Here is a 144,179-nt window from a genome sequence, read left to right as displayed (position 1 = left end):
AAAACTGTAGTTCTTCCTTTATATATGGGAAGCCGCTGAAACTCAAGCAGAGAGAGAACTCTGGAGCCAGAAGAATGTCTCTTCTGCCCCTCACACCATTCTGTGCAGGTGCAGGTGCAGCTGGGGCACACACTGGTTTAAGCTCAGCTTAAAACTCTGCCTCTTGCACCCTTGGTAAAATGGCAAAGTCAAAGGATTCAGGTCAACCAGTGAGGATGACCTGAATAAACAGCTCACAGCTGAGAAAGAGGAAGGTCTTCTGCTCCTCTCTCTTTCTTTCCCCTCCTGGCTCTACTCCTCCACCAGTTCAGTTTGTGCCAAGTCCAGTAGCTTCATGCTGTGCCTGAATTTGCTAATTTGGCAGAAAACTACTGCTACAAGAACTCTGGCAGTGAACAACCTGATTTGGTTCAAGGGATGATCCAGCAAGCGTGACAACCAGTGCAAGGAGAGATTTAGCATTGTGCATGCGGGGGGATGGAGGAGAAGGGATGGGGATGAAGGGGAGAGCAAATTCTCCTTTTCAGTGGCTGTGAACTTTTGATCAGCTTAGCCTTTTGGGAAGTTGTGCTCTCTGGTCAGACCTAAACAACCACATTTAGTTAGCTCAGAGCTGTGGGAAAACATATCTTCTCAAGGAACTTGGGTAGAGAGATTTGGGCTGGATATCCTTGGCAAGTTCTTCTACTTCATCACTTTGACACAGGATATATGTTGGGGAAAGAGTAACCCCTATGTTCTCTTGTTATTATTTATTCTTGTTCAATTACATGGCAGTAGTGCATATCAGAATTCAGCCCTGTTCCTGATGGTGGTTTGTTACTGGGTCTTCAGACAGAAAAAACCCCCAGGAAATAACATTCAGTAATAAAATCATTAGATGAAATATATTTAGGAAGTGCTGAAGTGCTTGAAAATGCAACTCTTGAGATAGCTGTGAGCATCCCTAATTTAGTCCTCTTGTGTGCATTATGGTACCTTCTTCAGTGGCATGATCTCATCATTATCTTTCCTGCAGCTTCCCTTCACATGCAGAAATTAAATATTCTGTGTAGGCTTTGGATGGTGGGTAATAAGTAGGTCACTAGCTGAATCATGAAGACTAAAGAGATATCGAGCCCCTTGAACAGTCAATTCTGTACTTAAAGGCAGACTCTGGTGTAAAAAAAGTTTTTACCCATAAAACTAACGATGTTATCACAAAGCTCACATGGAAACGGACCTAACAGCAATTGTATAGGCAATCTAAGTTTTGGCAATACCTGTGTTTAAGAGAGCTCGATTTTGCCAGCTTAATTGTGTGGGTGGAGCCTGCACAATTGCTTGTGTGTCATTAGCATTACAGAAATGAATAACCATTCTAAAGGTCTTTCCTATGTGTATTGTGTTCTTTAGTCCATGAGGTTTAACTCGTTTCTAGGCAAAGCTTCAAAAGGGAAAATTATGTACTATTAAAATAATTCATTTTAGGCCTTCATATTTTCACTTAGATCTTAATCAAGCTATTATTGTTATTAAAATATTCTGAAGTGAATTCAGATTTCATAAATATGGAATTTTTTTTTTTTTTCTGAGCTGCTTTTGCGTGCAGAGCAAGTCAGAAATGTGTATGCAGCCTCTAATGGGACTTATTGGTTCCCATAGTATTTGCTTACAGTTTCTTCAGTGACTCAGCTGGAGACCCTCGTGATCTCTGAAGTCTTCGCTGTTTATTTCTCTGACATCTCATAAAGTCCCAATTGCAAGAGAGTCTCTTGCTAATGCTTCTATGTACAATTTTCTCAAGCTTGTCAGAAAGGTACACTAAAAATCTGAATTAAATCAGCAAAGCAAAATGAAGTAGCTTGGAATATAGCTCCTACTGCATACTTAAGTCCCCTTTTTGTGGCTAAGTATTACAGCATTCTCACAACAGGGATGGATTGTGCCTTTTACCATCTTTATTTTTTGTTTTTCTTAGTTTAAAGCCGTCTCTTAATGCTTACCTAGTATATCTAGGATTTATAATTGAGCTTTATAATAACCGTCATCTATATGCTCATAAGCTCAGAGGTTCTGTACTCTTTGCTTGCTTTTGTGGCCTTTCAGTAGCTATTAGTGAAAAGCTTTGCATACACAAATACAAAGCAATCTTTTAACTTAAGCTGAAATAGAAATACACATCTCCTCCCTTCCACATACATTTAGGCCTTTCCTTCTCCCCAGCATTAATTTTGCCCCCGACCTTTGGTTCCATTAAAGCGCATTTGTGATGAATGAGCCTGTAATATCTAATGTATTCAGGACATTATACACGAGGCAATAAACCACAGGAGGAGGCTGGCAATCACTAAATATCTCTCTTCAGGGTGTTCCAGTTGCCTTCAGCCCTCCAACAGCCTTCCACTGCTACATGTGATACCTAATAGTCTCTCATGTTAATGTTTGGTTTTTCCTTTCAGTTCACTGCTGAGTGTGTCCCAAATGCTTTTTCTCTGTTCTGCACTGAGAGCCTTCTAATTTTACTTTTTTAATCAACACTTCTAGATGGCATAACAAGTCAAAAATGTGTGCAATGCAGATCTCTCCCCTCCAGGTGACCAGTGTGATTTTGTAAGCTACAACGGCTTTAGAAAGCTGCAGGTGATGTGGCTTTGGGACATCTGGTAGCTCATGGCTGTCTGCATGTCTGATACCAGTGCAAGGTAGGGAAGCCTAAACCCAGTTTCAGTTCCCGCTTAACACCCTTTGAATATGAAATAACTGACTCCTGATTTATAGGGAAGCAAAGGAGAATGGAAACAAGCCAACAACTAAGAGCTCCTCTTGCTGGAGATGTTATGTGTGACACCAGAAGGCTACGGGCTTTCTTTTGGCAAAGACCTTTACAAGTACAGAGTTGCTGAATACATCTGATGCACTGAAAGAAAATATTTAAAAAAAAAAAAAAACAAACAGAACTAACTTGTTGGAATTGCTGTTTAAACAAATTAAAAATGCTGCAATAACTATAAAGCACTGTTTTTGCTGACTGAAGGTAAAGCAACCATAGGAGATAGTTGAGGGAAATAAGCACTATGGTAATAAAAAGAACTGGTACACTGGTTTTGGCTGGGATAGAGTTAATTTTCTTTGTGGTAGCCTGTGTGGTGCTATATTTTGGATTTTTGACCACAACAGTGTTGATAGCACACCCATGTTTTAGCTATCGATGAGCAGTGCTTGCACAGCATTGAGGCTTTCTGTTTCTCATGCTGTCCCACCAGTGAGTAGGCTGTGGGGGCACTGGGAGTTGGGAGGGGGCACAGCTGGGACACATGATGTTGTGCTCAGCAATAAAACCTGGGGGAAAAGAGGAGGAAGCGGGGGCTTTGGGGATAAGGTGTTTGTCTTACCAAGCAACTGTTAGGCATGATGGCACCCAGCTTTCCTGGAGATGGCTGAGCACCTGCCTGCTGGCAGGAAGTGGTGAATGAATTCGCTTGCATGTGCAGCTTTTGCTTTACCTACTAAACTGTGTTTATCTCAACACACGAGTTTTCTCACTTTTGCCCTTCCCATTCTCTCCCCTGTCCTGCCTGGGGAGGGGTGAACGAGAGGCTGTTAGGGCTCAGCTGCCTACTGGTGTTAGCGCACAACGAAAGGATAACAGAATTAATCTCCTGGCTGGCTGTCATTCCAAACCACTCGAGTCCCAGGAATCAATATTCTCCAGATATCATTTAAAACAGGAAGGGGTACAGCCCCAGGATCACAGAACTGCTGAGGCTGGCAGTCACCTCTGGAAGTGGTCTTCTCCAATACCCTGCTCAAAGCAGGGTGAGCCACAGCAGGTTGCCTGGGTCCATGCCTGTGGGTTTTGATATCTCCAGGAATTGAGACTCCACATCCTCGCTGGTCCCTCTACAATTTTGTTTGGGAATAGCTCATAACAAGAGCTAAAATAACATACTCGAACATAATGTTTTTCCAGGAATTTAGGAAACATTAATTTCCATCTTTCTAAATTCCAAACTTAAACTTGCCTCAAATTTTAGACCAATTAGACTCTGAAAGGGTCTATTACATGCAAAATGGTTGGTAGGGTTCCTTCCACTTGCTCTGAGCTGCTCTAGAATAATTTCATCTTCATTTTCTCTATTTGCTGTCTTTAGTGACCTTGAAAGTATAAAGGGCCAAACTCAGTGCTGTCATACATGGGATTGGTGCCACTAATAATAAGGCTTTTTTCAGTGATCTTGACAGAGACTTTGGTCTGGTGTTTCCCAGCAGTGGTGCAGAAGTCATGCACCTGCTCCCATCTTCAGTGCATCACAAACGCAGTTGTAAACGTTCCATGGAGTGCAGAAGTACAATTTTTTTTTTTTTAATTAAAAAAAAAATCCCCATTTCTTCTCTTTGACAGACAAATTCCTACCAGATTAAAATGTGGTTGAAAAAACTTTGCTTGCAAAACTGGTGCTATGATTATGGACTATTTTGCCTATGAGTAATGGATTGGAATCCATACCTATTGGCCAGAAAGTTGATTCTGCGAATTTACACCAGCATAGCACTTCCAAAACCCCCTTTATGATGGGGATCCTGTTATGCCATCACCAGAGGAAGACACCTACCTGTGCCTCCTATAAAAGCCCTTAATGTCTATAAATGAAACGAGCACACGGAGACCCCTGGGGATATAAAATAAATATTTTCAGAAAGAAATAGAGCTTGCCATGGCCCAAGAGATTTGGATCAAGATTTTCCAAAATTCAGACTTGTTTTAGAGCTGCACACTTACCCCACAGCCACTTTTAATTTGAACATTAATTTCCTCTTTTTATTTTTCTCCCAAGGTATTCTTAAATATCTTTAGTAAATTAAAACTAAGTATTGCCAGCTCTAACAACAATTTTGTCTTTATGGATATTCCATGAATAACTTTTACTTAACAGAATAAAGTAACTAATAAATTCAACCTTTCTTTCTCCCACTGTGCAGTCCACTCCCTTGCACAGAGTTCAGCTCTCCGTCCAGACCACCCACATCACAAATGAATGCTCTGATCTTGCCCTCCAACCACCTGGAACTGGATAACTGCCTTTTAAAATAGACTACACCCTCTTTTACTTCCTAATGTCTCAGGTATATTTTTCAGTACTTAAACACTTTGCAGGCAAGAGTAATATCCACTCTACTGCTATAATTATTACTGCAATGTTTACCATCTGGGGAAATGGAAAAATACAGGACAAAAGCTATCAGCAAACAAAATTTACACTAAAATAAAATTACACCTCAATATCCATTTCTGCACAACAAGAAAGTCAGGCTTTCAATAAGGAACCTGAGGAATCAGGCCCACACACCTGTAATTCCTGTGATTCTAGAGCCTGCAGAAATCTAGGGGTACATTACCTCTTGGTTCAGAAGTCTTTGTGTTACTGGTTGGTGCTTTAAGAGAAACTGGTTCCTTGAATCTGCACAATGCCCTGGTGATTTGGGCCTCACAAATCTGCAAATAAATGTTATGGAGAAATGACATCTCTCAGTGGCCGTTGTCACTCCCACCACTCTTAGATGCTGAACAAGAGCCACTCTTGTCGTTCTTAGGACTTGCTCTGAGTACTCAGAGAGGTAATACTGAAGGGAACGTCCAAGCTTGACAGGTTGGGATGAGAGACCTGAGAAAGAGCACCATGAACTGTGAATGGAAAGATCCATGAGATATCTCTGTCTCACGCGTCTGTAGGGGACTTTAGCTTCCTAACTCCTTGACATACCCACTGAAAGCAGAAAACAGGCTACAATGATATAACTGTAATTATCAACAGATACCTAAATGGTTCATTCCCATCTGCCTAACAGCTTCAGAGATGAGGTCAGGGAGAAAAATTACCATCTGTGCTCTGGGAAAGAAAGAACTTTAATCTGCTAAAAGTGTACCTGACTGAGGGAAGGGCCAGAGAGAACAGTCCTGGTCAAGGAATCACCAAGACAAATCCATGAAAAATCACAGTTATCTATGGAAATACCATTACAAGTTTCTACCTAAGAGCCTTCATTTCTAGATACTGTCACAGCATCAGCAGTCAGGATTTCCACCATTGCTCTACTTCTAACCTTTGTTACACTAAGAGAAAAAAGCAGATTTTTTCAGAAGATAATTTCTTCTAGTGATATGCAGTGCAGAAGGGAGAGGATTAAGGAAAATAAGGAACTGCTGATAGACATCAGAAGTACTGATCAGCACCTAACTACATAAATAAAAGATCATTTACTGTAAATGATGGACTTTGATCTTTGAGTCAAATTCAACAACGGTGTAACATCAATAATTGACCCTAAGGATTTGTTTGGCTTTTATTTCTTAAATGTTCTCATCTTGTTTCTGGAAAAAAGATGTGATAACAGATTTGCAATGTGCCTGACGTACATTCTTCAAGTTTATAATGGCCCAGCCTAGCCCGCATTCACATTCCAGTGTCTCCTCCTGAATAAACCGAAGCACCTTCCAGATGTGGTTGATATACGGATTATACTTCTGCACTGCAAAATCAAGATTTCTTAATCACAAGCATTAGTTTTTATTTAATTTAGGATTTTGCCTTCCAGTAAACTCATCTTTTCGTAATGACAAAGCCAGTTCTACAAGGTGCAAACTAGAAGCCCTTTGAGGTTGGTTTCCTGCCAGTATGGGAGGAGTCAAACACCACTGCATTAGTATCAGTAGGAGATACGGGTTGTGAGGCTTGCAGGCCACCATCAAGCCAAAGAAAGGGAGGAGGGAGAAACACAAACTTGGAATTTTCCAAGTTAATCCTTCATTTTATCCTGGCTTATCTGTTTTGTCTTTCAGATTCAAAACTCCATGGGATACAATTATGTCTACATTTTGGGATTTGTGTCACAGTATTGTCACAAGAATTGTAATTTAGCACTGATGAAACAATGCCAGCTATGAAGATTTTATCTGGAGACAGAAAGCAGAAATTTTTTTTGAATGCAACAGCACCTGTTTTAATGTGATTTAAGGTAAAATTCAGCTCCCCTTACAGTCAGGGCTTTAGAAAATTTGTTAGCTATTCATAGGACTAATATTTTAAATTTGTTTCTCTCATTATTCATGCAGGAGGCTGAATGATATTTAAAAATGGGTTAATACAGTTTTTGCTAATATGTCTAAAAACATAACCTGTTTTCCCGGGCTACATAGACGCTTATTGCAACACTGCACTTTAAGCTGCATTCCACTGCTTGGAAAAGATGTACTTAGTCCTTTGGAAAAGATCTCTGAGAGTTTAGAAATTAAAAAATGCTAGCCTCATCAATTTTCAGAGCCAGTATGTTTCCCTTTACTTGGCCGTTGCCAAGAACTTTTATCCACTAAGAATATACACACTTACATATATTCAGTTCACTTGCACAGATATATACATTTCGAGATTGCCAGTAATTACTGGATTGCAGAATGACTTACACAAAATACTACTAAACTGATCCCTGAGATCCTACAAGACCATCCGTATAAATGGAAACTAACATACTGTTATGTAAACTTCGTTGGTTTAACGGGCTACTGAAGGGGAAAAAAGATGAAAATCTTTCTAAAATTATAAAACTTAATTTGACACGCTTGATGTAAATTTGACAGCCCTTACTCTGATGTACTTCTCTTTATGGCATGACCCTTGCTTACATGTCAACCAAAGATGACTCTGGTGATAAAATACTGTGATAATATCTTTCTTTCTAATACCTGGACTTTAACTGTATTTTTTAAGTTCACATTCAAATATATTTTCAATAAGGGTTTGTTTTTCCTTTTGTATCCCTCAGACTTTCTTTAAGCTCTTTCTGTTGTACTTTGCTAAGTGAGCTTCACAAAGATTTCTGATAATAACCTTTATCAAATGAATTGCTTTCACTTCTCTACTGGTTGTCCCCTCCCACCTTGCTATGAGAAGCTTTTTATAGTTATTCCCATTGCTGTGTCTGACACAATTGAAGTATATGTCCATGGCTGCTTGGGTCTGGAAATAGAGTCTACCTTTCTCTAGCAGTGTTGCTAACATTAGCACTCTTCTTTTTCTCTAACGAGAGGCACACAAGGATATTTGCCAACACTACATTTCACATTACCCAATTTTCTTCCTTTCAACAACATTAACTTCTTGTAATTCAAATTCACAAGGCCCTGTGGGAAAAGCAAGCCTTTTGTCAGACATTTTGAGATGTCATGTTTTTATTTTTGCTCTAATTTTTGTAAGGGAAACTAGCTGAACATGCTGTTCCCAGTTTTTCCCCACTTTCTTTGGAACGTCCTCCTTGGCTGGCCACATGTGATTCCAAGCTAGCTGAATCTGCTATTCACAGTGATTGTTTGCTTGCCTTCTCTTTAGAATAACTCATTTGAATTTTGTTTTTACCGCATTTGGTGATGGCTTCTTGATGTCTGATTTTATTGACTCAAGTGTTGGTTGAATGGTGCCAGTGACTGACAAAAAGAATAGCATGCCATTTTAATTTTATTACTTGCCCCCTTGTCAGCTGCCGATAGTGGAGTCCTGTGATGAGCTCTGTGAGACACTGGAGATTGTGCCTGCCAGTGTTTTTCCATGGACAGCACTGAACACAGCTTACTTCAGATCTGTTTGGGAAACTTCCCCTTAAAAGTGTCCCCAGCCCTTTTCAGTGATACATTTGTGAGTTCACAGCAGGCACTGGATTGTACCTAGGGATGATAGTTTGGGTTCTGTTGTTCACTTCACTTCACTATATTCTGGATACAGTTCGCTGTGCTGAACAGAAATTATTTGGATGCAGTATCAAGGAAATCATACGGTTATTACAATTCCTCTGCTTGTATCTCCTCAGGGAGCACAACTCCTTTCATCCAGCCGGTTAGCCGATTCCCAGACACCTACACAGCCAGTGACACAGGACCAGGAGAGATCAATATTTTCTTTACCAATTGCTTTTCACAACAAACTTTCTGGTATATTCTCTCTCCCTGGTGCTTTCCCAGGCTCCCCTTTCAGAAGAGAAGATACCACTTCCTCCTGTCAGTTTGGTGGCTCACAGGGCTGGTTCCAGCTGTGCTTCTGCCAGGGACCAAGCCACGACAAAACATCCGTGTGATCCACGGTGGGCACTTTGTATCAGGCAGTTCTAACAGCAGGCTCACAACCCCCATACCTCCTTCTTCCTTCAAGAAATGGGTGTCTGGCCTTCAGATCCATGCTTTCTCTTCTGACCTCCTATACTATGACAGAGGTAGTCAAAATGACGTCTCTACAGTATTTCCAAATCTCCCAATAAGATTTTAACACCAGGTTGGTTCTTACCCAAAATATACCGTGATTTCCAGTTGGGTGTGATAAAAAAAGCGCTTTTTTTTTTTTTTTTTTTTTGTGTTGTTGTTCTTGTGGTAGTCCTCTGCATATCTACTAATTAAAAAGAAGAAACTCTCACTATTCCATACAGCTCTTCTCTTGTACATCTATACATCTAACATCTATAAATATAACCTTCCCTCACACAGAAATTTCATATTGCATATTATAACATTAATTATTTGTTCGCACAAGTTTAGAACAGTCCATATTTCATGCAGATGTCACTGCATTTTCCCACCCCACATGTTTGGGGCACTGTCTTAACACAACCGGTAGCCTTGCTGCGTGCCTTCCACAGTATAATTTGGAATGTGTGTCCATTGCAGGGAGAAAGTCCCATCACCCAGTGACACACATAGATTATTTAATTCTTGGGAATTTGCTTTGGTTTATTTTGTCCCAATGGAAAAAAAAAAAAGGCAGTTTGTGGATGCCACTGTGTAAGTCACCTGTCCATTGACAGAGAGAAGGGACAATTCTTTTAAGTACTCTTCTTCTGGATGCTACTTGAGGTAGTCTCATCCTCTCAATGTGATAGCCAGCTCATTTGATCACTCTCTTGGGAAACTTTAAGAGTACAAAACCACATTTCCATTTTTTTCTCTGGAAAATTGATTTTAAAATAGTGTGTTGCCACATACCAGTGCAAAACATAGATGCCAGTTTCTAACAGCTTTATTGCATATGCATTACACTGAGGTTTACTACTTGAACACAGATCTCATCTGGAATGATGTATACTTCGAATCATATATATTTGAAATGCTGACTATTACTCAAAGTCATCAGAAATTTGTCTCTTTGGCTAATTTAATGAGGTTTCTAGTAGAAGGGGCTGAGTGACCCCAGTTTAAGGTGTGCCAAGAAACACTTCTCTGTCTCTGTAGGCCCTGTGTCTGACTGCTTGCTCCAGAGGAGAAGCAGAGATGTGAACTTCCCTTGCCATTCCCTCATGGGTCAGCCTAGGAAGTTCTCTGTGCCCCGATGTGAGGGCAGAGGTGCTAAATTGCCCATCTCCATCCTGTGGAGTGAGGGGTTGTCTCTCTGCCCCCCGGATCAGCGTGGCCAAGAAATACTCCCATTCTGTGAGGAGCACAGGCAGCATGAGAAGCAGCAGAGAAGTAAGAAGAGGGTGGACCAGTTTGGGTGGCCCTTCCTGTGGCTGTAGAGCCAGCAGGTTCACTTCACAGCTGCCCTTGCTTCCTCTCTTCCCAGAACAGAGCAGGCTTCAAAGCACAGCATAATTAACCAGAATAAGCCAAGAAATTGACTTAGTTTGCATCTGATCAGAGCATTTCCAACTGAATTTGGCATATTTGTTGTCCCTTCCGGGGAAAAAAGCCCTGCAAAAATAGCCTTTCTTGCAAATACACCATACTTCCAGATGGCATATCCTCTGAAAAATTGGAAATGATCTTTTTCATATAGTACAAAAAGCAGATGGAAGAAATCAAAATATTTCCCACATCCTTGAGTGAGCCTAAAAGGAAAGATTTAACTGTCACCTGCTAGTCAAAGAAAGAAGAAATCAGATCTTGATCTGATTAGATCATGACTGTGCATTTATTAGCCCAGTCCTTCTGGGCAGAGCCACTAAGCACAGGGACAGAGAAGGGGTAAAACCTGGGGTCTGTCATCCCTGGAGTTCACACTGAGCCATACCACACCATTCTGGAGGGTGCTCTGCTGCCAGGGTGAGAGCAAACAGGACTCCCTAGGCAGATAGCACAGCCCAGCCACGAGTGCTATGTGATGCAGATGCAGAGAGTGAGGCACTGGCTGTTCATGAGGGCAAACAGCAGAGTAAAGATGAAATCAAATAGATAATGGGGCAGATGAACAAGTGAGGGGTTAATATGCAGTTAGGAAAACAAAACCGATGAGAGAAAAGAGGAAGACAAAGGGAAGGGTAAAAGATGGCACCAGAAGGAAATTTACTGTACAGAGAATAAAAAGAGAAAGTTGGACCCTTGGATCCAGAACTTTTCATAGCCCTAGGAAAATGGGGAAAGTCAATATGAATGTAAGAGCAGTGAACTGAAAATCGAACAAAGGAAGATAATGATAGTCATGCAGATATTTTAGGGAACTCTCTGAAGTCTTTGAAATATTGACAATGACCAATGATACATTAAGTGATAACTACTTCGAACACATAGGCAGAAATCTTTCTTTTAGATAACCATCCTGCTCATTCCTTGAAAAATCCCAGAAAGCAGAAAGTCTTTCTAGATAGTTTCGTATATCTCACAGATAGGTATTAATTTAAGAGGAAATTAATATTTTGTAAAGAAGTCTTGAGTTTTACTTTCTGAAGGGTCAGTTGTCTTTGAAATGAATTAAAGAAGTTGGAGTATCCAGAGTTCAAGCTGAATGCCATGCACTTACTCTTCAGCCCCAAAGTGAGAGGAAAAAATATGTTTAGTTTTTGTTTCCTTTGCCTTTTCTGTAAGAGGTTCAGGGAACACTCCATAACTTCTCTTGGTGAAATTTTGCCTCTGCCATTTCACCAAGGGGACAAGAGTACACAGATGATCTTTCTCTTCTAGGGAAGGGGTTTATTTTGGGGTTAAGGGAGACAGCTACTGGAAAAGAATCCTATTTAATAAAAAAACAAAGCAATTCATTTGGCAGAGCAGACAAAAAAGGCCTGACAAAGGAGTAGTAATAGCGTTAACCTCAGGCTGTGTGTGGTCCACAGATGAAGTGTTTTGAAAGCCATGGTTTGCCTGTCCTCACTGAGCAGAGAGAGAGAGAGTAAAAAAACAAAACCCCTGTGTCATTGCTGCCTGTGATTTTTTTTCTCTTGTTACAGGAAAGGCAAAGGAAACCATCAGGCCAATTTACTCTCCGCTTGAGATTGAACATCCTATTCTTGTGGTCATGGCAAAAACTAAGCAGTGGTTTGGGCTTCCAATAGACCCCACCCCAAGTTCTAGATTTCACTGAGAATACCCTGAGTTTAACCACTTTGTTCCTTAAATCATTGTTTTTCAAGGGAAATTTAATTTAAAAGATGTATTTATAACTGAGTGAAATCCTACGCTATGCAAACAAAATTATTATTGTTTGAAATAATTCCCGTCTTGTTGGGACTATGTCCAGAAGTCATATTTTGTCAGAGCCAAGCTGCAATGGAGCGACCGGCACTCTCTTCCAAACCTAGTAATACACGGCTTCAAGGGCCAAATCCTGCCTTCAGCTCCACCACTGTACATTCAAAGCTACTCCACTGACTTCACATTTGGCCCTATATGTGGAAAACAAGATTTCACCTCCTTGTCATGTTTTGCTCAGTTTCTTCTTGGATTACTCTTTGTCCATTTTGCTCTCAGATTTGAAAACAAGAATTTAATCCAGCCAGTAGATTAACTCAAGCAATAAAGAGTCCATGTAATGTGGGCCAGAAACCAGTAGAATCTGGAATGTGCTGGTGCCTGGAACTGAGGTCCAAAGGCATAAAATATCTTTTGCTCTGGCTGACGGGAAGCTGCCTCCTATTATTCTTGTATTTTTGAGGAAGAGAGAGCAGTCTAGTTCATGCTATTGCATGAACTAAAATACATTTTAATTAATTCCGAACACCAGGGACTGTCAGTTTTAAGGATCTTATTTCATCGTGTTTTTCGGTAAATTGTTACCATGATTGTTTCTGCCTTAGGAGCCAAACTGAGCCTGGCCCTTATGTGTGTGAGGGCAATGAGGAGGAGGAAGGAGTCTAAGTTGTCAGCCTTTCTCCTCGCACAGCTCACACAAAAGAGAAAATTTCAGTCTGTGCCTTCTTCCCTTTCCTCCCTATTATGAAAAAGGAGACAAAAAAAAACAGGTGGGAAAATATTTTTGCTAACTTGAAGTATTCCAAAATCATGAGACTGGTTGAATGATAAATTGTAGATCCATACCGGACTTGGGATTCATCTTTCCAAACTTTTGTCTGCAACCAGGAAATTTCAGACCTTTTTAGAGAAGAGTGGAAGCTGGGGCTCTCACATGTCCCCATGTTGACATGTCTCTGAAAGCACAGGCTGTGTAAGAACACAGAAGTACGAGATTAGGCAACAAACACTGTTTTTCAGCTCCACGCTCATTACTGGAACCAGCCAGACTTTCATGTGCAGGGAAAGAAACAGAAAATAATCCTGTCCCGGAAAAGTCATTCCTTCCCTATGCGTGTGAATTCAGAAACCTATGACATGATTTATTGTTTCCTTAATGGAAATTAAAACTATCAAATATGTTATTACAGACATTTCTTACAGGCAATAACATTAGAGCTGCAGAAGCAACTGCAAAGGATTATCAGTGGTCAGCATATTTAGGCTTTGGGAACTAACTAAACAAAATATGTTTTCATATGAACACATTGCCTGAGGGTTCACACCCTAACTTTGGTTTCTATTGAAAGTGTAGATATGTTTGATCAAAAATTTAGCAAGGCTGCCTTCCCATCTCAAAACCATACTCCTCTCCATTAACCATATTCCCATCTGCTATTTATTCTGTCCTTGATTTTTTTTCTGTCCTCTAAAGTTTCGGCTTGCTTTATGTAATTTCGCAGGGTTGTGTGTGAAGGAGTTTCTATTTATTGTTGGGTTTATTATTCCTATTTCGTTAGGTACACCTTTGCAGGGATTGGGGATGCTGAGCAGAAGGAGGGGGGTGGGAAGCAAATGGCAAAGTAGTTGGTTGCTTTGCAACTCTTCCTACAGCAGAATCTGTACTGCCTCTTCCCACCTCTTATCAAGAAATAGGAATCAAAGAAGTTTATCATACCCCAAAGCAGATGTCTTGCGCAACACATTGTTACAAGCTACTGCTCTGGATTTTTTGTAATGTAGAAGCCACTGAACATTACCTTCCTCCCATGGCTTCTTATAGCAAAGCATTCATGTATAAACAGCTGATGAAAGAAATAGAAAACCTTTGGGAAAAGAAAACTGCAGATCACACTGTTTTATGTTCACTGCAGAATCCCAGGTTGTTTGACTAAAAAACTTTTATTATTATTATTAAAGCATTTTCTGCTGAGATTTTCTTTACAACAATACTGCTTGTCATTGCCATCACTTGCTCTTTCTCACAGAAGAGTCAAGGGCTCAAGGGAGTCCATTTCTTTGTGATCTCCTACAGCCTTTTTTGATCACCGGGACGTGCAAGAGTGCAGCCATGCACAGGGCAGGCCTGGGGCTGCTCTGCATAAATGCAGCTGGGCTTCAGATTAGCCTGGGGAGAGGACATAGACTGATCTGCTCCTGTTCCCCAGGTTGGATGGGGAGGAGGTCCATTGTGTTTCAGCAAATTTACATGGGGAGAACATACCTAAAAAGCTCATACAAAGCTTACCACTATGCAATTTTTGAAGTGAGAAGCAGGTAATGTTAGTAGCAGAGAAATGTCAGGTAGGGCTTTAGAAGTGATTGCTACTTTTTCAGTTGTGTTTTAAATACATATAATTAGCAAAATTCCTAAATGTATTGCTGCTAGTAAGGTCTCTAGTGCAGATGGTCTGAGATAGTTTCAAATGGTCTTCTATCAGGAACATTTGCTAATTACTTTGCATTATTGCACTAAGCAGGAATTTCTTTGTCAGAAGGGCCTGAAAAAGATTTTCCCCTTCCCAGTAAATAAGCTCTTCCAAAACTTTGTTCAGAAAGTAATAGGAGAAGAAAGGAACTGTGAAGCCCTGAGATACTGGATAGTACATTTCAGGAAGAAACAAGACAGCATTATTTTTTCATTTCCAATACCGGTCTCAAATAAAGACTCAGGATAGAAAATTACACTCCAGACATTCAGTGATAAAGCTATTCAAGTTATGTTTTCATTCAGTTCAAGGACCATGCCAGAAATTGTTGTAGTGCTTGTCAAAAGAAATAGTCATGATCATTTAGACAAAATAATTACCTTTGACCTTTCCTTTCCTGGTGAACAGTCTTCCCTCTGAAGAAAGCAGGCTTCCTAATGGTGGCAGTTCTCCAAAATGGTATAGAAGTGCTTATTCATTAATGAGGTGAAGTGATTATCATTGGAAAATTCACATTAGGTTGGATTTTTGCTATTTTAAGTCAACTCCAGAAAGCCCAATCCTGATTTCTTTCACATAAAAGAACTGATGACTTGAATGAGAAAAAAAGAACCAATCTATCTTGGCAGAGAGCAACACATCTGTTTCGTGGATACAGCACTTAGTGCTTTACCTGTGTTCAAGGGAGGTACACTAGCAGGTAAGTCCCATCACTCTGGTCTCCCATCCAGGGGATGTGGCTCCTGTGCAGCCCTGAGTGCCTTGTCCTCACACTGATTTGGGATGCAATCAAGCTGTGCAATAGGAGCTGGATGATGGAAACCATTGCATACACAGATAACCTGCACGTTGTTGCCAAGCCAAATACAATTATATAATATTGGTCTAACTTATTGCTGTCATCCCATTTGTTATTAAGGCCTGATCTGTCCTGGTCTTAAGACCAGTACGAATATCACAAGAGGACATGTCTGGCCAGTGCAGCTTGGATCTTGATGTACGGTGTATTGCTAAACGTGGTGGAGTTAAAGATGAAATATATGTACTTTTCACAGCAAGAACCAAATGCTACTTTAGTCCAGCAGGTGTTATTACTGTTTGCGTTATTCCTAAGCCTAGAAGCCTTGTCACATCCCTAACTAGGGCATCGCTGCACTACCTGCAGTTCAAATGACCATGAATCACAGTGGTCTAAATAGCAGGTCTAGGTCACAAGTCCAAATTGACTTCACCGCCACTGCATCAGTGGAAAACAAGGTAAAATTTTGCCTGTGAGTGGAAGCAGCTCCTTTAGTGGCAGCTAGGTCAGATGGCCATTACTAGCCCTGCTCCTTCCCCATTGCAAGTGGCGGGAGTAGCTAGAGCTGAGGGAAGGTGCAACTGAATCTTCCTTTTGCCCTGGAAATCTTGGCTCCTGGATGTTCTCGTGTTTCTGACACATTTTGTTCACCCTAGAGCTCAGAGGACAGATTTGCAGCCTCCTAGATCTATCTGATTCCTCACAAAGATTTTTCTCCTCTGGTGTTTTCCCCAGATTTGAGTCTTGTGAAACCCTCTGCCGACAGGGATGTGCACTGTGTGTAAATGTGCTGCCGGTATGCATGCCAAAGTCTGTATGATCAGTGGCAATGATATTCATTTTTAAGCCTTCTGTTGAAGAAACAGTCTGATACAGTGTTAATTTTTTTATATGAAGAGAGCTAGAGCGTGTTATCACCCACTCTGCCAATATGTAATTCATTCTCTCTTGGAAAGGAAAAGAAGAGCTGATGCAACTTGAAGTTGGTTATGAGCTTCAGTCCACAAGTACTTTATAACATACCGTGGTAGAACAACTTATTACAATGGCATGTGATAGAGTTTAATGCTAGCTTTAGACAATGATTATAGCTAATGAGATAATCTTGAGCAGCACTTCAGACCTGGCTTACTGTTTGGGAAGATTAGTGATGACAGATATCTGAGTCTGCCATGATACTAAATCATTATTACTGTCATTAAGGCTCCTGGTACAACTCGAATAACATGGAATCAGTGGGATCCAAAGGCTGTGTGAGGGACTGTCTGCCTTTGCTTCCTGTTCTCACTGGGGTTGATGGATCCATCCTGGGAACTTCACCTTTACAGTGAAGGCTGTAGTGCAAAGCTGCCCTGGAGCACCTCCAGCTCCCCACAACCTCTGCAGAAGACAGCTCTGTGTCGCAGGCCACCTCTTCTTTCATCAACTTGCCTCCTAGGTCCTATATGCCAAAGTAGACCGCAGGGTGCAGGGCATTCATGGGAACAGAGGGAGGAGACATGAAATTTGAATGCAAAAACAGCACAACCTCTATTCTGCCTGCATGAGCCGAGAGGCTATGTGTTTAACACTGCCTTACTTCTCTACCGAAGGATCTATAAGTGATATAAAGCAATGCAGAACAGTGCATAAAGCTACTACTGTGAGTACTGACATGCTGCTATAGTACTCGCACTCGATCATTTCACTATCATTTGGTATCATGCACACTTACAATTTTGGTTGTATGGTATATTCACCACCACTGAGGAAACATCATTACAGGGTATATCCCTCCCCTTCCACAAGTTGCACTGCTGCATCACCAGTAGCAGGTCTTTATGTCTGTAACAATACGCCCACAAAGGCTTTACAAACCTTTATTAATAGTTTCAGTGTATGAGAAAAACATAAACAAAGATTATTGATTATTTCAGTCTTCTAAGCTCATTATACCTGCGGATACTGAAAATGCTTTTAAACCCAGGAGATTATACAGGACAAAACTCCTTCCATAATGCTCTGGAAGATGACGGGAATATGGTTAGGATTAAACTCACACATGCACCTTGGTGGTGTTCCATACAGTTGCTATGACTTATAAATCAAAGTGATATTTGCTGTACTGGATCTCTTAGAAAGCTGCTGATGTTCTAAACTGTGTTGTTTCACCAAAGTTATGTTGCTGATTCCCGTGACAGGCGTTCCTGATGCGGGAGGTCTGCCTTGGTTGATGAGGGTTTATGAAAACTACCAGCGTCAGAAGTTGCGCTGTAGTTATATCATATGTATGCATAGCCCTGCACTCTGCAGAAAGGCATGCCAAGCTACTTACTGTTTATCAGTTCCCTATCTACGGGTAAGCTAGGAGAGCTGCTCTTCTTATCTTACCAAGCCCATGTTTCTGGAGCTGAAGGTCACAAATTCCAAAAAGCTAGATCACAACGAGCCTGTATTTGTATCTGTGGCCTCTTACCAATGGCATCTCCTGTTTAAACTGAATTCCTGTCAGCGTATATATACTGCCTTGAAGTGAAAAACGTTTTCACCTCACATGGAAAAGATACGTACAGCAACTGAAGTGTTACATGGTTACTTGCTGCTTCCCCGTTACTGCGCCTTCCACCTTTTCCATGCCAGTTACACTGCAACGAGTGAGAAAGGTCCATTTAACAACTGTCATATATGACATTTATTACGGACTGCAGCTGTTGACAGTTATGCAACTGAGATGAAATGCATCCCCATAAAAAGCACTAGGATGAGGCCTGTGCCACCACATAGAGTCTGTCTAAATCCTCAAAATAGACTCAGGTACACCACTCAGCAACTGGGACTCAAGTGGATGCCTGCGATCTGAGACATTTCAACCATGTTCCATAATATTTTTAAGGTATGATCCACCTACCCCAAGCAATTTCACTTCCCCATCTCTGGTGCTGTCTAGGCACTTTGACTAGGAAACAGCAAATGCAGCATCTTTCTTGTTTTGCTGTTTTCCCTCAGAGAAACTTAGGAAACTGCACTTTTTAAATGCTGAGTTATGGCTTGTTTAGATCAAATACTAACTTTTCACCATTATATGGTCTCTTATTTAAATTTACACTTTATTTTATGCAGCTTTGAAGAACATTCCTCCCTCAGTTTCCACCCTCAGTTTATATGGTACAAAATTACCTCAATTCCCACTAGCTTCAGCAATTTGCAGGGCTGTTTTTTTTTTTTTTTTAATATGCTGAGATTTTGGCAGGACCTTTGTGGAAACAGCAGTACAGATGTATGGTCATGTAAGAGCAGATTTACTGTTGCACATGGACTTTTTAGTGTTTTAACTTCATAACCATAACATCCCCTTGCATTTGGACTTTTCAGAGTGTGTTGAGTAAATATGTATATTTGCAGGCACATCTCTCTCGGTTGCTTATGCAGATACGAAGCTGACACAAGAGAGCATCTGCCACTGGTACAACTGGGCCTGTGTATGTGGTGTTACACACATATTCAGTGCCCAAGTCCTGCAAGGCACAGTGTGCTCTCCCACAATAGCTCACCTTACACCAGCCGAAGTCTGCCCGTCTGGAGAAGTGTGACAGAGCAGCGGTATCTGTGTGCTAGAGTAAATCTTTTGTTAGGTTTGGAAAGGTCAAATACAAGATTCAACAACACTCTTCAAGTCAACAAAGCTGACCTGTACTGCTAGGCCTCATTTTTACATGTTGGCTGAAGTTTTTCCCAAAATATTACTATTCTAAGCATTTCAAAATCAGAGGCCACATTGTTATTGATTATTGTTTGCATGCTTGTATCAACAAGGACCGACTCTACTGAGCTGGACAAACGCGGGCAGTGTTAGAGCAGGCATTGGAAAACTTGGCAGTAGCTTATGGAAAGAGGCTGATCTAGATGCAGATCAGACACAGTTTTATAGCATATTTTCTCTCTACTGCTTCTCTATTACACCATAATGAGCACCGCTGTCATACTAAACACCTGCTGTGAGACAGAAAGTGGTTGAAGCAGAAAAGCCTCCGACACAGTCCCCCAGTCCTGCGTCTGCCAGGAGGTATAGCAAACACGAGCACCCAGGACTCTGCCCCATGGTCTTTATCTCAATACCCCTCCTGTGCCCCTGGGAGAAATGAAACTGACTTTAATGCCTGAGAAGTCCTGGAATTAGATCTTAACACAGGGTAGAACAATACTCCCTGTCTCAAAAAATTTGCAATCTAAGACAAAAAATCCCAAGGGCAATACAAGCACTGCACTCTGCTTGATCTTACAGCTCTATTTACTTTTCCCCATCCTTACATTCCATTTTTGGTTTTTACCTTATCTTTGTCTTTGCTTGACTAGTAACATCATCCACTTGTCCTGTAGTAAATATATTTTCTTTACCTGCATGCAATGTGGTTTTGTGACTGTTGTATCCAGATTACTACAGAATAAAATTAAAGCAAAATCACTGTTGCCCATTAATATCAATAGACTCTTAAATCGTTTTCTGTTATGCTTTCATGCTCTGTTTTTATTAGATATTTAAGTCGCTGTGTTCTTATTAAGATTACAGGATTTTGCAACTAATGGAAATAAGCCGTTGCAACAACTTTGACATTACTAGTCAGGAACAGTTCACATTTCATAAACCTGTTTTATGGAAGCCATTAATTATACATTCATAAGAAAATATGAACGATATACACTTTGTATGCTTTTCAATTTTCAGCCAGAAAATTTTAGTATAGAAGCTAGATGATTTTCAAAGGGAAGAATGTGCTATATTGAACCAAGATACCGTGTTATGCTGAAAGAGATTAACTGTATACCCAGAACAGAACAACCTCTTCTTGTGAGTGAAACCTTTATTGAACAAAATGTAGCGGTGCAAATTTTGCTGTTTTGCAGTAAAGGGGCTAGTTCCTCCACAGAGTTGGAGATGTATAAACACTGACAGACATAAAAGCGATCAAAGTCATAAAATACAGCTGAGGTTATGATACTTCTCCTCACCTTATCATGTGAAGTGATTTTAAGTCACTTTTAACCTTTGGTTAGGCTGTAGACAGGTCTTTGACAAGCCTGCACATTCATGTAACAAATTAGACTTTAGCTTATTATCACTATTACTCTATCTGGTTTTGCTCAGCTAGGTGTGTTCCTTCTCAAATGGGATTAAGAACCCCATTTTTTACTACTATAAACTCACCAACAGCTGGGCCAGGAAGAGAGAAAAGGTACCACTGCATGTGACCAGTTGCCTTTACCCTGTGGAGCACTGGGAAGGGACACTGTGAGTGTTGGAAAGGGTATGCCAAAGTTCCTCACTTCCTGGAAAAGTCTTGGTACTGTGGAGCAAAAGTTGTGGCCTCACCATCAAAAATGAAAAAAGAAAAATAATTTTTGTATTCTCTTGAAAGTTGTAGCTGTCCAAAAGTTTGAAAGCTTGCAGGGTTATTTTGTGTTACCTGTTCTCTCTCTCTACCCAAGCTGTCTGCAGAAAGAGGTCTTTGACCTCCTGCTTTTTTGATCACAACACTTGATTATTTCTAATTTGCTGCCTGTGTGAGGCCACAGAATTTAATGGTGCAAACTCCATTCTTCCTTCTACGTGACTGCAGTATTGTGTACTGGGAGACTGAGGTATTACATACATGCAATAACCGATGTTTTATTCTCATGGAAAGGCTCACAACAGGTTAAGACATGAGGGGCAAGACAGCTTTCAGAGAGCGAGCTGACTGCGCAGTTGCTTGGGACCACAGGATGGTGATAGATGAGTCATTGCCCTCCACCTTCGCATGCCTGGCTCCAACCCTGCTAGGTGCCTGGCCCCTTCGCCCTCCCACTCGCCTCCCGCAGTTCACAACACCCCTCTCTCACAGCAAGAGAGTGAACCCTCTGTTTTCCTCTACAGAGGGGAGTGAGCCAAGGTGCCACACTCATTTCACACCCCTGGCAAGTCGCAGCCCGAGGCATGGAGTCACGAGCACCCTGTCACGCACTCTTTCCAACACGCAATCCTGGAATCGTCTAGCTGATCAACTAAGCAACAGTTTTACTTCTTACCATGCTGAATGACCTAGACTTTGTGGTCAAGGTGATGACCTGATCAGTGAACTGGAGTTTTGTTTCCCTTGACCTCTACCTTTGGTTTCAGTGTCTTCAATGAGATGGGAAAAGTTCTTAGCCAGGGGAGACAGTCCCTTCCCATCCACAGCAATGTTTCTTGGCCTCCTGAAACTTCTCACAGAGCCTTCCCAGCCACCCATCCTCATTACTGGCATGCAGTCTACCTCTCCTGCTAAACTGGAGGGTGAAGATAGTCTAAGTCATTTTTGTCCTTATTTGTGGGAAGGCAAAACTTGAGTTTGTCTACATGATTGAAAATCCTTGTGCGGCCTCTATACAGAACATCCACACATTAGAAATGTTAAGAAGAAAATTAGGAAATTAACACAATACAAATATTAAGAAGAGACAAGTGTAATAGTGAGTTTTTGTCTTCAACGCACTTTCTGAAGAAGAAGAAGTCAGTGCTTTGCCAAACAAAGAGACACACTGTCTGTGAAGTTACCCACTGGGTAGAGTGCAATGCTGGTCTTAAATCTTTATGTGCAGGACAACATATTGCATATGGGGTTGTGGGTGAGCTGTTCTCCTTTACGGGTAAGCTTCTCCCTTTTGGGGAGCTAATGTGTCAAAAAGAGCTATTTCTTCCTTCTCTCCTTCTGCCTAAAGTGTTGAAGAGAGCACATTGGAGGAAACATTGTGATTAAACCAAAGAAGTAATTCAATAATATCTGACGACATTACCTGCTTTTATCTGGTGACAGTCTCTGCTAGTGGTGTAGAACTTGGCACAGGAAGGGTTGGCTTGCTGCGAGTCTGGCGAAAAACATCAGTTACCTACAGGCCAGTCCTGAGCTGCCTGTTTGCACGATTTTGATCAGGTCACAGCAGCCTTCCAGTTCCCTCCATCTTCCCACACTTTGAGGAGGTGAGGTACCACAGTTTACCCCATGTGTTTCTGTTTGCATCCTTCTCTCTGTTTTCCATTAGCATTTTGTTTGGATCACTGATTTCTTCCACATATAAAGGAAACACTGCCAGCACATCCAGCTTCCAGAGGAACGGGAATACCCAGAGAAAGCTTTCAAGCAATCTAAAAACACTGGGAAGAAGCAGCATTTAAAAAAACAACATTAGCATTTTAAAACAGAATTCTAGTAGGTGCTACCCTTTAAAAAAACCCCGTTAATCACTACTTAGTGAAATTATTATTTGAATTGCTTTTATAACATCTAAACTCTAAAAGTTTTCTCTTTTTGTTACAGGACAAAAACACCAGAGGAACACTTTGTGTGAAATACTCAGTGCATGTGATGAAAGACCTTAATGATACCTGAGGCCTACACCAACAGCCCCAGGATGAACCTCGTCGGAGTGTCTTTTTCCTACAGTATTTGTGTAATAGATATTGAATGGCAGGAATGCCTGTGACTGCCTGCCTGCCTGCAACAGTTACTGTTCTGGAACAGATTTCAGCATGCAGCAAATGAAGCAACTGATTCAAGGTTATGCCATAATAGCTATGCCATAAAAAAACCTATAAAGATAAATATTTTGTTCCTGAAATTCCAAGTCCTTTACTAAAGCCTTACATCTCAAAAAACACAAAGAACTGTCTGTGAAAGCCCACAGCAAATATGGACAGCATACAGATGAGCACAAGATTTATACTCTAGAAAAAATGGTGACAGTAAATCCTTTAAAATACAACGTAATAGTCTCCAGCTCAGGTAGACAAATCGATAAGAGGAAAATACTTATTTCGGGCTCAAATTTAGCTCTTTCACCTGATCATAACTTTCCTGTGAACAGTTTAACTCCTGTTCTTTGTGAACTGTGGCTCACTAGTGAATTCTTCGTATTGACTATTCCCATATCAATATTGGGGTGGTGTGGCTGCTCAGGTAAGCAACAGTTTTATTTCTCATGACCTTGGATGTCCTTGTGGACAGCGAAATGGCCTATTCAGTGAACTGGAATATTGTCACCATCAAGAAGACAGTGTCAGGTGGAGGGATAGAGATAGGAAAGAATATATAGCTATTTTAAGGAAACTTAAATTTTTGCTTTTAAACAGAAGTAGAACATTCTCTCTATTCACCTGTAATTTAGATTTTTTTTCCCCCCATCCTTTATTTTTTTTAAAATTAAAATATTTTTTTTGTGCCTGGAAGAAGTGAGGGGAGTGTGGCATTTGTTACATGACTAAGGAGCTGCAGAAGGGACAAAGCTTCTTAACACTCCAGCTCCACTGAAAAATGTCAAAGAGGCATCATTTTGTGACAAGGAGAAAAAGGAAAGAGTTTTTATCTTAGTGACTTTTGCTGAATTCTTCAGATTTCATCTGAATTTTTCAGTGTTGGCAAGAATGACTGCATAACCATCTTGAAGTTTTTTCTCCATTATTCCTCAGATTCATGTCTTTGTGTATTACTGACAACTCTGACTGTCCTCCAGAAATACTGAAAATAATGCAAGAGAAAAGGAACAATCTCCCTAAATTGTTAATCTGATCACTGATGCTACTTGTAAAATTACGCCCCTTTATCCTCTTGGCCTGAGATATCCTGAAATAGCAGCTGTGACTTCACTATCCTCCTGCCATCCTGTTTCTCTTACATGTGTTTAAGTTGTCTTGGACCCTGTGTGACCACAGGGCCAAGTGTTTCTCTCCCTCTGACAGTGGCACCACATGTTCTCTGACCTGCCAGCTCCGATCTGACTTTTTTCTTTTTGGCTTGAGACGTACAGAAACGTTTGGAAGATGTAACTGAAGCTCAGGCAATATGGTATGTTCCACTCACTTAGCTGAGTGGGTCTGCTTTGCTCCACTACAGTGCACTCCTTACAAGATAATAATTCTTGCCAGAAAAGGTCAGATTGAGGCTGAAACAGTTCAGATCTGTGAAAAAGATTCTTCCAATGGAGACAGAGTCCAGTGTGAAAACTCTTAAAATAAAACAAAATGAAATAATGAATCACAGAATACCAGGTTGGAAGGGACCTCAAGGATCATCTGGTCCAACCTTTTTCAGCAAAAGTACAGTCTAGATAAGATGGCCCAGCGCCCTGTCCAGATTAATCTTAAAAGTGCTCAGTGTTGGGAAATCCACCAGTTCCCTGGGGAGAATATTCCAGTGGCTGACTGTTCTCATTGTGAAAAACTTTCCTCTTGTGTCCAATTGGAATCTCCCCAAGAGTAACTTGTACCCATTGCCCGTCATCTTTTCCCTGTGACTCCTTGTAAAAAGGGAGTCTCCATCTTCTTTGCAGCCACCTTTTAAATACTGGAACATGGTTATAAGGTCTCCCCTAAGCCTTCTTTTCTGAAGAAAACTCAGCCTTTCCTCATGTGGCAGGCTTCTTCATCCCTTGATCATGTTTGTGGCCTGCCTCTGGACCCTCTCCAGCCTCACCACATCTTTGTATAGAGGGGACCAAACCTGAACACAGTAGTCCAGGTGTGGCCTGACAAGTGCTGAAATTCTTGCAAAGAAAAAAGATCCATGTTACCCTGTTTGGAACGGCAGAAAAGCGGTGTACCTTCCTGTTTAGTATTTTGGGGATTTATAATACTATAGTGATCTTAGATACTACAGTAGAGATTGATAAAATAGTGATAATGGTAGAGACACACTTAAATCTCCTTATCTTCAGGCTCTGGAAGTCTCAAACTACAGCACTCAAAGTTTTATAAATAACTGCAGAAAGACTACATCTCCCCTGTGTGCTCTGCCTGGACGAGACTGCCCTTCCTTCAGTGCTGTTTGACTCTGGCTCTCAGAGCTTTTAATCCAATTTGTAAATTCATGAGACCTCCTATCCTTTCTATCGATATAGGTTGAGGATTTCTTAAATTCTCAGAAACACTCTACTGAAATAAATAAATAAGTAAATGTAAGTAAATGGCATCTAAGCCTGAGAATATGGTTGCTTTTCTCACTTACATGCTAAGGTTTCATCTTACTGAACTTTATGTCACAAGCATGGCTGCCTATCTCTGAGCTAGTTGTCTAGACTGTTTTTTATATTCAGTGGAGATAAACAATCACTTCAAGAGCACAATTCACCTAATCGATTTAGACAACTGCCTTTGGAAGAGATGAAATATGTCCTAGTTGCCTATATCTCACCACTGCCTATGAAGAAGGCGCAGATGAGTAGCTCATATGCAAACCACCACACTGTAGGTGACTACAGCAAGATGAATCCCAGCCGGGATGACTTGCACTGCTGGTTGGCTTAACGTAGTAGGACTCCCCTGTGGCTGAGACTGCAGGCAAGTGTCAGGAGTATCCCTGAAACTGCCCTTACTCCAGCAGAAAGTATTAGTGTTATGAAAGTCTTGCATTTGTTATTCTTCCAGTAAGATAAAAGATAAGTAAATATGACTGTCTGAAAAGCAACTGCTTAGAATGAGGGCTAAGCATTTCTGATGGAGACATCCTGAAGTCTGCAGAGAAGGTAATTTGCAGTGGTGCTAATTTCTCTGCAAAATACCAGGTCCAAAGTATGTAAATTTGGGCCCTCATGTGTTACCCTGTAGACTGAGATCAAGTTAGAAAGGTACCTTCTTTCTGTCATCTCTGTCTTGTGATGGTAGGTCCTTTTTTTTGCAATTTTCAGAGTCATTTCTTCATTCATTAGATGGACCTCTCCTCAAAGGCATTTTTTTTTTTTTACTGCCTAATTTCCCTGAGTTTGACTGTATGTTCCCACCAGGTATCAAAAAGATTCCAAGACACCTGGTGACTTTAATTTTTGGTTTAAATTATTTTAATAATTTTAACTTGGGAGCACTACAGAATAGTTCTAGGATTAATCTGTTAGGGGGAGACAGGAGCTTCAGCTAAACACATCTTAACCTTGCCTGGCATTCAGACATTTTTTCTTCTTTCTTCAGATACTTCTAGGTAATCTTTTGATTTCCTTACTTTATTTTCAGAATACCAGTTGCAAGGAACTGCTTAAACTTGAAGATTCGAACAAAGAAAAGTAAGAAAAAGCAGAATATCTAGTTGACATAACTCCTTATTAGACTTGCATTGAAAGCTAAATTCTTGGAATTGTATTGTATGAAGAGGGTCTGTAACCAAAAGACTCTCTGATATGAGCTTGCTTTTTTATGCTGTAACAGAAACCACCAGCCTGCAACGTCCTCATATTTGCTGCCTCTTAGCATTTACTTGCTCCCTGGTATTTTACATTGGAATTAATTTATCTTTTGGGAGGTGTTCAATATATCTTCCACCTTGTATTTTTGGAGGACAAACCATGCTCAAACAAACAGCTTGGGTGGTAGCTTTCTTGGCTGTGCACAGCATTGGAGTATTGGTCTCTTATATGACCACGCATTATTTTTTTTTTCCTGAAAACGTGGTCACCTCTACATTAATTCTTATTTCTATTACAAAACCAAACCAAATGTGTCTGGACTATTAAGTTTCTATTGTGCTGAACTTGTAAAATGCTTCCTAGGATAGAAAAAGACCACACATTTTCAGTACACGAGGAGAGGTACAAAGGTATTGTCCTTATGGAGGGAAAATCTTGTTGATTAATTTTTGAACAGCATAGACCTGAGGAAGTTTCTGCATGGCTGGCCAACCAGCCAGCCTGCTCCTTCTTCCTTGCCTAGTCTAGAAAGAAAAGGGAAATTCCCTTGCATGAAGTTAGGTAGTCAACTGATCCCCTGGCAAAAAAACAGAGGACAAACATTTACCAGTGAATTTCCATTCCTGAAGTGTGAAGGAGAGTTTTCTACAAAAATCACAAAAGAAATACCAACATATTACACCAATGCAGAACTAAAAAGTGGTCCTTTTTTGTATGAGTTCCGCAGTATACCCTTGCCTTTCTTTGTTCATATACATCAATATTAAAAGGAATAATAACAAAGAGACAAGAGGTAATCTAACAACCAGTAAACAATCCTAAAGTATATGGACATACCATTGGTATTACCTTCCTCAATCTCCTTGCCAAATAATCTAAATATCTACAATCTGAAAGAAACAGCAGATAACGTCATCCATAATGACCAAAACTGACCAAAATAACCCTGTAGATTAGATTTACCTGGGAATAATTTTGAAATCAAAATGGAAATATCTGAGATTAAAACAAATGTCTAAATGCAGGGTTATTTCAAACTTAAAAGATCCTGTCTTTTTGCACTGATTCATTGTTGAGCAAATACCTAAAGAAGTTCTAGGTTTGACATGCAAAACTTCTTATTAAATTAATTTCTGTTAGTTTTTTTATTAGAGTGTTAAGTCTCTTGTGTCATAGTAAAGCACAGATTTTGTTTTCAAATGTAAGCAAAGGGTACACATAGAAAAGTTTAGGGATCACTGTCAGGATCCACAGCTGACTGACTGCAATGTGAAACCACAGAGGAACACAAGTTTTCATACTATAATACAAAGCTGGGAGCTGTAGCAAGCGCTGTCTTATTAAGTGAGTCCAGAAATTCTAAGCTATTTGCATGGGAAATTAGCGTCATTTTTATTTTTAAAAACAAACCCATATGAATTTAATCTCCTCTTCTATCAGCTCCTGTTTTCTTTGTCAAGGCGGCTTGGCAGGCAGACCAGAGGCAAATGGATTTCCACATGACCTACTTTATCTGGTGAGATACATAAATGGTCTGCTCCAAAATTTCGGAGAACCCATTGGAAGCACTTTGGAACACACTTGTGAAAGAAGTCCAAGTCAATGGAGGAATCAAGGCGCCTTGCATGTGTTCATGGAAGGGAGGTGGTAACTGAGACAAAACCATTGTCAGAGGAGCCTGAACTCTAGCGCAGCAACCTGGAAGGTGTCACAGGCACCGTGACTGTGCATGTAGTCGTCACACCAGGGCACGGCGTCACCTTGCTGGTCGAAGTGTATTTTATTCAGCGTTCTGTGTACTGTGTAGTCGGTCACGGTATCTGATCACAAAACAGGTTCTGTTTTGGATGGCAAGAGCTATGCAGGATTCGGAAATGGCAACACATGCAACGGTGTGGTAGTGGAGTCTGAAGGGGTTTCAGTGCTTTAGGCAGCAAGGATGGATCCCTTCTGAGCTCCCATCTTCAGCTGCTCTTGCTGGACACATCCTCTTCTTGGCCACCAGCAGCTGCCAATTGCAAGATCCTTTTTAAAGATGGGGGAAAAAACTCCTCAGTAACCCAACTGGCTGCAAAATGGCTGAGGACACCGTTGATTGTTTTCTTGCTGCTAGTAAAGAAACAAAAAGAGGGTTCTAAAGTAAGGGAAACTCGCTTGAAGAATAAGATGACAATTCCTCACGAACACTGGCTGCAGAGCAAAACTGATCCTAGTGGGCACAGTGAGAGCTCTGCAGCTTTTTAAGCCATCTCTGAGACACTGGAAAAGCAAAGAAAATCCTTTTTCCTCCAGGATTGGCCTTGTACAGAAACACAAAAGACCTCCATAGTGCAATTAATTGAGCTCAAAGGACCTTTATCCTCTGGGCTTCCTGAGTAGCAGCAAGCTTGTACAGAAATAACCTGCGGGGACAAAGTGAGGGGAGAGGGAGGTGGTATCCTGACGTAGGGTTACAGCAGTCCTGCAAGCAGTGACTACTCAGGGGTATTTGGTATTTCCAAGCACAAGCCATATCGCAGGAGGATTTCAAAATGGAGCTTCATGTTGTTTAAACTTTCAGAACAAAACTCTAGCCAGCAAACTAGCTGAAACATTCATTACTGACAGAGGCCTTTGTGACTTCTATCCTAATTTCAGGAAATTATGTGCTAGTTTAATTTAGCTGAGTGTAAGAATTCTTCTACATGGAGAAACTGGCTGGTGTAATTATTTCAGTTGTGCCCACTAACCTCTCTTCATAGACAGTTTTACAGCTGTAAATACACAGATGTTAAGAGTCAAACCTAAATATTGTGCTGTTTATGCATTTTGTTAGTGTTCTTAATTGCTTCGTTTTACCCTGATACAGGGTATCTAAATTATGAACTGCAGAGCATTGCTGGTTATGCACAGAAATCCATGGTATTAATATTCTTAGTTCTGCTAGCTGTTCACTTACTTGGGAAGAGAGGTACAGCTACGTGCAAGCCTCTCTTGAGATGATTAGTGAAAGCACCGGTGGAACTGTGAATGGGCAACTCAAACGGTTGAGACCAGAAAAGGAAAACTACTGCCAGGACTAGAAAAGGAGCAGTCCATCCGACAACATCTTAACTAGTCATTTGGATATATTCACTGTATTCTATTTTTTTCAGTTCAACAATCCAATAAATAATTTTTATGTCCGTTGTTGGAGCTTGTCATTATTCTTAATAACAAGGTATGGTCTAAAAAGCAGTTTTCATTACTTATTATTTATCACTGTTCTTGACATTAACTCCTTTACCCTAACCTATGATTTATTGTTAAATGTCAGGGCTGAAACCCACACACAAAATCTGTCTCTGGATAGCTGTTTTCAAGAAAATGAATTGACAAACAAATATATGACAAATATATGAAAACTAATGCTGGACTCCAGGCTGACACTGGTTTCAGCATGTTTTAAAATACAAATGCAATGTTTTGAAATTTGACCTGAGGGACAATTTTGTGTCTTTGGGCCAGATAACTTGTTCGGTTGGTGCCTCCATAGCGTTTGCTTAAGCCAAAAGACTCTGGCTTTCTTTGATTAACCCTCAAGACATGGGTTAATTAATGAGATTTGAATAAACCATTGGATCATGTTACAACACCCTAATGCCAATGGCATTTTTAGTAATTTCACACTGATTCTACATGTTCTTGCTCTGATGGTATTAAATTGTCTCCAGGTTTCTAAGGGAAACTGGAATCTTTCTTGGTCTTACCTCACACTTGGACAATCTCAGATATTGAAATGCTTAAACAGCGGTATTAGCGGTTTAAACAAAAGAGCTATACTGAAATCCAGCTTGAAATCTAAACCTAACAGTACAATTTGAGTTCATGCTTACCAACTGCACTCATCAAATCACTTTTTTAGTCTTCCCAATAGCCCCACTGAGGCAGCTGAAATGATGATATGCAGAAATATACGTGAGGATGGTTTGGATGTTAGGATTTGTGCACTTTTGATATTAATAAAAGCCAACATTCACAGTTTTTTTGTTTTATTTTTTTTGTATTTTTTTTTCCAAAATGTTTTTGGCAAAATATCTTTGATGAGCTTTCTCTTAGTGCTTAATAGTCACTGTGGAAAGACTAATGGTGAAATTGATGCACTAATTTGAATGTCTCTAGGCTTTCATCTTTATTTTTCCCGTGATTTCTCCAAATGTCCCTGTTAAAACGCTACAGCCTTGTTACAGCTTTGTAACTTTTTAATGCAATACATCGCCGCATCGCAGTGCTCCCTTCAACAACAGCACACTAGGGGGACTATTTCTCTGCAGTGGAAGAGCACCGGTGTTACCAACTACCCCAGCCGTCCCATGCCACAAGTCTGCAGTTAAGTGATCTGTAAAAAGAAAATAAAGTTTTTTTAGAAAAGAGAATATATTTATTTGGAGGTCTTTTCTGACAGAGTGGAAGAGACAGAGAGCACCAGCAGCGGAGATGCTGAATGACTACGGTGTTCCTTTTTAACTGAATAGTGTTTTAGGTCGCCCTGCATTTCACTTTTTTTTTTTTTTTTGGGGGGGGGGGGGTGTTGTTTTTGTTTTCTGTTTATTTTGAGGGTATTTATCTGTGCGCAAACAGAGCAGAAAGCCATGCCCCGAGGTGCTCCCCGCCCGGCCCTCAGCCCGGAGGAAAAGGGGGGTGAGGGGAGGCCCCCCGGGTGCTGCGGCGTTGTGTCGGCTGGGGGCGATCCCCGCCGCCCCCCGGCACCGGGGGCTGCGGCCCTTTCCCAGGGGGGCAGCCTCAGAGCCCACCGACACGCCACTTATATAGCAGTAATACCACAAGTGCTGTGGATCACTAAGCAGGAACGAGCAGTCGAAACTCGAATTTTTTTTTTTTTTTTTTTTTTTTGTGGGTTTTCCCTAGAGAAGGGCGGAGCTGAGGGGTTGGGGGGGGCGTCCTGCAGCAGGGGGTGCACCCTCATGTGGTGGGCGCTGGTTGTTCCAGGGGGGATTTAAAATCCTTCCGACGGTTTCCCCCACTAACACGCCCGGTCCCGGCTGTCCCGGGCCGGCTCCTCTCCGCAGCTTCTCCGCAGGGAAGCGCCATCGCCCCCCCGGGCCGGGGGCTGGCTGCGGGCGGGACCGCAGCTCAGCCGGCATTTTAAACTTTTTAAACATTTATTTTTCTTTACTTTTGCTAAGGCACTTTCAGACCCGCTAAGAGGAGTTTACTTTTGCCGAGTTGTTTTTCACGCAGTTTTTATAGGGCTTTTGGCGTTGTTTTTCCGTGTTTGTTTTGGTTTTTTTTTCCCCCCTCCATCTCCAATTCTGCTGTGGGTTTCAAAGAATCACCATTTCGGCCGCGATTCTCATATCCCCACCCGCTTCGCAGCCCTACCTTTCGGACCCGAAAAGAAACACACCCCCCCCCCCCCCCCCCTCCCTTCCCTGGGGCGGGTTTGGGACAGCGGGTCGGGGTCCGTCCCTCAGCCCCTTTCTCTTCCGCCGGCAAACGGCGGGCCCCTCCCTCCCCTCCCCTCCCCTCCCCTCCCCTCCCCTCCCCTCCCGAGGGCCGCGCCGCCGCAGTCCCCACCGACTACAGCTCCCAGGATCCCTCTGGGAAGCGCCGTTGTCGTCCCGTCCCCCCCTCCTCTCCCTCTTCTCCCTCCCGGCCCTTGTTGTTTGGAAAGGCTCCGGCGGAGTTTCGGGGGGAGCCGTCGCGCCGTGGCTCCTCCGCTCGGGGCGGCGCTGGGGCGGGGCGGGACGGGGCGGGGAGGTGCCGCCGCCGCCGTTCGGGTGGCCGTGGAGAAAAGTGTGTTGGGGGGGCTCGGGGGAACACACGACGCCGCGAATACCGGGGTAAACCCCTCCCACGCTCGCCGGGAGGGAGGGCGCCCGGCCCGGGGTTGGAGCCAGCCTCTCCCCCCCTCCTCGTCCGCGGAGGTGAAGGCGGAGGAGGCAGGAGCGCTGGGCGATCCCCTCCTCCCGGCGCAGGGGGAGGAGGAAGGGGAAGGAGCGAGCCCAGGCAGCCGCGGCGGCCGGCGCTGAGCTCGGCCCGGCGGCGTCGGGGCGAGGGGAGGGGAAGGGAAGCCCCCCGCGGCCCTTCCCTGGCGGGAGGGTCCCGGCGGCGCGGGGGGCGGTGCCACCGACGCGGGGCGGCGGCTGGATCCTGCCCCGGGACGCCGGAGTCGAAGTTGCGGCGGGGCGGCGGCCGCCCCTGTCGTCTCTCCCGATGTTCGTGTGACTCGGCGGCGAGCAGAAGGAGGAGAAGGGGGGAACCTCCCGCCTCAGCCCCGCTCCGGCTGGTTGTTGTGCGTGAGAGACAGACAGACAGACACACACACACACACCCCCCGCTCCCTCTCGCCCCGCAGCCCCTGGAGGCCGGAGCGGGCGCGGTGCTGCCGCCGCGCCTCGGGGCTCCCTCGGCCCGGCCCGGCCCGGGCGCTGCTGCCGCCGCCGCCGGAGGAGCAGGAGGAGGAGGAGGAGGACTGCCCCGGCGGGCAGGCGGCCCAGCCATGAGCGGCGGGGAGGTGGTCTGCTCGGGCTGGCTCCGAAAGTCCCCACCGGAGAAGAAGTTGAAACGCTACGTGAGTGCCCGCTCGCGGTCTGCGCTCCCCCTCCCTCCCCGCTTCCCCCGCCGCGGGGCTCCCCGCTCCCGCCCGGCCCGGCCTTCCCGCACGGTCCCTCCCGGCCGGGCCCGGCGGCGGCCGCCTCTCCGTTTCGGCCGGGACTGCTGCCCGGTGCGTCCCGTGGGGCTTCCCGACTCTTTGTTTTCTTTTTTTCTTTTTTACTTTTTTTTTTTTTTCTTTCCCCTCCTCTTTTTATTTTTTCCTTTAAAAGAAAGAAGCGCCGAGCGGTCAGATGTTTCAGCCCTGCTTTTATCGCCTTTCCGAGGGAGTCGGGAGAGGGAGGGGGGCGGAGTTTTTCCGTCTTCCCTTTGGATCCGGGCTCGGTATAGATATATTTTTAAACGTAAACATTTGCCATCCCGGTGCTTGGTGCCTGACCGATGGGGAGGGAGGGCGGGGGGCGCCCGGTACCTGGTCTCGGTGCGGCGGCCCGAAAGCGGTTCCTGGCGGGAGAGCAGCCGGAGCTGTTGGCCCGGAGACGGCGGGAGCCGGGGATGCCCCGGGAGCCCTCCCCGCTGGGGCCGGGGATGGGGGGGGGGGAGCTTTGCCCTTGGGACGGGAGCCCTCTCCACTGGGGAAAAAAAAAAAAAGGGCCGGGGGGGAATGGAGGAGGGAGTTGAAAGAAAAGTGCCTTTTTCCAACGTGAAGTTCAGCCTTACTGTTGCTCAAGAAGTAAATACGGTAGCAGAGGCTGTAGCGGAGCTGACACTGAGTTCGCAGGAAAATGGAGCGCGTTTGCTGAGAGGGCAGATTTCGTGACAGGGCAGCAGCGGTGCTGGCGGAGAGGCTGTCAGGTCACGTAGGAGGAAGGGGTGATGCCAGGAGTCATCCCTGCTGAGCCCTTTCCCCTTGGCACCCGGGGCCGCTTCACTGCATCTGTGTAATTGGTACAAAATGTTGGGCCTGCTGGTTTTTTATTTTTCTTTTTTTTCTTTTTCTTTTCTTAATCTTTATTTAGCCAGTTAAGTGCTATTCAAATAGAAACAGCCTTTGCAGTTATCAGTCTTTTTTTTTCTTTTTAAGCAGCCAAACCTTCAGATTCATTTGAGTGTCTGTGAGTGTGACCGTGTTATTTTCATCTGTTAGCGATTAAGAACCGCTTCTTGAAGAGCTGTTAAGGACAATTTTATAAATGCCAGGAAATCGGTGAAATGAGACTCTTCTGAAATGAAAAAATAATATTTGGGATAGCCCGTTCTCTGGTTCCCAATGGCAAAAATCCTGTTCATGCAAGGGGTGCAGGATCAGACTTGCAAAGAGAATGTCCTGATGGGTCATGGCAGGGCTGTGCTTCCCTGCTGAACTGGATGTGGGCTGTATTTTTCTCTGATCCTCCGTGTGTATGGGTATATTCACAGGATGCTGCTTTACCCATGTGTAGGAATTAAGAGCAGTATTAATGTTTGTAAAGTTTGAATAAGTTTCCCACTCATGCTCTAAATCACGTACAGTTATGCTGTCTGTTAACAGACAGAGTTGTAATCAAGAGTTTGCCCTCCTAAATTCATACCATAAATCAGTCCCTAAATGTGTTAGCTTTTTTCCACCTAACTGCCCCGACAGTGTATTTGTAGCTCCACTTCCTCCTTGGAATAACATCAGAATTGTTGAGGGGAGAACCCTGTCTGCAGCGTTGATCCGCTGGTTTCCCTGTCCTAATGAAGTAATTCCTTAATTTTTACTTGAAAGGGGGATCTACTTTTTGAGGAGGCAGAGTATCAGAGTGGTAGTTCGGTGAAACCTTGTATGAGCATGACTTAGTTTAGCGTCTTCGTGCACTGTAGGCCATAAGGTCGTAGGTTTAAATCTTGCCTGCTGTTTGAAGACTGTTTTCTGCTTGTATAAAAGGAGGACTTAAAGTAAAATTCTTCCTGCTTGTCTGTAGTGCCTGATCAGTTGTAGGCTGAAGGTCTGCGCTCACTTCAAAGACCTAAAAGTGACCTTGACATCATGATCGCCATCTTCAAGCAAACAAAAAGTTGACGTATTTAAGACGGTGAACTTTAACTGAGTGCACTGATTGAAGTGTTGGCTTATCCTCTCTGTAATTCTACGCTTAGGCGAAGGCGCAGAAGAGCTGTGTTTTTTAAAGCTGTATTTTATACTGGTGATATTTCAAGAGGCTGCATCAGATGAAAAGATGGGAAAGTGATTTCAGTAGGAAACTGCTTTTCTGCAACGCATACTTTTCACATATATATATGGAAAATTGTAACTTCACGCTCTATTACTTTTTGCATGCAAGTGTTGGGGCAAACCCAGGTTACCATCTGGGAAGGGAGATGAAAAGTCTGAAATTGCAGTTAAATATGGTTTCAGTTCTTAGGAAGGGTGAAAAGGAGCACTTTGAAGAAAGTACATAGACATGTGTTTCACAGGGACTTCAATTTTTAGTTTGAAACAGTTGGACATGATATTAAAGCTATCTTACAATCATTTTGCGGCTAAAAAAAGAAGAAAACCCAATAACCCTGTCCTGCAGGTGGAAAAATCAGATTTCTTTGAATATATGCCTTATTGCCATGGGTGTCTTCCCCCCTCCTTAAAAGGAATCCCTTTTTCATGTTTTGTTCATGTGGGTTTGGTACGAAAGAAACTTTCTGATAACCGTTAGCACCTGTTGTTGGTTCCCTGCAGCTGGTATTCAGAACAGTTTGTTTGCTGGAATAGACTGGTTGCTTCCAGCAGCGGGTCTATGGGGAAAATGCAAGTAGCTTCTGGTGTCGGCTGGGGTACCAAGATGAGGATGTGGATTTAGTAGAGGAGAATGGGAAAGGAGCTGGGGCTAAAACCTGCCCAGGACTCCACAGCCTATGCTGTGGTTGCTCGAGTACATGAAAGAACTCGTTTGTGCACAGGGGTGGAGGACTGCTGAGTTTCACAGCTTCTGCTACCCTCTCTATTTTTTCCTCACTTGTTCTGTTGCCTTTAACTCTGCAAACATTTATGCCCTTAACTTTCTGTACTTTGGCTGCTCTGGTCCTCTTACTTTCAAAGATGTGATTGGAAAGCCCCTTTCTCCCCATCTGTCCTTTAAAAAGTGATAGTAAACCTTGGCTTCATGGCTCTCTGCTGCGCTGCAGCTCTGCTGTGCACGTGCCAGTTAAAATAGCTGATTCTTTGTGGTAGCAGCATAGAGGATTTTTTACTGCCATTATACTAAGAAACCACCAGATATTTAAACACAGCTGTCCTTGGTAAAGCAACAGAGAAAAGCGTGAGGGAATGGGAATAAGTCTCCTAAATTCCCTCCTAGAACTACTACGATTTTGTCTGGGGGATGGCTGGGGCTCAGTATGACAATTGGATGTACTTAAAATCGGGATTTTAGCATTGAGGGTTGGTTTATGGAACTGCTCTGTATAAAGTCTGTTGATGTAATATAGTAATTCTTAGTATTCTAACATGTCCCACTTAGAGTGAAATACATTTTATTTGATAAAACGTAAGACTTCATCAAAACCTTCCCACATAAACTATATTGGTAAAGGAGAAAGCCAACTTACCCCAAAAAGTGATCAGATTTTTCTTCATCTGTTAGGCTTCCCTGTACTTAGGAGAGTTCATAAGATGATTTTGAAAGTAATTTAGGAAACCTTCACTTTGATGTAATTATTACTGAAAAACCTGTGGTTGTTTGACTATTCCTATTGATTGTGTGTTTAATTATCTAAAAACAAAGAGTTTAAAAATGAGAAATAGGCTTGATCTCTCCAGGACATAAGGGTCACTGATAAAATTCAGACAAGGCTACATATGGAATCCTCTTACTTATTCTGATGTTCTCAGTTGTAGATGGTGCTAAAGAAGTGCCAGACTATTAAATAGCGGGTTATTGATGTTTGAACTGTAGGCTCAGACTGTACAGGTACAAAAGTAATAGAAGTGGAATATTTTACTGTGGTTTTGCTTGGCAGTTCTTTGGCACTAATCACATAGGTGCCTCTTCTGTCTTGAGTAATACTTAAATGTGCTAAGATACGTAATGGTGTTAAGAAATGTTTTATTCAGCAGAATAGTTGTAATCTGGTAAAAGATGCAGTGCCTGACAAAAGCCCTTTTTCTGGAAGGCACCTGTTTGTGTTAAAGCTTTTTTTGTGATCTTGCATCAGCATAGTGAGCAAATACAAGAAGCCATTGGGTTTACAGGAAAAAAAAACCAAAATGAGCTTGTTTGACATCATTCAGTGCTGTCCCTGTAGAGCTGGGACACGATAACTCAAGACAGATGAGTGTAATCAAGTAATATTATGTGACATCTTAATATTCTGAACTTGGTTGTGCTTGTGCTCCTGCAGGAGTTGCTGAAGACCTTGCAGGAATTGGTGTTCGTGCAGAAACTTTTCCTTCTGGAAGGAAGTCTGTCCCTTCCCTTCTGTTATGCACTATTCAGGAACCAGTATTTTGAATTTTGATATTTTTAAGCATGGGTTAGTAGACCCTGAACCATGAATTTGAAACCATGACTGAACATAATGTTTTTGTTGAAGGAATTTGCATTGTTTTGTGTGCTGACTGAAGATGCTCAAATGATCTTGGGTATGACTTTGGGTGTAAACCTACCTCCTAAGCTTGCTGTTTGTAAGTCTTGCTTGAGGAGCATGGAACTCATCGTACAAGTATTTATCATCTTTGACAGGACATTAGCAGCTGGTGTTGACTTTGCTGCCAAAGCTACAGCTCTCCTAGTGCTTGACCTGTAGTGTATGCTCTGAATTAACTATCAGTGGATGGTTTCAGAGGGTAAGAGCAGGTGACAGTATATAAAACAGATTAAGAAGTCCAATATACATGTACTAAGTAAGAGAAGTATCTTCAGCTAGTTATTCTAATTTTCATGTAGTATACCACGCTGATGTACACTGTTATTCTGAGCTCGGATGGTCAGACAGTACCTGAACTGCTTGAATTCTTTTTTTCTTAGTGTACATAAGAAAGTTGGAGACTCAAGTAACAGAAATTGTCCTGTTCCTCTTGAAGTGCAGGTAAAGTACTGGACATACAAAATAAGCCAGGTATTCTAAAGGTGTTTCTTGATGTGAACAATTTTTCTTAACAGCTGTGAAATAACAACCCTTCATTTGGTACCGTAATAGCTGAGAGATGAGGAAATGGTCAAATTCTGACTTTTTGTGATGGTGAGGATCATTCTCAGCTGAACGTATAGCAGCTCGTGGATACCCTTTCACTGTGCTTCTGTCTTTTAGTACGTGCGTTAATAAGATTTGGTGCAGCTAATCGTGAGGGATTGCAATTCATTGAAGAACTAACAGGGAGCAGGGTGAGGAAGGGGGGAAAAGATTAATGTCTCCCACTTCCTTGATGCTGCATAGTGGCTGCTCCTCCATGTATGCACAAAGTCTTGCAGTATTGAACATTCAGCATAAGCAACATATGTACTAACCAGAGGAAATAATGAAATACTGTGAATTTAACTTCCAATTATACACAGATGACCCTGTTTGGCATGCCTCTTAATCGTGAGCTCAAAGCAGCTGTGTGAAAATATATTGAGAAAAGAATGTTTTTATTGGATGGTTTAGCTTAAAAAAATCCAACTACCCAACAAACATATAGGCCTTGACTGTTAAAATGACCATTAATTCTGGAGGCCTTTGGTTGACCAGATCAGTCTTTCAGATGAGAGATAATACTTTCATTTTCATTCATCTTTTTTGGTATTCAACAGTTCCTTATTTAGAGAGAGGAAGGATCAGACATAAAACCGTTTCCAGTGTAATTTTCTGTTTCTTTAAAATTTAAAAGTCCTTGGAATAATGGTTTGGACACTTCTGAAGCATGGGGTTTTGGTTTTGTTTTTTTTTTTCCAGACATGACTTTTGGATTGCATGATTAAAATCAAATATAATCTCTTATGGACATTCAGAATACGTTTATTTCCTGTTAAACTTGGCTTATGACTTTGACAAAAGTCTTGGCAAAAAGTGAAAGGAATATCAGTGATTCAAAATGTAGTAATTTTAAGGGAGAGAGTAATTCTGTGTATTGTAGGTAGCTCTGGTTTGGGTACCTCGTGCATCTTAAGCCTTGCTATCACCTTTTCTAGTCTAAAAATAGATGTCACCAAACTATATTGGGTGAAATATTTTCTTAAATTAAGAAGGGGAATACATTTGATGAGGTGCAAGTTTTGTTTCAACATAGAGCAAATAAACATAAAGCAAAGATGCTCATCCTTAGTTTTTTCATTCCAACTTCTTCTGTAATGTTGCAGTAACACACTTCAGGTTTTTTCAGAATGGCCTTAAAATTTTCTGTGCTTCAATGACTAATCATTTTATTGCCAATAGAAGCAATTTTGACTGTTGCAATTTAATTGCAGTATTTCATTAGGAGGGACAGACCTTATGTCATGCAAATTACTTGAGCAAGGTAGGCAGAAAGATCAGACAGAAAGGGATAATCTTGTCAAGGCAGGTACATGTTGTGTACAGGTGAATATTGTTAGTCCAATGTAACTTGCTGCTGGTTTAGGGACTCTTGTGATTTTTAACTCCTCATATGTACAAACAAGTATTTCTAAGGCAGTACTACATTTTTCTTTCTTTTTAGAGGGGGAGGGGGGGGGATTCTGCCATCTCTAGACTGAAAATATTGTTAATTCTCAATTCCCCCTCTATCAATTCTCGATTAGGCTATTGCAGTTACTCTTTTATGAATTCCCTGGCTTGTTTACTTTAGGAAGAGTGTTCATAGTTGTACAAACAGTGTTAGCTTTGTAAATATTGCTCAGTGCAATATGCTAGCAGTATTTTTGATCTTTTTTATTTTAAAAAACAAACCAAAACTGGCTTCCAATAAAAGGTTATGTAGTCTGTTTTTTGTGCTTGTGTTTGGTCTTGCTTCCAGCTGTAGACAAAAGTTTTGTTTCTCATTATTAACTTTTGAGGCTCTTCTGAACATGCCACACAGCTTTTAATTGTAAAAAGTAATCTTATGTTATATAGTATCTGACTCCCTCCTTAACAGTATCCAGTAGGGAAATATTTGTAAGGTAACTTTGTGTGAGATGAGACTGATTTAAGTGTTGAACTCTCTAGTCATCTCTCTTTTTTTCTTTTTTTTTTTTTTAACTGAGGGGAAGGAATATATTTCATTACATTTTATGCACCAAAATTATAACTTTAGGATTAAACTCCCTGAGGCTATGGTGACACATTTTTCCTTTTTTATTTCAGGCAGCTATTTGGGTGACAACATGATAGTTGTCTTTCTTGAAACTGTTGTTATAACAACATGTAATTTTAAAAAAGTCAGTAGTTATGTCCATATGACTTGTGTAGTACTGTACATAATAATACAAATAATTTTGTGTAAAAACATACCATGAAAAAGAGTTGATACTTCTGCTATAAAACTGTGCCAAATTCGTATACCAGCTTGTCAGTTCTGGACAGCTGAGTTTAGGTCTCACGTCAAGAACTGAATTAAATGAAAAGGTTTTGTTCAGTCTTATTTTGTACAGCAGTTTATTGGTGGAGTGATTTATAAAGACAGATGCTTTTTTTTTTTTCCAGGAGCTGTGCTTGTTCTTTTCTCTGAGAATTTCTAGGAAGCCAGAAGAAAGCTTTGCCTTCTCTGCTTTTAAAAAGGAGGTAGTTTTTGTCTTCTGCCACACGCTGGCTAGCTCAGCCGAGGAGCCTCCACGTTGGGCTATGTGCAGGCAAGGTGGCTGTGGCTGGGGGTGGCGGCAGGGTATTGGGGTGACCTTGCCAAGCAGGAGAAAATCAGCCTTGTCTCTTTGCTTGTTTCCCACACAAGTTTTCCAGCCAGCTAACTGGTCACGTGTGGGTTGTCCTGCTGCTTTATAAGTGAAAAGAAGGCCAGATAAACCCTTCGTGACAGTGGAGATAGTGGCTGTCACACGCTAAATCTGCTTCCCCACCCACTTTCCAGCAGAGCCAGCCTTGGGGCAGGGTGATGGCAGATCTGCTGCCTGCCTTCCTCCGGGGTAAGCCTGTCTCCACCCCAGGAGGAATGCGATGGGTTTCAGTGGTGCAGGCCAGCACGTTCCTCTCTGGGGTTAGAGTTACCGCCAAGCTCTTCAGGACTTCTGCCTCAAAAGAAAAGGGGGGGGGGGGGGGGGGAAGGAAAACCAACGTTTGTTTTTCGATGTTGTCTGGGGCTTGGGATTTAAAAACAAAATAAACATTCTGTAGGTGTTTATTGCTGACAGTAGGAGTTCACAGGATTAGATTTGGGGTATGGAATAAGAATACAGGAAGCTATTCAAACACAGTTAATACCCCTGCCTTCAAATAGACCTTTGACGCAATCAACACACAAGAATTACAGTCTATTTGAGAGAGTTATTAAAAGGGTAAATACACATGATATCAGATGAAAAATTGATTTTAAGTACCAAAATGGAATGATACCCATTTATATATTAAAAAAAAGCAATTCTGAAAATGTGCCAGTTTGTCGTTTTCCTTTTGTAAGAAGAGTAACTGCACTGAGTCACGTAATGTGTTAGACAAATGTTCCCATTCACACTTAATGCATGCTTCTTTTATAGTTTTCTGACGTTTGTGTTTCCATGTAGATTCTTAAGCAGGATCAGATGTGGTAAAGAATCTGCGCCTGGTTTTGGGATGCTGCAGGGGAGGATTGATACTTTGGAAAGGCTGCTTTTTGAAACCAGTTTGTGTAGAGCATGTGAGCAATTGTTAATCTTGATGAACTCTAAAGTCCATACACAGAATCTAGCAAAGAGTTTTGGTTTTTTTTAAAAAAAAGGATATAAATATTTGTGACCCTTAACAGTATGGTGAAATACTGACAGAAGGCCTGCCCCTTCCCAGCAAACGCTGAAAATTAGGAAAGAAGTGGTGGGGATAATTTCTCTGATGCTCATAGTGGTTATTGTAAGGATTGTTACTGTGTTCTTTTTATCAAGAAACAACTAAGAAGGAGGATGTCAAAGTAATGCATGGACTTGAGGTCAATTGACAGTTTGTCCTTGTGTAGTTTAATTTTATTTCAAAAAAGTGGGAAAGAGGGGAGGGTATGGAGTGCAGTTTGAAAGACGAGAGCCTGGAGTTTCCCAGGATAGATGAGGCAGTGCTCTGCCATGTGGTGTCCACATCAAGAATGCAGGAGATTCCAGGGGGCTTGGAGAGAATCCCCTAGCTGTAATTGTGAGTGCTTGGAGGTCTGGGGTGTGATAAGAGGAGACTTCTGAAATGTCGAGTTGTAACCGGTTCCATAGGTTTGCCAATGCGATCCGGTCTTTTCCTAGTTCTGCTGATGTGCGGGAAGTGTCGGAGGTAGGCTGTGGATGTGACCTAATCTGGCAATTCTGCTTTCCTAGAAGGTAATGATCTATATGAACTTGATCAGAGATACAATCCACAACTGACAAAAACTTATCCCTGTTGAATATATAACTTGTAGTACAATCCCATGATTTCTTGTGGTGCTCTTCATTAGACATGTTTCATCCAGTTAAGTGTTATACATGGTGGCATTAGATAAACTTTTTGTTTACAAAATCTTGTTGCTAAGGGAGATAACTTAAAGAAGTGTGAGAGTAGGTATAAGGTATAACAGTAAGTGTATCATCCTGAATCTTGCATGTTCTAATGCATTCCCATTTACTGGTTCTACACAATTATTGCTGAAATTATTTGCATCATGCTATGTGGATAAGTTTTGCAGTCTAATGACTTGTTACTCAGTGTGAAATAATGCCCTTAAAGCTCAAAGCTGAGGTCATGTCATACTTGTAGTTATGACCTATCTAATACAGTTGTCTTTGTGCACAAATGAAGTTAAATTGCATAAGCTTGTCAGCACTAAGAAAAATAACTTGTTAATCTTAACTGCTAAAGGTCTGTCAGCAGACAGAACACAGTTATATGCACTCAGGAGTCAGTCAGTACTAAGATAAAACTGATTTTTTCCTCTCTGGAGTTTTGGGGAGTGGAAGGGAGAAATGGGGCAGGGGGAAGATGTAAAGTGAAGAGTAGCATTCAAATGACTCATTAGTGTAAATTGGGAAACTTAACCCTGGTTTCATCCCAAGGTAATTTTGTCCTCAGACAAGTAACTACAGAGTTTTCTGCTATGGTGTGTACTTCAGTGCTATTCAACACTCCTTTGTGTCTTTCCTTGACCTGCTGGCTCTGTCTTTGAATCTCTACAGCTCCAGGGAAAAACAAAAAAAAACCCCAAAAACAACAAAAAAGCAGGAATTTGTCTGATTTATAAAGAGAGTGGCAGGAATATTTTTACTGATTGTATAAGGGAGGCACCATCACATAAATTTGATGGTGTTCTTTGGTGGTGTTTTACAGTGCAGCCATAACTGACTGTGACTCCAATCTTCTTGTTTGCTGGTTTAGCCTTGGAAAGGGCACGTTAATTATGCAGACTGTTACTGCAATTTAACAAACTTACACCTTCTGCTAGATATGTACTGCTGAGGGTTGATCTAACAAACTGTAGAGGGGAGGTGCAAAGTCATAAGCAACACTGCAGAGATGCTCAATTGATTCCAAGAACTGTTGGGAAGGCAGTGCTATTCCCATCGGGGTGCTTCTCCTGCTTTCTGCTTACGGGAAGAGGTTTTCTTATCAATCTCTGCAACCGGCATCTGACAGAGCTGAAGTATGTTCCTACCTCCCTTAGCTGGCTGGAAAAATGGGCCTTCTTTCTGTGCGCAAAAGATCCTTTGCTTCTGGTAGCTGTTGTTTAAAGGGAGGGCAGATGGAGTACTTTTCTCTGAAATCTCTGCTTAAACAAAATAGGCAATAAGTAAAACCATGATCTGCCCTTTCCAAATGGGAGACTGAGCTTAGACAGATGTTTCTTACTCAGTGCTAAGGAGGAAAGTCCCTGGCTAGGGGCTCTAGGATGAGGGTTAAAAGGGGAAGAAATCCTATGGGGGCTTCCTGCTGTGATGATCGATTCAGCCCTGCACAAATGAGAGAGAAGATCCAAAACTTCTGTCTCTCATGTCCTTTCCTGCTCCTCCTTCCTCTCATTGCAGCTATTTTGTGTTTATTTTTCTACTTTTAAATTGCATAATTTAGTCCTTCGTGTCACTTCCTAATGTCTGAATCATAGGTAGCTCTTCCTGCCTGCAGTAAACAAACATTTTATTCCTGGCACCTTTCCAAACGTTGAAATCGTATTTACGAAGGTGGGGGGGTCCCTCTGGCAATGTGCTTGGGAAGCTAATTCACTTGTGTACAGCTCGGATAAGCTGCTTACTGCACGCTTCTGTGGCCAACTGATTCCCTTGTCTTTACAATCTTCTAAACTGATGTAGCTGCTTGGCTGATCAGGACAAGCAGGTGAATGGTAGCGAATGATAAAAACAGAGTGTAAACAGTGGGTTACAAGCTTCTGAAGTTGGTGACATCAGCAACTAAGGTTGCCTGAAGTCTTCCTGCTGTTGGAGTTGCCTCTTCTCTCCTCTCCCTCATACCTTGCATGTGTGTACGCTGCTGAGATACACAGTGTCTGCCATTTAGCCAGTCGTCGCTTGTGATAAGCGCTGCCTGGCCTAACGTTAGGGCTTTGCTTATGTTTTGGATTCTTTCACTGCAAGGCAAGAAGATAACACAGGGCACTTTGGGGCACGTGGTCTGCCTCCATCAGCCTGCTGGACCTCTTAGGCCGTATTTGTAAAAGCTGCAAAATATGAGTGTCATATGCTCACTGTTCCTATTACTACTCTTATTTCTAAGCTTTGAAAAATCATTCCTTTTATTTTTGAATTGACTGTGACTCCAGAATGATGCATAGAAGACACAGCTAACACCCATGGAGATTTCCCACCTCTCCTGACATGCTCGCAGTCTCTCTTTGCTGGTTTCTGTCCTTTATGGAGAAAACTCATATCGAACTGTGACAGACCAGCTTCATAGTGTGCTAAACATGACAGCTCCTACACTGCAGCTGTATGTGGAACACTTAAGTGGTCTTGGTAAATGGAGACAGCAGAGGAATGATCTGGTCCTTGTTCTGGTACCTTTTCATTTGTACCTTCCCATCCATTTGTGCATCCTCACTTCCCTCTCTGATATCTCTTACTAAGATGGGAAGAAAGTGAGACTAAATTGCATGTATTTAGGACAGGCTAGACGAGATAAGAACACCCTGAACATACAGACTTCTTTATTGTGCTTTCTTGTAAAAGAGAGAGCGAGCGCCTTCATTTCAGCAGTTACAACTTACCTTGATTTTTGACTGTGTTGCATATAGCATGGGAAGCATATTCTCCATGCAGATGATTTTTTTTAAAAAAAGAAAGAATTTGGCAGGTTGTGCTAATAAAAGAAAGCAACAGAATAGTACTCTAGCCTAGTTTAATGCCAATTTCAGAAAAGACAGTTGAAGTGCAAAAGAACCCTGATGTTGCATGCCATAGGAATGCCTCATGTTGCAGTTTCTCCTGGCTGAGGTTGCATATGCACAGGGGAACAGGGTTTTCCTTTTGCCATTTTTTCTCATTCGGACCGTAAGGGAAAGGATGGAGTTCCTCATAAAGATAAGTTTGAGAGATTTTGGACCTGGTAGCTGATCTTAGAAGTTGTGAATGGGTTGGATACCCTTTCGGTCATCATCACCTACTTAAGCTATTTACCTGTGTGTAAGGAAAGAGTTTACATTTCTTTCCACAATATGAGAGGAGTTACCAATTCCTATGGTTGGGGTTGGAATGAGTTTTCTGTATTTGGAGTATGAAAGTAATTTTCTTGGCGTGCAATGTGTGTAATGATCAATGCTAGGGAATTGGGAAGGGAGAAATGTGGTATAAGACAGTATCCTGTTTATAATATAATGTAGTCTAAAGTGATGGCAACCTATTTCTTAGTAACACTATACCATGTGGGAACTGAATGCGGAAACAGCTATATGAAAATACTTTTATCAGTTTGTTACATGCATTTTGGAATTCTTGAAACTAAATAGCGCATTCAAATAAATGCTGTGTTAAATAACGTAGAAAATACTTTTGTGTCCTTTGTACGATGTATGGTGAAAGTTTTGCTGAATCAGAAGCAAAAATGTAAGGGTTGGGTCCTGTAATTATAGTATTACAGGATCTGTCTACTATTGCCTTTTAATTTAAGCTTGTAATATAAAGTATTTCTGGTTAGAATGAAGATAACGTTGACCAAAGTATAATGAAACCCAATTTTTCAATCACTTGCTTTACTTTAAGTTGTTTTGTGATGTTCCACAGTATTATTTTATCGTTTCTAGTCAATAAATATCACATTGGTATGCAAATCTTTTCATTTGAACTTGAGGTTATTAAATTATACTCTTGCATTTAATTTCAGTGATTGCATTATTGTCATTCATCTAAGGTGATGACAGTCTTGCCCCTCAAAAGATGTTAGGCTTTTTGTTTCGTTAAGAAGTTATAAGTATCGGTAAAGTCAAAACTGGTGGAGAGTTGTATGATTTTTTAGCAAATAGTTAAGCAGTGCTTTTGTGAGTTGCTTGTGAAATGCCAGTAAGTCTCAATTTAAAGTGCGAGTACTTCTCTAGGCAATTGGACTACACAGCCTTAAGTTGCTATAAAACACCTTTATAGTGTTATGAAAAAAAGTCTCACTGAGCTTTATACGAAAACTTGTAACTCTGTGAGCAGGAGTAAGCCAAGAAAATGGTTGAGACTGTAGTAGAAACATGCTTTCCCACGAAATAAAATACAGGGATGTAGCCACTGTAATTGTGCAATAAATTATCATAGATGTGATGTCATAGTCTTTGTAACTTTCTGAAGGGGTAGTCTGATTTTGAAATCAACTGAGTAGTGAATAACAAGCCTCTGAATTGGCCCAGACAACAGCAGACACGTCTGCATCATTTGGGGAAAGCAGTCATCTCCTTAGAGAATTAAACTATTTCAAAATAGAAGTTGTTGACTCAATGTGTTAGTCTTGGCTTTTCATGAAGAAGTGAAGCGTCCCACACTGATTTTTTTTTTTTTTTTTTTTTTAAACAGATCCCTAAACTACCAGCTACATAGGTAAAAGGAGACTGATTGAAAGAAGGTTCATTGAGGTCATTAAATGTGGTTCCTCTGAACTGCAGTTATCCCCCAATAGCATTCAAACAACTTCTTATTCATCTGTAGAAGGTCCCCATATGCAATTGCAGGGTTGTAGTTTTTGATTTACAAGGATAATTTCACAGACTTGCCCAAGGGCATATTGTGAAGATTAGGCAGAAACCAACCAATCTTTAAGGTTACAATAGCATAATTCAGAAACTTTGTTTCATGTAATTATTGTATGTGATAACAAGGACATACTGCTTGAACTCTAGCTATTGTTAGTCATGTATTATCTTAAGACAAAATGAGAGAGTCCCGTAAGGTTTTTTTTTATAGTTCAGGATGAAAAATTAATTATTGTTAATGAAATGGTTTGAAAGAACACATTGAACTTCCATTGAGTGTGGTAAAACTTACCTCAGTGTTGCAACAAGTATACATTCTACACATACTCAAGCACAATGTATATTTTTCAGCTTTTACCATAACCTCTTGGGTGTATGTAGTGATTAAAACAATTTAAACAGCTTAGAAATTAGTGACGTGCAAACATAAGATATCTCTTTGCCTTCCTAGTAGGAAAACTTTTACAGCCATCCCTGTATCCTCTAGGCAAAAACCTGGGCAAATAAATAAGCCTTGCAGTATACCTGGAAGGTCATCTGTAAGGGGGAGGCAGGCGTAAAACTCAGAGCTGAGAGCCTTCCCAGAAAACTATCTACTGGTACATCTCCATGTTTGGGAAGCCTTGGCTTCTGCCTGGTTCGGTCTTTCCTCATGACTTTTAGAGATGTCTGCAGAGGCCTCCAAGTGACCTTTTCCAAGCTGATTTTTGTGTCAATAGTTCATTCATTCTTTATATTTTTTCTTCTTTCATCTTTATTCACTTTAGAAACAATCAATAACTCCATGCTTGAGCTATTGTATTTAGCCTTGTGACACTATACCCTGCTACTCTGGTAACTTGATTCATGTCTCTACTAAAAGGTAGTAGTCTTTCTTCTTTCTCTCTCTTTTTTTTTCTTTTTTTTTTTTTTTTTCCCCATTGGTCTTGCCTTCCCTTGGGGATCCACAGCTTCTGTGTTAGCTTGTATCCCTTCATCTTCGCTCTTTCTTGCCATCGACTTGTCCATGGATGACTTCCCACGCTCATTTTATGTAAGTTTTACATCAATGGCATATGCTTCAGGCTCTCTGCTGTTAAATGCTGCTGCCTCTTCCTCTCTGACATGTCTTCTGTATACTGCTGTGATTAATGTTTCACTACCAAATGAGGTATATCTTCCATTTTCTTGGAAGTTGCCTTTGCAGTTCATGTTCTCTATTCCTTTAACATACACCCACATTTTCCTAATGATTAAGTCTCTTGACCCCTAGAGTTGCCTATTGCAGGAACATGCAGATGACATGACCCACGTTCGCTATTGGGTGGGCATGTAGACTTTTTCCAGACAGAACCAGCAACAGCTGGTGTCATATTTTTTTGGTCAGGCTTGCTAACCGTATTGTTAGTCTCTAAATGCAACAGCTATTTTCTTCATAAATTCATTGAATTCGGACTACTTGTAAGTTGTATTTAAAGCCTTTCATAACTGCACTGTAGCTCTATGGAGACTTATATCTCATTATTTTTCCTGTCTGCTTTAACAGATTTATCTCTTTGTTTTGAAACTCTGTGCTAAGTGTGCGGTGAACTGATTAAACTGTTTTCTGAAATATTAGAACTTCAGAGCTTTTTTTCATTCAGTTCTTAGTTAAGGCTAACTTCTTCTATCAAAGGATTTGTAGGTTATTCTATTCACTTGTGTATTTTTGTGAAATGCTCCTGTGTCTAGAACAGTAAAGTTTGGTTTGGGACAAGGAGGATGTTAGTGGTTATTATACCTATTACTCCGGGCATGTTATTTTTTGACATGATTTGGCGTGTTTAAAAATTACAGTTATAATTCCCTGCCCCCCCCCATCCCCCCCCAATGGATGTGAATGCCTTATAGAACAAAATAACGAACATAACTATTTTCCCCATTTTTTCTTCTGTCTTCCATCTTTCTGAGATTGTACATCATGGAGGGAAGGAACTGTGGGTGATGTTTTTGGGAGAGTTCACACAGAGAAATGATCCCATATCTCTCTTTGCTTGGAAGACATATAGCAGGCTTTAAATGCTCATTTTTAGTCTAATGTGGGTAGAGTGAGAGATTCCTTTGTAGCTTGGACTTTGCCTATATCCATTAAGGCTGAAATGGCTTGAATTTGTGCATAGAAACAATTCACAGAATACATAGTGGAGAGCATGGGAATTATCTGTGCTCTGTTAGGAGCACTGCCAAGATAAGCTGTCTTCTGTATCAGCTGTAGTTTCTTTGTGGTCATCCTTCAGTAAAGCCCCAAATAGTGTACATGACTCGAATTCCATTGAGATACAAAAGCAAACACAAATATGAAAGCCGACCCCTGAAAGAATGCCATTTTAACTATAAAGCAAAATTTTCTTGTTTGATGATCTCACTACTCTAATAATAAAATAAATATTTTACACCCCCCAAAATAAAATCCCTCACAACCCCAACCCAAAAAAACAAACCTGAAGCCAGCAGAATCTACCACATGCAGTCCCTCATCTGAAGCAGGTAAAAAGCTTTGGAGTCTTCGAGTGCTTCTTACAGCACCAGTCTTGTCTTCCCTGGACTGAGCCCCTGTCAGATACTCTGCTCCCAGACCTGTGTCAAGCAAGTCTGAAGTGATTTGGAGCTGGGAGATACTTTTAGAGGGGTGATATGACCACTGGGACTACTGCTTTCTGTTTTCACAAGTCTTTAAAAATGCCCTCAAGATGATGTGTGACAAAATAGACTTAATTACTGCACAGGAGGGAATTTCTGTGTCCCAAATGCCATAATGTGATCCAAGCCTGCTACTGTCCAAGCAGAAGTAGTTCCATGAGCCACCTCACCAGGGTCCCGCACATAGTGACATAATTCAGGGTGCCAACGGCTGTTGCTCCTGGAGTTAAAACTGATCAGCATGTATGTTTGAGTTTTGCAATGACAGTGCTTGGGGGAAGAAGATAGAACTGTCTGCATATAGATGTGAAAGTAACCTGGCAGTGGTCCAGAGCTGTTTGTCCACTCTCACAGTTGTTCTGCTGCATCTCTCTGTGCATGGCATTCCTGGAATGGGGGGGATGGAGGAGATGATGACTTGTTATTTTCTGATCTTGCTAACCTGCAGTGTTCTTAATGGGAATAACTGGAAATGAAGAGGCTACTCAGGTGTAATGAGGTTTAACTAATGTAACCAATGTTTCAACTTGTTCTACTGCATGTTTGCTCTAAGGCTTGTTTACGTATTGTATAAGCCAAACTTGCCTGTCTTGTTAGGTGAGTGTGGTTAAAGTCTGCAGAGCTAAGTGAATGTACTGTAATATCTTACAGAGCACTAACAAAATATGCCCCTGTGGTATGACACATTAGTGGCATATGAAATCTATATGCTTTTGAGACACACCTCATAATGGTGATATCACTTTTTTTGCAGATCATGGGAAATCAGACATACTCAAAAAATATTGTAACCGTCCTTATGTATTTAAAAAAAAAACACCAAAGGTGATGGAAGGGCAGGGACATGAGTTCCCAAGGAAGGTGAATGGAAGTTGGAAGTTGAAGTTTTTCTTATCAATGGTCTTTAGGCTTGTTCTGAAATGAATTTAAAATGTCTGTATTGATGGATGGTTTGTATCAAGTGAGGTGATTTTTTTTTTTTTTTTAAACTCTCCCCTGTCTGCCCTCAAGCTCACTGCCGCCTTGAACTTTTGGTGAGCTGTTGGAGTTAGTCATAGGAATATTTTTGGTATTTCATATAATATAGCTGCTATGAACAACTTCTTTCACTGAGAAGATCTAGTGTGAAAAGAATGTAATATTCATTTAGCATAACACTTTCAATGCTAAGGAAAATTGTTCCAGTTATGTGTTTATGTTTGGTTTTTTTTCCTCTTGGACTAAGCTTAATGAGTTAATACTAAGCAAAAACTAGTAAAGAATTTTTCAAATAAGCTAGTTAATCAGAGCTGCTATAAATTGTTCTGTATTCTGTTAAACAGAGTAATATGGAATAAGCCTGTTGTTAGAACCAAGTTCTGCAGTTAATATATCTTTTTTAACCAGTTTTGTTAATAACTGCTTCAGCTACGGAATCTGGTTTGTTGTAAATGTTGTTTTTTATACTTAAAATTGCTTTTTGTTGTCTCTTTTGTACACTAGCAGGTAACATACTTGTATTTCTAAGAATCTGAAGTTTCTCAAACGAGAAACTTGAAGTTTCCAACAAGAGTCATATCAGAAATGCTATCTAGATTATTTCATTATAACCCATTGATTTAATGACCTTTGTAGAAAACTGTTTTGATAAAATGGAAATATTTAACTGTTATTCCTGTCACAGTGAAAACCTAGCTATTTTAATGTTAACATGAAAACATAATATTTCTTTGAGATGGGAAATACAGCTCCAGTGAAACAAAATATTTCCAGATTATTTTTTCCCTTCTGCTCTCCCCAGTCTCCCAGAATGTTGGAAGGAAATGCAGCTTCATAATCTTAGGATTTCCTGGTTTTTTCCTATTTTGATAGCTTTCCTAATGTGCATGTCGTGGTTTGCTTAGGCTAGATCGTCCACAGTTTTTCAGGGTAACTTAAAGTAGAGATAGTAAGCATGCTCATGTATTGCTTATGCTGTGGCTTAAACTCAGTTTTTCCATGTAGTTATCTGGCCACCTTAATCTGTGTTACTGGAAGAAGGTTTTTGCAAAATGCTGGCTTTTATAACAGGAGAGGCTATGAACCGTAGTGATTTTTATCTGGAAATAGTAGTTAGAAGTGAAGATGTTCCCTTGTTTGAAACTTCCCAGTAGTGTGGGTTTTTCATTATTTCCACTTTCAGTCCAGTTGTTTCAAGTGTCGTGTAAGAAACTGCAGTTTTCATACTACACTGATTTTAGCCCAGTGTGTGGGTACGTAGTGATGAAAATTTGGCTTTCCCCTGGAATCCAGAGGTGGTGATGGAGCCAACTAGAATCTTGGAGCACTGTGGAGATGATAAGCTTCACATTTCTTTATTGTGCTCTCTGACATTTCTGTGCGTCTTGGGTGGAGAAAGCTACAGGCAGAAGTTCAGTGTTGAAGTAGAGGAGATCATGACTAGTAATCTTTTCTCTGGAGAGAGAATACATCTGTTTAGCAAACTGGAGGTTTTAGAGGAATTCCTTGTTGCTCTTATTGCCTTGAATTCAGAAGATGCAGAGAAGAATTGAATAATGTGGGCCAAGTGCACTACAGGTGATTAGATGGCCTTGTATATTTACATTTGACTTATTATAGTATAGTCATTCTTCTTCATCTTCTAAAATTAGCAAAGCATAGCACAATTATAATACTTTCATGCTTCAGGATAAGCTTTGCATTTCATTAGTTCATTGGTTCCTATTTATGCTACGTCAGTTCAGGAAGAAAAATGTTAAACTGGAATAACTTGTTTTGAAAGTTCAGTACAAGTGTGCGCTTTCTTCATCTGTAATTTTAAATCTCCCACCTTCTTCTCTTAATGTAAAAGTCTGTTTGCCTTATCCTCTATGCTAAACTGTAGACTTCACCATGGAGCAGCATCAAAGTGGTTTATATGCCTTTAAATACATGTATATATTTGATTAGACTTTTTCATTGACACCCTATTAAATCCTCCCTTTTTTCCTCCTCCCCCACGTAAATATTTTTAGGGCAAGATTTACTGGTAAAAATAGTAACAAGATAGAGACACCTTGCTTTGGCTTAGTTATGCTTTTCATTCGAAACTGGCATTTGTGCATCTGTGAGGTGTGGCAGCGTTTGTCACCCATAGGGCTGATGCTGGGCCAGCAGCACTGTGCTGTGAATAGCCACTGGCCAACGGGCAACTTCTTTCTTGTCATATAAACTGTGGCCTTCACTGGCAGTGAAGCACAGGGTTTTCTAACTGTTCTGGGAGGAAATGTGATTGGTAATCTGAGGGCTGGTTTTCTTTTCCCTAAACTCTGTCCAGTGTAGGGTTGAAGGCTGCTCCTTGCTCCTTACTCTCTCCCCAGCTAAGGTTTCCATGGGGCTCTGTCTTACCCTGGATGTCACCTTTTGAGGAGACCACCGCACAGCTACTGAGTGCAGCTGGCTGTCCCAAGTCCCCTGGGTGTGCCTGTTCACCCGCTTTGGGCTGGCACCTCTGGTTTTCTTGGGCACTTTGTGTGTTTCCCACCTGGGCTGGACTTGCGCTTGGCTGGTGGGAACGGCGGGCGTGGAAGATGCCCGTGTTCCTATGGGAAGGTAGGCTGTCGTGTTTGTCTTCCTTGAACACCACTTTAAAGGTAGCTGGCGAGGAATGCATGCTCTTTCAAGATCATAGTCTTGCAGTATTTTTATGGACACTTTGAAAGGCAAAAGAGCATTCAACTGGGTTAGCGGGCAAATAAATGTATGTGGCCCTGGGGCCTCGTGCGCTGTTTGAGGGTTGTGCTAACATACCTTTCAGACAAAACGAGAAGGATGAGATAGTCCGTAGTCACATTTCTCTTCCTTCTGTGACTTGTTGCAGAGACTGGAGTGAAAAATGAAACACTTGTACTTTAGATCACTCTGGAGAGTTCAGACACATACTTCATCTTAGTATCTTTCCTTACAGTTGATGTTAATGGAAGTAACCTTTTTCGCCACACGTTTTTCTTGCTCACAGGCTTCTATGTGACCTTGCAGTGAAGTCATAAAAGCTTGAATCTTTGCTATCGCCATCCTTGCCATAGCAACATGCGTCATAGCCATATAATTATTTATTTAATGGGTTTAATTATGAAAACTGGGAAAGGTGCTTATGAAAACTCGATCAGGTAGGGGAAAAAAAAGCACTAGTTTTAAAGTAAAAAAAACAAAAAAAAACCCCAAACAACAAAAAAACCCAAACAAAACAAACCCACCACTTTCACGATAACCTGAGACAGGAATAAGTTAAGTACTGGAGCCTTTGTTTTAGACTACTTTCTTCCCTGCTTGCCTTTTCCTCCTTTTCAATTGTTTTTTTGTTTGCTGTGCAAGAACTGTGCAGCTGCTTCAGTGATTTTTCCCCCCCCCCCCCTCCATTTGCAGACCTATAAATACACTTCCTTTGTCATGTTGTTTCCTAAGAGCTTTGCTTCTAGACAGCTTTGCTATTTAAAATTTTTTGTCTTTGAATTTCATACTATCATGTAAAAATTAATTTGAAATCCTGAAAACAAAAGCTCCTTATTAGTCTTTACATTTCAGATTGTTTTCTCTCCTCATGTTCAGAAATCAGTTTTGCTATTGACAAACCATCTCAGAAAAAAACTGTCTACAGAAATAAAATTTGAAGTATTTAAGAACATGTAGACAATAGCACACACTTAGAATAGAGAAGCTGTGTATTTTTTACAACCATGAGTGCTATGCTCTGGAAGATTTCTTCATTTATTATCAGTGTATACACCAAAAGTTACATGATCTCCAGCATCTTGCAGTAGTATCCTGGTGGAATGATCTCTGATTAATAGTTGTTCCTTTTCCCTAATTCATGAGGGAAGAATGAAATGAGACAAATAACTTTATTGATTCCGCTTCAGACTTACACGTTGTGAATCTTTCAATTTAAATCAATAGATACCTCAGCAGCTATAGCAGAAAAATACCGGGACTCCTGGCAGAGATGCCCTTTCCAGTGTCTCTGCCTTCAGACTGCACTGGAGTCCTGAATGAGAGTGGGAGCAAGTGGAGTGCGAACATCAGAGCAGGTCTTGGCAGTTTAGAATTTTATAGATGGTTCTTGCTACAAGTACATTAAAGGCTGGTTGCGAAATATGACTTGGTGATAGAGCAGTGAATCCAGGATGGGGCTAGAATTTCAAATTTGTGAACTTTTGGCATGGAGGGAAGGGTGGGGTTTTGGAAAGAATTTCATTAGTTGGATCGTGATATAAAATGCAAAGACTTTTGACTGAATAACTCAAAAACTCACTTGGAAGAATCTTTCTGTCGAAGTTATTACTTGACTCAGAAGCCTTCATTAGTGGATATTCCTGCTCAGGCCTGATGCATGGAAGCAGAATTTCCTTTTTTGTTGTGTTTGTTTGGGGTTTTTTTTGCAATGCTGAAATGTGAAACCTTTCCTGTTGGCATGCTGGCTGATTTAACCACTTCTTTGGTAGTCTCTTTCTCTCTGTGTAGGAAGAGGAGACATCCACTCCTCTACTGTCTGCAGGCAGCTTTGCAGGACATAATCTTTTTTCCTTGGAAAATTACTTCTTTGCTTTTTATTCCACAGATGTGATGCAAGGCTGTGATAGGACCCACAGAATGATAACAGTATGTTGGGAGAAAAGTCTTATGTTAACTGTTCCATCTGTTTCATTCCTGTTGTATCTTTTGGCTATCTGTGAACTGCATTTTGGAATTGCAGTGCTTATGAGAGACTGCCTTAGTCTTGGGAATTGTCTTGTGACATTCTTCATAAGAGGAATCAGCAAAACCCTTTTGGGTTAAAAACAGGCAAAAAAAAAAAAAGTCCTAAAAGTAGACTGTGGGCTGGTGAATGCTCACTGGTTGAAATGCCATGTGAATGATGGATGTACTGTTCAATGTGTGGCTGCAAACCAAATGAAGACCACTTCATTTGTCCCTTGGGCTACAATAGTGGAGCCTCATAAGTACAGTTCTGGAGCTTTATGAGGTTCCCAGATAGACTTGATGGTGGTCCAGCAAAGCATACTTTTATATTCCTAATTAATCTTCACCCTGCATTGAATCCAAGCATAAATTTAACATTCACAATATTACTCTGTAAGTTTTGCTAGGCCTTCAAAGAAAAAAAAAAGCCATACCAAGTTAAAAGTACTAATGCAAAGGTATGCAGAAGTGTGTACAAACTTGTAATGTGTGTGTGTCTCTCTGCAGCTCTTTTGACTTAAATGAATACTGTCTCCTGTAGTCAAGCATCCAAAATTTGGAGGAAACTTGAAGTGGAAAGCCTTCAATTAAAAATAACAGGGGAGCTCCCCTTTGAAATCACTACACTATACTGTCAAACTGGATAAGCCAGAGCTATCTAAGGTCTTTCTCAGCAACAGTGACAGTACTCACAACATGCTGTGGAACTCAGGACATCTGGTTGGTGGCTGGCTGGAATCTCCAGCAGGTGCTTCTCTATTAGGTTGAGCTTAACAGCTCAAAAATTTGTTATTTGGGTCTAGTGCAGCCTTTGCATTCAGAAAGGCAGGTGGAGTTCTGACAGTGTCCTTTCTTCATAACTTTCTCCTCACTTTTCTGGAGCAAATGGGTCTTTCTACAAGTCTGTCACCACCCAGAATTTATATTTGCTGTGGGGGAGTGTGTGTGTATGTATTTTTTTGTGTGCAGCAGAAATATAGCACATCCACAGTGGAGCTTTTTGCTATCTTGTTGAATGACATTTTAAGAAAAAATGGTTTTGTGGAACAAGATATGCAGAGGAACTTCTTTCTCTGTTGTTGCTTATCTCTGCTGGGTTCCTCTTTTGACTTGATGAATGTTTCTTCTTCAGACAGATGCTTTTGTTCATATTTTGGTCTCTCAGTATAGAAACTTGGAGAGTAGCTGGCCTACAACAGCAAAAAGACTGTGCTTGAGAGGAGAGGTGGTTTATGAGGAGCTTTAGAAGTGAACGTACACCTGGTGAGAAGGGAGTGGCAGGAATAACTTGCACCTAGGAAAACAAACAAAAAACCCCCCTAAGGAGTAGGAGAACTTAGTAAGGTTACAGTCTCTTCATCTGCCAAAGGCAAGGTCACTAAATTCACCCTTCACTTCCATAAAGCTTTCACTTGGTGTGGGAAGCCTTAGCATTATAATCCAGAAACTACTGAAGAAAAACTCTTTCTTCCATTGCAGTTTTTATCTCTTTTTCTTGCCTGTATCTTGACAATTAAACCATATTTCTTCAGAGGAAGATCAGATGTTCTTTTAATGTTGCAGCAAAACTGTACCACTTAACAATGTTTTCATGCATAATGTAATCAGCTTGATTGCTTTTTAATATGTCATTCAGACCTACAGTTGCTGTCAGCTGGGCTGAATCTCTTCTCTTGGGGAATTTCAGTAATACTTTCTGTTGGGTCACAGCACCTGATGGTAAACAAAGATTTTTGTCAGAGCTAAAATGGTGACCTTACAGGGGAAAGCTGATGCAAGTTGTGGAAGAGGTGCCTGGTTCTTGGTCTTCCCTTACCACTGCAGTGGGGAGAGAAGAGCTGGATGGAGTTAAGGCTCTCTATGCCTTGTGTACCAGGCAGCACAGCTGCACTGGTGGATGACAGGCATAAGTGATACTGGGTACATACCTTGAAGCTTTTCTCAGGTGGAGAAGCTGAAGGGGATGGATTGGCAGCCTGGAAGCTGTGCCTCTGAGAAATCTTCCTTCTTGGATATTAGGTGTGCATGGCTCACTATGGTCTGATCACTGCAAAACTAGTACCAAGCTGTAACAGCTTTAAATGCTGTTCTGTTTACTTTGCAAATCACAGTACCAGGTTGCATTAAGAGGCAGGGTTTTCCTTTTTCAGTGTTTTGTTCTTGACAGGCTTTATTGACAGTATGAGGTGTGAAAATACAGCATGCATGTGGCTGTGCTTTTTTACTTCCCGATCTGAGTGTAATAGCATATCAGCTTTAATATGAATATGATCTCACTAAAATAGCAGCTGGTTGAATGTGGGACATTTTAATGTAATGCATTCTTGATTAGTTGTGAACTAGACAGGTTTGAGTAATTAAGATTTTAAGTTTTCTTATTGGTATATGTTGGTCCTAGAAGATAACAGGTGCTTGCATTTCTCCCTCATTAAAAGGAAGCATAGACCAAAAAACCCAAACCCATGTGGGCTCATTAGAAATCTGCAAGTGACATATGAAAATGCCAAATGTAATTTCTTACCTGTGTGTGCTTGCTTAAGCATCCTGTTGTAACTTAAGCATTCAGAGATCTTTCTCATGACAGTAATGCAGTTTTAAACTTTTGTGACAGGATGCTTGGCTGCAGCTTGAATGAGTTAAAAATGGTGAGAGCTGTTTTATATATACTGGGCAAAAATAAAAAAAATTCTGACATAATGAAGTACTTGTGAAGTGTCCTTAAGGAAAAAAAGTTGTGTGGGAGGGTGAGGAAGGTTTAAAACTGGGGCAGTCAGTAACCCCCCTCCCCTCTTTTTAAAGAGATAAGGCTTTCCAAGTAACACTGGAGAAAAGCATAAATATCACTAATTAGAAAGACATAAGGATAAGAGAAAGAATATTGGTTAAAACAAGACTAATATCTCTTCAGGCTGATTCTGCACTGCATGTAACTTGTGTAAAATATAGATACTGGTTGCTTAATGTCATGTCTGCTTCTCTGGTCTTTCCTCCTCCCCTCTTTTTCTCTGCAGAAAACTTCTTGGCGAGGCTATCGATGCAAATTTGACCTTTTAAGTTTTTGACTGAACAGCTTGTGTATCAGGAAATAGCTCAGAATTGCAAGATAATTTATTGCAGGAATTTAGTGCATTTTATCACTCCCTGAGACTTTCAAGGCTGTTTTTAAAACCCATGTCTTTAATCTTACTGTTTACCATGAAGTTCTGCTTGTCAAGTGTCCGTGCGAGGTGCTTGATCAATGTGGCTGGGGCACCGCGGCATGCTTACTGTGGTGAGGCTGGGGAGGCTGCGTCCGCTTGCCTTGCAGATACCTTTGTGTTTGAATAGTGACAGCTACCCAGCAGGGAGAGAGGGAGGATGTCTGTCTTTTGTTTTTTTTTTTTAACCAAATTTGGGCCTGTGTTAGGTGGCACAGCAGGTGCTGGTGTTGATAACACACTGTGCTGGTCCCACGAGAGCGAGTGGGTTTCTTGCTCAGCTGCCTCCAGGCAGTAGCGGGGGGGGGGGTGCTGAGCAAAGGGTGTGACCCCCTCCATTTTCTCTCGCTGTCCCCTGCCTATTCCTTCTGTGGCTGTATTAATATGGAGCAGTTGAAGTCACTCAGTTGGCTGTGGGCCAGCCAGTGCTGTATGTGCAGCTCCTTGTGAAGACCACTTTAATGCGCAGAGTGGTGATGTGAGTCAGAGATAGAGAGAGGGGCAGCACCGAGGGAAAGGTATGTCTTGTCTTTTTGTCCTGTCGTCTTCGGCGTATCCAAACGAAGCTCATGCGCTTGACATTTCCTTTCTTCTCCTCACTAGCCTGCCTTTCCATCCCACTGGGATAATTTTACTTTCTTTCTGGTTAGACAAACGGACGCTGTTTTGTAAGCTAATTGTCTGTCTCCATTAAGTCATTAAGCAACCACATTTCATTGATGAAAGTCTCGTTCAACAGACTTGGCGTTTAAGGTCAGTGGAGTATCTCTGTGTAACAAAAGGGCAGGTGTGCAGCTATAAGCATATCATACAAGCCAAATCTTTTAAAATCGTAGCAAGAGTTCCTTTGCACGTTACAGCTACAGGTACAATAAATAGAAATAGCAACTCAGTTCATCTTGAAAGTCTATTTACTTTTTCTTTTGGAAAGAGTCAAGCTTTTTGCCTAAAATATTGTATAGGTTACTAAACTGGTGAAACAATCATGTGAAAACTGAAGTCATGTTGACAGGGATTTTCTGTCATAATTCAGTAAACCTATTTCACAAGCCTAGAACTTGGTATTTCTCTTTGCTTGTAATCTCAGTGACTTTTTACTTGGATGCAATGAGACTTTAAATGTGAGGTGAAACACTAACTGGATTTACCATGGTGTTAATATGCTTTTCCTTGAAACAATGTTGGTCAACTTTTAGAGAAAGCGGTTCCTCATAACCTTTTTATGAGCTCTCCACAAGAACTATAATAGTAAAAAGGAAGAATGTTTGAAAACATACCACAGAAAGTTAATGAAAAAACCCCAACAGGTTTTGCTTCCTTACAACATTTAGCTTGGAGGGAAAAAAAATCCTATTGGGTGTTTGGTAACCATCTAGATTCTCACAACTATCTGAAAAAGCCTAATAATTAAAATACAGTCTTTGCTATTAAAGTAACTTTTAAAAACTTATACCACAATGATTTGTGTTTAAATCTGTGACTACTAGTTTACCAAGACTATTGCAAAACATTTTGTTTCTTCCTTGTGCATTAGATAGATGTATCTGTCAAATGACTGTGCTTTTAAGAAAAACCCTGCAAAGGGGTGTTTTTTTTCTCCAACAAAGAGGAAAGAGGAAGAAAGATGTGTTTTGGAGATGTCCTGCACACTTTATGTCTCTCCCTGTGAAGAACAGACTTCTTTTTCCCCTCATTCAGCACCTGTGTTAAAGAAGCCACTGTGAGATAACATACTTCCCAGAGTTACCGTGTGTTCACTCCTTGAGTGAGGAAAGGTAAAACTGACTTTGGCTGCTGTCACGTTCCAGGTACTGGTCTTCCCATATTGAAAATAAACTTAACTATTGCACTATTTCTGCTTTTAGGAGTAATTGTACTGACTTTGCTTTGAAGGAGGAACTTTGCTCTGACTGTGCTTTCAAATTCACCCAACAAATTGCATATCAGTAACACTCATGTGAAAAGCTGTGTGGGATTTTGGTGTGTGTGTTTGTTTTGGTTTTTATTTGCTTGTTTTCTAACTGTAGACTTTTGGATATGTGCTTGTAAGATTTGGATCTGAGATATTACCTGATTTGTGTAAACGTCTGTATTTTATACATGCAGTTTTTACCTGTAACTGCCTTCTCTCCTATAAGGCTTGTACAAACATTTCCCTGTGGCTGCATTTAACTATCCAGTTAAAATCACAGGAGAATAATTTGTAAAGTGTGTTCTGAGTAGCAGGTCTCTAGAAGGCCATATGAAATATAACTAGGCTTTCTTGTTCAGGTGTCAGGACCTGATAGTAATATAAAATGGGAGTATCTGTAGAGAAGTGAAATAGTTTCCAGTCACTTACTTCAGTGTGAGTCAGTCTTCCTGTATGGTTAATAAAAAGAAATACGGAGTATTAAATGGCAAAGCAGAGGGGACTGGGGAGATGGCAAGGCATTTCACCTTCTCAGTCTGTCAGACCAGATAATTATAAAACTGAATGTTTGAGCTTACATATTTTCTGTATGCATGCTTCTCCTTGTATGTATATATGTATTTTTATAATAGTTCTTAGGAGTACCAGGAATATATCTTGTGCTTGGTTGCAAAGAGTCTATGTACTCGGCATCAAAACCAACCTCATTGCTTCACCCCGATATGGATTTGTCATCAACAAAAAATTGTTTATGCTCTGCTTTTATCTATAGTTCTTAGATTAATTATTTGTAGCTTTCAGATTATAATTTCAGTTTAAAAATTTACGTAATTCCTGTTGAGGTATTTCTTCTTCTTTCATGGCCTAAAGACAAAGGAAACATGATGCATGACAGGACTTGGGTGCTTTTTCTTCAGGATCTGATACTTTCTCCTCATATTGATTCCTTTCAGTTGTTTGATCTACAAACTTGGTTTTATTCCACATTGGCAGAGTTACAGTGTCAGGATGGGTTCTGTCTTTCCTAATGCATCCCTAGTAAATTAGAAGTGTGTTTTCTAGAGATTGAAGTGAGTCAGTTGGCTAATACCATGACAGCTGAGAAGTATCTATCCAAATGCAAGAGCTGTGACTGTTTGGACTCTGTGTGTCACCTTTTGTTGTCACTGTTGATATTCAACATGCAAACCCAAAGCCAATATAGCAGCTGAATTTTTGCCTGGTGACTTTTTTTTCCCGCCTTCTTTTTTTTTTTTTAAAACTTCTGAAAAGCTCAGAACTTAGTTTGATCTTGAAGCTACTGCTGTTTGGGCTGCTGGATGTCTAAAACCGAACCAAGTCTGTGGTAAAAGCAGTAGCCTAGAACCAAAATTTTAGAATTCACAGCTGTGGGCAAGAGCTCTTTGAAATTACAAAGCTACTTTTGGACCTGCAGGTGATAGCAAGAATAGTCTTGCGTTCAGAGGATATTTCAGGAAAATTCTTTGCATGTGATGCAAAAGGGAAAGAATAGTGTGGGTTTTTTTAAAAAAAGTTATTTGAATGTTTCTACATATGTGTTGCCCAATGAAGAGCAATCTATACTTTACCAAATGTTTGAAACTTGTTCAAATTAGCAAAGCTTCTTTTTGGATAATCCATTTGTGGAGGTGCTGGTTGTGCTGCACAGAAAGAGAAGAGGGGTTCTAAAAACTCAGATGGGGAAAAAAGCCTTTTTTTTACTTACACAGTTAATCCAATGCCTTTTTATTTCAACGAGAAATGTTTTCTGTGCTTACTAAAAAGAGGATTCTTAACTTTGTGTGTTTTAATTTTTAGGTCTTTGAACTATTCTTGGTTTTATCAAGACCATGATGGCAACTGGAAAAAAGGAATATGATGATCTACTGTCACTAGCACATACTGTAGTAAGCCTCAGCAGATTGATTCAGTTGGTGTAATTCTGATTGTTTTGATTAGTTCTTCACCATTTTTAGAGGACACCCCTCCAGAGACTGTTTCCTTCATCTAAATTCTTAGTCTGTTATCATTTAGTCTGAGGAAAACAGTCATCCTTATTAACATGAAACTGAGATCATTGTAATTTCATTCCTCAAAGAATTCAAATTTCCTTTTAACAGGACATGACTGTGAAAACTTTTAAAGTACTTTTTTTGCATTGCAATTTCAGCTGGGCCTTGAATCAAAAGCCGTTCAGTCTGCATCAGCTTTAGTCTGAAACTTATTCTCATTTTTTTCTGAATAGTTGGGACAGCGTGATCAATTTTTCAATGACTTAGTTATTCTAATAATAATGGTAGTAATGAGGGGGATGATGAATTGAGGCAGTTGCCAAAAGTAGCTATCAGTTTTTTCTGTAAATGACAGTCATGGTGTTAAAGTACACTAAGAGCAGTCATAGTCCAAAAGAAACACATCAGTAACAGTTTAAAATAACAGCACCACATCTTGATGGCATCTTTTGTACCCTTAATGCAAGAAGTGTCATCAGCATGTTATTGGACCAGTCTTATTCACCCATTTGTGCAAATTGGTAGCAGAAGACTTCTAAGATTCCTTTGCTGGCTCTGAGATGTAGGACACAGCTAATTTGCAGGCTCCTTCATTTGAAGTTTCTTCATTAGAGATAATGCATAATCATAGTTAATGACAGTATTTATTATAATAATGTATAGTCTGGAGCTGCATCAAATAGTGATTTGTTACTCAGTTCTGCTGAATAATTAGTAATCACCCTGTCCATGGTTATTTCTTGCAAGAACATCTTGTATTGGAGTAGTGCTGTCTGGCTTGTCATACATGCACTGATGTAGCTATAACTTGATCCTTTCGTGGATACATGAGATGCATAGATGATACAAACAGGCACCACGTTTCCTGACGACTCCTCAAAACAATTCAACTGTTGAATACTTTCCAAATTATGCTGGGAAATAGGACTATTCTTAAAGAGTTCGGCCATTCAGTCTCGCAGGATCTGTTAAATTGAAGCAAGATTTTCTTTTTTTATTTTCCTTTACAGTAGATGTATGTTATCTCCAAGCAAGACTAACCTTAGGCTTGTGGGACTCTGTAATGGCAAAACTTACTGTGCAGAATTTAGCCACCTCTTTTTCTATACACACCCAATCATTACTAGTGTTTTGTTCAGTTTACACAATTATGTAGATAAAACAAATTACTTTTTATAAGTATAATTTAATAAGCGTTTACACAATATGGTTTAGCTTAGATGACCCTTAATCACTTGTGATTCAACTTCTTGCATGAGCAAATTTGACAGTACTTATTTTATGGAAAACACAGAAATGAAACTTTAAAATTAGAGTGTATGTTAGCACAACTGCATAATTCAGACAACTGTGCGTCATATTGAGCAATGCTGGGAGGACAGTTGATTGCAGGAAGTCTAAAAATACTTTGTATAAGTTCGTTGCCTCATACACAGTTGAAGTGGCTGGAAACTCAAATGTATGCTTGTTTAATGTCCTACAGCTTGCAATTCCAGGATTTGGATCAGAGACCCCCTATAGAAAAAGCAGTGAAGCTTTGAATTTGCATTTAGAATATTGTACTTAGGCGGTCAACTGTGTCATCCTGTGCAAAGTTAATACAGTTTTTCCTTTCCCCTTGTAAACATCTGGGATTGTGATAATTCTCTAGATCACCTCGGAAAAACAACAGGATGTTACACTTGCAGGAAATCAATTGTTCTTGTCCCTCTCCTTTCAAAATACAATTGCAAGCATGTGTGCACCCATGCACAGCTGCCGGAGGATTCTTGACGGAAGAACAAGAGTTGTTTTCTTCGTGATCTTAAGAGGTGCCTCTGATCAAGTATGAATAAATACAACTGGCTTTCCCTTAAAGGCAGAATCATGAAGACAAAGTATCAGAGGTATAGCCTGGTGCTATCTATACGGAGAGCTTTCCTACAGATGGCCTCTGAAAACTGCGGCTCTAGAAGTAGGTGACAGTGTGTGCTGCAGCACATCTCCCTCCAGAGCAGGAGAGGGCACAAAGCTGGTCCTGTGTAGGCAGGGCTTTGCACAAATGCACAGGGTGTATTACTGCGTGCTAATGCTAAATTATTTCATCTTTCCTGGGGCTGATTAATTGGTTTTCCTGCTTCTTGCAGGTCTGTTTCTTCCATGACACTTTGCACCTGGAACAGCTTACCAGTACATATGCCTTGTCTCTTGTTTCATGTGTGTGTTTCAGTACTTCCCCCTCTTCCACAAAACCCACTGTACTTTGTGAAATATTTTAAGTGTGCTTTTAATCAAGTTAAATTAGCGAGACTGTTCTGTTTTGGTTTTTGACTATAAACTTATACCATAAAATCTTACGTACTTTCAATTCATATGTTAATAAATGACTACTTGGTATTCGTGGAACAATGGTTGAAATCACTGTCTTACCAAATGTTGGTAACTTATAATTGTAAAGTCATGTTGTTTCTGATGTATGCATGCCATATCTCTGTATGTAGTAATGTGTAGCAGAAATTAGGGGCAGGAGGCAGAGTCCAAAAAGAGATGTTATCCTTCTTTTTCAGACCTGAATCTGCACTACAGAGATTAGAAGATATCACAGGTTGCTTATTAGCAGTGTCTTAGGTCTAGGGTTCATTCTGCTAGAGCTCTGCTGCCTCTGAAGACTTGTCTAGGCCAGCTTTTTATTTTGACTATTAGTAAGACAACACCCTGGAGCTTGTTACTACTCTTCAGATGGTCTGTCCCCTGATAATGGTCGTTCACTGCTAGCCTGTCTGAGACAGTTGGTCAGGGAATAATATCAGTAGAAGTGATTAGGCTTCCTTGCTCTGAGCTGTTTGAATACAGTGTATTTATCAGCCTCCCTATATATATGTGTGCGTGTCTATCTTGTCTAGAAAAACATTTAGGTTTTCCAGTATTCTAGACAGGAACGGCAAGGGCAGGCTGAGATACGCCTTTTTACAGACGTGGTCTTGGCGGTGCCATACAGCATATATGTTGAGGTTTGTGGTTCTGAACTATATCCATTGTAAATCCTGTAGGTGAGGTTTGAAAGCATGCTGGCCTAAGGAGCACCTGCACTTTCCCAGGACAGACTCTTTTAAATATGCAAAATTACAAAAACACCCAAACAACCCTAATCCCATACGTAATGTGGTCAAATGTCCATCTCCAGAAGCGTTTTCTCATCTTTAAAGTTTTCTGTGGGTGTAAGTTCCAGTACAGCTTCACACTCTGCTTCATCATAATGGAGTCAGAAAGAAATTACTGTCAGGTGGGAAGATATTTCTTCAAATCTCCTTTCAACATTTATGCCTATTGCAATGCCTTGGTTAGAAGTGTGGAGCAATCTGTATGTTCTGACCAACAAGAAATGTGTCAGAAATAACACGTTTTTATGATCCAAAATGACTTCAAACATAAAGCATTATTATGGTCTTATATACCAAGCTTGAGATGATAATTTCTTGATATATGGTAGTAATTGGAAAACTCTTTTAAATTATTTTTAAAAGCTGTGGTTCACAAATCCCTATTTCTTGCTTGTCCTCTGCTGCAAATCAGTTTCTGTCTTTCACTCTTTCCCATTTGGTGGTTGCTTATGTGTTTGTGCAATTTCAAGCATGCTTATAGAATACCTTGCACTAGGAAAAGTATTTTAGGAACTAGGAGATCATTAAAAATAAGCAAGTTCAGGAATTGCATGAATCTGTTAGTTACTATTGAAAAGACTATTTCTTGGTTTAGTCTTTAATCTGAATGATAGTTAACCTGCAGAATGAATTCTTACCTACTGCTCTTCCCCCATCCTGCCCCCCCCCCCCCCCTCCAAATCCTCAAGGAAAATGGGCAGAAGGTGAATAATGACTTGATATGTTTGATGGTTTTTTGTTGGTGTGGGTTTTGTTGTTTGGGTTTTTTTTGTGGTTTGTTTTTTTTTTTCCAGGGCAATATATTTTTCTTTTCCTTCTTTGTCCTCTGAGCACCCTTGGTGATTCACTGGTGTTTTACCATTATGAACAAGTCCTTGGATATCTGTATGATGCTCAGACTGGGTTTAGTCAACAATGTAGTGTGCTTGTTTGAGAGTGTGTGCCTTTCTGCTGTGAATAACAAAAACGATTGTGGGAAAATAATGGTACCACTGATAAATGAGCGACAGAAACCCAATAAAGTCTGCACTCTGCTATTAGAAATGAATTATTGCATCCTAATGCAGCTTCCTTAGGCTTTATGTGACTCTCCTGTCTGGGCTTAGAATTACTTTAATCTAAATGACAATTTTATAGAACATCAGAGGCATTAAGCAAACTTGGGATGCATGATAAAACAAGCTTCATATGAAGTTGGTCTCTTTTTGGTATTTGTTCCACACTGAGAGTACTCATACTTTTTTGACTTCATTTAGTTAGTATTTTGGATCCCTATGGAAACTAACGTAATAACATCAGGAATCTTATTAAAGATAGACCAACCAATGAATTTCAAAGTTTTAGGTTGCTTGACATCTCTCATTATAGTATTGTCTTAGTTAAATCATGTTTTAACTGGTTGTGCTAATGACTTTTTGTCCTGGATATCTGTCCTAAGCTGACTGTGTGTGAGAAAAAGAGTCAAAATTAGGTAATTATTGGTTTGTTTAAGGAATATGCCCTTCCCTGCTCTCTCCCCCTGTTAAATTCTTTCAGCAGCAAGGCTGAGAGACATTTCAGTATTTTTTCAACCGGAACTTTTTATGGGGGGTGGGAAAGAACATAGTTGTTTCAGAAGGCTGTTAGCAGACTTTTGGAATATTGTTGAAATTTAGAAACATTATTAAGTTGCTGGGTGGGACAGAATTAAATATTTAGGTCTCTTAAAGGTGCAGAAGTTTAAAAGCACTTAGGCATTGCCAGTGTTCCATGTTTACAAAGACTATGTTGCTTTCTAGGTAGGTTTCAGTGCTATGCTAGTGGTAGAATAATAACGCTCCTTTTAATGTCAATCTTTGATACTTTAGGTGGAGTAAAACATTATTTGATTGTTTTTTCCTACTCTTCTTTCTGAAGCGAAGTCAGATGTGTCTTCCCTCCTCTCTCCTGTCTCCTTTTTTTTTTTTTCTCAGCACAGTTATTTTGACAGAATAATGGAAGAAGCGATGCTGATGTTTACCTAGAGTTTTGATTTTGTGCATTTTAAAATTGTATTAACAGTTTAACCTCTAAACGGGGCGAGATCAGGTTGTATAGTAACCTGCCTTGCGGTTTCAGTTGTATTCCCTGTGTGGGGTGTCATTCCAAGTTGTGTCGTAAACAGTAAGTGATTTTATTGTTTCCAGACAGCTCTTGCTCAGTAGATGGTGTTTCAAATGGGAAAGCATTTGAAGACCTTTGCTTATGCAAACTGTCCTTTGGCTTGTGCATTTGCGGTAAAAGTAAAACTTAAAACCAGTCAACAAGTCCAGTGATAATTTGTATATTCACAGAATTACTGAGATGGAAGGGGCCTCTGGAGATGTACTCTAACTCTCTGAGCAACAGCAAGTTGCTCAGGACTATGTCCAGTTGGATTTTGAGCACCTGCAAGGATGGAGACCTCTCTGGGCAACCTGCTCCAGTGTTCAGTCATCCTCACAAAAAAAAGGTGCTCTTATGTTTAAATGGAATTTTTTGTATTTCAGTTTGTGCCCATTGCCTGTTGTCCTCTTACTGGGTACAACTGAGAAGAGTCAGACTCCACTGTCTTTACTTACACTCACCAGGTATTTATAAGTATGGATAAGATCCTTTTCTTCTCTAGGCTGAACAGTCTTAGTTCTCTCAGCCTCCCCCCAGGAAAGATGCTTTGGCCCCCTAATTATCCCTCTAGCCTTTCCCTGAACCTTCTCCAGCATGTCCATGTCTCTTTTGCAGAGCTCAGAACTAGACCCAGAGCTCTGGCTGTGTTTTACCAGACTGAGTGGAGAGGAAGGATCGCCTCTCTTAATGTGCTGACAATGCTCTGACTTGGCCCAGAAAGCTGTTGGCTTCCTTGGCTGTGAGGGTACATTGCTGACTTAAGGCCATGGTAGACAAACTGACCATCCCTACACAGCTGCTATCCAGCTGGCTGTCCCTTAGCCTGAACTGATGCCTGCTGTTAATCCTTCCAGGTGTAGGACTTCATATTTCCCATTGTTGAACTGTTGTTCTCACTGGTCCATTTTTCTAGCCTGTTGAGGTCCCTCTGAGTGCCAGAACAGCTGTCTTGTGTATCAGTTGCTCCTTTTAGTATCATCTGCAGACTTGCTGCGGGTGCATGCTTTCCCATCATTATTGTTGTATACTGAAGTACAACAGTATTGGGTCTGGTATTGATGCCTAGTGTACATTACCAGTAACTGACCTCCACCTGGACTTCATGCTGCTGACTGCAAGCCTCTGAGCCTGGAAGTTCAGCCACTCTTCAGTCCACCTTTCTGTCCACTTACCTAGCCCATATATCACTGGGTTTGTCCATGAGGATGTCATAGGAGACAGTGCTGAAAGCCTTCCTGAAGTCAAGATAATTAAAATTCACTGTTCGCCCATAATCCCCTAAACCAGTCATTTAATCAGGCTGGTCAGGCGTGATTTTCATTTCATAAATCCATACTGACTACTCTTGATCATAGTCTTGTCCTTCATTTGTTTGGAAGTTTGAGAAATCAAGTGTTAATTCAATCTAAGAGTAATCAAGTCCAGGTGAGAAAATCAGCAAGACTCACTTTTATATTCTGTTATGGAGGGTTAATATGTATTTGGGTAGCAGGGATAAGGTATTTGTAAGCCTCTATTTGCTTGTCTGAAATAGTTATCTATCTTCACTTGGGATGTGCGAAGATAATATCCTAAAAAATTGAGAAGTATTGAACTGCTTGAATTGAGTATGTTTATGGAAAAGCAGAGGAGAAAATGTAGGTTGTTTTTTTTTTTTTAATATGATGTGTTTTATCTGGAATGTCAAATGCCGCAAGGTTGCCTTTTGGTATTTGCTCTCTAAAAAAACGATTGTTCAGCAAAGCAAGAGTCCAGAGTCAGATCCTGGCTTCAGTTGAGCCAATTGAGTCAGTGGCAGCTAATTTTGGATAACAAGATCAAAAGAGTTTTTTTCCCCGACACTGCCGTGCTGGTTTTCCCTTTTTACATTTAAATGAGTATCCTGGCAGTAGATTGAGATGCTTTCGGACGAGTTTGGGGATACGTTGTCCAGGAAAATGGGCTGATAATCAGCAACAGTGTTGTAAAGGCCTAAAGCTGCTTCATAGTTATTAGTAGCTTCGTAGTTAGTTGTGTGTTTTGTTTTTGGTTGGGTTTTTTATTTTGAGATTCTTTCTTTTTACAGATTGTGCTAAATTTTAAGTGGTTCTTTGTATTTCCAATCTAAATATGACAAGATTATAGCCTTATGAAATATGACAGGATTATAGCCTTGTGTACTCATCTGGTCTCCTTTAATTACCCTTCTCTTTCCTTCATGTTATTCAAAGCAGCTAATGGTGAAAGGATACACTAGAGAAGGTGTTTTGGGTTAGGGAGACCTGTTTTAGAGTCCCCAGTCAAGTCTAGATATGTGTAGACTTTAAAAAAAAGCCAAACCTTAACTGTGTGTTAATACATGTGCTTATACTTGTGTGTATTTTTTTTCTTGCATTGAATGATGATGTTTTGAAATTCTTAGCACTAATATTTTCAAGTGCTTTGGGACAAGTGCAAGAGGTAAAGCCAGTTGTGATAAGGTAGTACTAATTTCACAGGTATGTCTTAGGTTTTTGCCTATGATTCTTGTGCTTCTTTGGGCAAGCTGCTTAATCTTTTGTGTAAAATGCTGATACTGGAGGGCCTTGGTTTGTTTTTTTTGAGCTGTGTACTGTTTTTTCTTTAACTGTGTGCAGCAACTGGATCCCTGTGTTACCGAAGAAGACATCAGAACCTGGGGCTGGTGGTTTTTTTCCTCTTGCAACCAGAGAACAAAATATAGGCTAAGTTTAGTTTTAATATTTAGATTTTCTCATTAGCCTCATCTGTCAAATAGAACAAGTTTTATTTGTACATCCCTTATGTTACTTTAAGGTTGGATGCTTCTTGCTTTGGTAAATGAATGGCATGAATTACTATAACATTTTTATATTGGTAACAGTAAGACACCCACTGTGATGTGCTTTGTGAGCTCCATTTGATGATAATTGGGGAAGCTTGTATTTCAGAAAAGGCAGCTACTGATGTTCTCTGAAGCTTAATGATTTTCCAATGTGAAATTTATTAACTGTAAACATACAAATTGTTATATGTAAACTTCATATTCTCCATAAGGGAGCTGTTGTCCTTTGCTATGATTGAGCATAGAACGTCCATAAGATTTAAAAATGGAACGTGGCTTATAACCTGTTTGATAGAAATTACATTAATTCTAGAATTGGAGCTAGCAATGTTTTCTGTACTGTTGTGGCAGCACTTAGTTCACAATTTCTTTTTCTCCTGTGAGGTAGAAACTCTACGGTTTGGGGTTTTGGTTTCTGTGCATGACAGTCATCTAGCTGTAGGAGTGATAGCAGGGTAAGCCGATTAGTATGATTGATACTGCATGTCAGGGGACTGGCATAATGGGCTACCATTGAGACTGCATTGTGAAACCACACATGGATGAGGTAATCTCATTAGATGATTAAAACCTTCATTGAGTCTACTAGATTGCAGAGCTTTCAGTTGTATTGCTGTTGGGAACTGATGCTAAATAAGTGTACTGCTCTCCTTGGAGTGATGCTGAAATGGAGATTTTTCTGGGTTTTTCTCCTGGATAAAAGTCGCAGCAGCTGGAGGCTGATGAAGGCTGTTCCATCTTTCTGTGGTTTAAAGTAAGATTCCAGATGATGGTGTAATTTTCTTTTAAAGTCAGTGTCAGTCTTGTGCTGGTTTGGTTTTATCATGCTTTGCTGTTCTTTGTGAAATTCTGTACTGTTAGTGTTAAAATAATATGTTTCTGTTTTGTGTAACTCCCTATGTTCCTACAGCAAAGGGGTATGTTACAGTGCACATTACAGCTCTGTTTTTATAAAGTAAGTGTGTTTTTTCTGAAGGTCGCCTTTGTCTTGACCTAAGAGGGGGTGTAGTGTAAGCGGCACTCCTTATCCTCTTGTCTGTCCCATTTACAAATAGTGTGGCAGGCAGTACATGTTCATACTGGAACCTGGTGGTATGCTGCTTAAGGAGCTCATAGAAAACCATGGAATTTCAAATGAAAAGTAGTATACTTGTCTAGTGGTATACTTAAGCTTTGTTTTTTGGTAGCAAGCTAAAATGAAAAACAAATGTTTCTAATTCTGGGACTCCAGTGTTACAGTCTTTATAATGTGAGGGTTGCTAGAATGGAATTTTGGAAGGTCAAGACTACTGTTCCGAGTCTGGCAGAGTAACTACTGTTGCTGTGTAGTTGGATTTTTCTTTATTAAAGAATAGCCCAATTAATCCGTTGGGGGACGATGACACACAAACAGAAGAAACATTTCTAACTTTTCCTTGCGTGTTGTGAGCGGATGGTCCATTTCTGTTGCTTAGAGAAAGTACTGTATGACATTAGTAAGCACATGTGCACACCCAATGAGACAAAAACACATGTACTCTATTGTTTTGGCAAGGGAGGAACCCCAGTAATATAGTATTTTCTGCACTCTGTTGTCAGATATAGCCTATTTATTCAGCAGTTCTGCAAGGAAGTGATCTTTGTCTAAGAGCTATTTAGGATCTGGTGTCAAAAAAACCCTGAAACACCACCACCAAAAAACCAACCTGAAAACCAAAACCCACAACTACAACCTGTTCCAGCATGTGAAGAAGTGGGGAAATGTGCACACTGTGAGGAGAATGTTCTTTCATGCGTTTTTGATGTTTCATGTGTATGTACTAACGGGTTATAGACAACAGTAGTCAGTGAAATGTGATCAGCAGAGCAAGTACACACCAAGTCTTCAGGTTTAATTTTCCTGGTTTAGTAAAAATGGCATAACATGATGATAGGAGACATCATCTCATGTGACTGATTTCAAAATTCAAGTTTATACTGGGTATCAGTGATATGCCAATAATTTGTATGCAAAATCAAGTTGAATTTCATCAAATGCTAAATTCTTAAGAAAGTAAATGAACTGGCAAGCATTAAAAATATTGCATTTTTTTTCCCCTTTTAAGCTGTTCACAAAGTATTATTTTTATGTAGTTAAGTATATCTTCCTGTAGACTGAAGCAAATAACTTGACTACTGCAATATGTGTTATGTAAAGGTATGGATATATTTTTCCATTTCAGCTTTAACTTGCTCTCCAAGTGTGCTGGCTGAGTTGAAGTATCTCAAGATCTCTTATTCAGAGACCTTGATCAAGTCCTGACATTGCCTGAGATGTTTGAGGGTACTCAGTTCATGGCACTGCTTTGCAGTTACCTTTTACTGTATGGGCAAAGAAAGGCCTTGGTATGCAGTTGTATTTTGCAGGCAAAGGACCTGTTCCTCTGAATAGAATTTACAATTATGGAGTATTTCCAGTGGAACAAGACAAGTGTTTTGATTATGAAAATAGAAACCTCTTTTGATATGACTGCAACCCAACTTACTCTTTCATAGCGTCTGCTATGAACAAAGGAGAGCAAATCATAAATGAGAAATTTCACAAGGCCCTTTTCAAAAGTGATAAGTTACTGTCTTTACTTCTTCATGCGGTTTTCTTCTTCACGTTGTGTCCACTTAGAAAATGAACTCTTAGGGGTGGTATCTCGGCCCTGTTGGCTGTTGGAACAGGTAAGTGACTACAGGTTCCCCCCCAAGCAGAGTGTAAACTAGGGAGATTAATCCATGGTTGTGTTTGTTACTTGGCCTTTCTTATTTAAATGTAACTCCTTTTTTGATTACATAGGCTGGTTGTAATATCTGAAAAATCCATAATCTCTGTTGGTTCATACATACTTGCTTTCAACTTTGTATGTGTAAACTGAGTGCTCTGGTAAACAACTGTAAATAACCCATCTCAAAACACCTCTTCTTTGACTGAAATGAGGAAGAAGGGGGGTTTTTTATGTCAATTTTTTGCATAACTGTTGAGTAAAATGAAGAATTGGGGTCAAGTGCGTGAGCTGTTGCGGAAGAGAGGGGCGTAAGGCTGAGCCCTTCTCATTAGAGACTAAGTGGGAGATCTGGACTACCCAGAAAGAATATTTTGGTCTTATTCTTTGTTCATAAAGAAAACCAATAGTCATCTTTACTGAGTAAAATTTTGCTGTCAGTGATTTGTGCTTTGAGCACTAATTTTCCTCTCACTGCAAGAAATCTATATCCAGTGTTTCTTTCTTTCTGTTGCTTTAAGCATGCCCTGTGAAACTGCTTGCTGTATGTCTCTCTATGAAATGTTCAGGAATTCTTTTGCTGAGTATGAAGCAACTCTTGAGTTTTGGTTCTTTTGTGTGTTGGTTTTTTTTTTTTTTAGGAAACCTTCTACACTTCTTAAAATAGCATGTTCACAACATATTTTGCTCCACTGTTGTTCTGAGCTGTTTTCTTCCTTCCCATCGCCTGCTCCCTCTCCATAACAGCCTGGTGGGTGAACCCAGGCAGCAGCTCGTGTTCTACCTCTTTGCTGTTTCTTTTGTAACCTGTTTGTGGAGCTGGCTGGCCTGCCTCCAAAAGTGCATGAGCGTGTTTATACATCTAGCCTAACAATAGTATCATAACACCAATTTGTATAACCTGGGCTGGAAATAACAATCTAAATATTGTGAATCAAAGAGAAAGCAGTCATTTGTATACGCTTCTCTACCCTGTCATCTCCTTTTTGTTGTGTCTGATAAAATCACTGAAACTTCTCTGACGGTCTGTGGGAATTGTATCAATTCTGTCAGTATGTTGTGATACCTCTTCTAAACACTCAGAGAAGTTCAGTTATAGCTGTTCATTGAAGCAGTGTCACGTGCTGTCATCACCTTGCTCATGCAGAAGGTGTTAAATTTGTATATCGAGTTCAAGCACGTGTCACTGCAGAAAATCATCTATCCCTGCAGCTGTGGGGAGGGCATCATAGTATAGCAACAGTGTTCCCCTCTGTTTTTATTGCAGTATTTGAGCATACTTGTAAAGGTGGAAAACATACAGTTAATACTGATTACACTTACATATTAGCCACAAAGTAACTAACAAGTTGATTGATCAGCATATTTTGGTTAAGGTGCCAAGTTGTTTCAATCCAGACCAATATTTGGTGATCAAAGTAACACTTTGGATGGTTTCTATCAGTAGTTGATGTGAGCGGTCCTAGCAGTATTTAGACACTTCACATACCATGGGGCCTTGTATTTTAAAGTTTGTAGTTTCTGGAAAGGTAAAAAAAGGTAATGCATGTTTCTGAACCAAAATTAAGTGATAATAAAATTTAAACACTCTCACTTTATTATACCATCCTCAAGATGTTTTGATCTTCACTGTGCAGTGATACAATTTTGCTTTAGTAAAATCTGAGTTGACTTGCCCAATCTGCTGAAATTTGTTTTATTTTCTCTGAAAAATTTTATAATGGAGACTAAAAACGGATGTTCCTGCCATTCTGTCACATCAGCCTGTTATCAAAAGTGAGAGTATTTTTTTCTATATCACTCGGTCTTTGGCCTCCCTGCCTATCAAGAAGAACGAGTGTTCTCAAATCACATGGTAGCTTCAGTAAAGTGGCACCTGCCTGGTAGGGAGCTGACTGCAGCAGTACAAATAATGTGATGTTAGTAGGTGTCTTGTCTTTGCAGTCGGTGACAGTGAAGATACAATCATTCTACCTCAGCAGTTTCTAAAATTATGGTTTGACATTGTTGTTGTTGGTCTTACCAGTTCTTCTGTCATGATTCATGTGGTGAATAAGCAGCTTTCTAGAAGGAAGAGGCTTGCAGCCAGAAGCAAAACCAACGTGATCAAACGTGAAGGTCAGCTGAGTATTGCTTAGAGTAGCTATTTAATTTTTTTGTCTATATTTTTGTTAGCCTTTCAGGTCTGTAAGGGAGGGTGGATGATTGTCTGTGGAAGTAGGGGAACCATCCACTTGGAGACGTCAGTATGTGCCTTACATCTGTTTAGCATTGAGGGTGCACAGCTCAGGAAACCTTGTGAGACCTGACATTGGATGTAGAAGTCCACTCCTCTTGTCAAATCTCTGAACACTGTGGCCCCTTTCATGTCAGGATGGCTGGCAGTGCTGGTGAGCAGGAGGGAGATGTGCTTGGAGGACGTGGTGAGTGGCTAGCAGCATCCCTTTCACCTCCCTGTATCCCACTGCAAGTGGATCCTTGTCACACAGGCTCATACAGGTGGCACCAGAACTCCCTAGGGGAGGAAAGACTCTGGATGCCACTGTAAGTGGTGGGAAAAATGAGAAACTCTGTTACTTGCTTGAAGTTTGATATGTTGTTATGGCATATATTTTTTTGTTTTATATTTGTATTTAAAATCAGATTAAATCAGTTGTGTATCTTACCAGGTTCATATAAATGGTGTTGTGATATATATTTTTAAGAGTAGGAAAATTTTGTACAAGGTATTAAATCTTGTTTCTGATTTCATGCCTCTTGCTGTTCCCCCAAAGCTCTTCCCATTTTAAGGATTAAAAAATGGTCATCTTTAGAAATAGAATACACTTTTTCAGTGTCATGATAAAGACACAGAAAAATAATTAGTGTTATAGCAAATCTGACTGGTCATTATTACTCATAAATAGCTCCAGAATGAAAAGGGTTAAGCTATGAGTTCAGACAAAGTACCTGCTGAGGTAGGTTGTTTTGTCCATTTGAGGTTACCAGCTATTAAAAATATTTTTAAACTGGTACATGTGTACCTTATAATTCTGTTCAATGACAAACAAAATGTAGAAAAACATGTTTTCCCCTTTCCACAGTTACATTGTTCCTGAAGTGCTGGCAGTAGTAAGAGCTTCCAGTCGGTAAACAAAGTAGATGCCATTTAGATGTATAGGGAGCCAATAAATAAAGTAACAAGGCATCCAGTTTTAGAGTTCCTTTGCCTGTAAGTTAAAAATTAAACATTTTTATAGTAAGTGAAACTAGTTATGAAACACTCACAAAAAAGGTGTAAAGAGCTGTTGGATACTGCAGTGCTTGCTTTTCATGTCAAAGAGCAAAGCTTAAAAATGTGAAGTACTTTGCAAGCCAGATAAGATAAAGGAACTGTAATGTTTGAATCTGCTCAAAATTTCAAAACAAATAAACAATAAATCTGGTAGGGTTTAAGTTGTCATAGCAGTGTTAGCGGTTTAATGATAGATTTTTGTTTTGTTTAATCTCTTTAATGTTTTTCTCTAGTCTGTGATGTGATCTGATACACATGAAGAAATGAACAATCTCACTAGATTCAGCAAACAGCAGCTAATTGTTCGCTCTGTCTAGTGCACAGAGGAGGACAGGAATAGTTTATGATGAGATCAGAAATTCTAGGCAATTTTAATTTTCCATGATTCTCTTAGTTATACATTAGAAGGATGCTGTTACTAAAAAGAACAACAAAAACTCCAAAAGCATAAATGCTTATAAGAAGAAATCCTTCTTAGCGCTAGAAGGTGGAGAGGAATGGCAATATTGAAAATGTCTCGAGTTTCTGGACACTTCCTAGATTACAAAGGTGATCTTAAAAGGCCTTTTGCCTCATCTTGTTCTTTGTCAAAAGAAATGTCTGGCATGAGAATCTCACTTTCAGTGCATTTAATGTTGAAATTATGCCATTTAAATTATTTATCTTTAGCTGGTACCAAAGACATTGGTATTCATCATCTGTCCAGATGCACAAAGTATGACTTTTCTTATCATGCTTAGATGAAGCCTTAGATGTGGGATGCTTTTAACTGAGCTAAATGTGAAACGCTGACCATTTGGTAACTAAATGCCCTTTGTCTATTAGGTGGTGAGATGTAGGGAGCTGTTCAGCTGGGAGCTGCAGCACAGCTGTGGTAGCTGGCCTTGAAAATTAGGGCTGAGAAACAAGTTCCTTCTTTCATGATACAGCTACATAAAGATATTATTTTTTCTGTCATATGATACTTTCAGCAAAAGAGTATTAGTGAAAATGAGAAGAGCTGTGAAGTAAGATTTCTGACAGCAATTGTTGAAGGAAGTGCTTCATTTTTAGGGCAAAAGACATAAGCTTTCTGTCTTTTCACTTAAAGTAGGCATACAAACTTAGTTCAAGGTGAGTCTGGGAAGAAGCATGATTATATCTGCCACCTTTTAGTTCTTTCAAAATATTAAAAAATATGCTAACTTCTTAATTTTTATTTTGTTTAAATGAAGGCTTCATGGACCCTTGGGGTTGGCCATTAATTTTAGGCCATTGTGTGAACGCTAACTACTTAAAAATAGTCATGGAGCCAACCTTGCTTCCTCTCGGGGTTTATCAGTTGGAAGCATCTTCTTTTTATCCTATGGCTGAGCAAAGACCTCTCTGGATTGATGATTTGATCTGTATAATGGAAAATCTAGGCAGGATATCCTTTCTCTGTTATTCCTTGGTGTGATGGCACCAGGTTGTATCTTAAAATGGGGGAAGGGAAAAGGAGGATCCTATTAGCAGACAAAGTGGTTTCAAGGGACTCTTAAACTGCAGGCTTGGAGAGAACCTTGTATTTATTCCTCTTGTTGAACCATTTGTGCTTCAGTCTAATATTATAACGTATCAGTGGTGGCTTCTGCTGCTATGCTCAAAAGCTTGCTTGTGTGCAATATGGACGTCTTATATTTGGAAGTTGTTGTGGATACCGTGCTGAAATATATCATGAGGGGCTTCTCTGTAGTTATTTTGAGCACTTGCAGACCTCAATGAAATACTGCATTGACAAGCTAGATCCAGTCTTATCCGGCAGAAATGCAGTGTCTGAGCTTCCCCTGCCAAGAAAAAAAAATATTTCTAGTGTAATTCCATGATGAAAATGCCTCTAAAACCGAGCAGCATTTAATGTGCAATAGAGGTACAGTGAATGCTTGATAAAGTATGTGTATGGGGTAGCAAACATACTCAAAATTCTGTTGGAACACAGTTACGACCTTTCATTTAGACATGCTTGTAACTAGTCCACTGTAATACTCCTAGCCTGAAATTTTTCTTGGTGTCTACAAGGCAGAGGGTGTTACCAGCTTTTGTGATTGTGGAAGAGCACTTGAATTAGTTGTCTTGTTTTCGGGACAAGGAGCCTGGGTTAAAATGACACTGACTCTTTATCCTGCCCCCCATTCCCTTCTTCAGCAAACAAGAATATAACTCTTATATAAATAAGAGGTGAGTCCCTCTCTGAGTTAGTTCATCGTGACCTATATGTGTTGTGGTGTAACCGCAAAGGAGGAACCTGAGGGCTTTGGGGAGGGATGACAGAGACAGGATGTGATTGTGGGTTTGCAAAATAATAATCAGCTTGTACTTGGGGTGCAAGACAAAAATCATTAAAACTAATATAAAGAAATGCTTTAGTTGCCTATCTGGACTTTGAAATCTGTAACTCTCAAGTGTTCGTGCCAAGATGTTAGTACAACTTAAAGCACATGAATCTTTTACTGGTAATGAAGGTATCTGTGGGGTTGTTGCTTGGGCTTTCACGTGAAGAGAAGATAAAGATCATTCCTTCTGCACCACAAAGTGCACCACAGCTACTTAGAATTAGCAAAGGTCCTTTTCATATCAGCAGATTGTTCTGTGACTTTCACTATGGGTTTTTTTATAGCTTTAACTTCAGTGTTTAAATAGACTGCTGGTTACATTTCTTACCAGAACGCCATATTATTCTATGGGACATATAGTTATCCCTGTTACTGATCTAAAAGGCCAGATAAACAAAAATATTTGAAAGAAAAGACATAATGCTATAAGAAACTTCCACTGCTATTGTTTACACTGTCAGAAAATTAAGTTCATTGTATATATTGCCTTATGACTGTGTCATAAATGCAGAATCTCAACATATGCAAGAATTTGTACCTCTGTGCTCTTAATAGTTTCACAGGGTTTTTTAGCCTTGTCCAACCTAGGATCTGTAACACATATTGAAAGTCTGTGTACATAACATGTTTTAAGCAACTGCTGAAAAACCAAAGCAAGGGAAGTTTTTCAAATTATAAGCCCACCCCTCACATATTAAATCATTTGAAATCTTACAATTGCTGTTATTTTCAGTCTATTGTGTCTGCTTCCTGTTGGTCAAAGGTTATGAGGATAGGGTGGTGTAGTGTGAGGTGGGAAGCCAGCAGGAAAAAGAAAGCTTTGCTTATTTTGGGGTAGACACAACTACAGAAATGGCCAGGAGATTGCTTAAATTTTCGGAAGACTTGAAGAGGTAAATGAGAAAAAAATCCTGTTCTTGATGTTGTTTACTTTTCTTCTTTGTAACTTAGGTATATGGAGATTGGAGTAAGTAAACAAGGATTTCCTTAAAGAACGTTATCTCTTTTTCTTGAAAAATCTTTTTTTATTCAAAGAGTTGTAGCTTTTGGTTTGATTTACAAGTTGGCTTGGTAAACTCTGTTTCTGAAGCACGAGCCTAAACTTCTACCTGTTTATTCACTTGTATCACTAATTTAAAAATAAGTTTTATGTCATGAAGTGCTAGTAAAAGATCTGGGACGTATCACTTTGTTAGATTACAGGCATACATGGGTGCATGAAGGTGTGTTAATAGAGCCCTCTAAAACACTCAGTTTATCTTAATATTTGTATCGTTATTCAAGAACCATCTGTAATTTCTTGGCCATTAAAGCACTAGTGTGAGTACTTGGGTTTTGTTAACAGGGCGGCTTGCAGCGTGTGTCAGTGAGCAGAGGCTGGCTGGCCGGCTCAGGTCCCTCTGTCGGGGCAGTGCCACCTTTGTGTTAAGCAATCACGGCAGCACCATCCCAAGGATTTGCCTTCAGAACAAATCTTGATGCAGAAGATTGCTCTGGGATTGGGGAAAAAAAAAATTAATTGGTTGTGGTGGTTAAATTCTGTGAAGTTGTTGATCCTAATAATATATGGCATGAGGGTACTATTACAGTCTAGAAAACAGCAGCAAACATTATGTTGATGAGAGCAAGAGGAGCATTTTGTAAGCTAATCAAAGTAATTATACTGAAGGATCTTAACTCTCAGGTATGCTGGTTAAATTTACTGTTGGTATGTGATGCAGCTGGCTTTTAAATTTCTTAACCATTTTGTTACTACCAGTGAGTTATTTGAATCTGAAAGTATATTGTTTGTAGCACTGGAAAAACAATATTTTTGTTATAATAGAAACTCAGTTTAATTAGCATAGCAAAAGCAATTTATATATCATAATGTCTTGCAAAGAATTTTGACGTTGTGCTTGTTTATTTTGAGATTAATTTTTTTTTCTGAAGTTCTTCAGGTCAGTGTTTTTGTTCAGAAAAAGCTCTGCTGAGGCTAGTTGGTAAATAGTCTCAGTCAAGTGAGACACAATGCTGACTTTTACCTCAGCCTTTACTTTTCTTAGCATCTCTTCCTGCCATATCTGCACACTTGGTTCATGCATATTGCAGATCTGGTGATTTGTAATGGTAAAGCTAGTAGTTTGGATCCTAAAATATAAGCACTGGGCATGCCCTTCCTAATTTTTCCCCTTTCCTAGAATAAGGAATTCCTTGCAATGCCCCACAGTACTGAAGAAGTACTATGTTGTTTTTCCCTGTAATACCTTGGCAGAACAATAGATTTCCCTTAGCTTTCCCTTTACTGTCTCTGACTAAAATGGCTTGAATAAGTATCAGTCCTTTCATTGCTGTAATAGTGGCTGACTCATTTACAAAAGAGACTTTTGCTTTGGTCTACAGATATTTGATGTGCAAAAATGCCAGCTAGTGTACAGCCTTGCTCTCACAAGGAATGGATAAGGATGGAGTGTCAACATGTCCTAAATTTCATTTGTAGGGATTATTTAAAACATTGTCTGGAATTTCCCTTGGAGACTTTTCCATGTGTGTTAATGCATGTGTAGGAGCTTCTTTCATTATGAACACAACTAGTAGTTTAAACCGGGCTATTTAGTTGGGAGGCAATTTGTAGAAATTATGGGTTATCTTTGTACTGTCCTTAGTTCATTGCTAAATCCCCCTTAATTCATTCCCTCTTAAAATTGGAGAAACTGCTTCTTCCATAGTTCAAATCTCTTTTCTGGGAGTAAAAACCACAGTATTTAAGCCTATGAATATTTTATTGAAGAGATGATTTGCACTATACCTGGCTTCTGTGTCATCTGTAGAAACCTATTTTGTATGCAGCATGAGCATGCTTGAGTGATCCAAGCACGAAACAGTGAAGCATGTGTTGTATGTTTGTTGAAACTGTAATGTCCTTTAAAGGATCCAAAGTAGTGTCAGGAATTACATGTTACTACACAGTTCTAGTGTCTTGATTTTCCTTTTATATGAGACTTTCAAAGATGATGACAATAGATGTCTACACAGACAAGTAAGAGGAAAGAAAAAAAGGGAAAACTGTAAATCTGTACAAAATACTTCAAAAAGCACTGGGCTTCTGATCTGGAAGAATGGGGATTTTTCACACCTTGTTACAAACACCACTTCAAAAATGACTGTCCTGCTAGGAAATGAGAAGTGAATAGTCCAAAATATATGGTGAAATATTTAAGCCCTGGCCATTAGTGGGAAAGCAACTGTTGATATTGATGGAGACATTTCAGTTTTAGATTCATTGTGTCTTTCTTAATGCTATGGGGTTTTTTATTTTTCTGTGCATCGTCCTCATGCCACTTATCACAACATACACTCATGAGCTTGGGATAGTGGAACTCAAGTCAAACACAACACGGCTGGTGTCTTCTCTGACTTGGCTTGTTAAGGAGGTCTTGTCAGCACTGAAGTAATCCTTGTGATAAGTAACATACAGACACTTTGAAAAAAAAGGGCAGAACCTACCCTGAATGTTTTGCTTTCTTAGATTAAGACTTGTGGGGGGAAGTGACTTTTAATTAAGAGCTGATGAAAAGGCTGAAGCAACTTTAGGAAAAAAAAAAACAAAACAAACAAACCTTTGTCTGATGAATACACAAAAACATTACTTTTTAAATACATCCATCTGATGTGAAGCCAAATTTTAATCTCGTTGGTTGATTCTGTGTACTATCACAGTGGTTGATCTTTAGGAGGAATCTGAAGGAAGGAGACGTTGTGCCCTTGCTTATTGATTCGAGGAGCCTTCAGAAGTTGAAGAAAGATGAGCGACGTGGGAGAGAAGGAAAAATGAGCAAAGGAATAGGAGGTGACTTGCAAGAGGGAGGGAGTCAAGTAAATGCATTAATTTTCCAAAGAAGAAAAGACCTAAAAATAGGAAAAGAAGCTCAAAATTGCAATAAAGCAAATTGATAATTGGAGAACTTTAAAACAGGTGATGATGAGATAGAGATACAGAGTGAGAGGAGGGGGATTGTCCTGGCAGTATTATTTGAAATGGGATGGATATGAGAGACTGGAGAGGGAGATGATCATGATCATAGAGAAAAAGATCAAATTTTGGAAATGCTCTGAGAAGCAGGGTGGCAAACAGAAGACCATGTAGGTGTGTGGGTAAGGAACCTGCAACACATATATTACTTATGCCATGACAGGCGTTATGCCACGACGTGTTATGTTGCTGACAAAGCAGTGAAAGGAGATGGCAAAGCTAATAGCTGTGATAGGGAACATGTTGCTGGCAAGACTGTTAGGGACTTATATTTTAGCCACATAGGGTGGGTGGTGTGAAGTAGAACAACTAGAAGTGAAAAGGTAAGTTTGCAAGTAATCAGAAGTGGCAGAGTATTTATAGGCACAAGGAGTAGATAAGATGTAGGAAGATGGAGGGATGATCTGGTCACTGGTCCTAGCTTGGTGAAATGCTGGGGTTTCAACCCCAAGCCCTAAATTAAGGTTGACGTATGGGTGATTCCCGCAGCCCTTCACAAAGGGGGGGTGAATTGACCTTTAAGCTTCCCTCCAGGGTGGGGCTGTCCTGGCAGGGAGAGCCATTGGGTAAATGAGCCCCAGGTGTCCTGCTTTAAGTAAACAAAGGTCAGGTGTCCCACTGAGGGGATAAAAGCTGGGACCACTTGCAGGAAGGGGCAGTGTCTGTTTGTAAGGTGGATGTACTCTGCAGAGTTCCCTGTTGGGGCAGGATCTCCCGACTCCCTGGAACTGGGCTCTAGTCAGGTCTGGTTTTTGTAAATGTGGGTTGTGCAGAGATTCAGTATTCGGCTTCCTTGGTCTTATGTATTTGGCTTGTTGACTCGGTTGTCTCCCGTCCCTTCTATGGGAAACTGCATTTCACCATTTATTCCACCCATTGTTGGTCGTGTGGTGTCATTGTTGGGGTCAGTGGGATTGATGTCCATTATGTATAACCTGACTTGTTTGTACCCCCAGTGCTCACCCATGTACTGACCCTTTTGTGACAAATACAGTTTGGTTATTGGTTCATCTTTATGCTGGCTGTGTCCTTTATGCTAGGCCTGATAATTGGCAAAACACTTGGAGACAGTGAAATGAGGGCTCAGGTCCTGGCTCTGCTGCAGATTTCCTGCTTTATTGCTCTATATAGCTCTCTGAATCAGTTCTCCTTTGATGAAGAGACGATGATAATCCTCTGGTATGCAGGAGTCTGGCAGAGAGAAACTTGTGCTTGACATTAGAAGATTTCTGACGTACGATATAAAAATTAAGTATTTATTGAAGCTACTGATGCTATCAGTCATAATAAGGATCAATTTAATATGAATTAGATGGTACAGACCTGGCTGCGCACTTACACTGGGGATAGTCATAAGGCTTTAAAAAAAAGGTGACAAAAAGAAAAAGGTAAGAACCCCCATGCTAAATGAGAAGGACTATGAAAATATTCAGTTAGTTTTAGATTCACAAAAGAAAGCAGTGGTTAGTGCTACATTGCCTGAATTATATTTTGTGCCTTTTTGATGCTTTAATTAGCAGTGTAATGCTGGAAGACCAATTCACATGCTGAAACGTCAGTTATGAAACAGTGCTCACAGTAAATTGTGTGGAAGTATTGTTCTGCTGTATTTTCAGTGTTTTCTGTTGTTTATTTAACAAGCTAAAGTTAGAATCGACAGTACAAGACTAGAAAATGGTGACAATAGTTTGAAAACAGGAAATTTTGGCCTTGTGTGTATTCGGAACAGATGATCAGGATGATGGCCAGGAGAGTGGAAACTTCCACTGAGACTGTTTTTTCCTTATTTTGCTCAGAGAGAAAAGATGGTGCTTCCTGGAAAACAAGCCTTAAGTATTTAAAGAAAGTTGTAATGTAGTCAGTATTTTCCTAGTATCACATTTGTTTGTTTTGCAGCAATCTGTTTATGCTTCTTAGTATTTAACGTTACTAAAAGTAGAATGTTTGGACTATTGTCAAATCTTGGAAATGCAGGTTCTGCTGTTTCTGCTGTTAGAATTAAGACACTAAACATGCTTTTTTTGTGCTGTTTAGTTGTTCTGTCTTACATTTTTTAAAAAAAGGGCATAATTTTTAGGGAACAGAATGGCAGTTGCCAGTAGGTGTTATGATAATGGTTTTCAGAAGTAGCTAGTAATTAGTGGTACTAATGATATGGCCTTTTTTAAAAAAAAAAAAAAATCCAGACTGTGCTTTCTGAAAAACACCCCTTAATTTTTTTCCATGTAGACATATACAAGGGTTAATTTTTCAGGGAAAAGATCAGTTGAAATTTTACCACATTGGAGTTAGCTTTGCAAGCCAGAGGGTAGCAAGTGGAAAAAGTAAAGTTCTGTACTTGAAGTACCATTACCTAATGTGACCTCTTTTGGCTACTTCCCGGCAGTCCTCACAGATACGTGCCTTGTGGGATGAAGCTCATCAGTGATAATTGTCAGTAGTCTATGCCTACCTCAAACAGGGTTTAAAAAGAAGCGTAGTGTGAAGGAACACTTAACATTTATTTCATTTGAAATCCCCCTTCTAATGGGATGCAGAGCGCAAGTCTACTGCTCAGTGAAGCTGTGCTTTGAGGTGGATTTGTCTCCTGTGATGAACGGAACACCTGGACGCTAGAAATGTGGAAGCAAAAAGGAGAAGAAATACTCAACTTCTGTTTGTGATCCTTCTTCCCGTTGCTTGTCAGACATGTAGCAGTTTCACTATTGTCTAACCTTTGCACTGGAAAAAATGTAAAGGGGGAGGGATAGATGGGGGCAAAAAGCATAAAGAAAGTAAAATAGTGATTCCACCAGAGAAGTGGAAAGACCTCCACAGTGTGTTTAGGACTTAAGTGTCCAGGACAGCATTCTGAATTGACCTTGAGCTGTCTTTCCCCCACCCTACTTCTTTCTGGTTAATGCTCTGTATGTCTTTTACTTAGAAACTTTATAAGTTCTTTTGGAGCAAGGAAATGTGTTTGTAAAACATCAAGTGTTCTTTTGGATCCTTCCCTGTGTCCCTGGGTAAGTCGCTTCTTCCAACTCTTAGTTGATTTCTCTGGAAAGGAGGATGCTGAATGCTGCCCTTTTAAAGTAGTCTTTGGCATATGGATCTGAAGGCATAAGCACAAATGTCTGCACACTTGAGAGATGAGAAGGAAGATCTGAGATTTGTAAATTTATTCCTGGGTCTACTGGTCATACATGGGGGAAAGATTTATTAGTGGTATTACTGAAGCGGGCTGTAAGTGATACTCTCTTTGGCTTAGCCAGGGCTCAACAGGTTTTTTGACTGGATGCTAACCAAGAGAAAAAAGGTGGTAAATGTGCCAAAAGAGGAAAATCAGCTTTCAATAACATGAGGATTATGGGTAATAATACTTAGCAAACTAAAGGACAATTGACCAGTTTATCAGTAAGCACCTACTTGACCATGTGAGAGCAAATGCTGTAAAAAAAATTGACCAGAAAAAGTTGTCTTTGACTTAACACTTCTAAGCTTTTTTTTTTTAAACATTTCATTTAGTTATTTTGGCCTCTTGCATAAAAGCTTGAGAGGATCCAAATGGAAAGTTAAATTATTTTAAAATATAATGTAAATTATCTAGTCTTTCCTGCCCCTTCCTCCTTCCTTTCCCTCTTCATTTACACATGGATCCCTTATTTCCTACATCTTTGAACTACAGCCAGCAGTTGAATGAGGTATATCTCCAATATGACTGGAGAAAAAAAAAAAAATAAATCTATAAATGTATATATTAAAGGAGGTATAGCTACAAATTCTTCAACAGATACCTCTTGTAAGGAGATTATATCCTAAATCCTATGTACTGGTACATATTTAGCTACAGTCTTTCATTAAAAAAAACCCAAACCAACAGCAAAAACCAACAAAAAAACTCCCAAACCCCACAAACTCTTAACAGTGCTAAATGATTCTTTCTGCCAATTTCTTAGCTGATTCACTGGCTTTTAAATCAGAAGTTTTGCATATATGTTGAGTGGAAAAACTAATGGTAGGAATTTCTTGGGTTTGCTTTGTAACCTCCTCAAAATGCTGTGTGAAAAATACAGAATTCCACTATTCCTTTGATCATTTGATGCTCTGTGGGTGAGCAGCTTGTCACATTTTAGACTACTTCAAAAACAAGCAAACAAGCTTGCTTCTGTAGTTATGAAGGTCTCATGATACGATGGTCTCATGATACAAACAGGACAATGTTTGGCAAGAATGGTGGTGTCCCATGTTAGGCCCTCTGATATCCTTTGCAGCTCAAAGGAGAAAACAAGCTGAGAGGCACACAAGGCCCTTCTTAGTCTGAAACAAAAGCAGCAAACCTCGTTAAACCTCGTTTTGTAATAATTGACAAAGCCTACACAGGCTTTTGGTGAACTTGATTCCCATGATGTTTGCCATACTACACTTTTAAAAGGAACAATTAGGTATTTGATCTGCATGCGGTGTTAGTATATTTATAAAATATATATCTAAAACCCTATTTATATGAATAACACATTTTATATATATGAAAAAATATTTCATTATAAAAATTCATTCTCTGTTTTCTCAAATTAGCTTTCCAGATTTGAATGATACTGGTATTGGGACAAAATGTTTAAATCCCATACAGGCTGGTTTTTTTTGATTTCTTAAACTTAATGCAGTTGACTTTTAGCACAGAAAACCAGTGTTTGGTAATGTATGGCTGATAACATCAGTAAAGTGACAGATGATTAGTACCTGCAATTTTCTGTGACTCAAACCAGTTGCATCTTTTTTGGTTATTATAAGAAACAGTCTGTAACATGCTCTGTAAAAGAAGATGCAGAATTTGCAAGTAAGAATGCCCAAAGGGGTAAAAAAAAAATTAAATTTGCATAAACACGTTTTTGCACGCGTGCACACTCTCTTTTAGAGATTTCTTTTTGGAAAGCCATTACTGAAGAAGCTCTCTTCAGTATAGCACAGTATTCTGTACTTAGTGAGGCAGCATACAGCTTTCGTTGCAATGACAAATACTGAAATGTTAAAAATAGATCAAGCTTTAAGAATCCCAGATATTTTCAAATAACAAAGAGTGATTTATGTGGGCTCATTTTGCACTTTGACAAAATATAGAGGCGCTTTTGTACTATGATTAGCAAGGATGCTGATGTCAGTTCGCTTGTCTAGCTTTAAGCTTTATTCTGCTGCTAAATTGTGCTTTGTGCTGTAATCCAGAGAACCTTTGTATCTGCCTTATTAGTGTTTAGTTTATGGAATTGCTTTTGTTTTTGAATATAATCTGTGCCAGTGTCGGTAAGTGTGACTCATTATATGACTGAAATAAATGTTCACATATGCACTATGTGAACACTCTTCAAAAATAGTAGCAGGTGCTGGTAGGGTAAATTCAATGTTTTAAGTACTTTCTAGTTGCTATTTTGTAGCCTGAGGGGTTGAAAGCAAATTCCATTTAGCTGGTTGATTTCTCTGATTTTTTAGGACTCCTATTTACTCATTAATGCTCAACAGAGATTGTCAGGATTGCTAAGAATCTTTCACTCCTTAGCACAGTACTAGATACTAACTTCTAGAAGACTCACGCTGCATTAATACAGTTGAGGTTGTTTGGGTTGTTTTTTTTGGTTACACAAATTGTGAGACAAAAATGCATTGTGCTTCTCAATTGCTCTTGTCCCTCTCCAATCTCTAATCTCTTTCCTCCTGACTTAAACTTTGAAAATTTAATCTGAATGACTGAAGGCTGATGTTAAAGATAAAGCTGAAGCAACAGAGTTTTGCAGTTTGGTTCGTAACAGTTATCTGAGATCGACCTTGTCTGGAGAGAGAACCTCTGATACTGAAGTTTCCTGTTATCCCAGCATCTAAGTTGCTGCTTGATTTGGAAACAGGAAACAAAACAAACTTTGCCAGTGCCTTTGGGTTGCTGTTAAACAGGGTTTATCAGCTGTGCTACTAGAAGATGCTCACATTTGAAATGTAAATTGAAGGGGTTTCATCTGTGTTATGTGGACTTGTGTTTTACTGTTCACCCAGTTAAATTTACTGCTACCGTGGAAACGGTTGCCTGAGACCTTGACTTCATTCACACAGTTCAGCATTTAAAAGCAGATGCTGCGTTCACAACTACAATAAATATATTTCTTTTACAAATTATAAAAGTTATCTTAAAATCAAATAACTTTTAGAGGCTTAGTAGTTGGGGGATGGATCATAGGCCTTAATTAAGCTGTCTGGCATTCTTCCCTTTCTCCTGTTTTCTGTATTATCTTTTCATACTAGCTTCCTAAGCTAGATACCAAAAAAAGGCATGCCCACTTGACAATAAGGGTTTTGTGAGTCTCTAGTGCAAAGCTGACGGTGCTAGTTTGGAGCTGGAGGAGAGCAGTACAGTTCTCGCTCTTTGTCCTTTATGTCCTCCCTCCACTAGTTTTGTTTGAAGGTAACAGCTACATAAAAATCAAATGGAAATACTCATCTGCCTCAAGAAAACAGGTCTGAATCTGTTCCTAATACACAGTAAGAAACGCTTGTTTTCAAAGCTACATCTTGGTGTGTAAAGGACCTCACATGTCTTGACTTCTTCTGGGACCATCCTTGCTGATTCCATTCTTTTCCTTGGTTAGCATGCAGCCAGGGCTGGCTGAAAGGAAAATTCACCTGTTTTGGGTTTTTTTATATCTTCTGCTGTTTTTTGACCTTCCAAAGGGCTTGCTGGCAACCTTGTTTGAATATCCTACAAGTTTTAAATGGGGTGCCTTGGGGCATGGTGTGAGCCTGCGGTGTAATGCACAGTGTCCTGACTACTGCACTGATTGGCTGTGGTCTCCAACTTTGCTGAAAAGCATAAAAACAAATGGACAAAACAGTGATGGCTCCCCACTGTGTCTAGTCTCTGCTTCCAGATTTCTAACTGTGAATGTAGTGCAGCTCTCCTAGTGGGCAATGGCAGTATGTCTAGTTTCTTCTACTATGCCCATTATTCTGGAATTTGTGCATGTAAGGAAGCTTATAGTATCGAATGCTGTATTGCTGGTGGAGCTGAGGAACCAAAATGCAGCAAAGTGGGGCAATAAAGATGCTGTTGGTAACACCAGGACAGTTGTATGCAAACAACATTGTTTCTTCATTTCAGTTAGCATCTTTGGTGACAATTATGCCCGGTGACAGAGGCCCATGGAAATGAAAGGCAGCTGAGGATTAGCTGAAAGATGAGGCATTTTAGTTGTGCTTTTCTTCTGGACCAGCTTATTTTTGCAGCAGCAGAAGGCTTGTATAACAGGCATGTGTCAGACAGTGAAATGTATTTCTTCTGTGGACATGCCTTCCACAGAGACTGTTTTTTACGCAGTAAAGTTAATGTTTGGTCATTCCCTGCATACCCATCTCTCTGTTTCCAAAATAATAATGTAGCTCTTTTTCTGTGGGAAGTCCTACTGTAGAAATGTTATGACACTAAGTGCAGAGTTCCCCTAATATCAAGACAAATGTAGGACGTGATGATTGTCTGTTCTTTAAATGCAGGTCACTATTGTTGAGTATCAGTGAAAAATCATAATTAAAATGCATCAGCTCAAAGCAGCAGATATTGGAAACAAGACATTGTGGCACACTTTATATATATATATATTTTTTTTGTATTCAGCATGCCTATGTCAGCTTTCTTCAGAAGCTTTTTTTATGTGCATTTTTCCCTCTCCTAGTCCATTCACCTTCTTTTTCTTTATTGGATTCATCCTTTCCCATTTTGTAAACAGTGATTTTAATTATGTCCCCTTCTTAAAAAAGAAATACCGAAGAAATAAACTTTAAAATACAAATTCACTAATTCTCTAGTCCACTGCTGTAAAAATACGTAAATAGATTTTGTTAAATATAGGTAACTGATTGAACTACTTACTATTACTCGGTTCAGCCCAGGTTGAAACCATACACAAAAGGTAACAGTCTTAAAGTATGATTTCTTCCTTCTAATTTTTCTTCCTTTTTTCTCTCTCTGATTTTCAGGCATGGAAGAGGAGATGGTTTGTGCTTCGCAGCGGCCGTTTAACAGGGGACCCAGATGTATTGGAATACTACAAAAATGACCATGCCAAGAAGCCAATTCGTATTATTGACTTAAATTTGTGTCAACAAGTAGATGCTGGATTGACATTCAACAAAAAAGAGTTTGAAAACAGTTATATTTTTGATATCAACACTATAGACAGAGTTTTCTATTTGGTAGCAGACAGCGAGGAGGAGATGAATAAGTGGGTTCGATGTATCTGTGATATCTGTGGGTTCAACCCTACAGATGAGGGTAAGTTCTGTTGGTTTTTCTGAGAAAGTGCAATGCCTGCATGCAAACAATGCTTTAAAGATCAGATGACTATCTTTAGCATATGTTTTAAAACTTGTATGCATTGGCTATGAAGCTTCCTTGTTACTCTGAAAGCCAGTAAGCAGAATAGAGAGGAGATATTAAGAATTTGTTACAAATTAAGTGTGCCATAGAACTGGGATGAGGCTCGCCTGTTTTGCATGATGTTAGGTCTTGAGAGTATAATAAAAATCTTTAAGTTAAATCATGCAAAACAGATCATCATCGCAATCATCAAAGGAATCCCAGTTGGTATAAAAACATACAGTTATGCAAGCAGGAATGAGTGCAAAATGTCAGGTTTCTAATATTACCATTTCTCAGTCTGCTTTGCAACTTGGGGAAAAAAAAATCCGCCCCTCACCAGCCGGAACAAACAAAAAATAACTTTTAGTTCTCCACTATCCAGCTCTAATCCTACCAAAATAGACATTGTGTGAAGGCAGCTTGTAGGAAACAGGGTAGTGTGTTTAATTCCTACAAGTACCTAGTGGCCATTGCTTGTCCTGAATCTATCCTTATTTATTTACTTATTATTTCTGCATTCTTTGTGGAGATTAGTAGGTTGCATGACTTGCTGTAGTTCTGTGCACAGTCCCATGAAAAGATTAAATAGGAGCCATAAGAGGGTTATAAGTAAAGCATGCCTGACTGAAGGGGCTAGAGTTAAATCCTGGGTTTTTGTAGGATTGTGGGTTCAAGGAGGTGGGGAAAAGAGGGTTTGCATCTCTTCTACTCCAGCCAGATCTTCAAAAATGATATGAAAATATTGTTGCTTTCTGAAGAGAGGCCCTTTTCTTTCTCCTTATGGCAGTTTTGAACTAAAAATTTGCACAAAAACTTTATCTACGAATACCACTCTAATAGCAGATTCAGTGAAGGGTACTTGTTCTGACAATTCCTGCATGTTTTTATGACATCCTGGATATAACCGAGACCACCCACAGTATGCTTCTAAGATCAATTGTGATTCAGTATTCAGTCTGCCAGGTGTCCGTTACATACAGGGGAGAGGTAGGCAGGTGGTTGTTTTTCAGTGAGTGATACACGAGTGTACCAGTGCAGTTGTGGGCAGGAGGTGCTCAGGAATCATTGATTCTGGGAGAAATCTTGGAATCTGTGAATTAAGAAGGAAATATGTTTACCTGGCAGCTCTTGTGTGTGTGAGAATGCAAAGGAGCATGTGCCCATTGTGTGGAACAGAGAGGTAGGGTCAAAGCCATGAGGCCTTTCCTTGCTGAGAGCTGGTGTATTGCCAGTCCTTAATTTTCTGTTGGTGTTACATCTTCTGTTGAACTGAAGATGAAAAATGATATGAATGTGGAGAGCACTAACTCTGCCCCCACTGGCTGTTTGGACCAAAGCTGGTTTTTGCTACAGGCAATTGTATCAGTAACTTACCCCACTACACTCTCTTTACATGTTTCATCTTTGGCATTTTAGCTTTGTCTGAATTATTCCAACACCTTTACGTAACAGAGTTGATAGTACTGTCTGTTTTATGGGTTTAGTGATGTCTTGCAATGCACTGAAGAAGAATTAAAAAAGAAAAATGGGAAAATCAGTTGCTGAGTGTCTGTTTATGGCCAAGTTCTTATTTTCACAAGATAAATCTACCTACTAACAGAAGAGCAAGTCATAAACATACTTTATAAAATCTGTGTTAACCTACAGTTTATTTTGAGGAGTTAAATAGATGAAGCTCACTGCAGACAATAAAAAAGCACTATTATCATGGAACTAAACAAAAAAAGATTGTATGGGGCATAAGCAACATTGCCTTTAGCCTAGAGAAGAAGATGATAATTTTATTTGAAGCTGGACAAAATGTCTCTTGCCAGACTGGTTAAGAGTCTTGTGAGATGACATGGCCCTTCTTGAGCAGGTCCAGAGGAAGCCACAAAGATGATGGGGGGGATGGAGCACCTCCCCTGTGAGGACAGGCTGAGAGTTGGGGGTGTTCAGCCTGGGGAAGAGAATGCTCCGGGGAGACCTTAGAGCGGCCTGCCAGTAATGAAAGGGGCTACAGAAAAGGTGGGAGGGACTCTTTATCAGGGGGTGTGGGGATAGGGCTAGGAGTATAACCGTTTTAAACTGAATGAGGGTAGATTTAGATTAGATGTAAAGAAAAAAATCATCCCTGTGAGTGTGGTGAGGCCCTGGCACAGGTTGCCCAGAGAAGCTGTGGCTGCCCCCTCCCTGAAAGGGTTCAAGGCCAGGTTGGACAGGGCTTTGGGCAACCTGGGCTATGGCAGGGGGGCTGGGACTACATGGTCTTTCCAACCCAAACTGTTCTGTAATTCTGTGACTCATTGGTGTCCTTTGCTCAGTCAAGGGCTGGCAGCACCACTGGTCTGTTGCTCCTGCTTCTGCTCCTTTGGAAGCTCAGTCCAATTGCATCCTTGGATTTACAAAGAAAAAGATGAGATGGTGGTAATTAGTGCTATTAGAAAATGAATATGGAACTATTGTTTTGATGTTGGGAGGAATGAGGGAGAATGAGTTAATCATAGCTGTGGAGAGACTAAAAAAATAACTCACTTTAGACTAGCTCTGAGCTGCTGCTTCAGAAATTCCTATTATGCAAAGTTTTTGGGTTTTTTTATTCCTTTTCTTAAAAATTAGTTTTCACAGTAGTTTCTAACTAATGTTTTGTTGTGACCTTCCAGCTCGAAATTGATTTATGCACGTGAAATCTGTTCATTCTGGAGATTGGCAATGTTACATTTGTATTTGGACTGAGTAGATGAATTTTTGTTCTTTAGTCATATTTACAAGCCATTGTGTCTTCAGCTTTCTGATTGCATCATAGTATAGTGTAATGTGTAATGATTACATTATAATTACGTTATGTGGCTTTTTATAGGGACTTTCTTTTAAGGAAGAGGTTACATTGATTAGGTCTTTTAAACTTACAACAAGACAGAAACATGAAGGAAGTATTTTAAAAATAATTTTTATAATTATGTAAAGAATTTTCTGGGTACTTTTTATGTTTTCTTCAGCTAAGGCTTGATGTTCTCAACCAGAAGCTGTGAAATGCTTGTTTCTGTCCCATCTTTCTTTTTAAAATGCATGTGCAAAGTTTACCACTGAGTTTCATACTACACTTTTAACATTCATATTTTCTTTCTGAAGTCATAATATAATAGGTCATTTAGGGGTTGAAATGTAACTATAAGCAAAAATGTGTTGCCAGTGTTTCATGTGCTTTGAACTCTAGAAACACATGTTCTCGGATAGAGACTAAATGGACATTGGAAATGACTGTTCTCCTCTGCCTGGTGCTGTGGAGACCTCAGATGATGCACTGTGGCCTGAGCTTCCAGAAGCATGGGGATAAACAGTCAAAGAACGGTAGAAATAAAGGAAATGGATTTTTACAAGTGATTGATGAGAAAAGTTGAAGGATTTGTTTTTCCCAGGAAAAAAATACTGAGGGAAGAGCTGACTTTCAAAGTCTAAAAAGCTGTGATAAGCAAGATGTGCATCAGTTGTTACCTGAAGAGAGAAGTAACTTGTTTCTTTCAGTAAGTGATGTAATGATAGAGAAAAACCTTCTAAGGATATTAAAGCGCAGGCTGTGAAAGCCCTTCCCTAGAATTCACTAGATATGTGATGAATGTTTTATATGTGATCAAGCTCTGTGTTTCTGTAATTTAGTGAATTGTGTACTTGGCAGAGCGGGGAAAGGAGGAAATAATCTTACTATATGCAAACATGTTACTTGCATGTATTCATTTGAATAAAGATAGCAATAACAAAGTAAACCAAAAGAAATAACAAGTAAACCAGAAGAAAAACAGAAAAGATAAGACCAAGACGCTGACATCTGAAATTATTTACACAAATAATTAAACATAGTAGAGAAAGTTTCTGTCATCGTAAGGACTGTACTTTGATAGAGCTACAGCTCACTTCATACACACACTTTCAAAGTCTGCGGTATTTCTGTTCAGGGAGCTGCTATATGGTGTAAGCCTCTCATGCCTTCTGCATTTTGAATAGTAAAATTGTATTCAGATAATTTTTTAAAAATTATGCTCTGATAATACATGCACAGCAGGTTGCTCGTAGCTTGGCTGCCATATGAGTGACTGGCAGGATGAATGTAACTTCACCTTCCCATCCTGACTCCTTGTATTCTCTTTAATGCTGTGTGGTGAGGCATCCCTGCTGCTATGCTGTGTTGGATCGGGATGCCCCTGCGCTGCCTGTAACACAAGCATGGAACAGAAAACATGCTCTGCCACTAAGAACTTACTACTACTATCTGCAGTAAGAGACATCAGCATAGCATGTTGATGAGAGATGTGGGAAGAAGTGGAAGCAAGTAAGGTGGTTATGGCCATTTTGACAGATATGTGGTTTTAGTGCTTCAGTTGTTGGACTGTTGTTGAAGGGATTTTTGAGGAGAATTTTTCAGGGGGTGTTTGATAAATAAATAGTGGACACTAGTGGTGTTTAGAGTGCCCTTCCTGCATGAAAGGTCTACCTGTAAGGAATAAAAATATTCTCCTTTGACAGCTTTAACAAGTGGATGATAGAGACTGGCACACTTGGCAAATCAAAATCACTATCTCGGTAACACACAATGAATATTAGAGACCTTGGTCATGAAAGGATTCAAAAGTGAAGAGAAATAGCATGATCTTTTAGATGAAGAAAGGGTCTGGAGGAGTGTAGAGAAAAGTGTAATGGCAGAGTAATAAGCTTTAAAAAAAGTGTTTGTAAGAAAGTTGCACCATAGAGATGATGTACTTGACGAGTTGAGATTTTTTCTGTCTCTTGGATCGAGCTGACTTTCTAGTTAAAGATGACATGCCAGGAGGATGAGTAACTGGTGACCTGGAGTGCAGTAAAGAAAAACATGAAAGGACTGAGCTAAGCATTAGGAGAGAGGCTCTCCAGGTAAGCATTGTGGGTCTCCTGTCTTAGAAGTGAGGCAGTAGGTTTAGAGGGAATAGTGGCATGAGGACATCTCTTTTTGTGGAGGCTTTTTTATTGGTTGGTTTGAGGAAGTAAAGGTGGTGTGTAATGGCTACTAGAGATGTACAAACATGAGGTGTTTTTGCTGATGGAATTGCTGAGAGGAATGTGAGGATAGAGTGTGAATTAAGCTGTCAGAGTTGCAAGATTTCATCTGGCAAAATTGCAGAGGATTAATAAAATTAGAAGAAGTGGGACCAGAGAAGGACCTGAGATTTGGTATAGCAGGTTTGATAGAGGTGGTTGCTGGTGGCTAAAGAGCTGAGTAAAGGGAGGCAAAGCTGAGATAATTGTTGCCCATTATCCAAAGGAGAGAAAGAAGACTAATATGTCAACTTCAGATGATGTGGTTAAAGGATAGGTGGCTGAGATGATGAATAGAGCAGAAAATCTACAACAGGTCTTCTTTTACCAGTATGTGAGGGGGGAGAAAATAAAACGTATATACTAAAAGATGGAACTTAGTCAGGACTGCGATCAGAATCTAATATTGTTTGGGGTTATCTTAAGCTGCCAGCTGCATGTGACAAAAATTCACATGGAAGATGATTCTGCTCTTCCTTGAGGAAAGAGAAACTGAATCTAATACACCTAGGTAATTAATTTTCCCTGGTTCCTGCTGGACACCTTCTGTAGCATTAATGTCACCTGATGACTTGCTAGGAGAAGGGGATTGCAAGAGGGTGGGTTGGAAAACTTCTGCAGAGTGCTAGTTCTGAAGTAGTGAGGTGCTATGAGGCAGTACGTGGAGCACTGAAAACCTCTCAGAAGCACAGAGGGCCCTACAGCTTCAGACAGCATCCTGCAGCCCAGGAGAGTTCTGGCCCTTTTAATGAAGAAAAAACTCCAAACATTTTAATGTGGTGGGCTGCGCTGTTTCTCTTCACAAGCACCTACAGAAGTTAGTCTATAACAGGACTCCCTGATTATTTTTCCTGCAGCACACAGCCTGCATACCATCTGAAGACTGAGAGAACAGGCTACAGATGTTTGTTTTGTTTTGTTTTGTTTTTTCCCCTTTTGAATGAATAGTCTTCAGAAGAAAATTGCAGGTGAAGAGGGGGAAGAAATTCAGAGTGGAAATACCTTTGGTGTTTTCAAATTTTAAGTGGGTGACCAAAAGTGCAGCTTAAAACTACATATGAACTGCAGATAGTAAGTACTACTTGTTAGATGTGAGCTCGGCAAGCCAGAGACTTCAGTGTGTTGTAGGAACCAGGAACAGTAGGTCAAGCTTCTGGTTTGAAAGTGGGAGGCAGCGTTGTCCTGAGCTCAATATACAGCGAGCAACTGATGTGTTCTTTGTTAGTCTTTTTTAAATAGGATATCATCTATCTTCAGAAAAAGAGAGATACTTTGAGATTATATTGAACTAAGAAAACGAACTTACAAAATGCACAGGAACTTTTTATTAAAGTATGTTAAAGGATTTTCTCTGAGTATAGCAGAAAGGTCCAGAATTGAGGCTCACTGCATAGATTCGATATCACTGCAAGCAGATCACTTAGTCTGGGTTTGGTTTTCAGCATAATGTGTCCACACATCTTCTGGGCTGCATCTGCCTCGTGTCTATTGTGTTGAATATGCAAGCAGAGCAAGTGCTTGTTTGTGTGCATCAGTGTACACATGCAGCCCTTCGATTACAGGATCTTTCACTTGAGATGGTGTAGAAGCTGACGCTAGAGGAAACTCCAGCAGCATATTTCAGGATGTCTCATTACATTAAGCAGCACAGATAACAACTTAACAGACTTAATTAAAAAAAAAGTAATTTTAATCCTTAAAGTGAGGTAATTTTTTTATAATGGCTCCCACTGTATCTGTAAATTTTTGTTTGAGGCTATTACTCTAATATTTTGTTGGCCATTGGTTGCTTTAATGATAACATCTTCTTCATAGTAAATGGATTGAATGAAACATCTCAGAGTAGTGGAGTGATGCAATTATATTACTGTTGCTGATTCACTGTTACAATGGGAGAAGCCCGTTTCTATTTTAGTCTTTCTACCTACGGTCTGCAAAGAATTCATTTTCTTTCTTGGATTGCAATTTTGACTTTTAAAGAAATGCTTGCTGTAATGAGGCTTGTGTGTTTTGTTCACTATGAGAACATTTCAAGTATTTACATAATTAGAATATTAAGAGGCTATATATCATAATGTAGAAAACAATTTGATTTTTGCTCATTTAAAAAAAAAACAAACAAAACCAAAACCCCACAAAACCAATCCTAAATGCAAACTCCCACACTCAAATCTTCTTGACTGTTCATAAAGCACAGATACAGGAACACGTGAAATAAAGAAGTTTTATGTAGTTAAGAAGGAAGAGAGGGGAGCCTTTTATTATTCTTGTTTAGTAAATGTTCTCTTTACCTCATTAATTTTATTATTGTTTTATTAGTGAGGCAAACACACAAATGGTTTTGAGGAAAAAAGTGTAAATTCTAGCAAAGCTGATGCCTGTAACTGCTCTTAACAAACCAACTGGAAAAAGATAAAACTCTTGCCCTGTTTTGAGAAAGCTGCTTGTACTAGCTGTACTGAATGCAGGAATTATAAAAACAAAACAGGATTCTTGTTATGTTCATTTGCATGTTAAATATTCTGGATGTTTTTCCAGCTCCCAGTTATTTCAAAGCAGTCCGAGTGTCTGAGCTCTGGGAACAAACCAAATGACTTACAACACTCTTTGGTGTGCAGATGACCCCTTCCCTAAAAATCTGCTAGTCCAAAGTGGAGCAAGTTGATGATTGTTCTCTTTGAAATCGTAACAGCCTGCTGGGAGAAACTCTTTCCTTCATTATCAGCTTCTGAAGTACATGGCTAAAGAGAATATTTGAGAGGGTACAGATAGCAAACAGCATTCATTTGCTCAGTGATGAAAGTCATTAACATTACTGTTTTCTTAGTAGGGATATTTGAAGTAGCTTGAATGCGTAAAGTGAATAAGACATAGCCCAGCAGTGAAGTGCTTTAGACTAAGTTCAGTTGCTCCAGGCATTAGCCTACACTATTTAACACATACAAAATGCCTGTATGAGGATGAATTTCAGATCAGAAAGTTGGTATTTTAATAGTTTAGTGCTCTATCCACTATAAAAAAAAAAAAAAATAATCTCAACCAAATCACACAAAAAACCCCCACGAGTGATCTGTAGGAGGATGCAGGGGTTTTGTCAAGTGGTATCTGTGTCAAAATAAACGAGGCAGCTCATCACAAGGAAAGTATCCCTAACAATCCAGTAACATTTATGGGCCCCAAATCCTTGCTTAGAGAAGAGATCATGAACCTAATGGAAGGTTGGACAGTGTCACCTTTAATACTTAGTCAAAATGTAGATGCTTAGGCTAGGAACAGAATGAATTATTGTTATGTCTTTGTAAATCAATAAGTGTCACAGACTTTTTTATGCGTCTTATGCAATAGTTAGTTTCCCTTCTCAGGAAGGAATTAGTAAAGCTAGGAAAGGTGAGGGTGAAGGGAAACCAGATCTGCACTGAAATGGCTTCTGTGCCAAGAAAAATTAAGCAGCACCAACTCTAAAGCTGTGACAGAGTTGTGTAAAGTTGGGAATGGGGATTGTGAGTAGGAGGCAGTAGTTCACTGTTTTTCTGAAGGTGGGAGTTGAAGAATATCAAGAGGAACTATCAGGCAGCAGGTTTAAAATAAAAGGAAGTGGTTTTTTCATGCCATACATAGTAAGGTGTGGAGCTGCCTGCCACAGGATGGTAGTAGAAGTCAAAAAGAGAAATGTACTCCTAAGGGGTAGGAGAAATTCAGATAAAAGTTTGGCAGGGGCTGGTCAGCATAGACTGTGGATGCAGCCTCTGAACTGGGGTGCCCCGGAGCTGTAGAGCCCCAGAAGCTGGGGCAGTATGGCAGGCTTGTGCTCGGTCTGTCTGCAGCAGGCCACCATCAGAGGTGGCATTGTGGGCTTCAGAGACAGTGGTCTGAGCCAGTATATTCAACCCAATGGTTTTCACTACCTTGTCTCTTTTCACCAATTACAATTTATAGACAGCCTTTAACTTAATTTTCTTTCTCTCTCTCTCACACACATAAACACACTTTTTTCTTACTCCACCAGGGAAGTAACTCTTTCTCCAAACTTGGTGGATACATTGGTCCTCTTCCAAGCTTCTTGATTCTATTTTTCCCTGGAAAGTTACCCTTGAGTCTGGTTACTCTTCCTGGGAATGCTAGTGCATGGTTGTTTAGATGCATCAGCCTCACGTAGGCATGCATCTTCCTGTATACCTGTTGAGCTCTCCTGACTACCTGTGGTCTAATGAACACACCCATATTCCCTGGAAGCTGCAGGGATGTCCTGTTTGATTTCTTTTTTCCCCTTGTGTAAACTTGGCACCAAGCAGATCTGATGACGTGAAGGTTGTGTATAGTCAGGGACAAGGAACAGGGGTGGGGATTGTAGTACACCGAAGCCCTTGAGGATCTTGTCTATAAGTGTGGCTGAAGTATGATAGTGTATCAAGAAAGGCAGGAAACCTTTCTTCTCTGCTCTTATTCATGTATAAATTTACTTGCATTCCTCAGTGCTGGAGGGGGTAGGACAGAGAGCTACTTGTCCTTTCTCTGACTACATCTTTTCCAAGAGCAAGAAATATATGCCTGGTAACAGATTCAGACACCTCTCTGTTCCCAACATCATATTGAACCCCAACATCAGGGGAATGAAGAAATAGCAGTAGAAGCCTCAAATAGTCTCCTTCATGCTCTTGAAATTTCTATATGATAGAAAATTGTTCATATTTTAATGTTTAAGCATGAAATAAAGAAGCCATTTTATTTTTGTGTGTGTGATCACTGGGTGCAGCCTGGTTTTGCCTTTGTTCTGCTAACTAGTTTGATGGCTAAGTCAGTCGCAACTTTGTATAAAAACTTTTTTTTTAGGTTATCCTACCTTTTCAGGTAGGTTGAGTTGAGGAATTTTCATATATCTAGACTTCTTCCACCCACACGGGTGTGGTGGGATTTAATTTGCGAGCCTGTGTAAGTGCCATGGGAGTTCAAAGCAAGTACTGTTGTTCCTATTTCCACGTCTAAATTACTTGTACCTAGTGTACACAGAACTGGAAGCAGGAGGGCTATGTTCTGGTCTGCTCATCTGTTCTTCCCAGGATAGTACTGGGAAGTAGAAGCTGGATGAAGTTTACTTTTACTGGCCTAACAGGAGCAGTCTACACTGGATAATAATATGTTCGTTTAAATAATGCTAATAATCAGCGTCCATTCTTGGGATGTGCAAGTTGGAATGTACAATGAGTTGCAAGTACAAGGGAGCCTTGATAATTGAGGAACAATTTGCTTAATTATGTTGTATTTAGTCAATGTGTCATTAAAACAATGAAAAAGTTAAATGATTGTTTAATGTTTTACAGTGTCAATATTTTCCAGTCTGCCAGATAATTTAATAGTCAGGATACATGGATTTGAAAGGAAAAAAGTTAGTTTAGAATATACATGAATGGGAAGTGGATAAGAATTATAAAGACAAGGTTATTTTAAAAAACACCCCGCAGCACCACCTCTCTCCCCTCCAAAAAACCCAGTCTGAACAATAACAACAAGCCACAGCTACCTCATTTATTATGCTAGAAGAAGTTGGGGTATGTAATGAGGGGGCTTAGTGGAACCATGGTACCTGTTGTACCTCTGTTATTTTTATAGTCGTTAAGGAATCTTCCATTGCACAGGCAGTGTTTTTCCTGTTGCTTTTCAGATATTGAGAGGGACCAGTTCTTGACTGGTGACTAATCTCAAATGTCGAAGTGACCTTGGTTAAAAAGGGATGAATACATGCAAGTGCTGACTCAGGTTGCCATATTTGAGTAATAACCTATGGGCCTTTGTCTGCTCTTGATGAAAACAACAGATTTGTGTTCTTAGCTGTCTTACTGCAGCTGTCAGCATCTTTGTTTTTACTGTGACCAGAAAACAGGTTAAATAAGTCATTAAATAAGGCATAACCTCTGTTTCCAAGGCATACTTAAGAAAGTAATTTGATTACAGTTTGAGAAAATACAAAGACATTATGTAATTTCATACAGAAATACTCTGAAACAAATGTTAATATCCAGATATTCTAATGTCCACTGATTTAAAATTTTGGGTTTAAAAACTCTGCCTTTTCTCATCCTCTGTTAATAAATTTTTTGCTAGTATTGTAAGACTATTTCGTCATTGTAAAAAGAACGATTTGCTTCTATGTTTGCAGATGCTGTGAAGCCACCGGTCAGTTCTTTACAGCCATCTGCTGAGTTACCCTTGCCCATCAACACTTCACCACCTTCCATGCAAGCAGAATCTTCCCTACCTCCTCCTTACCAGCTTATTAACATCCCCCCACTGGAGTCTTCCTCTGGTCAAGAAGATCCTCAAGACTACCTACTGCTAATAAACTGTCAAAGTAAAAAACCTGAACCTATGAGGTAAGTGACAGTTTTTCTTAATAATGCTTATTTGTATTACAGGCCAAGAATGTTTGTGCTAAAAGTACTTTTTTTATTGCAGAGTCATTGAACGTTTGGATGTATGTAATCTGATTTTCTTTTTATGCTTGAATTTTTGCAGCAATAGTAAGTTGTTTGATCAGTGCTACACCCATATTGCGTTCTTCAAAAGCATGGACAGCAGTTGCCAATATGAAGTATCAGAAAAATGCAATGATTCAAGCATTTCATTGTAGCTCGGAGTGATGCATGACACAGAACAGAGAAATACCCTTTCTTTAGCCACAGTTTGGTGTGTTTAGTCCAGTCTACGACTAGAAAAAAATGGAGGAATTTAGCTTTTCTCCCCTCTGGTATTTGGTGCTCTGGTTTTGCCAGTTATAAAGCTTGTATGGAAGGGACTCAGTAAAACATGCTAATATTTATTATTACCTGCCAGGTTACCACATCACTGAATACAGAATCCTTGAATAGTATTTGTTGACTATTACTATCATGGTTCAGACTCTCAAGCAAGAGTAAAAGATAATTATTTTTTGATAACTAAGAGTGCAGGAGACTTAAACCACTCAATTTCTGTATCTGAATTTTAACTTTTTTCAAATAACAGGTGTTTATAAACAAGCTCAAATAAGCCTTAATTCTTACTGAATAAAGAGTACCCACACAATCAGTTCTCCCAGAGTAGCATGCAATAGGAAATTTTAAGGAAATAATTGAGACCTTCTACTGAATACTTATTTCTCCAACTGCTACTTCTAACTTAAATAGATGTACAGCTCCTCTTGCATAGGAAGGTATGATATTTATGGAAGCTACTTGGGAAATATCGCTATGGTTTTTCAGAATGGATCACAGTGGCAATCCCTTGGAGCAGGCTGCCCAGAGACTTAGTGGAATCTCTGTCCTCTGAGATTTAAAAAAAACCCAAAAAAACAAAAAACACAACAACAGCAACCAGAAACAAACAAACTTGACTGGACAAGCTCCTAAGGAGCCTCCCCTGACTTTGAAGTTGGGTTTGCTCAGAGTTATTGGAAGAGCTGACCAGATAATCTCCAGAGGTCCTTTCCAAACTTGAGTGGGAAGAATCTCTCTGGCAAGCTTCTTTTCTGTGGTAATTCAAAATAAAATCTGCAGGGGTATTTCCAGAAAAATAAACAAAACGTCATATTCTTTTTGTGATTGAGACAAGCACATGGAAGGCTGAGAAAAGCTTCCTTTGAAAGTGTTTTCATGAGTATTTTGCATACTCCCTTAGGGCCATACCTTTTTAGTGGCGGTGCCTTCTTCATCAACCCCTTGATGCTCTGCCAGTTTTACCTGTGCCATGTGCTCTCTGCTCCCTTGGCATTTTTATCTTGCTCTGTTGTGCCTGAGGAGTTTCCTGCTCCTTTTACTGATGATTACATGGTAGAAAAGTAACCACCCTTTACAATTTTTCTTATAAAACGGAGGAATGAGCTTACAGTTCCCCCGGAGTATGGAATGTGTAGGTTACGGTCAGCATGGCAGAGACCCCAGAGCCTCCTGCGAGAGAGTGGAACACGCACTGCCTACTTTCTCAGTGTTGAAGATTTCAGTGTTTAGTGATGTTTAGAAGTTGGTGGTGAATAAGAGGTATGCCACTTTTCCTGCCAAAAGCTGTCAAAAAGTTTGGTATTGCTTCCAAAATGACTTGGCAGAGAAATCTTGACTTCTCTTTTCAGCACTTTGGCTCAGCAGAAATATGAATGCCCTTTGGCTTCTGTGAGGGATGGACACAGGGTCTAACACCACCATATGAATCCTGTTTGTACTAGTGATCACGGTTGAGATGTATAATTGACTTTCTGACCTGACTTCCACTGTTGTGTGACGTGTGGGTTAAGTAAAGGGAGTAAAGTCTGAGGAGACCGTGAAAGGAGGCACAAAATGCATCAAGGTACAGAGTATGAATAGCCTGCAAAATTTCTTGAGGAAGACGCTGGTGACACAAGAGAGAAGGTATTTGGGTGGTGGGGAAGGCAGAAGGTCCAGTGGAGATGAAATGATGAGGGAACTGAGAAAGAACTCAGATAATCTTTGGGAGTGTAGAGAATGTTTAAATGAATGACATTTTTATAGGAGTATTTGAAGACAGCGAAACATTGGCATTGTGATTACTTGGAAATTATAGGGGCTTAGAGTATTATATTTAAATTCACTAAATAGCTATCTCCTTTTATTAAGACTTTAGTAATGAAAATTCAGAATAATAGTTATGCTGAAGTTTTAGTTCCACCTAAAAGGACTGCTTAGGTTACATGTCTGGTACAGTAGGTATTCTGCTGGATTTGGGCCAGAGTACAAAGGATATAGACCTTTTCCTGCGGAATTAGAGCTTTGTGTATCCATGTAGCATGTTAATAAGATGATCAGTTAGAGGGCAGTCTATGCACTACCCCAATCCACATCCTTACAGGTGAAGAAAAAAATAAATGGCTGCATCAATTTCCTATTAATTTCCAGACTTGGAACAATTTACCTGTGTATTTCATGCAATCTTTTTCCTTAGTGTAAAGTGCAAAGTTTAGTAGATGTAATTCAATCGGCAGGTATTGTTTCTTGAATGGTTTGTATCTATGTTTTCCCTTTAGACTTTAAAGTTGTCAATATGCAGAAGGAACATTTTCTGTTCTAATTTTGAATGGTGCTTTGTAGATAATCTGGGAACTACTGAATTTTATTTTAAGGATTTGGGGTTCTTTGCCAGGTGAGGTGGGTAACTGTGAAACACAGAGGAAGTATCCCACCTGCCTCTTCGAAATTTTTAAGAACTGTGATGTTTCTCAGGACTAACAAATAATTTTGAAATGCTTCATTATGGTGTCATGCAATGCACCGCATACTGTTTGAGAATATATTGGATGCAGCACTTCGAGCTGTAATTATTGTGATGTATTTTGTCTAAAAGAGTTTCATGCTCTGATCACTGTTGACTTGGAAAAAGCATTGTTCATCTGTAGCATTTAGTAAGAATTTAATGTTCATATTTGACTCCTAAATAAGAAAATGCAACCAAAGACTGTTTCCAAACCCTTTATTGTTCTGGCTCATTCGGTAGGTATACTGAAATACTAAATGCTGTCTTCCTCATCTTTTCTATGTTTACGAACCAGCCAAGGGTCACCCTTTCTCTCAGAAGAAGGGCAGGAATACCTGCTATTAGAAGATTTTGAAAGTAAAAAGATTCCACTGCAGTGAGTGAACAGTAGCCATTCTTGGAACATGTGTGAGAAATTAGTCACAGAGCCATTAACTTGCCTGAAAATACTGTTTGTTTGAGATGCGTCTTGCATGGTGTCCTGTGAGTTTTAACAGAAAAACTATGTCATTTTGGCTTCCATTTTCTGGAAGTAAAGCTGGTTTATTATTTATTTATTTGTTTACCTATCCACATTTTTACTAGGCTTGCTTTTTCTGTCCCAGATTGCTGGCGCACAAGAGCAGTTTTGTTGCCACTTTGTTCACAGTATTCTGTTAATTGGTCATACTGATTACTGCAGATGGAAATAGAATCAGCTCAAAAGGACAAGTGGTCAGGCCAGACTGAATACAGCATATTAAAAAATGGCACAATTACACTTAAACTAAAATTATTTTAAAACTTTTTTCTGTGTCTCTGTCAAGAAGTAGTTTTTAGTATGTGGAGGCAAGCTTTTTACTGGGCTCCCTCAATATCCCACCTCTTTTCTGTGCTTTTTAATGTCCAGTCTCTGTAGATTAGCAGGCTGTACAGTTATCTTTTCTTGATATGTGGAAAGATGTGTCCAGTCCTAGCACTGAATAAGGAATAGTTTGGCCACTTAGCGTAATTTGCAGATATGTGATGCCCTCATGTGATAACACTGAATTCATGTCACAGTCATCCTCTGTTTATAAATAGAGTGAGGAATTTTCATTGTGTTATACCCAACCTTGCCATTATTTTAAAGTGAGGCGTAAAAAGCCATTAATACTTACCTTAATCCATTGTTAATGGAATACTTAAGCCAACTGATTTTTTTGTTGTTGAGCTGTTCTGAAGTGCATCAGGAAAAAAAATATTCAGGTAACTTATGTGTAGAAGTCATCAAGCATCCTGCATCTGAAATACTTTAAATACTTTTTTTTTAATACTACTACTTTTTAAAAAAATACTACTACTAAACAAAACCCAAACAACTAAATAATACATCTGAAATACTTTTTTTTTTAAACAAAAAGTGGGAGTAAAGTCTGTTCCTGAACACTAGTCCTAACCTAAATTTCTTTGAGGTAACATGAATCAACTATGTTTTTGTAGATTTTCAAAATTGTACATGATCATGATTATTATGATAATCAGTGGTTGATACTGACTTTTGAAAACTAGTTGAACTTCAGAGGCTGAATTCTCTGTCTTAGTTTTGGAATCAACTGCTTTCTTGGCCTGTGTTTCAGACTGTCTTCAGACTTTTCGTGTTGCAAAATCAGACTGGTTATAACCCATTCATATTTTGAAATATATTTCAATAGATTGTTTCAAGATAAGTTGATTCCAAAAGATTGCTTTTAAAAATGTGAACTAAATCAGAAATGCCCTCTTATAACAAGAAATGTAAGTTGTTGCCATCAGCTGAGCAAATGACAGGACTGGCTGCCTTATGTCATGGTTTCTGAAAGTTTTCTGTTTTCACAAGCGCTTGTGGTCAAGAAAGAGGAAAAAGCATTCACTTAGACCCAGGAAAAACTCCCAAATTTAAAAATGGTAGCATTTGTTGCTTACATGTGATGGGTAATTATTAAGCACTGGCATCGTACGTGTGCTGTTGTTGCATTTTGAGCTTTGGTTATATACTCTTGCATGGTTTTGTAAGATAAATGTAGTGTTTATATTTTTTTTCTGTAGGTTTTTTTCATTTTAAAGTATATCCTAGTGAACTGGAACTAATAATTTTGGTTCAACAGTTGATTGTAAGCGTCCAGCTTCTCTAGACTGCCTACTTTTATTTTTATAGCATATAAAATACAGATCACAATACTTGCCATACTTGCTCATGTAAAATACACGTGACACTTCTTGGGACCTCGGTCTGAATGAATACCACAGGACTAGAAGAGCACATCTAGAAAGTGAGGAACTGAATGAATCCTTCGAGTAAAGAGCAAGGGCTGCAGCAGGGGCTAAGCTCAGAGTGTTACTAGTCACACAGTTATGTTCACAACTTAACGTTGCACTCTGTAACCTCATGTAGTTCCTTCAGTTCTGTGTGCTTTGTTCTTTGCAAGTGTTTTAAACTTCCAGAGGTTTCTGAAGCTCTGAGGCAAAAGAAGTAAACTTAGCAAACAAGAGATACGTTTTTGATGGTCAGCATTGTAAGAAATGTAGGAAGTTTGACTTCCTTGGTTGTGCCATGTGTAAATACTTAATGAGAACATTATCTTCTCTTTTTTGGGGTCTATTAAACTAAATGCAGACCAATGTTCAGAGTCACCTAGAAACCAATTCCAACCAGTGAGACAGAACTTAAATCTAGGTTTAAAATGGTAGCCAAAGCTAAATTAGTATAGCTTTTCTAATGAAAAAAAAAAAATCAAAACTGCACACCAAAAAACTAAGAACAAACTAATAGAATAAGGTGATATAATTAAAGCTGGAGAAGAACACTCATAAGCTGCTCGGACAGATGGAAGATTGTATCTCTGCTATTGAACAGAACAAAAACAAGTTGAGTAGGTGAATAACATTTTTCTTGACTGCAGATGTCCAGTCTAAGCTAATCACATCAGTTCCCTTGATAGCTGGCAGAGGCACTTCAGAAGTGATTCATCGGGTTTAGATGGATATCTAAGAACGGATTGTGTTTCACACAGTCTCCGTTTCTCCAATGACTGCAGAGGAAACCTAAGTGAATAGCTAAACTGGATTCCTTTCTCCTCAGGTTACCAGAACCTCAGGAGATAAATCCAGCTGTCCCTTAAGAAAGGAAGTTTTGTGTGATCTAACTGACAAGTTGAAATTTGAACAATAACTTCTGGTTGTGATCACTTTGATGTAGAAAGCCTCTTAAAATGTTTCTTGTGGTAGTCATGCTGTTTATTTTTATGTATTTTATTCCTCAGAAGTTTTGTAAACTGCATGATCTAGTTGCTTAATAGAGATTAGTAAGAGTAGTATAGCAGCTATTCATTGATATGCATGCTGAAATATTTACATGCGTATGTATAAATTAATACAGTGCTATGGTACTGTGGTAATAGGAGATATCATGGAATGATTGATCAAAGAGTGGATGGCATTAACTCCACCTGTGTTAGTATTTTGCCACTGTTTTGACTTTCATTTAAGCAAGGAGTCAGACTGATAACAGAATTTCTCTGCCTGGAGCAAGGTAGCTGGGGAGGCTTACAAAAAAAAAAAAAATTGTGATGTGTTTACTTTTCATGTAAGCTTACTGGTACCAGTTAGTACTAGTATTACTGAGTGCTATTCTCATAAAAGATGGAATTTCCAAAGAAATCAAAGGTAAAATACTGTGCAGCTTTATATAACCACACTGCCTTAACTTGCATTCAAGACAAAAGCACTCTGTTGCAGATACATCCTATGGATTTTTTTTTTCCCCCCAAAGAGCATGCTATCTTCCTCCTATTTCTGTTCTTACTGTTATTTCTTTCTCCTTTATGTATTTCAAACCAGTTTTATATGGTCAGTAGATAACTTGAGGCATGCACTTAAGGGTGTTACAAGCAGTCGCACCTCTAATGCTAGTTCTAATTAGTATGAAAAGAACAAGTACTGTAAATCCAAGGATTGAGTGTATTATTTTTACCTTTAACAGTGCTGTTAAAGTGCTGCTGGTTGCAGCATGGGTTTAAAAAAAAATAAAAATTCCAGCCCCAAACAAACTGTACTCCAAATCAATGTGGTGGAAATCACTTACTTTATGAAACATCTTGTTGTTTAGCTGCTGCTGAAGCTCCCCACTTGTGTTATCTGTTTGACATGCATGGATTTGTATGTATGTAGTTAGGGTATTTCTTGCGTACTACTGTTTGTTTAATAATTGAGTTCCTGCATTTCATTAAAAAAAATTAAAATTGGAAGAGACTGATAGACTTCAGTTGTTTACATTTTAAATAGTCTGTTTATTATTTGCAATGTTTGTTTTTGTGTATATTTTCATCAGCATTTCAATCTTACAATCTTATGTGTAGATCTCATGCTGACTCAGCAAAATCCAGCTCTTCTGAAACAGACTGCAATGATAATGTGCCCTCCCACAAAAATCCTGCTCCATCAGCGAGCAAGCATGCTGTGAATGGCTTTTTTCAGCAGCAAGGTGTCTATGACTCTCCGCCTTCTCGTACTGGACTGACACTGGCAGACTGCAGCCTTTATAACCTGCCTCGGAGTTACTCACAGGATGTTTTACCGAAGGCAGCATCTCCATCTGGGACTGATGCAGAAGGAGAGCAACATGTTTTCAATACCCCATCAGCAATATCTTCATTAGACGCACAGATGAGACACATCTCTATTAGCTATGACATTCCCCCCACACCTGGAGGTACTTACCAGATTCCACGAACTTTTCCAGAAGGAACATTGTCTCAGACTTCAAAACTGGAAACTATTCCAGATATTCCTCCTCCTCGTCCACCAAAACCTCACCACGCTGCAGATCGATCGCCTGTGGAAACATGTAGCATTAGTCGCACTGCTTCAGACACTGATAATAGTTATTGCATCCCTACAGCAGGAATGCCACCCTCGCGCAGTAATACCATTTCAACTGTAGATTTGAATATCTTTCGTAAAGGTCAGTGTTCCATGGTTTATCCTGCTCTTCAAGAACTTTTGTGTTAAATGATGTAATCTTGTGATGAATGATGTGATGTGAATGATACAAATGGACTGAATGACATGAGGGGCGTTTCTAGCCTTTAAGAAAAAGTGTGTAGCCCTTCACAAAGCAGTCTGGTCCCAATGCTTAAAAAAATTAAGAAAGGAAAAAGTGAAGATTGTTAAAGGAAACCATCAAAACAGCAAAGCACAGAACGTCGATAAGGGATGTACATTGCACTGTGGCATTCAGTCTTAGCTAAAAGTATTGATAGTTACTCATCTTTAGATCTTCCCTGATGTTTTCTAATCATCTGTTTTTTTGCTAATAAGCTCATATAGCTTATTTTATATACATATAAAACAACAGTTCAATACTGTTGTTACCAGTCTGTCCAAACAAAGTAATGTTTAGCATATAGTGGTCCAAATCTGCAGAAGCTGGAAAGTGTTTCATGAAGGTCATTGCGACTTGGTATATACCCAGAGTTTTGAGGTCACCCCTGATCTGGTGATCAGTGCCCCAGCCTTTATTTCTCTCCTTACGATAGATACGCAGACTGCAGTTTTTAAGTAAAATTGAAGTTGTTCCTTATAGTCACCTAAATGTTGGTATTCTAGATGTGCTAGTGCTTTTTTTTTTTTACTGTTTTTTCCTTTAGCAGCTTGGGTGTATTTCAAGTCCTAGCAGATCTGGTGGAGCTACTTTTACTTAAAGAATTCAGTGTTTCTTGGGGTTTTTTCTGCCTGTTTTTTTTTGTTCCTGTTCTTATTCTCTTAGATTTAAAAATCAAGGAATGCAGCGCAAGGTAGAGATTGGGAAGCTGATATTTATTGTTACAGAGAGCTATTGTTCTAATCTTGTTAACGATTCTTGGGCTAAGATTTTAATTTTTTTTTTTCAGGTTCCTGAGGCAGGTGGGCATTACAGTGTTATATTTAAAGTGAAATCTTAAACTGGTTAGAGTTGATGCTAATGTCAGAGGGTATTTTAAAAGAGAATTGAGTTGTGCTAGGTACAGAATATGAGTCTGAAATAAGGAAGGGAATGGAAACAGGACTTTTAAGGGAGGCAATACACAGAATGAATGTGATCATACAGGCACTCAGATAATATTACCCTGTTTTTCCTTTATTTTGTAGGATAAGCATAATAATATTGGTGTTCGTTAGTGTTTTAAAATTATGAAGTAACACCCTGAAAGACTCTTGTTTGCTTCACTTTGCTTATCTTCTCTCATTGTGCTAAGTTGATAAGTGAGTACTCCTTCACTAAAGCTGAGATGGTCAGCCTCAGGGAAAGCAGCCTTTATGAAAATACTGTTTTAATTTGTTTATTTTTCCTCTGAGGTGGAAATCTCAAAAAAACCCTACAGAGCTTTTTTTTCAGGGCAAGGCAGGGATAAAACCCGGAGTTTGCCCACAGTTTCTGTCTTGGCATCAGGAGGAGAGGCACGCCTGTCGCCTGCATGGGTGAGCAGGACAATGGGTCACAGGAGCCAGATGTCTCACAAACACCCCTGTCCACCAGAGAAGCAGCCGTGAAGCTGAGGACCTTCTTACTGCAGACTGCCAAGAGCCAGGACCCTAAAAATGGAGAGCTCTTTGGTTCTGTAGCAGTTTGTTCAAACTGAAGGCCCCCAGAGACTGCACTGGGGAGCTGAGAGCAGGGATTCACCTGTTTCTGCAACAGATTGAATCCTGTTGAATCAGCACTTCCCAAGGGAAGGGTGTTCAGTCAGACCTCTCTTCAGACTTTAAATTATATCTGCTGTTTATTTATTTTAGAATAGTTTTTTCATGAGGGCCCAGTATCTCAAAACCCACTCTTCCACTAAACTCTTACACCTGCCTTTAACACCTTACACGTTTAAAAGGAAAAATTTCTTTTTCTTAGCATGGAAAAGTGCCACTATAAGAGCCTCAGGTTGTGACTGATGAGTGCTAAGTTTGTTTGTGAACATAGTCCTCTCAAATATATAGATAAAATCTATGGGCCACAGCTTCAAGGAGGTGTGTTTGTATGCTCTCAGAAGCAGACATAAATAACAACAGTCTCTGGATGCCTGGTGCGAAGTGACAGGAGCAGGGATGATAAATAGCCGCTTTCTCTTCTTGTTTCTTTAGAAATTAGTTCTCAAGACTGTTATGATATTCCACGAACGTTTCCGAATGACAGATCAAATTCATTGGAGGGCTTCCATAACCACTTTGTAAGTATGACTTGATCTGCTGAGAGGCAACAGTGACTGTGCTTAAATGTTTTGTTCCCATGTAAAAACACAAGCTGTACAGTGTTTGTGACTTTGCTGTTTCAGTAGAATATATTAATCTGAGTAGATTAGGTTAAAAAAACTCATGATTCACAGCTGATTGCATAACTTATTTTGTTAAAGGAAATATATGTTAATTCTAGAAAAACAGAAGCATGTTGACAGTGGGAAGTGTTTCAAGTGAAGAACTAGATGAAAATTATGTCCCAATGAATCCCAACTCTCCTCCACGACAGCATTCCAGCAGCTTCACTGAACCCATCCAGGAAACAAACTATGTACCAATGACACCAGGCACGTTTGATTTTCCATTATTTGGAAAGCAAGTCCCTCCTCCTGCTCACATGGGTTTCAGGTCCAGTCCAAAGACACCTCCCAGACGGTCAGTACCTGTTGCAGAATGTGAGCCACCGCCAGTGGATCGGAACCTCAAACCAGACAGAAAAGGTAAGGAAAGTGTCCAATAGAAGTTGATTTTTACCATTTAAGAAAATAACTTAGCTCTCCCAACTTCTGATTAGTGGAAAATTATAATATTTTTAGAAATTCTAACAAAATATTTTTTAGCATATGAGATGATGGTAACTCAAAGGAAGCATAGGATTATTTTTAACTGTATTAAAACATCGCAATATCAATGCCAAATACAAGCACAGGTTTACCTTTTATTGCTGTAGTTATTCATGAAAAAAATGACACAGCATTGCTTGGAAGTGTGAGTTTTAGTCCTTACACATAGAAAGCAGCTAGCTGACTTGTGATGGAGAGAGCTCACACAAGGCATTGGATAGAATACAAAATCATAGCCATAACAGTGCTTGATAGAGGAGCAGTACATGTTTTCATTGGATGAAGTAAAAGTTAAAAATAACTTATTTAACTATTTTAGGTATTTACTTTTGATATAAACAATGCTAGAGAAAATGAATTGTTACAAGAATGAGTTGTATATTGTGCTGCTTTCTAGTCCTACCCAAAAGTATACAATGGTCTTACAAATTCCTACATAGAATAATGCTTACAAGTGTGTTCAAATGAAGGAAGAATTAGGTAGAAGAAAGTGTTTACTGCTAAGTAGGTAACGTTAAGTCCTCATTTCAGTCCGTAAAAGCAATGAAAACCATTTGATGTTTGAGCTGCTTAAGTGTTAGTGGCCACATGGGGCAGTCATGGGAAGATATTTAACATGTGGGCTGTGAAACTACCTTATATATTTTCCTTGGGATCCAAATGGAAGGAGGAAACCCCTAATTCAAGCCAGTTCTTAAGATATGTTTGCTTTATCACAGGAGCTGTGTGCCATGCTTATATGGAAATTTGTATAAACTGTAATAGGTGAACATTTCCTTACCTTTATATGTGGTAGAATAAACAGTCATAAAGCAAAAGGAAAACTAGCTTTATGTGGAAACATTTTAAATTGCTGAATGTGAGGAAGATGTCTGTTAGGAGTCTGAGGAAACTGCAACAACTTCAAGGACAAAATTGAAAAAAACCCTGAAATTTTAGAGGGCCCCTTCAAAGCTGTCCTGTAAAAATGAATCTCTTGAATCTGGTGTGTACTGGGTTTATTCTTCCTTAAAACAAGGATTATTTGCATGACTGGTGTTCACGAGAAACAAAGAAGATGCTACTGTTGTGGTGTCTGTAAGAGGTACTTGTGTAGAGAATTACTAATAAATAGCTTAGACTTTCCAGTTAATCTAAAATGTTTTGTCAGCCAGCCTATCAGAAATAGAAGTAAATGCTTAAGGAACTTACTTCCCTACTACGCAGTTTTTCAGGCAAAATAGCTAACTTTCTTGTAGAAGTGGGAACTAAAGAATGTTACATCAAATGTCCGTACTATTTTGTATTTGAGTAATTGCTATTTTTAAACTATGTACTTGAAAAATGACTTATTTATATTGAAAATGGCTGACTTCATTTTGGGGAAAACTCGATGTCAAATATTCAGATGATCCAAAATATTTGCTAACTAAACCTTTAAATTAGTATTTTTACCACTAAGTGAAAACAGCCTGTAATTAAGCAAAGTAGATAATATCATTATGATATAGATGATCTCAGTGTGAAATGGGAAGTACCATGTCTCATTCTGGCTGTCCATCTTCAGAAAAGGAGGCATGGCCTTTTTCAAGACCTTGGCTCTCTGCTATGTCTATTTGCTTCTGTGTTACTAGACAGTAGTTTTGTTTAGTTCTTAAGAAATACTGGACAGTAACAGATTGAAAGCTGATACTGGAAAATATTCTCAAAATAAGCACTGAACTGCTTTAAAATATTTTCCCTGACTGGCCAGTTTGTGTGTTTTACTGATAAAATGTTTGACCTTCAAAAGTAGTAAGTTTTGATGTTGAAAAACTTCTCATTTTTGCTGTTGGCAGTGCAAATCAGTCAGATGTCCGCTGGGGCAGCATCGCTGCTCTTGCATCTCTTCTTGTGATTGAAATAGTGTTTTGCCTTCGAGAAATGGCATGTAAGGCTCCTGCTTTGCTTTTGTCTTCAAATGCTTTACACCTAGAAAGACCTAGCTAATATCAGGAAAAGGATTTTTAGATGTACTGACATGCCTCTTAATGAGTAGATTGTCTGGCTGTATTTTTTGTTTGTAGATTTTAGAAGCTGTAAAATAATATGATTATGTAATATAATTTAGAAGATAAAGTAATTATGAAGTAAAACTGTCCCCAGAAGTAAATAGTATAGTAAATGCTTGTGGTTCAGAAAAAAATTTGAGTGAGCCAGTGTGTGTGTGTTACTAAGATAAAGCCCTCAGTGATAAATCAGAACCATTACTATTCTTGGTAGCTCAAGATCTTCACAAAGTTTATCAAGCGTACTGCTGCAAGTCATTCATTGTTGTGAAGAGCAGATATGATGACACATCAGGATGGTAATATATTCCCATTTCAGTAGTTGAGCTCTTGATGCAAATAGCTCCTTCCAGAAATACCTTTGGGAAATCAAAACTGCAGTTGCTTTTGAATTAAAATATGATAGAACTCTTTGTTTTAGTGGACCCTTACCTAACCTAAACAAGTGTGTGCTTTATATTCTGCTCTGTTGCTTTTTGAGCTTTCAAGTTCTTGTAGCAACTTCTATTATCAGGTTATTTCTGCTTATATAAATGTACTACAATGGTCTTCTGCTACAAATTAGTGCACAGAAAGTAGCGGCTTGGGCGGTATGTTCAATAAAATTTGGCAGACACAGAAAGGGAGGAAATGGTACATAAAATAGTTACTTTCTGGTTATTACTCTTTTAAATGTTGTGGGGGTTTTAGTATGCCATTTGTTTAAGAATTTCTGTTGAAAACCACTGCTTCTTCTCTAAAAGACGGTATTACTGCAGAGATCAAACATGTTGGTGATAAGGCCTTCAGGTATATGAGTGCCCATCTCATCTTCTGTCTGAAGAAGCAGCTCTATCTTTTTTTATTGCTTACAGATTGCTGCAACAAGTGTTTGCACTGCCTCCGTGTAACGATTCCTTTTTGGTAGCTATCCTTGTTATGAGAAATATCACTGTGCCCTTTCATGTGAGCATTAGCTCTAGCTCAGTAATGTTCTGTGTGGGCCAGGCAAGTTTGTTATGTTCAGTGCTAAAAATGCATTTGACAAATAATGCAGTGAAACTAGCCCATAAATAATGCACTGCCTTTTGTTGTCAAATGTGTATGTTTCGCATCTTCTCTATTTTTCTTTGGTTTAAGGGCTTACTGCTTACAGGCAGTATAGTTTGACAGTGGCAGAAAATGGAGGGCTCGGTGATGGCAGTGGCCATTCTGTTGCATATAGCCTGCTCTCCCCTCTGCTGTTTCTGTTTTGTAAACGTGAGATGAAGCACATACTCAAGTTACTTCTGATTCTGCTGTCTTTGAAGAATAATGTGTCAGGCAGCAAGGATCTGACAATCTGTCTGTCAGCAGCAGTGACTGTAATGTCTGTGTCTTCACAGCTCTGATATAAGCACCTGAGGTTCAGATAACTTATTAAATTGTTAAAATTCTCCAAATTTTTAAGAATACGTGGAAGTAGCAACTGTGACAGAGGACTGAGTTAGGAAAATTCAGTAACATGGGTAAACTAAATGTAGGTAATAAATAGGTTTAAAATTCACTAAAGTACATATACATTCTTCTGAGGAGGGTATTTGCACAGCCCTGCTGTGAGAGCCTGAGGCTCTTCAGCCTTCCCACCTGAAGGAGTAGCCTGGGCCAGGAGCCATGGTGAGCTGTGAGATACACCGTGTCTTTCTTCCACTGGTTTCTAAAAGAGCTTCATTTTAGAAAATGGGTTAAAAAACAATGGCTACTTTTTTTTAAAAAAGTGAATATATATAGCCTCAAGATTACACTACATTTTCATGTAGTTTCATTTTTCTAGCTCACAGCTGCTTCTATAAATGAGGGGAGCTTCCAGTACTTTCTGGAAGTCTTGAAAGTAATATCAAAACATGGTGTTGGCTTCCTGCCCCAATAACTTGAATCAAAGTGCTTTACTATATCTTTAGAGAAGCATACCAAAAGGTAAGTGATATATTGCTTGAGACAAAATGGAGAGCATTTGCCCAGGTGCTTTTCTGCATTCACCTGTAATTGAATGACAAAAATAATCTCTTTTTTAATTTTTCAGGGTGCTATTTCTCTGATTATAAAGAACCATTGTCTAAGAACCATTGTCTGTATTGATTTTGTTTCTGCTTTTTGGCTGCTTTAGCTTGCCACAGTTGCATGTAGCTGTGATGCTAAATTAGAAGCATTGTTGCTAGCAAAAGGCTTCAAGCAGGAGAAATATTGCATTCATCCGTGCAGTTGGGTCTTATTCCCTGAATTGTTCAAAGACTGTGACTGGTTCTGCCGCAGAGTGATTAGGTGACATTTGTTTTGATGGTCACATGTTCCTTCCTCAAAATACCATTTATCGGAGAAGGAGCAGTAGAATTAGAGGTGCCCAAATGCAGTGAAGCAAAGACTCCCTAGACAGCTAAGGCAGCAAAGAACTGCCAAGTTCTCTTCTGTTCCACTTCCTGCTTTCCCTGGGGCTTTTCAAAATATCTGAAAAGGGTTGTGATATGAGGCAGTGGATCCTGTGATCTCCATCCTGTTGACAGCTCGCAGGACTCTAGTGAATATTTTGCTGCTCCACAGGGAACCGCTCTGTAGCAAGGCAGGTCCAGGGTGGCTGTGCTGGCAGTCCACAAGAATGTTTTAAGGCCTGACAGAGGTCCACGAGTCTAGACGATCTTAATCTTCAGTCCAAACGTGATTTATGTCAGAGATCAAGGAAAGTGCGTGGTTGAAAATAAAAGGAGTAGGGTGTGAATTGGTTTTTATAGGTCAGGCGGCAGCATTTGAGAGATGAGGGGTGTCTGAGTCTCTGGGCATGATACTGACCTCCTACTGCCCCATGATTTATTTCCAGGGTTAGGAAGGAAGACTTTTAAGACCAACCAACTCCAAAGTAAGATTTATGGGGTTTTAAAGTACTTGTTTAGGAGCTCACTAGGAGTCCTTATAGCTATGTAACATTTAGAGTGTGTGTGTACATCTCATCTGTAAAGTTTGAAGCTCATAAGAAATATGTGCTTGCCATCTCAAGTGACAAAACATTGTTTTTCAATATCTGAATCAAACAGTTAAGTCAATGGTAGAATTGGTGATGGAGGAATTTATTTCTTCAAAGTCTTGGTTTGATGCCCTACATACTGTAACTTGGTAACTCCTTTTTTCTGAGGGGAGGCATGTCTCTGTACCAAAGTAGGTTTTTTCACGATTCTGAAAAGAAATAAATGAACAGTGGGAATATGTCTGAATTAACAATTCACGACCATGATGGAATGAAAATCAAAAGTTAAATCTCGTTCATATAAATATGGTGTAACACTGCCTTTTTTTGTCATGTTTTGGGTGCATAGTACTTAAAAACACTTTACGAGAGAGTTCAGTTTATCACAGATCCTAGTCTAAGGTCATGGGGAGCTGTGATAGTACAATGCACTCAGGATCACTAAGGAGACTGCTGACAGAGACAGTAAAAACCTTGGGATTCTCAGACTACAGCATGGTACTGGACTTGACTCCATTTGTCCTGAATAGCAATTGTATTTGTCCAAATACTGTTAGAGGTTAATTTCATTCAAGATTATTTTAAACAAGATTTTCAGTCCTAGTTCCGGGTTAGATTGCACAGATAATTTTGCTAATGACAAAAATAACCAATAGTTAGTGTAGTGCATTTTCACCTTTATTTTTTTTACAGAAGGCTTCTCTATCACCAAAAATATATATATCTGCGTTTAGTCTGAGATGCTTCATGCAAGTTGAGTCCATATGATTGCCTTTAAAAGAGACTGCTGCTTGGCCCTGGTAATTTTCAGCCCAGCAAGTGGTAAACTAGTATTTGGAGACAGTGGGTGATGCACCCATTTCTTTTCATGCCAACAGAATACCCAGTTGCACGTTGAAAGCAACAAAACAAACAAACAAAAGAAACTAAGGGAGAGGAAAAAAATTCTCAGAGTTGGGACGTGATTGTTTTAAAAATGTTAAAAATTTTATCTGGTTGTTTTTTCTCACGGATTTTTCTCATTTAAGATGTTACAAGACATAATTTGTGTGGTTAAGCCTCAAATATGTGAATTGCTTATAAAAATATGGCTGTATCTGCCATGACTACTTATGACCATCTCCCAAACAGATGAACTTTATAGAAAATTCCATGTTTCTTTATTTAAGAGCATAGGCCCGCTTTGAAGAGGTAATTGTGTACAGAGCTTTCATGTGGCAGGAAGCATCTGCCACATTCTGGCCCCCATAGGACCCACTGTGATGCTCTGGATGACCGGCATAATCGCTCATTGTTGTAGTGTAGTATGATGCTATAAAAATCCCAAGCAAAATAGGTGGCTGTTAAGGAAATTAAGAACCCTCATTAATCATGAAGTTAGTTATAAATAGCCTAGTGAACGCTTTCCTTGTTAAATATTTACGTGTTTGAGCGTCTGAGTTGGACAATGTGAGCATATTGCACATCCTGATATAGCAGGAGCACCACATGATCCTGAAATAAAACTTCAGAGAAACAGTTAAGGCATTTGTGACAACAGGAGCTGACATTTATTTTAAAATAATAATAATTAGAAGTTGGCAGCGCTGCAGTGTTCTACACTATCATGATTGTCTTGCATATTCTTAAATAAAGAATCACTCATTTTCTCAGGCTTTAGGACAAGCAGGCATTGAAAAATTGTGAATGGTGATTTTAATCAGCAACAAGAACTTAACTGAAGATCTGTTGAAAAAGAAACTGTAATTTTCAGGATGACTTTTCTGAGCAGAAGTACTGTTCATTTTACTTTTAAGAAATCAATGTGTTCAATCCTTCCATTTACTCTTTAGAAGTTACATGTCCTGTTCATTCCATATAGGAATTTAAAAAAAAATAAGATTTTGGGGGATGTTTTGGTGCTTCCTCAGAGTTCCTAAAGCAGGTTGAATACAAATTTATTGGGTTTTTTCCTTTTTTTTTTTTTTTTCCCCACTAGCTCCAAAGACTTTTATTTAGCTGATAATTACACTTCCTCCATGGCTGTACTAAATTACTTCTACAAGGCTAGTTTTTACTTACTAGCTTTAAATGAAATTTATATAGCTCTTTGCTATGAGACACCAGTCCTTAACTTGCAGCTGTGATTTGCCTTACAAAACTTGAAACAACAAATAACTTCAAGTAAAGATTTCATTTGGATGGCTGTATCACAGCTGCAAAGGAAGCTATGGTCTACTGAAAATAATGGGGGTTTAAAAATTTAACATGAGTGTTCCAAAGACAAACTGCAAGACTTGCTCTGATACTAGTGGTAGAGATGGTAGTGTTGAACTCCAAGGATGCTAGGGAAAGAGGAAGATGACAACCCAGGTAATAATACTCTATTTTTTCTTCCCTCCGTACAACTTTACTTTTCTTTACCGTATGCTTAATGCCTTTTTAAGGAAACAGTTTTTTATATACCTATAGTCATGCTGTTGCATTGACTTTTTTTATAGACTTAATGTTAGGCTTGATTTTTTCCACTGAATAAGTTAGACTCTGGTAGTTTTCTGTGTTTTGTGGTTTGGTTTTTTTGGTGTGTATGGTTTGTTGTTTTGTTTTTTGTTGGTTTTTTTTTTTTAAAACAAGGGAATGTGATCTCAAGTAGTAACCCTTGGACTTAATGAATCTTACTGCAGCTTTAAACTACTAATCAATAAACAGACCAGAACATTGTACTTTGGTCTTAAAACACTGTCTTGGTTATTGAATGCTTTTAGTTCATCATGCTTTGGGGGCTTTTTCAATACAGACATGTAGAGTTACTTGCAAATTAGAGCAGTCAAGTAGTATTTGGATGATTAATAGCTTTGGTATTCTCTGAATAGTTTTTATGGTATTTGGCAAATATTTTACAAATACCAGTGAACCCTAGCTGTCAGATGCAGTTGGACTTCTTTATAATCAGATTTTTTTTTCCAATTCATTCTTAATTTCTGGAGCATTCTAAGAACCAGTGGTCTGAGAGAAGTTACTCTGAGAAGATAAAGATGGCTAAGAAAACTGGAGAGCCTCTCTTTAGATGACTGCTTTTTATATTTCATAATACTGAAATAATAAGTTGATTTCAGCTTGTTTTTACTGTCCTAAAGAGACTAGTTATCCCCATCCATGTGGTATCGCTGACCAGATCTAAGCACACTATTGATATTTCTGTTTGTTGCTGGATACTAGTATGGAAATGGATGTCAATGTTGTATAACTAAATACATGTTTCTAATTAGAAGTACCTTGGCAGGAAATAGTCTTAATAAAAACAGAGATGAAAAAGAAAATTCAGGATATTTGTAGAGCTCTGTGCTGAAGACCATATACTTGGGAACCAGAGTTCACTGGGGTGAGGAAGAGGAGAATGAGGAAAGGGGGAGGTTATTCTGCAGAATTGAAAACCAAATAATAAACCCTGTGGGAGTAAGACTGTGAGCTTCAGCCTTGTTTTTTAAGGGAAAATTTACAGTGTTTCTGAGCACTGGTATTCTTGGACCTTAGTGCAAATTTCAGTTTCCTTTAGTTGCAGAGAAAAGGTGGTAAGATGCGTATTTTTAAATGGAAATGAGAAACCATTGTTATGTTTCTCTGAAAGCACTTTTGTGGATGCAGGGCACTTACGTGGCTGTTTCTGCCCTTTGCTCTCCCCCTCCTATTCCAAGTAAAGCACTGCTCTAGCATTCCTACGTCTGATCTCCTCATCTCATGAGGATTAGACCTGTTGGCCAGGAAACGGCATTAAAAGATCACACATTTCTTAAATTTTATGTCACGTTACTGGATTTACCTTAAAATTTTAAGCCCCAAATAAATGGTATTTAAATAGAGCGTTGGCCTCTTTCGTAGGGATGTTTGCAATTTCCTGACATAAAATCCCTTGCCAGCAAGCCATGGAGCAAGCAGCCAGTCAGAAAAGAAGTGTTCTTAACAGAAATCTTGTTTAGTGCTTAGTGCTTTAAGGCGATAGCCTGAAAACAAATGAGGCTCTTCAGTGAGTAGCTTACATCCTCAAAGCCAGAAATGTTGGGACCCACCTACACTGATGCGGGAATTTGCTGCAGTGGGACCCCTTTTTCCCCCCAATATTAGTTCCAAGTGTTTTATGGAAAACAAAAAGAGAATACATTATCCGATGGAAAAACCAAAAGGTTTTTCACTTTAAACCATTATCTGAAACAAAAGCAAACATGTGAAATAGACTCTTCTCCTGATGGCTTCTCAGACAAAGGCAGCATTGACACACACCGAAATGCCAGGAGCAGAATTCATGCCGTTTGGGTGCACTGTAATGCTAGATCCATAATCACTTGTTCTGCTTGGCAGTTTTTACAAGCATCCATTTGTTAGAAAAATAGACTTCATTAGGGATTTTTTTCAGCTCGGAGTGCTCTTGCGCAGTATTTGTCTGATAGAACGTGCAGAAGATGAGCTTCTCTCTCCTGGCTGTAGCACTTTGCATTTCACAGGTGGTGACTTGACTGAACAGTGAGAAGATCTAATTTTCACTTCTTGTTTGGTTGGTTTAACTTGCCATAACTTATTTGGGGTTTTTTTGCCTTGTAGGTTTGCATCCAGTAGTGTTGCAACACAACTTACTTCCTTTTGAGTTCAAAAAAATATATATAAACCCTATGTTTTTTTACCCAGATTTATCTTTCCAAGAATAGGCCTGTAAGATAAAAGCGTTGTCTTATGTGAGTGCCTAAAAACTAGGTAAGCTAATTTTGCTGAGTGCACCCTCAGCAAGTTTGGTGATGACACTGAGCTGTGTGGTGTGATCAGCACGCTGGAGGGAAGGGATGTGCCAACCAGAGGCACCTGGACAGGCTGGAGAGGTGGGCCCATGCAAACCTCCTGGCCAAGTGCAAGGTCCTGCCCATGGATCAGGGCAATCCCAAGCACACATACAGGCTGGGCGAGGACTGGATTGAGAGCAGCCCTGAGGAGAAGGACTTTGGGGGTACTAACGGATGGAAAACTGACTGTGAGCCAGCAATGTGTGCTCACAGCCCAGAAAGCCAACTGTGTCCTGGGCTGCATCAAGAGAAGTGTGTCCCCTCAAGGGAGGGGATTCTCACCCCCTACTCTGCTCTCGTGAGACCCCCCCCAGAGTGCTGTGTCCAGCTCTAGGGGCACAAACATCAGAAGGACACGGACCTGCTCAAGCAGGTCCAGAGGAGGCCATGAAGATGCTCAGGGGGTTGGAGCACCTCCCCTGTGAGGACAGGCTGAGAGTTGGGGGTGTTCAGCCTGGAGAAGAGAAGGCTCTGAGGAGACCTTATAGTGGTCTTCCAGTACTGAAAGGGGCTACAGGAAAGGTGGGGAGGGACTCTTTATCAGGGAATGTAGGGATAGGACAAGGGGTAATGCTTTAAACTGAAAAAGGGCAGATTTACACTAGGTTTAAGGAAGAAATTCTTCCCTGTGAGTGTGGTGAGGCCCTGGCACAGGTTGCCCGGAGAAGCTGTGGCTGCCCCCTCCCTGGAAGGGTTCAAGGCCAGGTTGGACGGGGCTTTGGGCAACCTGGGCAAGTGGAAGGTGTCCCTGCCGTGGCAGAGGGGTTGGGACTAGTTGGTCTTTAAGGTGCCTTCCAACCCAAACCATTCTGTGGTTCTATGAAATTTGGGCCTGTGGACCTAAACCACATGAAATGTGTTCCTCAACACTGCTGACGTTGAAATGCTGTATGGGGCCAGGCTTTCTGTAGAGGTCTACTACTGTCCTTCTGCTTTCATTAAGCTTCACACCCAGTGACACTTGATTTTAGTGCAAGTATAGAGGCCAGTCTGCTGTACAGGTGTGAGGCACTTCCTTCTCCATATTGTATTCAGGTTGCTGCTTCTCAGAAGTACTAGGATGTGCTCTTGGAGAAAATTTGTGAGGTTTCTTGGAAGCAGCACCAGGAATTTCAGTTGCAATACTTAAGTTATAAAGTACTAAAAAATATGTAGTTCTCTTCACAGATTTGGCTTAAGATGGTGACAGAACTGTCAATTTTTAGATAAAGGATGGCACTTCTGAAATTTTGGATGGATTTATTAAAATTATGTCTCGTGAGGGATATTATTAAGGGCTTTCTGTGGCCGAGCTTGTGTTAATCTTCTTAAATGATCAAAAACAGGCTGGAGGAATTCTACACTGCAGACGCAAATAAGTAATCTCAGTTTTGTGATTGTGATTCCCCCCTCTCCTACTCCTTTGTCTGGTGTCAGGGTCTTTTCTGTTGCACAGAATAAGCCCCTCAGCAGAGATTAGTCCTTTTGGGGTGGTTTTTTGGTTTGGTTTTTTAGGGAAGAAAAAAAAAAAACCCGCACAAACATTTTAATTCTCTGTGATGTATTAAGCTAGAGGAATTGCATTATCCTAGCTGGTCGGTGGCTGGCTGTTTTGCCACCAAATTTATTTAGGTTGAACAGTCACTCAGCAGCAAGAAATGAAAGCTCAGTGAGTTTATTTTATGCTGGAACATTTTGTATGTTCTTGTCTGATACAGAAGAGCAATTGAGGGAACTGTCCTTATTTATATAGCTTCTCTGAAAGTGTCAGAATGGTTTATAAGTGCTAAATTAAGTATGAGGCAGGCAGTTACATAATATCCACATTTTTCAAATGGGGATAATCATAGTTCCGGAAGGTTAGCTGCACAAGACCACGTAGCATCGTTAACAGAAGTAGAAATAATGAATCATAGCCCTGAGTTCCTTGAGCTTATCTTCTGTATTATGGGCTTCAGGTACTTCAGCCTATGTTTGATTTGTCAGAGCAGAGAGGTTATAAAGTACAGACTGGTTAAATAATTTCATTAATCCTATTACCTCTGATAGATTTCTCACTGTACTTAGTATCTGTGCTTGTATGTCAATGCATTGATTAGCATTTTAAATTGAGTTGTATTGGGACAGATGTCTTTTAAATCAGATTATAAAACTGTGGAACACAAAATTAATATGATGAGGTAATTATGTGAAGCATTAAGTTCTTAATAAAAGGTCTTTGAATTTTAACTTTTACATTTGTTTAACTGATTTTAAGATCTTGGTCTTTTTATATAGGCAAGCTTTTATCATAGAGTTGCAGGCAAGGTACTTAATATCAAATCAACTCAGAATGAGGTACGCCAACATGTTGGGTCATGCTCTTGACTTTGCTCCAGTCAACAGCATACTTTACAGAAATGCTTTCTGTACCACTTCACAGTCTGGGTCTTTGGTCAGTGTTACCCAACTGCTTGGCCTTTTGAGCTGTTTAAGGGAGCATCTGATTTTTGAAATTGGAAAAGAACTGTCTGTGTGAAAATCATTTCATGTACCTTTTCTTTTTAAGGAACCTGCATGGTATCTCAGAAGCACTGTGTAGAAGTTAAGATACAGTAAAAAACCTTTCTGTTTACTTTTCTTGTTGTTACTTGATTATTCCCAATACTTCAGTGATAACAGTAATAGAACACTTCATATGCAAAACCCTTGGGGTAGAGATTTGCAAACTTCTGGTGTTTGTTGCCAAATTTATTTCTCACAAAGCATTCTCACTCGTTGCTGTAGTACCAGCCCACATGTGAGTCTGTACTTAGACCTTAGTTCCGTTTCGTGCTGTAGGGCAACTTTCTAACATAACCAGACTTAAGCTTTTCATTTGGCTTATTGTAAAGATTTACCTTTCATATGGCTTCTTGGTGTACCGCTTGAAGGCACTCTCCTTTTCTATTATTAACACTTTGTCAGGTAGACTTTCATGAAAGGTTAGGGTTATTATGCATTATTGAACATATTTATTTAAAATAGATGGTGTGACCTGAAACACTTGGAGTTTGGTCAAGTTGGCCAAGGACTTCCTATTTGGGAGAGTGGTTATATTATTGCCTGTAGGGGGCTTATTGACTCTACTGTTCTCTTAGTTTGTCCTCTCCACCTTGTTGCCAGATTCATCTAGAGTGTTAATGTTGTGTGATAGCATAACATAGGGAAATGTTATGCTAATAGCACGATAGCATAATATATTGGGGAATGATTAGTCCATCTACTCTGCTTGTATATAGGCATATACAATTCAAAAAAAGGCTTAGAGGAGAAGATTTTATGACAGGGTCATTTGTGTTGAAGGTTGGGTTGTGTCATGGTGGGGGACAGTATGCAGGCTAGGAGCTTGGAAAGCAAGTCCCCCTGTGTCTGCAAGGTCAGAGGTGGTTTTGGTACAGACAGATAAAGACCTCTGGGGAACAAGTTTAACAAATATAGTGTAGAAAAATGATTCTTGGGGCTTCTCAAGGGGGAGATGCACGGTGGGTAGGAGATGTCTCAAGAGTATCACTATTTGCATAGTAATATTGTGACTAAAGAGGATTTAATTTCTTGCATCTGAAACATGACTATTCTGTCATGATAGCTATTTCTCAAATATGGCATTTTTTTATGTAATGGAATTTTAAACCAGTTAATAGTAATGATCAGTTACAATATTTGTTGATTCACTTTTTAGCCTTTTTGTACACCTTTTATGCTTGCCTTCAACAAATTACTTGCATGCAGTGTTTTCTTTGTTTCTGGTTTGGTGCTTAAGCCCGTAGTGTGAGACCTAGCTAGACTATAAAACTCTCCTTCAGCAGCTTGCTTATGCTTGTGGTGTTAACCTTTCTGCAGGGGGTTGTGCTGTTATTTACAAAATTCCGCTTTCCAGTTACAAATAGAATATTATTAAGAGAGTCTTCTTTTTACCAATTAGGTCAAAGTCCTAAAATTTTAAGACCTAAACCACATGGTTTAGAGCGAACTGATTCACAAACCATAGGTGACTTTACTACAAGAAGAAAGGGTATGTACTTTAGCACTGTATGTATATGGAGCTTTATAAAAATAAGTAAACCAAAATTAAGACAACTGTTATTCTAGAATAACTATAACTTTTGTATAGTTTTTTCTTCTATTATAATCTAAGATCATGGATGTGTTTTCCTTGCCAAGTGAAAAGTTTCCTATATAAGGAATTAAGGTCTTTCTGGCTTGAACAGCTCATGGAAACATTTCCTTGACATTTACGTGGGTGCTCTGATCTCTTAAGTTGTAGCTGCTCATACTTTGGATTTACTTTTGTCTATTTATTTAGAAGGAAGTATATATGACTTACCTGTAAGTTCGTTGAAATAACTTTTGTTTACTTGGATCTTCTGCTGTTGGCAACACTGAAATAAAGCAAAACATTGATCCTATGACCATTTACTAGTATAGAGATTTATTTATGCATCTTAATGAGCATTGCAATTAGTCTGATGGGCTTTATTTAAGGTGCTGAGTTCATACCTTATATAGTCACAAGAAGTAGAGGAGATTGCAAATAACGTTAAAAATCTCACAGAAGTGTCACTGGTCATTACCTTTGGTTATTAAAGCCTGTTGCAACTGGTGAAATATTTCTGCTGTTCTCAGTGGGCTTTGGACAAAGTCCTAACTATTTCTGCTGGAGCAGTACCTTGCCCACCATTTATACCTGCCAGGTAGTCTCAGGCCTTTACAGAAAGGACTTGAATGAAGCTGATCATTTTTGTCACTCATGCTTTAATATTATCTTGCCTATGTCAAGTTCAGTTCTGCCACTCTTATCTCATATGATGCCTTATATCTTGAGAAAGTTAAGTTGTAGTTCCTCTTCTGAGTCTGTGGTGACAGCTTTTCATGAGTTAAAGTGGCAGAATTAGTGGAGTAGGCTTGATATGCTTTGAGTGTGTAATTATGGCTTCTTAACAGAGAAAAGGAAGAAACTGGGATACTAAAGACCATACTTACCCAGAAAATCTGAATCAGGAGTCCTTATGTTCAATGTATGATAGCTGACTTTTCAGTAAACTCAATCCAAAGAGTGAATATAATGGAAGCATAATGAATACAGTTCTGCTTTTTTCTTGAGACAACTACACTGATCAAGTAACTGATTTCTGTCAGTTCCTCATGTGGTCACTTATGACAGTTCTTACTCCACATGAACTAGTGCTCCATGCCTGACATTTGATCTTGGTAAATCTGCTAATAGGCAGCAAACTGATGGGGAAGATGAGGAGAGGAAGGGGTGTTGTTATAATGACATTGCATTTTATTTTCTAAAATCAGTTTTAGGGAGGGTGAGGTTGATATTCAAACTCTGACAGCAGTTTGACTGTGTGATTTATTTTTTAATTTTTTTTCCCCACAAGTCCTTTTATACCTTTTTCGTAACGTTTAGGAGGGGTGAAACATTACAAGCTGGAGTGGAGGGATAATGTGTTTCTCACTAATATACTATTTGTGATTCTGTTCTGAAAATGGAATTTAAAAATGGCACCTTTTCTAGAACAATGTTAGCTGTCATTCATGGCACAGACACACTGCCACACTGCTTGTCTGTTGGTAAGCACTGAAGCAAGCCAAGCACCTCTTGGAATTGAAGCTGGGTGTTAGCTCATCTCTCACTATGGCAAACTTAGTCTTAGCTGCAGATTCTGCCCACACTTTGAGCTGTGAAACCTCATCAGTAAGGGTGCACATATGCAACGAGGGCAGAGTTTGCATAATAATAGTTGTCTCTGAGCCAAGAAAAGTACCCGGAGTTGGCTCTGCTGAAACAGTTTATCAAGCCTATCCTGAGCCTTGTCAGTTCAACAAGTCATTGTGGCGGAGTAAAAACAGAACATGATGCTTGCCATTTTCAGAGTCTCTTTTCAAAACAGAATTACTACATGAAAGTATGTATTGCAAAATTCTTAAATTGTGAGGGTTTTTTCCTAATTGATGTTCCTTTTCAGTACCTGGAAAGATTAAAAATATAAGTTAATACATCATGACTTCCGATAACTGAAGTGTCTTCTTTTCCTAACTATTATTTATAATTTTAAAAACAGTAATTTATGGTTTTTGGTATTTAGACTTTGAAAAACTATTAAATTTGTTCAGGAATGTTCTGTGCTTTAAAATTGTCTGTTTCTTACATAGCAAAACCAGCTCCACTAGAAATAAAACCTCTGCCTGAATGGGAAGAATTACAAGCCCCAGTGAGATCTCCTATCACCAGAAGCTTTGCACGAGAGTAAGTTTCTTAGCTTTTCCTCATTTGGTTTAATTGGTTTTGTTGACTAGAGTGTTGGTAAATGTGTGTACATCTGTACTATATTTTTAGCCTGTGTAATACAAATTGAGGTTTCCTTTGGAAGTGAATGTTTATATGTGTGTGTGTATGTATGTATGCTCCTGTGCATTGAAACAAAATGTGTCCATATGAATTGTTATTTTGTAATATTAAATATAAGGGACTGTGTATAACCGAAAAATGTGACACTCTAGTAAACTTCTGTGAAAATTTCAGCTCTAATGTGCTTATTTTTGTTGTTTACCAGGAGGTTTAAGATATTCGAGATGTATTGTTTGTAAAATAATTCCTGGTAATTAGCTCCTCCAGGTTTCCCATGTCTCCCAGACCGGATTCAGTTCATAGCACAACTTCCAGCAGTGACTCGCACGACAGTGAAGAGAATTATGTATCCATGAATCCAAATCAGTCCACTGAAGACCCAGTATGTAAAATCTACGTCTTAACTACTCTCTTCCTGTGCAGTCCTTACTTTTAAATCATGCAAACACAGATCCTTCCACTCAACATCACTCCCTTTATATTTCTTGATCTAAATAATAATAAAAATTCTCCATAGAAAAAGTATAATTTTGATAAGATTTCACTGCCGAAGTTAAGAGCATAATCATACATAAAAAGAATTGTTAGTATCCATATCTGTTGTACAGAACAGTTCAATACGTGCCTTTTATCCTATTCCCTAAGAAACTGCCTCTTCTTTGTAGTTGCTTATCCTGGGTTATGTACCAGTTCGATATTATGACATCAAGGGAAATAAACTCTTAGGACCTCTGAGACATGCTTAAAAACCTTTATTAAAAGGATGTCTTCTAAGAAATTTGGAGGGAACAGGGGGGAAAAAAAGGATTTGTATTTGTTGTTTACGTTCTAGAAAAACTGAACTATGTGTACTTTTATTAGGCTTTTCTCAAAAAAGAGGGTAGAAGCGGTCTTTGTGTATTGAGTATCTGTATTTTTTCCCCTTTGGGGGAGAATTTTCTCAGATACTAAAGTTTCAGCGATTCAGTCTGCAGGCGTGCTGCGTTTGTTTCGTTGGGGGGAAGGAGAGAGAGAAGAACAACCAATAATCATATTTTAAAGTAAGAGAGTAGCAGTAGACTTAGGCCTTAACTTAAATGTGGTCCAAAATACCCCTCAAGCACTGGAAGAAAACCTGTATCTTGAGCTCAGCTTTTCAGTATATGGAGTCACTAAGTTTTCCCATTTTAGTGGGGAATATGGCACCATTTTTCATCTTTAAAGCATGATGAAAGACCTTTGGGGAGGGCCTGTCTAGCACCCTTTTTGTTCTGTTCGTTTGTCTGCCTTCTTTATATGGCATGTGCTGGCCCAATTCACTACGCCCTGGGCTCCCCTCCTCTTGCAGTGCTGCTTGCTTCCCTGTCCCCTGCTGCTCTGGATACCCTCCTCAACCTCCTCTAGCCTCTCTCCCCTCCAGCTCACCATTGCTGCCTCTGGATGCTGCCTCATAGGTCCCCCCCTGAGCAAGCCCCTCCCGCCGACTTCTCTGCGGCAGCTGGGGCTGGGTGCAAGGCCAGGACCCGCAGAGCATCCTGGCCCATGCTTTGTACCGTGTCTGACCTGCCAGCAGCGCAGGCATGCTTCCCAGTTCAAGGGCGCTTCAGCAGTGGGGAGCTGATGACCTAAAAGCTTAGCTTCTCTCTTGCAAGAGGCATTGGTAAGTAATCGGTGATGTCCCATGTTACAGATGCAAGAAACATCCCGTTTTACACAAAGGTTTAGAATCGCCTGTGCCCACAGTCCTCCCCACAGCAGAATCACAGTTAAAATTGGGGATTTCTGTCGATTCTTACAATGACATTTCAGGGATTTAACTTCAGTGCCAAGATGGTATAATTAATGTCACAGTTCAGACAGCCTGTCATTAATATCTTCTGTTTGCTTGCACCGTTCATTCTTTAAGGTTGTTCTACAGATTTCCTTTCACTTTCATATATTTAAAATTTCTGTTTTCTAATGCATATGTTCTGCCTGTCTAGTTTGTTTGAAATAATTATTTTCTGTTTAAAGAGTAACAGCTTTTTATTTATGCTGGAAACATTGATACAGAACCTGACTTTTGTATGTTAAATATGCAGAAATTTGTTTAGAGAATTTGGGCAACAAAAATGAACTTTGTGTGCACTGTTTGTGTTTGTCCTTGTTACCACTTAATGAGTTGGATGATACAAATATAATGGATAACTTCAATTTAAAAAGCCCAGCCCATGAAGGTTTAACCCATAAAATATTTTATTTCCAAGAGAACCTGAACGTTTCCAGATATCTCAAGGCCTTTGTTTTAAAATGTGCCAATTACATGAGTGTTTTGGAAATTTTTATTTGTTCCAACTGCATCTTAGAAAGAAGTCCATACTTTTTCATCTTTTTCTGTCATCAGCTTTGAAGCATCTTGTCATACTTCTGTTTAATTTAATAAAACCAGCAATAGTCTGCTCTTTCTTTCAAGTTGCTGTCAGCCTTACCCTTCTGTCTTTCCTTCTGCCTTCCTCTTCATTTTTTGCTGACTGCTGCCCTCTGTCTTCCTTTTTTTTCTTTATCTTTTAGAGAAGAGTCCTTCTATTGTACTGTTCCTATAACACCTGTTAAGAGGGAGGGATCAGGCTGGGAGAGGACAGAGGAGGTGAGGTTGTAAAAGTCTGGGCTAATTGAAATTTAGGTATATTTAATGCAACTTCAGTTCAGGCAGCCCTACACAAATTTTCCAAAGTTTTAATCTTTTGGTCTAATCAATTGAATAATACCTTTTGATTTTCAGCTTAATCATGATGGCTTTTGAATGAAATGTGAAAGTTTCATTTGAATTTTTGACATTATTGTAAGGCTGAAGTTTTTGCAAGGTATTTAACAGCAATTTAAGGAAATAAAAAAGTTTGTACTTAAGTAATGTTAAATTTGAGATGTAACCACTTCATTTAAAAGAGCAAACCACACTCCATTATTATCTCATGATATGAAAGGGACATTACGTGGAAGGCTTGGTGGCAACCTTACCTTTGGGGGGTTGGTTTTGGGGTTTTTTACTCCCCATTGGCTTTCAACTCTGTCCCAGTTTTGACTGAGAATATATCCCCTTGTAATACAGTATCAATAAAATTCGCATGGTTTAACTGACTGTAAGAGCTCTCAGTCAGTTCTTTAACCTTTAATATTTTGGCAGTTTATAATGAAGTGTATTTGATAACATGGACCATTAACATGTACATTTGTAGCTGAAGTTATTTATATTATATTTTCAGAATTTGTTCGGAAGCAACAGTCTTGATGGAGGAAGCAGCCCTATGGTAAAACCTAAAGGAGATAAACAAGTAGAGTATTTAGATCTGGACCTAGATTCAGGAAAATCTACCCCACCTCGTAAGGTAAGCATATGTTCAACTCTTGCACTTCTGCCATCAAGAGTTTAAAATTTCTTCACAAGTAGTTGCTGGGAAAGAGGGAGCCTCCAGCAAGATCATCTTAACTAGTTTGTCAAATGATCAATCAGAGCACCTATGCTGGGCCTTTCAGAGAAACCTGTGCTTGTTGTAGATCGCTCTGTGACAGCTACTTATTTTTTGTTGCTAATTTATTTTCACTTTTTTTTTTTCCACTCTCCCTTGCCTTGCCCAGAAAAAGAGCAGTGGTTCAGGCAGCAGCGTGGCAGATGAAAGAGTTGATTACGTTGTAGTTGACCAGCAGAAAACACTAGCACTGAAGAGCACGCGAGAGGCATGGACTGATGGGAGACAGTCTACAGAATCTGAAACACCTACAAAAAGTGTGAAATGAAAATACTGCTTTTTCTTCAAAGAACAGAAAGGAGTGAATTTTGAAGAATTACAGAACCACAATGGCAGTGTTGTTCGACCATACAGTACCTGATTCACTGGTGTGTGAATAGGTTCTTGACTGAGTAGGATGGAAGGCAAAGGACACTACAAATATATCAGAGGAATTTTAAGATCATAAATTGGCTCTGTGGTCTCTGGAAAAATTACAACCTGTAAATAACATGTAAAATAGCATCGCTTAGCTTTCAGAAAACCTTTTTTTCTGTAGTTAACACATTGTAGTATTACTATGTTTATGCACTTTTTCAGTTACAAGGTTGGTTCAGGTATTCCCAGTTAGTGTACCTTAACACCTAATTCATCTGGAGAATTTTTTTTTTTCCTTACACTACTATTCCTTACGATTTTAGGTTAATTAAGCTACATGTAGATACAGAAATTAATATTTGAACTTCATTTTAACAACTTAAAATTGATTTTGCGGAAATACTTTCACAATTGAATAATCTACTTGAAATGCCAAGAGACGACCGTTAGTTACATACTTGTTTATATTTAATACATGCAAGATTATCTGGAAGTCTACAGGTTACCTTCCTAACAAAAATTGCTGTGAGTTAATAATAATGAACTGTACTGGGTTTAGACCTACAATCCTGGCTTATATGTTAGTTGTTAGTGGTGGAACTTCTATTGTATTTTATTAATGACAGTGTTCTGTGTTCAATGGGTGAAGATTCTGCAGGGTGGGATCTTACACTTTTAAAGACTGAATAATTAAATATCAAGCCTGCAAACCACTGATGGCATGCAGTAATATTGTGATCTCACACATTAACAAGAAATAACCTTTATATTATTTACAGAAGGTAGAGTATATCAATCAGGTACGTACCAAGCACTATTGTGCTAATACACTGATCAGGTTTAGACAATGAGCTGTAGTTTTTTACTGTTTAGAAGTTCTAATGTCAGTTTTCAATTCAAGATTAATGGGACAGTTTGACATTCACTGTTTGTAGTACTAGCAAAATACTGTGATTTTTGAATTAGACATTAATTCAAATGGAAATACTATGTTTTGACACCATAGTGCCCTTCTTATGATCTCTGTTTTACTTTAATCTCCTGCTTGGCCTTATATTTAAATCCCTATGCAACTGATATTTTATATCTGTTTTTAAAAATTAGATAATATACCTAAATGATCCCCTTGTAAACCACTTGCTCTTTCCTGGTACAGGATTTTAAACTCTGTATACTGTGATCCTTTCTTTTACTATGCCAGTTCCAAATAATAATCTGCCTTGGTTTAGAAACGTTTTTTGTTATTTGGAAGAAGATAGAGTTCTTTAAATACGTGAATGAGTTAGGTCTAGATAGAAAACTTACTAACACTTTTTTTTGTTTTACACAAACACCCTCAAGTAAGCGGTTGGTTTTATTTTCCTGCCCCATTGTTTTATTTTGTCCAGATCATTTAAAATTTGAGCATAGAGCTGTGTTGTTTTCTGGCATGTTGGCCTTAGTACTGTGCCTAATCTACCACTGGTTGTTCCTCTCCCCTCACAGCCACAACCTACAGTATGTAAATTATCTTATTCTTAACAAAGGTTCTTTTTAAATTAGTAAGATTTTGATGCTTTGAATGTTCATTTTAAAAAGAAACTAAACACAATGCATTTTGAGGTGAATTTTAAATAAATTGAGTTGTTCAGTTTTGATGTGTAAACTGTCCTGTGAAACAGCAAACCAATGTTGATGCGTCTATGAAGGTGCCTAGATACAAACCACGCTTTTTCAAAATTGTATTACCTAAAAAAAAAAAAAGTACATCTAAAACAATTTTCAGAATGAATCTCTGCACCAAGCAGCTAAATCTGAATTCCCAATTTTTTGGGAGTCAGAAGAAGTGATTTGAGCCAGGGGACCATGATGGCTCAATCAAAAGTAGCTCAAATCCATAGAGATTCTGGAATTATAGCTCAACTCTGCTGTGACGGCCTTCCTGTCCAGTAATAACCTCTTCTTCACTGATGCTACGGTTGAAGTACTCATAGGCATGGCAAGTACTTGGTGACTAATGTAATGATGGTTTTGTTTCAGGACACCGGCTGTAAGTGTTTTATCTGTGGAGTGACAGCAGTGCATCTCCACTGCTGAGATGCCTGTAATTTGTTAACAGATGTGGTTAGATAATCACTTTGCTATTTATGCTACAGAATGGGTTTTGGTACTTGCCATAGGGGAGAAGAATCCATACTGTGGCCCCCTATACTCGTGTGTGCACCCAAGGAGTAAGGTGATCTTGGAATATTTCATACTCATGTTTCTTTATTCTCTCAATAGACAGGAGAATTTGAGGGAGAAGGTTTGGAAGGGCTACTTGTCTTTTACCTATCCTTAACCTATCTGTCCTTGAAACATTTACCAACTACACAACTATGTATTATTTTTAAAATTATTTGGGTTTTTGTAATCAAGCAGTGATACTTATATTTAGATATCTCTACTATTTTTTTCAGGTGTTGTGAGCATCTCTGATAATGAAGTATAAACTGGTTTCCTAGGCTGGCCTCACTTGTTGAGCTAGTGATATGAGTTGGTTTTCCTCTAAATTTGCTGATATCGGTCCTTGGTTTTCAGACAACACATTCTTTCTTCATTTTAAGATCAGCAGCATTCACATGTTAATTGTTACTATGATTGAGAATCCATTGTTAATTTCTAGGCTTTTTCCCCTACTTCTGTTAAGGAAAACATCAGGTTCTAGCCTGTACAGACAGTGTAATGCTTTCTAAGTAATAGTCTAAAATTTCTCTTTAATTAGACTTCTAAGCCGTTTTCTCCTCCTAATTCCAATAATACATTTTCTCTACTTACATGTATGTCCAGAATCAGAGCTGTGATGCTGACTCTGGATGATGCATCTAATTTTCACCTATAAAGCTATAGTGGGACTTCACGCTGCAGGTCTGTCTGAGCTCTTGGATTACCTAAGGATGTGAATATTAAACTGAAAATGTGAATCCTAAAATTGTACGTGGTAGAAAGAAAGCTAAACTGATGTTAACCTTGTATATCCTTTAGTTACTAGCTTTGTGAGGACGCTCTAGTTACAGTGATGGGTGGTGGTGGAAACTCCAGTAGATACGGATGCAGAAGTAGTTTGTGAGTGGCATATGTCAGGTGTTCTTTTTCAAACAGGTAAGTTCTTTCTTGTTTCACTAAAACAGTATGTTGCCAGTCATGGATATAGTTTTTATTGCTGTATGTGTCATAAGAGTAATTTTAAACTGCAAATAAAATATGTGTAATAGATCTTTTAGAAATACAGAAAATTTTGCTCACAAAAATCAAAAGAAAACTTAGTGCCTCATGCACTAAGATTGACTCTAAAGATGGCTTAGTATCACTTCATGCTGTAATCTGAACAACATGTTTTCTGGTAAGTACTAACAGTCACAGTTTTACACACTGTGGCATAATCACTATTACCTCATGAAGTGTAGGTACAAACACAGCTGTTCTGTTCTGCTAAAAATTTGTAAAATGACACTGAAAAAGATGAAGTAAAAATGTGATCATCAGTCTTTTTTACTTAGATGCGTATTTACGTAAAAAAAATTAACCATCCATTCACGTATGGCAGTCATGACATAGTGTCACACATAGGGCATACAGACAAATTACAGTCTTGCTGCTTTAATTAAGTAATTCAGAATTTTTTGCTCCATGTAGCTAAATAGGAAGTGATGGGCAGCTCTATAGCTTTCACATTGCACTGTGAGCTAAGCAAGATTTTTATCACAGTGAAATTTAAGCTCAGCTATAGTAATAGACTGCAGCAGTCAATTTATATATATATATATTGTAGTCTTGCAAAACTACTTTGGAAACTTAGCAGCTCTGGACAAGCCTTCCATTCCCTCCTTTACTATAGAGGTTTGTGTCAGGAAAAGCCTAAGCATTTGCTCAAGAAAAGGGTATTGCCATATGGTATCAGTGTGCAATTTTAGAAGGCAATAATATCACTTAATCTGTTTGGATATTTTACACCTATAGCTCTTAAGAAGCTCAGCGCTATCCACAAATCAATTTAAATTTGGAGATTATCCTCCAGATTTCTTGCATCTGCTCTTGGCCTCTGTGTATTGTACCAAACACCACTGCTTAAGGTTCATTTCTTGTTTGTCTGCCTTATTACATGGGAAAACCAGTGTGGTCCATGACCACAAAAAAATACAAGTGCTTGTCCAGCAGTTAGTGTGATAAATGTTCCATAGAAACATTTGTGTTGATTGGGTGTAGGTGAACCAAATACCTTGTTGTGAGGAACAAGCAATTTGGGTGCAGATCTCAACCTGATGAGGTGCACAGTGTAACAAAACAAAAAGGTGTTTGAGATGGTTAAGAACAATGTCTTTGACATGAGAAGTTTCCCAGTAGAGGTTTATGGTTCAGTGTCCTTGATGTTAATTTTCAGTAACAAAAGTGGGAGAATAGCAGGTATTGGATGCATGACTAGTTGAAAGTCTTTTGCTATGTCATTCTTAGAGCTAGACTGTTCTGAAGCCAGTGGTTTTCTTTTTAGATGGTCTTTAAAAGAAAATTCCCATGTTTTATTTGAAACGGATGACCTATGTTTGCTTCAACTTTTTTATAAGAAACAAGTTAGCTGAAGTGTACAGTTGTGTAATCTGCAGTGTACACACATAATTTAAGAAACACTAGACATTTTGGTAAAACCAACTTTCAAAGTACCTCACTGTGATGCCAAATTTCGTAAGTCAATGGAATTATTTTTCAGTTTCTAAACCACAAGACATGAGCCAATTAATGCCTTTTACTTCTGTGTGTAAGAACAAAAAATGAAGGTTAAAGAACTTACTAATTTTGAAATATTTTAGTTTACTATGGTAAAATGGAATAGAAAAAAATTTCATACAGTTTAGAATATAAAATACAAAGTTGTTAAAATGGAGGCTCTCAAAATTTTCTTGCAGTTATAAAATCAGCATTTGTAGTAATCATTGTGACTTACTCTTGAAGATTCTTACAGGATCCATCATTGTTGCCGAGTCTTTTCCTGGTAAGTTATATCTGCAATGAAGCAATAAGAAAATGTGTGTCACATCGATTTGGAAAAGACCAATCCTATTATTATAATAAGGTTTGATTAAATGCTGTTAGAGGTTCTTTTTGGCTGGTGCTAGTGTGTATGTGAGGCTTGCACAGGGTACCCAGCTGACTTGATGCACTTTGGGAGAGGGTGTGGCAATCCAGTCTTCTGAAGCTATTTAAAAGGTGCCATACAAAGTAGAACTGGCTTTAGTATTACTTTTAGAATCGAATGAGCACTTTTAAGTATGAAATAATATGCTTTTGATTTAGAAAAATGAAAGGCTCACGGTAGGGCATCTCAGTTTTTTATTCACATTTAGATGTAGACATTGCAGGAGAGTTGAGCTGTTCTTGAACTAGCTGGTGACTAGCTGTATAATCAAACAATGCCACTGGATGCCCAAGGAGCAAGTTAAAGCTACAGGTGATGTATAGATTTCTATTCTAAAACCCTGTTTACAGAAAATACATTGATACTTGGAAAGCTGACCATTGGTACAGAATGCGAGCAAGTACACCTGGGCAGCTGAAAATTGCCTTTACTACATTGGGTTTTTTTCAGTCAGATGGCCAGAATATGAGGAAAGTATAAACATGCCTTATTTTTCCTGAATTCCTACCCAACTTTAAATTATATAAGATTTTATATTTTTATGCTGTTTTCAGGGAATATACTTTAAAGGAAGGAATCTCTACTTTGCACTTGTGCTGTGGATTTGCACACTTGTAAACTAGGAAGACTAATTGAAATGTGGTTTTTTTGGGATTTTTTTTTTTCCTTTACCTGGGAAATCCATTGTATTTTGAGGAGCAGACTTTAATATTCAAAGCACAATTGTATCCTGTTTAAGTAAGTGGAAGTTCCAATAACTTCTTCAAAATAATCTCATTTTATACACAGGTATATAAATATAAGTTTAGGAACTATCTTCTAAAAATACTGGTTTTGTTTTAACTATTTTTTTTCTTGCATAAATTAAAGAAGTGATGATCCTGAAGACATTTTTACCATTAGCTCTCCTCACTGACAGCTCAGTATGAGGGAGCATGGCATAAACTTAACTCTTAAAGAACTTTTTTTAAAAGAAGAAAAAAGGAGCCAACCAGGAGCAAGATCTAGCCTCTGATCTGCCTTGAAGTGAGCTCCCTTCCCCTTGTATGCTGTGGAGTACAGCTACCCCTGATTCCAGCACTCAGTTTAGAATTGGGCATAGAAATTCTGTGGCCAGTGCCAGAGAGTCACCAGTGAGCTCTGGATAAGTGGTGCATTTAAAAACTATAAGGAGTTGAAGCAAAAAATTACTTTTAGAGAGGGCTGGTGAGTGGTGTTTTTGTTTTCTCCCTTGTAAAGGAGTAAGATAAAATTTAGGATTAGGATGCAAGTACCATTGGTACTAGCCTTTACAGGCTGTCCTGCATCTTTCTATAATTTTAATTGTTCACCCACATTTTTTTTGTAGTGGTATTTGTGGTGTCTGTTTTGTTGTGGAATATCATTGTATTTGGTGTAGCAGGAGGAGGGTCATCTTCTAAAGTATGGGACTAAGGATCAGAAAATGTTGCTGCCACCCTTTCTCGAGCTGGCTATCCAAGGTGTCCTGGGATATAGTCCCATCAGAAGCCTTTGGCAAGAAGCTGAATAGGTGCTGATTTATGGTCAGATCTCGTCTTGAACTCTGAGTTATTTCTGTGCAAGCTTATTCTGGACCTCGTTCTGTGATAACACACTTCATGGTGTGTGACTGACCACACAGGTTCATTAGTAGTTTCAGCCTTTTTTTGTCAAGGTGTATTTGCATAAAAGTTTAGGGATAAATTTCCAGTTGATAGTTCTAAGATCTTTCCTGAGGTTTTCTTTTAATGGTTGTGTTGTGTAGAAAGATGGAGACTTAAACAAGCAGTTACTGTTCTGTAAATGGGATTAAATTCTGCTTTAAAAAACAAAAACAAAAACCCCAACCAAAACCAAATAAAACACAAACTACCAGAAAAACCCCACAAAGTAACCGCTCAGCACTCAGAAAGGAACTTAGTTTCCAACTGTTTATTTAGTATCTACTATTTATAGGTCTGACTATCTTCAGGTGAACCACAGCTGTGCAGACCTTTTCTGCTTCCTTCAGAAAGCATCCCTTCTGAACACCATCAATTCTGTTGGCTGGGGCTTTCTGCTCAGGGCTGCTGAAATACCTTTGCCTGCCTGACTCCCTTCTGGTCAGATAATTCTCTAAAACTCTTGGTTCTGTCTGTCAGATTTTTCGTTTCTTTTAGTAGTTTTTATCTCCCCTGTATCATAATTACTACATGATCTTTAAGGCCCCTTCCTACCCAAACTGTTCTATGATATTCTGAATACACACTGTTACATTTCCCTGAGACTGTTCTTCGGTGAAGTCTTACTTTGTTTTCCTATGTCTTTCTGTCATGGTGGTTTGATTTTTTTGTTTTTTTTTTTTTTTTTTCCCCAAATATTCTGTTTAATTGAAGGAGGTTTGGAAAATAATTACTTTTATAATAGCTGCTCTGTTCTTCATGAGTGAGCAGAAGATTTTTTTAACATATCAAATAATCTGTTGTTATACACAATCACTAATGCAGGAAGGAATTCAGATAATGTATACAAACTAGTAACTCAAAAGAAGTGAATATAGCCTCACACAAAATGTGTATTCATGTCTAATACCAAGGCCTTAGAAAATAGATGTGGCACAAAGCAAGCGTAGTCTACAGCACTCTTAAGAGCACACCATTTTTTGCAGTAAAAACTGCATTGAAAGCCCCTGTATGTCCTAGTTATTCTGATACTATAGTTATAGTAAAGTAGGGGGCAGATATTTGTCAATATGAGTTAAGTGTTTAAGTGTTTTTCAAAATCTTTAATGAGTATTTGTTTAAATATCTGAACACTATGGAGAAAATTGGCCCAGGTCACAGCTGAGAAGAAACAAAGCAGGATAAGAAAGTGTTGTGGTTTAAACCTGACTGGCAGCCAAACACCACACAGCTGCTTGCTCACCCTCCCCTGCCCTGGGGAATAGGGGAGAGAGTTGGAAGGGTAGGGAAACTCACAGGTTGAGATAAAAACAATAATTGAAATAAAGTAATAATAGGAATAATAATAGGAATAATAGAAAATACACAAGTAATGCACAACTTGATTGCTCACCACCTGCTGACCAATGCCCAGCCCATTTCCAGCTAGTGATCCCAGGGAAGAGAGAATCCTGAAACCACCATCCCCAAAACCTGAGTGGAGCTTCCTGATCCACCCTTTATATATATACATTGAACATGGCATTACATAATATGGAATAATCTGTTGGCCAATTTGGGTCGCGTTCTCTGGCTGTGCTCTCTCCCAGCTTCTTGTGCACCTGCACACCAGCAGGACATGGGAAGTTAACAAGTCCTTGATCTCTTAGCAACAACTGAAAACATCAGTATGTTATCAGCATTCTTCTCATACCAAATCCCATATTGAATCCAAAACACAGCACTATTCTAGCTACTAAGAAGGCAAAAACCCCAAAACAATTAGCTCTATCCCAACTGAAACCAGGACAGAAAGGCAAGAAAACCATGGAAATCAGATTAAGATGCTGTGGCAGAGGCCTTGCTGTAGCAGATTTGGGTGTACGGGCAGGTAAGATACCTGTCTAGAAGTAGAATCCCACTAGAACGCTTGCTTTCATGGTTAAAATTACAGATGTAGTTTAAATAGAAAAGTTAAAGTATTAAGAAAATTCTTTTTTTGGATTTATCCCTATCTATCAATGAAACCCAGGTTTATATTCAACTAATCAAAATCCCTTTTTTGCTCTTAAGAGTGACGGCACCGGGAGGAAGTCAGGTGGTTTAACTGCAGTGCAAGTAGATGGGGGAAGTGATTTTGCAAGGAAGCCTCTTTGCTTTCATTGTCTCGCTCTGGTTGCCGTGCCACATGGCAAGAACTGAGCTTCATGTGTGCAAGCAAGCAGGGTCGGGAGAACCCGACCACTGAGAGGGAGGAGAATATGGAGTTTTGAGAAGGGAAGGATCTGTGTGTGTAATGAAGTGTGTGTGTGTGTTCTATACATTAAAATGGTTTTTTTACATATTAAAAAAAAAAAAAAGCATTCTGGTTGAACCATTTCAGTCAAAGCAGCATGCAAATGAAACCTAAAAGCATTTTATTTATTCTGCGTTTCTTCTGTGCTGCTTGCCACAGAATCTTAATTCTTTGAGGCTTTCTGTGCCAAGCATCAGCAGTTGACACTCTAAGAGGTGGGTTTTTTACATAGTTAAACTTTATTGATCAAAGGGCTTGTTTTAAACTGGTCACAAGCAGTATCTGACATGCTCTGTGGATGTGTTGCTGTTACCAAGTTTTCACTTTCACTGGTTTGTGGTTGTGCAACATTTGAAAGATTTATAGTCTTCATGTGTCACTATTTGACATCTGTTTTTTGAAAATAGACCTAAAACATAGTAAGCTTACAGATATTTGTTACAGGTTAAGCACTACATATTAACTCACAGCTTTTTTCTTTTGTACAACCATTACTTTTGCTAGGTTGATCGTTACACTGTAATTTGAACAACTCCAGTGTCCTCTTCACAGTACCCTAAAGAGCCCACAGATAGAAATGTATACAGTTAGCTGTGGTAAGCTCTAAAACATTGTTTCCATTGCTTTAAGGACTTTACTGAAACTAATGTGACTTTTCCATGTGTCGATTTTGGGGGTGGGTTACACTGAAAATCAATGTGTTACTGGTTTTGATGAAGCTGTACCTTTGATGATGGGCAGAGATTTTTTAATTTTTTTTTTTTTTTTTAACAAACATAGCATGATTTTGATGACTGATTTCACTACTGATTCTCTGTGTGTGTGTGTATATATATATATCTATCACCTGTTGCCTGCAGCACCATTGATCTGAGACTGGAAGAAAAATGATGTTGACAGAAAAGTGATGGCTTTGAAGTAGGCCTAATTATATTTAGCTTTGGATGGAGTAGTCCAGCTCAACTTCAATGTTGTGTGGGGCTAGAAAAACTGGCAGTATCTAATCTCACTTGTGTAGTATTTTACTTTTGCAATTTTACCAAAATTCTAAAAAACTACAAAACCCCCTCAGATCTGA

At 39.4% G+C, this 144,179-nt stretch overlaps 1 protein-coding gene across 9 annotated transcripts; it reads left to right on the top strand.

Annotated features, from left to right (window-relative positions):
- Positions 1-32,616: 32,616 nt before the first annotated feature.
- On the top strand, positions 32,617-135,649 carry GAB1 (GRB2 associated binding protein 1). Of its 9 annotated transcripts, none has more exons than XM_074905013.1 (12): positions 32,618-33,395; positions 91,523-91,817; positions 103,105-103,318; positions 106,480-106,560; positions 110,540-111,144; positions 113,295-113,380; positions 113,584-113,887; positions 127,742-127,831; positions 129,979-130,072; positions 132,704-132,779; positions 133,396-133,518; positions 133,769-135,649. In XM_074905013.1, the coding sequence occupies exons 1-12, from the start codon at positions 33,324-33,326 to the stop codon at positions 133,925-133,927; spliced, it is 2,199 nt and encodes a 732-aa protein (XP_074761114.1). In that variant the 5' UTR covers positions 32,618-33,323; the 3' UTR covers positions 133,928-135,649. The 9 variants fall into 9 exon arrangements, with proteins under 9 accessions (XP_074761120.1, XP_074761114.1, XP_074761121.1 ...); XM_074905016.1 differs by lacking the exon at positions 132,704-132,779 and adding an exon at positions 130,433-130,556 and having other exon boundaries at positions 32,620-33,395; positions 113,677-113,887; XM_074905011.1 differs by lacking the exon at positions 132,704-132,779 and adding an exon at positions 130,433-130,556 and having other exon boundaries at positions 32,621-33,395.
- Positions 135,650-144,179: the final 8,530 nt, after the last annotated feature.

The sequence above is a fragment of the Athene noctua genome, chromosome 4, assembly GCF_965140245.1.
Source record: "Athene noctua chromosome 4, bAthNoc1.hap1.1, whole genome shotgun sequence".
NCBI classification, from domain to species: domain Eukaryota; kingdom Metazoa; phylum Chordata; class Aves; order Strigiformes; family Strigidae; genus Athene; species Athene noctua.
Note: the sequence above shows the minus strand (reverse complement) of the source record. Positions and strands in the feature narration are given on the sequence as shown.

Coding starts and splice junctions, on each gene's coding strand:
- GAB1 (XM_074905011.1), top strand. CDS start 33,324: ATGAGCGGCGGGGAGGTGGTCTGCTCGGGCTGGCTCCGAAAGTCCCCA. Junction 106,561..110,539: donor AGTAAAAAGATTCCACTGCA/GTGAGTGAACAG, acceptor TCTTATGTGTAG/ATCTCATGCTGACTCAGCAA. Junction 133,519..133,768: donor AATCTACCCCACCTCGTAAG/GTAAGCATATGT, acceptor TGCCTTGCCCAG/AAAAAGAGCAGTGGTTCAGG.